Genomic DNA, 144179 nt, shown 5'->3' on the forward strand with positions numbered 1-144179 from the left:
CGGGGAGACGGTGAGTATAAAGAGAGCGGTGGAACTGACCCGGGGTGACGGAGAGTATAAAGAGAGCGGTGGAACTGACCCGGGAGACGGTGAGTATAAAGAGAGCGGTGGAACTGACCCGGGAGACGGTGAATATAAAGAGAGCGGTGGAACTGACCCGGGGAGACGGTGAGTATAAAGAGAGCGGTGGAACTGACCCGGGGAGACGGAGAGTATAAAGAGAGCGGTGGAACTGACCCGGGAGACGGTGAGTATAAAGAGAGCGGTGGAACTGACCCGGGGAGACGGAGAGTATAAAGAGAGCGGTGGAACTGACCCGGGAGACGGTGAGTATAAAGAGAGCGGTGGAACTGACCCGGGGAGACGGTGAGTATAAAGAGAGCGGTGGAACTGACCCGGGAGACGGTGAGGATAAAGAGAGCGGTGGAACTGACCCGGGAGACGGTGAGGATAAAGAGAGCGGTGGAACTGACCCGGGAGACGGTGAGGATAAAGAGAGCGGTGGAACTGACCCGGGAGACGGTGAGGATAAAGAGAGCGGTGGAACTGACCCGGGAGACGGTGAGGATAAAGAGAGCGGTGGAACTGACCCGGGAGACGGTGAGTATAAAGAGAGCGGTGGAACTGACCCGGGAGACCCGGTGAGGATAAAGAGAGCGGTGGAACTGACCCGGGAGACGGTGAGGATAAAGAGAGCGGTGGAACTGACCCGGGAGACGGTGAGGATAAAGAGAGCGGTGGAACTGACCCGGGAGACGGTGAGTATAAAGAGAGCGGTGGAACTGACCCGGGGAGACGGAGAGTATAAAGAGAGCGGTGGAACTGACCCGGGGAGACGGAGAGTATAAAGAGAGCGGTGGAACTGACCCGGGAGACGGTGAGTATAAAGAGAGCGGTGGAACTGACCCGGGAGACGGTGAGTATAAAGAGAGCGGTGGAACTGACCCGGGAGACGGTGAGGATAAAGAGAGCGGTGGAACTGACCCGGGAGACGGTGAGGATAAAGAGAGCGGTGGAACTGACCCGGGAGAAGGTGAGGATAAAGAGAGCGGTGGAACTGACCCGGGAGACGGTGAGTATAAAGAGAGTGGTGGAACTGACCCGGGAGACGGTGAGGATAAAGAGAGCGGTGGAACTGACCCGGGAGACCCGGTGAGGATAAAGAGAGCGGTGGAACTGACCCGGGAGACGGTGAGTATAAAGAGAGTGGTGGAACTGACCCGGGAGACGGTGAGGATAAAGAGAGCGGTGGAACTGACCCGGGAGACGGTGAGGATAAAGAGAGCGGTGGAACTGACCCGGGAGACGGTGAGGATAAAGAGAGCGGTGGAACTGACCCGGGAGACGGTGAGTATAAAGAGAGCGGTGGAACTGACCCGGGAGACGGTGAGGATAAAGAGAGCGGTGGAACTGACCCGGGAGACGGTGAGGATAAAGAGAGCGGTGGAACTGACCCGGGAGACGGTGAGGATAAAGAGAGCGGTGGAACTGACCCGGGAGACGGTGAGTATAAAGAGAGTGGTGGAACTGACCCGGGAGACCCGGTGAGGATAAAGAGAGCGGTGGAACTGACCCGGGAGACGGTGAGGATAAAGAGAGCGGTGGAACTGATCCGGGAGACGGTGAGGATAAAGAGAGCGGTGGAACTGACCCGGGAGACGGTGAGTATAAAGAGAGTGGTGGAACTGACCCGGGAGACCCGGTGAGGATAAAGAGAGCGGTGGAACTGACCCGGGAGACGGTGAGTATAAAGAGAGCGGTGGAACTGATCCGGGAGACGGTGAGGATAAAGAGAGCGGTGGAACTGACCCGGGAGACGGTGAGTATAAAGAGAGTGGTGGAACTGACCCGGGAGACCCGGTGAGGATAAAGAGAGCGGTGGAACTGACCCGGGAGACGGTGAGGATTGAGAGAGCGGTGGAACTGACCCGGGAGACCCGGTGAGGATTGAGAGAGCGGTGGAACTGATCCGGGAACTGCCACAGCACATGGAGGAGCATAAATGAGTAAGTATTTTGTTTATTGATTAGTGTTTTTGGGGTTAGTGTCTTTCGTGGTTGGTTAATGTTTTAGTGGTTAGTGTTTTAGTGTTAGCTAAATAGTAAATAGCCTTAAAGCTAAACAAACAGTTTAAATAACTGTTAGCTAACATGGCGGGACAGTTGGGGCCCATCACTTGCACATCCTGTGCCATGTGGGAATGCCAGAACACTTTGTGTGTCCTGAAAAACCACGTGTGCAGGAAGTGCCGCCAACTGCTCGAGCTTGAGCTCAGAGCTTCTGAGCTTGAGAGGCGGCTGGTGTCACTCCAGTGCAAACGGGAAGCTGAGAGTTTTGTGGATAGCACGTTTCAGGAGGTAATCACCCCACAGCTACAGAGAGTTCAGGCGGAGAGGCAGTGGGTGACCACCAGGCAGACTACGAGGAACAGGCAGGCAGTGCAGGAGTCCCCTGGGAGTGTGTCACTCACAAACCAGTATTCAGTGTTGAATACCAGTGAGGGTGATGGCACCTCAGGGGAGTGCAGTCAGGAACAAATCCATGGCACGGTGGGAGACTCGGCTGCACAGGGGGGCAGAAAAAATGCAGTTGTTATAGGGAATTCGATAGTTGGGGGATAGACAGGCTTTTCTGCAACCGCCGATGTGAGTCCTACATAGTGTGTTGCCTCCCCAGTGCCAGGATAAAGGACATCACTGAGAGAGTGCAGAACATTTTGAGTGGGGGGGGGTGAGAAGTCGTGGTCCATGTGGGAACCAATGTCATTAGAAGGAAAAGGGTCGAGGTCCTGCAGTTCAGGAGCTAGGTAGGAAGTTAAAAAGCAGGACTTCAAAGGTAGTAATCTCCGGATTACTCCCAGTGCACGTACTATTGATTATAGGAATAACAGGATAAGACAGGTTAATGCGTAACTGGAGGAATGGTGCAGGAGGGAGGGCTTCACATTCCTGGGATATTGGGACCAGTTCTGGGGCAGGAGGGGTCTGTTTAAGATTGGATGGGTTGCACCTCAACAGAGCTGGGACCAATATCCTCGCGGGGAGGTTAACTAGTGCTGCGGGGGAGGGTTTAAACTGATTTGGCAGGGGGGGTGGGCACCAGGATAAAACATTAGAGAGGAGAAACAATGTGCACAGAGGACTGGGAGGGACCAATAAATCTAGAGTAAAGAATAGTTCAGAAATAGGAGGGATCAGACAGGGGGCAAATGTGAGGCAGTCTAAGATGAGTTTAGAATGCATGTGCGTAAATGCACGTAATGTGGCAAATAAGGTTGGTGAGCTGCAGGCTCAAGTCGCCACATGGGACTATGATATAGTGGCAATAACAGAGACCTGGCTCAAAGAAGAGGAGGATTGAGTACTTAATATTCCTGACTACAAGGTATTCGGGAAAGATAGGGAAGGAAAGAAAGGATGGGGGGGTGGGTTTGGTGGCAGTACTGATCAAATAAACTATTATAGCACTGGAAAGGGATGATGTAGTTGAGGGGTCAAAGAGAGAATCTATTTGGTTAGAATTAAGGAACAATAGAGGAGCTATTACACTACTGGGTGTATATTATAGGCCACCAAATAGTGGGAAGGAGATAGAGGAGAAAATTTGCAGGCAAATTACAGAAAGATGCGAGAACTATAGAGTAGTGATAATGGGAGACTTCAATTATCCCAATAAAGACTGGGACTGTAACCGTGTAAACGGCAGAGGGAGAGGAATTCCTGAAATGTGCATAAAAGAACTTTCTTGAACAGTGTGTTTCCAGCCCAATGAGGAAGGAAGCAGTGCTGGATCTAGTTCTGGGGAATGAAGTGGGGCAGGTGGAGCATGTTTCCATGGGGGAGCATTTGGGGAACAGTGATCATAATATCATTAGGTTTAGAATAGTTATGGAAAAGGACAAGGACCAATCAAATATGAAAATACTTAACTGGAAGAGTGTTAATTTCAGTGAGTTAAAAAGGGATCTTGCCCTAGTGGATTGGAATCAAAAATTGGTAGGCAAAACAATAATTATTGTAACAATTGAACAATGGGAGGCTTTCAAGGAGGAGATGGTTCGGGTACATTCCCACGAGGGGGAAAGGAAGGGCATCAAGCTAAAGCTCCCTGGATGACTAAAGATATAGAGATTAAAAGGAAACAGAAAATGGAGGCTTATGACAAATGTAAGGTTCATAATACAGTAGAGAACCAGGCTGAATACAGAAAGTACAGAGGAGATCTAAAAAAGGAAATAAGAGAGAGTATGAGAATAGATTAGTGGCTAACATAAAAGGGAACCCAAAAGTCTATAATAAACATATAAATAGTAAAAGGGTAGTCAAAGGAAGGGTGGGTCCGATTAGGGACAAAAAAGGAGATCTTCTTATGAAGGCAGAGGGCATGGCTGAGGCACTAAATGAATACTTCGCATCTGTCTTCACTAGAGAAGAGGATGCTGCCACTGTAGCAGTGAAGGAGGAGGTAGTCGTGATATTGAATAGGATAAAAATAGATAAGGAGAAGGTACTTAAAAGATTGTCAGTACTCAAAGTAGAAAAGTCACCCGGTCCAGATGGGATGCATCCTAGGTTACTGAGGGAATTAAGGTGGAAGATGTGGTGGCTTGGCTACAATCTTCTAATCCTCCTTAGATATGGGGCAGTGCCGGAGAACTGGGGGATTGCAAATGTTACCCCCCTGTTCAAAAAAGGTTGAGAGTGATAAACCCGGCAACTACACGCCAGTCAGCCTAACATCAGTGGTGGGGAAAGTTTTTAGAGACAATAATCCTGGACAAAATTAATTGGCACTTAGAAAAATATAGGCTAATAAATGAAAGTTAGCATGGATTTGTTAAAGGAAAATTGTGTTTGATTAACTTGATTGAGTTCTTTGAAGTAATGGAGAGGGTTGATGAGGGTAGTGCAGGTGATGTTGTGTATATGGACTTCCAAAAGGCATTTGATAAAATATCACATAATAGACTTGTTAGCAAAATTAAAGGTACAGTGGCAGCATGGAAAAAAAATTGGCTAAGGGACAGAAAGCAGAGAGTAGTGGTGAACATTGTTTTACAGATTGGAGGGAAGTATATGGTGATGTTCCCCAGGGGTCAGTATTAGGACCACTACATTTTTTGATATATATTAATGACCTGGACTTGGATAATCAGGGTGTAATTTCAAAGTTTGCAGATGACATGAAACTCAGAAATGTAGTAAACAATGTGGAAGATAATAACAGACTTCAGGAGGCATAGATAAACTGGTGAAATGGGCAGAAACATGGCAGATGAAATTTAACGCAGAGAAGTGTGAAGTGATGCATTTTGGTAGGAACAATGAAGAGAGACAATATCAACTAAATGGTACAATTTTAAAGGGAGCACAGGAACAGAGACCTGGGGTATATGTACACAATTCTTTGAAGGTGGCAGGGCAGGTTGAAAAGGCTGTTTAAAAAGCATATGGGATCCTGGGCTTTATTAATAGAGGCATAGAGTGCAAAAGCAAGGAAATTATGGTAAACCTTTATAAAACACTGGTTAGGCCGCAGCTGGACTACTGTGGCCAATTCTGGGCACCACACTTTAGGAAGGATGTTGAGGCCTTAGAGAGGGTGCAGAGGAGATTTACTAGAATGGTACCAGGAATGAAAGACTTCAGTTACATGGAGAGACTAGAGAAGCTGGGGTTGTTCTCCTTACAGCAGAGAAGATTAAGGGGAGATTTAATAGAGGTGTTCAAAATCAAGAAGGGTTTTGATAGAGTAAATAAGGAGAAACTGTTTCCAGTGGCAGAAGGGTCGGTAACCAGAGGACACAGATTTAAGGTGATCGGCAAAAGAGCCAGAGGGGAGATGAGGAAACATTTTTTACACAACAAGTTGTAATGACCTGGAATGCACTGCCTGAAAGGGTGGTGGAAGCAGATTCAATAGTAACTTTCAAAAAGGAATTTGATAAATACTTGAAGGGAAAAAATTTACAAGGCTTTGGGAAAGAGCAGGGTAATGAGACTAATTGGATAGTTCTTTCAAAGAGCCGGCACAGGCACAATGGGCCAAATGGCCTCCTCCTGTGCTGTACCTACTATGATACTATGAATACACACATTTAAGTCCTACCCATACTTCTAACCTTACTGGATGGGAATCCTGAAAGCCATACAGCCCTTGACAGCTTTTGAAGTTCCAGCCTTGAAAATTCACCTCAGGAAGAATATATTGGACTTGAAGGGTGTGCAGCGCAGAATGATACTGGGCTAAAAGGGTTTAATTTAATCCTGAGGACAGGTATAATAAATAGGCTTCCATTCCCTTGAGTATAGAAGATTAAGGGATGATCTAATTGAAGTAATTAAGATGATTAATGGAATTGATAGGGTAGATAGAGAGAAATTATTTTCTCTGGTGGGGGAGTCCAGAACAAGGAGCATAACCTTAAAATTAGAGCTAGGCCGTTCACGGGTGACGTCGGGAAGCGCTACTTCTCACAAAAGGTAGTGGGAATCTGGAACACTCTCCCCCCTGAAATCAAGCGGCTGAATGGCGCAGTCCTGTTCCTATGTTCTTAAACGGGGTAACCAAGTCCTTTCTAAGAGCCCGCTATCCCAAATTCTAGGGCGTTCCCCTCCACCTCTTCACTCTGCGACCACCTAACCCAACATGAGGGGGATGGAGAGCAACCAAAAAATGCCAATTCCTCACAAACTGACTCTACAATAAAAATAGTCTAAGTTGCTCTGTTCCCCCACTAGCATGATAACTTCTGCAACCATCAGAGTGCAGGGTGCCTTCACCAATTGCTGTATTAATTATTCCACTCAATACTGAACGCTTTTTACTTGCAAAACATTGTGTGAACATGATTGCATCATGACTGAATCATCAATTATGGAAGGGTAGCTGCAAATTTCCAATTTAGACTTCTTTTTATTGGCAAGGTCCAAGGCCAAAGGACTAAGTATATTTACAGTTCGATAAGGAGTGAACTCTGAAGTGAGAGCCTGTTCCGCAATCTCTAATTCTAATTACAAAGCTCTTATGGGACTAGCGAGGGTGTTCCTCCTCCCTAGCATAATAGTACTTAAGTCAAGACACAGAAGAAATAAAAATGGATGATTTCCAACTGTATAAAGACTATAAGAGTGAGTTTGACTAGCAGAATGCTTCACACAGAGAACAACCTCTTTTAGATACTAAATACATTCTGTATGTACCTTCCATATTCTGTATCTGTTAAATGGAACAAGACATAGAATAAAGTTTCCAGTATCAATTACAGAGCTATTAAGACCACAGAGTAGTATGTACTGTATAATAAAAAGACATTGTGTTCAGCGTAGTCACCTCTCCCGAGGCTAATGCTTGTAAAATATTAATTATTACATTATAGGTTTGTAGTAATACATTTGCAGAATCATTCAGTGCTCTGAATAAAATGCTTTTTTCTTAGGTATGTGAAATATTCTTTCACATAGCTTCAGGCAAAAAGATTTCTATAAATTTCTAATGATAGGTACACTAGTTATAAAGTGGAATTAAAGAAAGATAGAAACCATAGAACATTTCTTCAATAATATTTTTGGAATTCATAACATTCTTAGAATTAATTAAACAAAGTAAACAGAGCTCCCCAAAGGACCAGTGGGTAAATATATGAAGTACGATACTTAGCCATACAGCAGGAAGGTCCCAGGTTTGATCCCAGTGTTTAGTTAGCTGATTTCCGCTGAGACCACAGTTAAGAAAAGCAAAATTAGCCAGGATTCTTGCTCCTGATTATTATCCAATAACCCGTGATAAAATGTATGCACGTAGATGCCAGATGAGAATAGGATCAGGCTCAACTGTGATGTTGCACACAACAACATGTCAAAACTCACTGCCTATGCTCGCACATGAGCAAGCTCACACATGAAAAATAGACACCTGGGTGAGGTACCAACTCACAGCTAAAGAATAGACATTTGGGTGACATACACCAACTTGCATAGGAAGAATGGACGCTTGAGTGAAGTATTGTCTCAGACATAAAGAATGGACACTTAGATGAGTTACTGGCTCGCACAGTAAAATAGACATTTAGCTGAGGCACTGCCTCACACCTGAAGGATAGTCACTTAAGTGAGGTAGCAGAAGGCTTGGTTGATGTTTGTTTTTCAAAACTATTCACAAATGTAACGAGGAAAGTCATGAATAATTCACCTGAGAATATCAGCAAGTAAAGAGTTAATGACTTGCAATGCATTTCCAAATCTCTGTCTGAAGTGCATGATGATTGAGTCTTTCTTGCTCTGACTAATTTAAACATTAATTCACGATAAGTAACACATTAGATTTTTTGAGCCAAATTGTTAATAACTCTGCACTTGCCCCATTTAAAACACAAGAACTTGCCATTTGCAGTTCGAGTTAGGGGCCATTTAAATAGATGTATCTGGGTAATTAAACTGTACAAAAGGAGTCCTATTTAGAAAGGCTGTCATCAGGGTAAGCGTACTCCAAGGCGGCCTTCGAGACACACGACAACGCAAAATCGTCGAGCAGAAATTGATAGCCAAGTTCCGCACCCATGAGGACGGCCTCAACCAGGATCTTGGGTTCATGTCACGCTACACATAAGCCCACCAGCGAACAAAAGCTATCTGTTTTTAATATAACGGGTCATTTGCTGGCTTTCTCTGCCTTCCGGATGTTTCTGCCTCTCTCTCTCTGTTTTTTTTTTCCTGTTTGTTTTTTTTGTTGAATGTATATTCGGGGGCTCTGTAGGTAACACCTCTCTGTCTGAACACGGTGATTGCCTTGGCAACGGGCAGTTGCAAAGACTATCTGTAATCACCATGTATTGTTCTGTGATTTATAAATGCGTAGGCTTCGAGGAGTTCCTGACATTTACCTGAGGAAGGAGGAAGCCTCCGAAAGCTTGTAAATTTCAAATAAAATCGTTGGACTATAACTTGGCGTTGTAAAATTGTTTACAATCAGTTTTATTGACCTTTATAGATAGGATCTTGAAGCATCAGAACCCAATTATGCATATTGCATCAAATCTGTCATTATCATCTCAATTATTTAAGTTGACTGAAAGTATCCTGTAAAACCTGGAAATCACACACTTCAGTATTGGCATCTGAATTCTTAACACCTTCATATGCAACCACTTGGTTTGTCATTTTCACTGAGACATTTAACCAGTTAAAATAAACACCTCCATTCAAATAGCAGGTAAGAGTAATACTGCAGGGCCTAATTTCAAGTCCAGAGAGTTTATGGTGTTCGTTAAGGGTGGAATGTTGGCTTGGACACCAGAAATCCCTGTTCTTCAAGTAATGCCCCGGGCTCTTAAACATCTATCTGAACAGATAAATGGCACCTGGTTTGACATCTCATTTAAAGGACATCTGAGAGTGGAGTACTCTCTCAGTATTACAAAGTTATATTTTCCTGGTTTATGTGCTCAAGTCCTATTGTGGGGCTTGTAACCCACAGCCTTCTGGCCCAGAGGCATGAGTACAATCAATTGAGAAAAGCTACTTTAGTATTTGGTGAGCTTGCTGTGTTAAATCAAAAGCAAAATACTGCGGATGCTGGAAATCTGAAATAAAAACAGAAAATGCTGGAAATACTCAGCAGGTCAGGCAGCATCTGTGGAGAAAGAAACAGAGTTAATACTTCAGGTCGATGACCTTCCTTCAGAACTGGAAGAAGTAAAGATTTAACAATTTTTAAGCAAGTACAGACCCAGGGGAAGGGGTGGGGAAGAAAGAACAAAAGGGAAGGAAGGTGATAGGGTGGAGGGTACATAGAATTATATAGAACATACAGCACAGAAATAGGCCATTCGGCCCAACAGGTCCATACTGGTGTTTATGCTCCACACGAGCCTCCTCCCTCCCTACTTCATCTCACCCTATCAGCAGACATGATGCTCTATTCATACATCGAAGGTGAGAGAGATGCTGTGGGACATACGCTGAGTCCAGTAGCTGAAAGTGATTAACAGACTGGGTTTCGTGTTTAGTGCTCCTGGGTGTGTTACTGATATCTTCCCTGGATCCCAAGGCTAGGAGAGGCACTCTGGGAGGTATGGGGAGCTGGGACTTCTCCTTGGAGTAACCGAAGGTATGAGAACTGAAATAATCTAGAGTAAGAAAGGAGAAAAGGCCCAAAAATGGAACAGTCATAACAGGACATCAATTAGTCTCCTCTTGGAGACATCAAGGACTCGACCCACTGTGTAATGAGCACAAAGCTGATTTATTTGAAATTTAGCCAGAATGCTAAAACTCCAGGCCAGTTACAGGGGTTATTAACATCAGCAGAAACAAACCCCAAATGTCAAAATGAATGTGGTTCAGTCTTTGATGTGATTAACAGCAACAATAACAGCAGAATCCAACCCCTGCAGTCACATGTGAACTCGTTGGTGTCTCAAAAGGCCAAATAAACAAGTGAATCCCTTCCCACACACTGAGCAGGTGAACGGCCTCTCCCCAGCATGAGTGCATTGGTGTTTCAGCAGATCATTACTTCTTTTAAAGCTCTTCTCACAGTCAGAACATTTAAAAGGTCTCTTATCAGTGTGAACAAATTGAGTTTCAACGAGGCTGGATGAACAAGTGTATCCCTTCCCATACATGGAGCAGGTGAATGGCCTCTCCCCGGTGTGAACTCGCTGGTGTGTCAGCAGGCTGAATGACTGAGTGAATCCCTTCCCATACATGGAGCAGGTGAATGGCCTCTCCCCGGTGTGAACTCGCTGGTGTGTCAGCAGGCTGAATGACTGAGTGAATCCCTTCCCATACATGGAGCAGGTGAATGGCCTCTCCCCAGTGTGAACTCGCTGGTGTGTCAGCAGGCTGGATGACTGGGTGAATCCCTTCCCACACACGGAGCGGGTGAACGGACTCTCCCCGGTGTGAACTCGCTGGTGTGTCAGCAGGCTGAATGACTGGGTGAATCCCTTCCCATACATGGAGCGGGTGAACGGACTCTCCCCAGTGTGAACTCGCTGGTGCGTCAGCATGCTAGAAAATTGAGTGACTCCCTCCCTACAGAAAGAGCAGGTGAATGGCCTCTCCCCAGTTTCTAACTGGGATGGCTAAATCAATCCCTTCCCACAGTCCTCGCATTTTCACAATTTCTCCGTGGTGCGCGTGTCCTTGTCACTCTCCAGGTTGGATGATCGGTTGAAGCCTTGACCACACACAGAACACGTGTACGGTTTCTCCCCGCTGTGAATGGTGTGATGTTCTTTCGGGCTGTATAACTGGTTAAAGCTCTTTCCACAGTCAGTGCACTGGAACACACTCACTCGGGTGTGTGTGTGTCTCGGTGCTTTTCCAGTCACACTGATGTTTGAAATCATTTCCCACAGACAGAACAGGCCAGGCGGTGATTAAATAACAAAAGGGATGATGGTGCAAGGCAAAGGGCGTAGTAATGGGACAAGTAAAGAAACAAAAGATGGGCCGTAAATGGCAACAGCAGAACCATTACCAGCACCTGCTGTCTGAGAAAATGGGAGCGGTGGTTATGATCTGAGGTTATTGAAATCAATGTTGAGTCGGGAAGGTTGTGAAGTGCCCAATCGAAAGATGAGGTGCTGTTCCTTGCGCTTACGTTGAGCTTCATTGGAACAGTGTAAGGAGCCGAGGACAGAGAGGTCAGAGTGGAAGTGGGTTGGAGAATTAAAATGACCAGAAGCTCAGGGTCACGCTTGTGGACTTAGCGGAGATGTTCAGCAAAGCGATCACCCAATCTGCGTTTGGTCTCCCCAATGCAGAGGAGACCTCATCAGCAGCGAATACTGTATTCGGGATGCCACCACCAAACACATCTTCCCCTCCCCTCCCAGCATTCCGAAGGGACTGTTTCCTCTGCGACACCCTGGTCCACTCTTCCATCACCCCCAACACCCACTCCCCTTCCCACGGCATCTTCCCGGGCAAGTGCAGGAGGCGCAACACCTGCCCTTTCACCTCCTCCTCCCTTCCCGCTGTCCAGGGCCGCAAACAATCCTTCCAAGCGAAACAGCGATTTACTTGTATGCCTTTCAGTTTGGTATACTGTATTCACTACTCACAGTGCAGTCTCCTCTACACTGGGGAGACCAAACGCAGATTGGGTGATCGCTTTGCTGAACACCTCCGCTCTGTCCGCAAGCGTGACCCTGACCTGCCGGTCACTTGTCATTTTAATTCTCCGTCCCACTCCCACTCTGTCCTCGGCCTCCTACACTGTTCGAACCAAGCTCAATGGAAGCTCGAGGAACAGCACCTCGTCTTTCGATTAGGCACTTTACAACCTTCCAGACTCAACACTGATTTCAATAACTTCAGATCATAACCACTGCTCCCATTTTCTCAGACAGCAGGTGCTGGTAATGGTTCTACTGTTGCCATTTACAGCTCCTCTAGACCCATCTTTTGTTTCTTTACTTGTCCCATTACCACCTTCCTTGCCTTGCACCATCATCCCTTTTGTTATTTAATTACTCCTGCCCTCCACTCTATCAGAGACCTTCACTTTTGTTCTTTCCTCCCCTCCCCTCCCTCCAGCATTTTCTGTTTTTATTACTGTGTTAAATGTTGGTCAATATTTTGTAGACTTAGAGGCAACCTGATAGAAGTCTACAAAATAATTAAAGGGCTGGATAGCGTGTCCATTGAGAGATTGTTCCAGTTTAACAGAATGGGGAGGACCAAGAGTAGGAATAGATTGGATGGTCAGTGGTTCTTCTTTTCCCAGAGAATTGTGGGCCTCTGGGATACAGTGCCAGCCGGTGTGGTGGGTGCTGAATCTCTGCCTTTCAAAGAGGGAGCTGGACCAGCTCCTGACTGGGGCAGAGATCGCATTATATAGAAGATAAGTGTTTTTATAGACAGCACTTGGTCCATATGATCTCCTGGACTGGTTTTGATCGCCTGAGGGGGTCAGAGGGGAATTTTACAGGGTATTTTCTCCCTTTCCTTTTTTCTGTTTTTTTTTTGCCTCTCCCTGGAGATTACGGGATCAATTTTGAAATGGTGGTGGGTTGGCAGCTGGCGGGGTGAGGGGGGGTGAAGGTGCACGTGGCAAACCCGAATAAACAAACCTTACCGTTTCCGACGCGATCGCATCGTAATTGATGGTGATTAAGGTGCTCTCCGGGTTTTGTGCCCGGCAGCCAGCCTGATTGCAGTTCCTGACGGCAGCCAGTCTGTCAATGTGAGGGGGGTGGGGGAGGGGGGGGGGAGAGAAACAGAGAGAGTGAGACGTCAACCGGCACTGGAACAGAAGATCGGGGTGGGGAGAGTGGAAGATCGGGGGGGGAGTGGAAGATCAGGGGGGTGAAGAAGGGAAGATCGGGGGGTGAAGCAGGGAAGATCGGGAGGGGGGGGATGAGGGGGAGATCGAGGGGGAGGTCGGGGGCGTGAAGAGGGGGAGATCGGGGGGGGTGAAGAGGGAGAGATCGGCGAGGGAGACATTAGAGCAGGGTGGAAAGGTAGGTTGATTTTCTGTTTTAACTTTGTGCAATGGCTTTTTATTTAATTTATTTTGTTTAATTTTGCCTGATCCAGCCCTTCAGACCAGGCGTGAATCAGAAGCCGTGGGAAAGCCGCCCAGGTAAGTTAAAAATCGTTCCAACTACCTAATATGTCACCAGTACAAAGGCTTAAGTACCTCAATGAGGTACATTTGGCTCTTTAACTATCATCCTGCCAGCTTTAATAGTCGGCAGGACTTCCAGATTCGGGACGCCCGCGCACACAGGTGCTTCCGTGGGGAACTCGGAAGTCGGCGGGTTGAGCCGTCTTCCGAACCCAAATGGGATTTCCCCGATTTTCGGAGCTCCCCGTCCCCAAAGCACCTGCAATTTCCCAGGAAAATCGAGCCCTACATGTCTGCTCCTTGTCACAGTCAGGTGGCACTCTTTTCAGAGTATTACAGGTCTTTGGCCTGATTTCTTTTCTTTAACTTAACGTGAGGGAAGCTAGGACCTGATTTAATCTTTTTCAACATTAAACTTATTTGGCAGATGAAGAAATCATTTATCAAATCAGTGAGAGCCATATGGATATCTTCACATCGCACAACAGTAATTAGAGGGATATAGAAAAGAAGTCATGCGCTTTTGATGTGTAAAATGCCTTGAAATTTGAAATGTATTTATTTAACTGCAGCTAAATTTCTTTATATAAAATGTCATTAAATACACATAGAATAGCATTGATCTTTAAGTCATCAGATAAAAAGAAAAAAATTCAAGCAAAAAAGTAGCATGGCATTTGACTATTGGGGTAACACAGCGTTTGAGATATTCAGATTGGAATTTTACTGAACTGTAAGAGATTACAGTTTTATTTCTGTGCTGACTCCTGGAAGGTACAATTATGCTTTTTATGAATATAATATTAAGACAAATATGCTTGTAATTTACATGTATAAATTATTCAAAAAATCCTGCCTTTGCAAAACTTGGGGAGCATATCCCATTATTACAATTAACATGTTAATAAATTAGACCTCAATTACAAATGCACATTAGGAAATTTTTTTCCCTGCAACTCCAAAAAAAAATTGAACTTTTAACTTATATTGAAAGTTGTGTTCGTTATTCTTCTGAGGAATAACATATTGTGAATTTATGCCAATTAATGGGCAGGATTTTCCTGTGAGTGGCAAACGAACGGCACCAGGTGTTTGATGGACTTGCACTTACCCATAGATATTTTATAGGCTTTTGCACAGCAAGTTCCTCTCCTGGGGCCCTCAATCCAACACGGTGCCCTCTACAGGGCATCTGGGACCTGTGTGAACAGGACAAGCAACTGTGTGTCTCCTTAAACAATAAGATTGAAGCATATTAATAAGCCAGGGAGTGTAAGTTAGAACAGTAAATTCATTGTCAAGTCAGGTACAGAAAGCCAAATAAAGAGAGGGTAAGAAATATTGAATTAAAAGAGACCAAAAGAAAAAGTAAAAAAATAAAAATTTAACTTTTTTTTAAATGTCCAACAATTAAAATCTGAAGGAATGAGACTCCACACTTGTAAAAGTTAATTTTCAGTGCCAGAGAGGTTGTTTGGCAGTCATTAAGACTTACCACACCGTTAATAGTTTGCTTAGACTTAACAAACTTGACATATCTTTTTTTGGCGAGATTACTTTGTTTCCATCAGGGCAGTGCAGGAACTACACGCTGTTGAATTCATTTGAATGGGGAGTCAGCCGGCAAGATGCAGTTCTCGAGAAGCTTACGGAGGAGCAGGGCATCTGGTAGAGCAACTTGTGGATTTCTGCGTTTAATTGCGCATGTGAAGTCGCCGGAAGTTGTTGTCGCAGATCCACTGAAGTAACAGCGAGCCCTGTTAGCCTCACTGTTATTTTCAGAGCAAAATCCGACCCAATATGTACAAATAAGGTTAAGTAAAGATTTCCCCCATATCCACCCACTAGCTCCTTCTCTGTATCCAGACAGAGGAACAAGGAGGGAAAAAAAAGCAATATCTTTTTCACATTTCATTCAAACTTCAAAACGGTCAGTACAATCTTTACAACACATGGGGGAGTTCTGGTTAACGTTATCCTGACCTAACTTTGAAGGAAAGTGTACTATAATCCATCATTAAAGAGGGGCTCATGCAATGCTGAAAGCCTCTTGAAATGTTAATTTACCCTGTTCTGTTTTGGTGCTATTGGTTGAAGCGGGTTGGGGGTTTTGGCCAGGCCACTGGGAGAAAATCCCTCGATCTTTTTCCGAGTCGTGCCATGGGATCTTCTGTACCTGAACAGGCAGGTGGGACCTCGGTTCAACATGCCATCCGAAAACCAGCACTCGTGACAATGCTGCAGAAGTACTGCACTGTACTGGAGTGTCAGCCTTAATTACATGTTGACGTCTTGGAGTGGGACTTCAACACATGACTTTCTGATTTAGGGAGGAGAGAGTCCTGCCACTCATTCAAGCTGACACTGAAGTTGATTTTAGCTAATAGTGAAGTTCTGGAAACCATATGGGCTTAATTCCTGCTGCCAATGACTAGGGAATTGTCTTTCAAGCAGCAAGTTTTACTAACCTTTTCAAAAGCTTTTTTATTTGTCCGCCACGTGAACAGGCAATATCCGTAGGAGTTATTTGATGATAATCAAAGATGATCACAAGGTGACAATGCATTCATATAAGTATTCCACATCTGCGCGCGTTACAATTTTCCGCTCCTCCCCCGTTTTTATAGTTTCTTATTTATAATCCTCTTTCAACGACGCAAGGGATTGACCGACAAAGCGAGCAACCGTTTCGTTAACACTGCACCTTATCTAACCCTGAGGAAGTCTGTCAGAATGGCTCGAGCCAATTCTCCAGCCAGCCCTGGACTGAGACGCCACACTATAGAAACTACATGGACAGCATAATGCCCTATTGTTCCTTAGTGTAATATGTTTGTCACACGGCTGCTCTCCTGTAACCAACACGTAGCTGTGTGGATGATAGAAACAGAGGTTTCTACCCTATTAGTGTAAAATGTAATTAACAGGAACCCTAATCTTTCCCCAAATAAACTGACCAGAAAACTCTCGAAGTGCTAGTGCGATATCCATGCCAGTAAAATATTCTACTTCTGAGTAAGGAGGTCATCTACTCCTTGGCAAATAAGAGTCTGAATGGGATGGAGGAGCAAAGGGATCTCAGGGTGCAGATTCACAAATCATTAGAAGTAGCGACATAGGTACATATGAACATACGAATTAAGAGCAGGAATAGGCCATTCGGCCCCTCGAGCCATTTGATAAGATCATGGCTGATCTGATGTGACCTCAACCCTAATTTCCCGTCTACCTATCATAACCTTTGACTCCCTTGTTAATCAGGAATCTGTCTAACTCAGCCTTAAAAATATTCAATGACCCTGCCTCCACCACTCTCTGTGAAGGAAGTTCCAGAGACTCACAACCCTCTGAGAGAAAAAATTTCTGCTCATCTCCGTCTTAAATGGGAGACCCCTTATTTTTAAACTGTGACCCCTAGTTCTAGTCTCTCCCACAAGGGGAAACATCCTCTCAGAATCTACCCCTTCTAGTCCCCTCAGGATCTTGTATGTTTCAATAAGATCACCTCTCATTCTTCTAAACTCCAGTGTATACATTTTTTTTTTATTCGTTCACGGGATGTGGGCGTCGCTGGCAAGGCCGGCATTTATTGCCCATCCCTAATTGCCCTTGAGAAGGTGGTGGTGAGCCGCCTTCTTGAACCGCTGCAGTCCGTGTGGTGACGGTTCTCCCACAGTGCTGTTAGGAAGGGAGTTCCAGGATTTTGACCCAGCGACAATGAAGGAACGGCGATATATTTCCAAGTCGGGATGGTGTGTGACTTGGAGGGGAACGTGCAGGTGGTGTTGTTCCCATGCGCCTGCTGCCCTTGTCCTTCTAGGTGGTAGAGGTCGCGGGTTTGGGAGGTGCTGTCGAAGAAGCCTTGGCGAGTTGCTGCAGTGCATCCTGTGGATGGTACACACTGCAGCCACAGTGCGCCGGTGGTGAAGGGAGTGAATGTTTAGGGTGGTGGATAGGGTGCCAATCAAGCGGGCTGCTTTATCTTGGATGGTGTTGAGCTTCTTGAGTGTTGTTGGAGCTGCACTCATCCAGGCAAGTGGAGAGTATTCCATCACACTCCTGACTTGTGCCTTGTAGATAGTGGAAAGGCTTTGGGGAGTCAGGAGGTGAGTCACTCGCCGCAGAATACCTGCTCTCGTAGCCACGGTATTTATATGGCTGGTCCAGTTAAGTTTCTGGTCAATGGTGACCCCCAGGATGTTGATGGTGGGGGATTCGGCGATGGTAATGCCGTTGAATGTCAAGGGGAGGTGGTTAGACTCTCTCTTGTTGGAGATGGTCATTGCCTGGCACTTATCTGGCGCGAATGTTACTTGCCACTTATGAGCCCAAGCCTGGATGTTGTCCAGGTCTTGCTGCATGCAGGCTCAGACTGCTTCATTATCTGAGGGGTTGCGAATGGAACTGAACACTGTGCAGTCATCAGCGAACATCCCCATTTCTGACCTTATGATGGAGGGAAGGACATTGATGAAGCAGCTGAAGATGGTTGGGCCTAGGACACTGCCCTGAGGAACTCCTGCAGCAATGCCCTGGGGCTGAGATGATTGGCCTCCAACAACCACTACCATCTTCCTTTGTGCTAGGTATGACTCCAGCCACTGGAGAGTTTTCCCCCTGATTCCCATTGACTTCAATTTTACTAGGGCTCCTTGGTGCCACACTCGGTCAAATGCTGGCCCAACTTGTCCAACCTTTCCTCATAAGATAACCCCCTCATCCCAGGAATCAATCGGGGTGAACCTTCTCTGAACCGCCTCTAAAGCAATTATGACCTTTCTTAAATAAGGAGACCAAGACTGCACACAGTATTCTAGATGTGGTCTCACTAATGCCCTGTACAACTGTAGCAAAACATCCCTACATTTATATTCCATTCCCCTTGCAATAAATGACAACATTCCATTTGCCTTCCTAATCACTTGCTGTACCTGCATACTAACTTTTTGTGACTCATGTACTGGGACACCCAGATCCCTCTGTACCTCAGAGTTCTGCAATCTCTCTCCATTTAAATAATATACTGCTTTTCTGTTCCTTGTGCCAAAGTGGACAAGTTCACATTTTCCCACAATATACTCCATCTGCCAAATTTTTGCCCACTCACTTAACCTATCTATATCCCTTTGCAGACTCCTCATGTCCTCTTCACAACTTACTTTCCTACCTACCTTTGTGTCATCAGCAAATTTAGCAACCATACATTCAGTCCCATCATCCAAGGTTAACAAGGCCGTAAAAAGTGGCCTGTTTCTGTGATGTAAAATTCTATGTAATTCTTTGAGGAAGGAGAAAATAATAAATTCACATGCTTTTCCCTCAGTCCCAAATTCAGCCGGGGGCCAGGGGGGTGTCAGAACTAATATGACTATTAAAAGCAGTAAATTTTGAACCCACATTTAAATTGCTGGCCACCGTACATAAATAAACTCATAAACTCAGCAGTCACCAGTTCAGCTCCATACAACAGGCTTCAAGTGCAGAGACTGCACCTGCTGGCTAGCAAATATGTCAAAACGTGTGAAATTATGAAGAAAAAGGAGCACACTTCAGGGCTCACTTCAGGCTATGTTTGAAATACAAAATCATTTTGCTGAACTGAAAACATCAGTCTCAGACTTAGAATAAAAAACTAATTTTTCTCCATTTTACAATAGCGGTAAACTATTTCCTTCCAAGCCAATGGTGCCTTGAGTCCAGTATGCCAGAGGCTGATTCTCCTATAAACTTTCACTTTGCTCATTAATAAAGAAAGAGTCCTTCAGTGACAAAGTTAACTCTGACCTCTGCTGGAAGCAAATTGTAACTGCAACTACAAAGTCAGTTGGTGCTGACACACTGCAGTCAGGGTGCAGAACTGCATAACAGAATCTGAAAGATCAATCCGCGGTTTCAGAATTGTTGTTCTATTAGAATCACTAGAGGTTACGGAACTCCCACCTGGTAATTAAGTCAGGTTCAAGTCAAGAGTGTGATGGGATACTCACCACTCGACTGGATGGGTACAACCACAACTCTCAACAAGTCTTGACACTATCCAGGACACAGTGGTCCACTTGATTGTTTCCTCCTGCCACTGGACTTTATATCCACCTCCTCTGCCACTGAACTCAATATCCACCCCCTCCACAACCAACGCAACTGCAGTATGTACAACTTACAGGATGCACTGTGCCAACTCACTAAGCTTCCTTCGATAGGACCTCCCAGCCCCGCGACCTCCATCACTGAGGTCAAGAGCACCAAATGTCATGGGAGCACCATCTCCTCCAGGTTTCCCTCCAAGTCACACACCATCCCTGACTTGGGCATATACTGCCATTCCTTCATTATCACTGCGTCAATGTCCTGGGATTGTCTGCCTAGCACTGCTGCAGAAGCACCAATCATCATGAGGACTGCAGAGGTTCAAGTGTAATGTCCACCACAACCTTCTCAGTGTGACGTGGGAATGAGCAATAAATGCTGCTCTGACATCATTGCTTATATTTGTTTTTGGGATGTGCGCAAAGTTCAGAAATGAGTGTATAGCAACAAGACATGCCATCAGGACTGCAAAGTAAGAGGAATTTACAAACCTTCATTTAAGTAACGTCATTGTGTGTCCTCGGGATGTTCCAAAGCACCTTACAACCAATTAATTACTTTTAAGGTGCAGTCTCTATCATTATGCATGCAGACATGCCAGCCAATTCACACATAGCAACTCCACAAATAGCAAATGAGGTTAAGCTGTTATTTTTTGGTAGTGTTGGTTAATGAAGTAATGTTGACCAGGACACCAGGTTCTTCTTCAAAAAGCCTATTGCATTTTTTTTTGAACGACTGAACATTCAGATGGTTTAACAACATCCTAAAGACAGTGCCTCTGACAATACTGCAGACCCTCAGTTGAGTACTGGAGTGTCAGTCTAGATTACGGGCTCAGGTCCTGGAGTGAGGCTTGAACGCAAGTTACACAATCTAGACTGAAAACGTGAGAAATGCTACGTACATCTGCCCAAACAGAAAAAGGTCTTCAAAATTTTAGCAGATGGGCAGACTACGCAGGGATATGTCAATGTAAACAGAGGTCTATTCTTCCCAGGCACATTAGTTCACTCAGTAAGTTTATCTAGCGAGTAACTGAACCAGGAAAGCTCCAAGCTCAGTCCCTCAAACCAAGGTAGAACTATGGGCTCAACTATTGGCCCTGGTAGTGAAGGAAAAGTTGGGTAAAAGTAGATGTAAAAATGAAGAATAAGGAGGCCACATACTGCTTGGATAATAAGATAGAGGAGCAAAGGGATCTCTGGGTACAGATACTCAAATCACTAAAAGTAGCAACACAGGTTAGTAAGGCCATAAATAAGGCAAATCAAGCACTGCGGTTCATTTATGGAGGGATAGAATTGAAAAGCAGAGAAGTTATGTTAAACTTATACAGAACCTTGGTTAGACGACACTTGGAATACTGTCCACAGTTCTGGTCTCCATATTATAAAAAGGATACAGAGGCACTGGAGGAGGTGCAAAAAAGATTCACAAGGATGATACCAGAACTGGGAGGATATCCTTATCAGGAAAGGCTGAATAGGCAGGGGCTGTTTTCCCTAGAAAAGAGAAGGCTGAGGGGTGACTTGATAGAGGTCTTTAAGATAATGAACGGGTTTGATAGGGTAGACGTAGAGAAAATGTTTCCACTTGTGGGGGACTCCAAAACTAGAGGTCATAAATATAAGATAGTCACTAATAAATCCAGTAGGGAAGTCAGGAGAAAGTTCTTTACCCAAAGAGTGGTTAGAATGTGGAACGTGCTACCATTAGGAGTAGTTGAGGCAAATAGAATAGATGCATTTAAGGGGAAGCTAAATAAACACACAAGGGGAAAAGGGGTAAACTGATAGGATTAGATGAAGTAGGGAGGGAGGAGGCTCATGTGGAGCATAAATGCCGGCATAGACCAGTTGGACCGAATGGCCTGTTTCTATACTGCTGACTCGATGTAAGATTTACACCTCGATAAAACACAAATAAAATAAATAGCAGGTGCTGCTGCAGACAGTAAAAGATCTTAATGAACTTTGGCATTTTCTCCTCATTTATATACTAAACTTGCATTTTTGTGCAAATTTGGCCTGAAATGTAGCTCAAAAACAGTGATTTGACATCCAGCGTGCATTGTACAGTCAGATAAAGAACAGATTGGTATTTAAAAGGAGCCCTTCGATCAATGAACAGTGCTAATTAACTCAGTCCACCTTTATCGTCAAGAAGCATTTTCTACAGCTCACTTCTGCTGCTTTTGGCGATGGGGAACTGTCCTGGAGACAAGAGCAATTCTGATCTGCAGTTATGAAGATTAAACAAGAACGATTGTGCCTGAAATCGGCTAAGAGGAAGCGATTGAGGTGACAGCTCCCTCGGTGGGTCAAAAATCATTTCAAAGACCCCCTGAAGGAGAATAGTTCAACTTCGAATAGTTTATGATAACAAGTTTCCAGCTGCAGGTACATCTTGTCACAAGACAGCCTTCTGGTTCTTTCTATTTGTGATGGCGGGCGGGGAAGGGGGGGGGTTAAAAATGATTCCAAGAGTCTGGTCAAACAGGTCAAACTGGTCAACCAAGTGAGTTTTCAGCTGTTAAACAGTTGTGATAGGATAACATGTCTGGAGACCCTTACTCTGTTGGCAATACAAATGGCAACTTAAAATGGCGCTAACCCACATCTGCAGCAACTTTGGGATGTGAACATTTTCCAAATAACGAGAGCGCCAGTGGAAGAGAAAAAAAAAATTATAAAAGTTTGGTAACTTCAAATTGAAAACTGCATGGGTGGAACACAACTTACAGTGCTTTCAAAATACAGCTGCAGTTATTCAGCATTAGCATGATGCCACCTAGTGGCATTTTTGAAAACAAAACCGCTCAAAAGGGCATCCCAAAAATAATTATACATAGCGATGGAACTTAGAACTGTGCACATGACCATCCAACCTGGAGGATCCCATGTGGCACACAGTACATTTTGATCTGTGCCTTTACTGTGTGGATTCAGCCTGCCCGAGGTGACAGCAGTGGGAGGAATTCTGTCCCAGAAACTGTCAAACCAGTCACAGAAAGCAGACTGAAAAAAATACACAAATGTGACAGGATATCTAATACAGTGGCACTCTGCATACAATTATATTCTTAAATAATTAAAATGTCCTGTGAAACTTACACGAAAGTACATATATTTTTAAAAATTGGTTACCTCACTGGGGCGGGGGGGGGAGCTACGATTAACTGACAGAACGACAACTTAATTTATCTGAGGGAATTGTGCAGTTGAATCAATACCGTGCAGAAGTTGAACCATTTTTCATGTGATGTGTCCAATTTCACAGTGCTAAGTTTATAAAAAGAAAGTTCAGACCACCACACCATTGTATCGTGCATCATTTGCCAGGGGAGGCAGAAGGCACACTTAATAGATATGACATTCAACAGTCCCTTTATTTGCATAATTTGCTGAAGTACATGAATTGGGTCTAGCTCTGTTCTCCATCCAATCCTTGCTTAATGCCACCAAAACCTACATCGATAATTTGTCACTGTACAAATCTATCAAAGCAATTGCAGAAGGGGAGAGGCAACGGGGCGAGGGGGGTGGGGAGATCAGGGTGGTCACACAGCATCATACTGAAGAGTTCTCAGGAAGCAGTGTGCATCGTCTATAATGAAAGAGAAAGAAGGAACTTACATTTATACAGCACCTTTCACAACCTCAGGACACCCCAAAGCGCTTTACAACCAATGAAGTACTTTTGAAGCATAGCCACTGTTGTAATGTAGGAAATGCAGCAGCCAATTTGTCCAGATAATGTTATAGTGAAGTTGATTGAGGGCCAAGTATTGGCCAGGACACCGGGAGAACACCCCTGCTCTTCTTTGACAATTGTAAACAATTTTACAACACCAAGTTATAGTCCAGCAATTTTATTTTAAATTCACAAGCTTTCGGAGATTTTTTCCTTCCTCAGGCAAATGTTTCAAGATCTCCTTGAAGCCTACGCATTTATACATATTGAACAATAATACATGGTGTTTACAGACTGCCCCTGCAACTGCCCGTTGCCAAGGCAATCACCGTGTTCAGACAGAGAGGTGTTACCTGCAGAACCTCCGAATACACATTCAACAAAAAAACAAACAGGGAAAAAAAACAGAGAAAAAAAAACACAGAGAGAGGCAGAAACATCCGGAAGGCAGAGAGAGCCAGCAAATGACCCATTATATTAAAAACAGATAACATTTGTTCGCTGGTGGGGTAACGTGTAGCGTGACATGAACCCAAGATCCCGGTTGAGGCCGTCCTCATGGGTGCGGAACTTGGCTATCAATTTCTGCTCGACGATTTTGCGTTGTCGTGTGTCTCGAAGGCCGCCTTGGAGTACGCTTACCCGAAGGTCGGTGGATGAATGTCCATGACTGCTGAAGTGTTCCCCGACTGGGAGGGAACCCTCCTGTTTGGCGATTGTTGCGCGGTGTCCGTTCATCCGTTGTCGCAGCGTCTGCATGGTCTCGCCAATGTACCATGCTCTGGGGCATCCTTTCCTGCAACGTATGAGGTAGACAACGTTGGCTGAGTCACAGGAGTATGAACCATGCACCTGGTGGGTGGTGTCATCTCGTGTGATGGTGGTATCTGTGTCGATGATCTGGCATGTCTTGCAGAGGTTACCGTGGCAGGGTTGTGTGGCGTCGTGGACGCTGTTCTCTTGAAAGCTAGGTAGTTTGCTGCGAACGATGGTCTGTTTGAGGTTGGGTGGCTGTTTAAAGGCGAGTAGTGGAGGTGTGGGGATGGCCATAGCGAGGTGTTTGTCCTCATTGATGACATGTTGAAGGCTGCGGAGAACATGGCGTAGTTTCTCCGCTCCGGGGAAGTACTGGACGACAAAGGGTACTCTGTTGGTTGCGTCCCGTGTTAGTCTCCTGAGGAGGTCTATGCGATTTTTTGCTGTGGCCCGTCGGAACTGTCGATCGATGAGTCGAGCGTCATATCCCGTTCTTACTAGGGCGTCTTTCAGCGTCTGTAGGTGTCCATCGCGTTCCTCCTCGTCTGAGCAGACCCTGTGTATTCGCAGGGCCTGTCCATAGGGGATGGCCTCTTTGACGTGGTTAGGGTGGAAGCTGGAAAAGTGGAGCATCGTGAGGTTGTCCGTGGGCTTGCGGTAGAGTGAGGTGCTGAGGTGCCCGTCTTTGATGGAGATTCGTGTGTCCAAGAAAGAAACTGATTCTGAGGAGTAGTCCATGGTGAGCTTGATGGTGGGATGGAACTTGTTGATGTTATCGTGTAGTCTCTTTAGTGATTCCTTGCCGTGGGTCCATAGAAAGAAAATGTCGTCGATGTATCTGGTGTATAGTGTTGGTTGGAGGTCTTGTGCAGTGAAGAAGTCCTGCTCGAACTTGTGCATGAAAATGTTGGCGTATTGGGGTGCGAATTTGGTCCCCATGGCTGTTCCGTGTGTTTGGGTAAAGAACTGGTTATTGAAGGTGAAGACATTGTGATCCAGGATGAAGCGGATGAGTTGTAGGATGGCTTCCGGAGATTGGCTGTTGTTGGTGTTGAGTATTGATGCTGTCGCAGCGATGCCGTCATCGTGGGGGATACTGGTGTATAGTGCCGAGACGTCCATCGTGGTGAGAAGTGTTCCTGGTTCAACTGGTCCGTGGGTACTGAGTTTTTGTAGGAAGTCTGTAGTGTCACGACAGAAGCTGGGGGTTCCCTGTACGATGGGTTTCAGGATGCCCTCGATGTATCCAGAGAGGTTCTCACACAGGGTTCCGTTGCCTGATACGATGGGACGTCCGGGTGTGTTGGCTTTGTGTATCTTTGGGAGGCAGTAGAAGTCTCCCACGCGGGGATTACGTGGGATGAGAATGCGTAGGATGCTTTGAAGGTCTGGATCGAAGGTCTTGATCAGTTTGTTGAGCTGGTGGGTGTGTTCTTTGGTCGGATCTGCGGGTAACCGTCTGTAGTGTTCCTGGTTGTCCAGTTGTCGGTATGCTTCTTTGCAATAGTCTGTTCTGTTCTGTATGACTATGGCTCCTCCTTTGTCCGCTGGTTTGATGACGATGTTGCGGTTGGTCTTGAGAGCGTTGATGGCGTTGCGTTGTGCTCGGGTGACATTCTGGACTGTCTTCTGAGTGCGGCTGATGAATCTGGCATTGACGCATTTCCTGACAGCTTGAGCATACATGTCCAGCTGAGGGCAGCGACCCTCCGGAGGAGTCCAGTTTGACTCTTTCCTCTTCGGTTGCTGTACCGCGGATCCCTCTGTCTGCTGTTCCGGATCGTCGATTGTCTCATTGGGTTCGCTGCTGAAATCTTGGGGTTTGTGGTAGAATTCCCGGAGCCTCATTCTCCTGATGAATTCCTCTGTGTCCGCCGCGAGACTAGTGGGGTCCATTTTGGTAGTGGGGCAGAAATTGAGCCCTCGGCTGAGAACTTCGATTTCGTCTGGTTGAAGGGTGTGGTCGGATAAATTGACAATAGACTTCCCTGTGGTTGCAACCGTGGTACCAGGGGAAGCTTGGTCGTTGCTGGTGGTGATGCCGAGTTTCTCAAGCTTCCTGCTCTTGGTTTTCATGTAGGCAGCGTAGTTCCGTTGCCTCGTCTGTTTGGCGGTATAACGTAGCTGGTCTGCTGTGTCCTGAGTACAGGTTGAGAGTATGGACTCTATCTTGGTTTCGAGGTTGTGGCGTCTGCTGTAGAGTTGGTGTATGAGATGGTTGCGGAGTGTGCGAGAGGTACGGCGGCAGAGTCTCTCAGCGTAATCCGAGTTGTATGTGGACTTGAGTGGGTTCGTGATCTGGAGTCCTTTCGGGATCTTGTCTGCTTTCTTGCAGCTCTGTAAAAACTTGATGTCTGTGTCTAAATGCGCGATCTTCTTGGATATCCTTTCCACTGTGAGCCGGCAGTTTGTGGTGTCGATGGTAGTCATGATGTGGAGATGCCGGTGATGGACTGGGGTTGACAATTGTAAACAATTTTACAACACCAAGTTATAGTCCAGCAATTTTATTTTAAATTCACAAGCTTTCGGAGATTTTCTCCTTCCTCAGGCAAATGTTTCAAGATCTCCTTGAAGCCTACGCATTTATACATATTGAACAATAATACATGGTGTTTACAGACTGCCCCTGCAACTGCCCGTTGCCAAGGCAATCACCGTGTTCAGACAGAGAGGTGTTACCTGCAGAACCTCCGAATACACATTCAACAAAAAAACAAACAGGGAAAAAAAACAGAGAAAAAAAAACACAGAGAGAGGCAGAAACATCCGGAAGGCAGAGAGAGCCAGCAAATGACCCATTATATTAAAAACAGATAACATTTGTTCGCTGGTGGGGTAACGTGTAGCGTGACATGAACCCAAGATCCCGGTTGAGGCCGTCCTCATGGGTGCGGAACTTGGCTATCAATTTCTGCTCGACGATTTTGCGTTGTCGTGTGTCTCTTCTTTGAAATAGCGCCGTGGATCTATAGTTCTAATGAGTTCTTAGCACTACTGCCTGTGTACACTGTCCATTGCTGAGCATTATTTGCATCATGCAGCGTTGGTAACTCTCAACACTATGATAACGGCACGTTGCCTTAAGTTCTAGGGATCTCTTATCAGTGTTGTCAGCTTTCAGTGTTAGTGCTGTTGAATGGGGTTAAATTAGAATCCAATCACCATGATAACTGTGAGGTGCCAAGTTACATTATCCACCAATCTGTGTTATCAGTACTTCTAAGCACTGCAAATGTATATTGTGACTAAACACGGGCGTATTTTAAACTTAGCAAAGTAGGAAATGCATGATCGTGGAGGTATTTCCCTGGGATGGACACACACTATCAACATAAATTTGTATCCTTATTTATTTTTAATGAGTGCCGAGAAATCAGGGATATTTACCTCCATGACAACTTATTAAAGCTTGTGCATGTTAGGGCTGTACCTGTCATAAATTAACTTTAATCCTTAATAGGATGTTGAAAGCTCACAAGGCCACGTGAAAGATGCTTCACATAAAATGCTTGGAATGTATTAGAACACCCTCCAGATCTATAATAAAAATAAAATATAATCAATATTGTTTTATTACTAAGTTTTCCCCCTGCCCAAGCATTGATCCCAGTAAGAATTGTTGGTGACATGTTTGCAGTCCCCCGCAATGTTACTATGAAACCTGCCTCTGGGAGATGTGAAAAAACAGTCTCTGGGAGAGGTGTAAAACTAGTCTCTGGGAGGGGTGTAAACGTGCCCAAAGATAAACTATCTGATTTTTCCTTGGCAAGGCGAGCGGAGTGGAAGAGAGAAAACGGCAGTCACACAGTGGAGAGAGTTTTGAGAGTCCAAACCCATCTACTACAACTCCGTTGGTACCATTCAAAAATATCCTACCACGCTTGTGCAGTAAAATAAATGCTTGCTGGCAATGCTTGAATATGGAATTTAACTCAAGTTAGCTCAAATTATGAAACCTGTGCTTGTTTAATAAAAAAAACCATAGTATACTTCTACATCACGTGTTAAAAGATTGGTTATTCCTTCCATTTCAAAAGGGGTTGGATGCCTTTGCTCTTATGAAGCTAGCTTAGATAGTTGAAAGGTTCTCTGCTTTGTAGGCATTCATGGGATGAGACTGTAAATTAGCTCAAGACATTCAATTTGAATCTGGAATGATTTGTATTAACTTAATTGCATGGCTTGTTACAGTTATCATAGAGTCATAGAGTTATACGGCACGGATAGAGGCCCTTCGGCCCATCGTGTCCGCGCCGGCCATCAAGCCCTGTTTACTCTAATCCCATATTCCAGCATTTGGTCCGTAACCTTGTATGCTATGGCATTTCAAGTGCTCATCCAAATGCTTCTTGAATGTTGTGAGGGTTCCTGCCTCCACAACCCTTTCAGGCAGTGAGTTCCAGACTCCAACCACCCTCTGGGTGAAAAAGTTCTTTCTCAAATCCCCTCTAAACCTCCCGCCTTTTACCTTGAATCTATGTCCCCTTGTTATAGAACCCTCAACGAAGGGAAAAAGCTCCTTAGTATCCATCCTATCTGTGCCCCTCATAATTTTGTACACCTCAATCATGTCCCCCCTCAGCCTCCTCTGCTCCAAGGAAAACAAACCCAATCTTCCCAGTCTCTCTTCATAGCTGAAGCGCTCCAGCCCTGGTAACATCCTGGTGAATCTCCTCTGCACTCTCTCCAAAGCGATCACATCCTTCCTGTAGTGTGGCGACCAGAACTGCACACAGTACTCCAGCTGTGGCCTAACCAGTGTTTTATACAGCTCCATCATAACCTCCTTGCTCTTATATTCTATTCCTCGGCTAATAAAGGCAAGTATCCCATATGCCTTCTTTACCACCTTATCTACCTGTTCCGCCGCCTTCAGGGATCTGTGAACTTGCACACCAAGATCCCTCTGACCCTCTGTCTTGCCTAGGGTCCTCCCATTCATTGTGTATTCCCTTGCCTTGTTAGTCCCTCCAAAATGCATCACCTCGTACTTTTCCGGGTTAAATTCCATTTGCCACTGTTCCGCCCATCTGACCAACCCATCTATATCGTCCTGCAGACTGAGGCTATCCTCCTCGCTATTTACCACCCTACCAATTTTTGTATCATCAGCGAACTTACTGATCATACCTTTTACATTCATATCCAAGTCATTAATGCAGACCACAAACAGCAAGGGACCCAGCACCGATCCCTGTGGTACCCCACTGGCCACAGGCTTCCAGTCACAAAAACAACCTTCGACCATCACCCTCTGCCTTCTGTCACTAAGCCAGTTTTGTATCCAAAGTGCCAAGGCACCCTGGATTCCATGGGCTCGTACCTTCTTCACCAGTCTCCTGTGGGGGACTTTATCGAAGGCCTTACAGAAATCCATGTATACCACATCCACTGCGTTACCCTCATCCACACGCCTAGTCACCCCCTCAAAAAATTCAATCAAATTAGTCAGACATGATCTTCCCTTGACAAAGCCATGTTGACTATCCCTGATTAATCCTTGCTTCTCCAAGTGGAGACTAATTTTGTCCTTCAGAATTTTTTCCAATAATTTTCCTACCACTGATGTTAGGCTCACTGGCCTGTAGTTCCCCGGTTTTTCCCTACTCCCCTTCTTGAATAATGGTACTACATTAGCGGTTCTCCAGTCCTCTGGCACATCCCCTGTGGCCAGAGAGGTTCTGAATATATGTGTTAGAGCCCCCGCAATCTCCTCCTTTGCCTCACACAGTAGCCTGGGATACATTTCGTCCGGGCCTGGGGATTTATCTATTTTTAGGCCTGCTAAAACCGCCAATAACTCCTCCCGCTCGATGTTAATATGTTCGAGTATATCACAGTCCCCCTGCCGTATTTCTATGTCTACATCGTCCTTCTCCATAGTGAAAACAGATGCAAAAAATTCATTTAGAATCCCTCCTACATCTGCCAGCTCCACACACAGATTGCCATTTTTGTCCCTAATGGGCCCTATTTTTTCCCTAGTCATCCTCTTACCCTTAATATACTTATAAAACATCTTAGGATTTTCCTTTATTTTGCTCGCCAGTGTTATTTCATGGCCCCTCCTTGATCTCCTAATTTCTTTTTTAAGTATCCCCCTGCACTTTTTGTACTCCTCTAGGGCTTCCTCCGTCTTTAGCCTTTTGTATCTGCCAAAAGCCCTCCTTTTTTTCCTAATCCATTCTCGTATATCCCCTGACATCCAAGGTTCCCTGGAGTTCTTGGAACCACCCTTGACCTTTACGGGAACATGTTGCCATTGTATGGTCTCAATCTCCCTTCTGAAAGACTCCCATTGCTCCGATGCGGATTTTCCTACAAGCAGTTGTATATTACAGCTGGCTGATATGCATCCTAGTGGCCATAGACGGTCCTATCTACAAAGTCCTGTTCCATTTGTGATTCGTGATATCACTAAAACTCATCTGTTCCTACATCAAAGAAGTTAAATGGGAAAAAAAAGTCAGAACCGTTGCTACTTTCAGTTCTTGCAGGATACTGAAGGCTTTTCAGTACAGGTTGCATAGACTAGACTTGTATTCTCTTAAGTATTCAAGATCAAGGGGTGATCTATTTGAGGTGTTTAAGAGGATGAAAGGATTTGATAGGGTAGATAGAGAGAAACTATTCCTTCTGCTGGGAGTCCTGAACAAGGGGGCATACCTTTTACATTCATATCCAAGTCTTAACCTTAAAATTAGAGCTAGGCCATTCAGGTGTGATGTCAGAAAGCACTTCTTCACACAAAGGGTAGTGGAAATCTAGAATTCTCTCCCCAAAAAGCTAGTGAGGCTGGGTCAATTCAAAATTTCATAAACTGAGATTGATAGATTTTTGTTAGGTAAAGGTATTAAGGGTTATGAAACCAAAATGGGTAAAAGGAGTTGAGATACAGATCAGCCATGACCTAATTGAATGGGGAATCAGGCTCGAGGGGCGGAATGGCATACTCCTGTTCCTGTGTTCAGATTAAAGAGCACTGTGATAGCGTTGTTGGCATGAGCCAAAGCAGTAACTAAGAGGCACAAGAAAACTGGACAGTCAGCATTCATTATTTCAGTACTTCCTTCGGAGAGATAATTCTAACTGCTGAAGGACTGGTGAAAGTTCTAATGCTCTACTTTATAACTCTAGCTGATTTTGTAAAGTAATGCCCGATCGCTAGTCCGAATGTAATATCACTACCTATCTGAGGAATGCCTAACGACAGCACAAAACTATGCTTAATCCAGTAGCACTACAGCAAGTGGGGCAATTGTTAATTCCTGGGTCCACACATACACTACTAAAATGCAAATTTTAGATCATAAGGGACGGGTCCTGTTTATAAAAAAAAAATCGCCGGCAGACAGTTGAACAAGAATATGGGGCAGTAGCACCCGAAACTGGAACATAACGAACATGCCAACTCAATGCATGCTCATATCTGGAGCTCCGTCTCATTCAGTCACGGGATAAATTTAGCCTTCACTGAGTTACCATCAAGTATCCTCCATGTATTGAAATATTTTGGCCATCTGACCATTGGTATATTAGGTAGGTCTTTACTCGTCAAAGGTGAAATTTCACTTCTATTCTGTGAAATCTAGATCGTGTTAACAAAATTACCGATACTGTCAGGTGTCAATATTTACACTCCAGACCCATCACATCATCGTAGCTTAATTGTTTGTTTATCAATGTCAAGCTATTGTAAATAATTGGCACTGTGAGCAGACATAAACTTTCCAATCACTGACAATACAACAGTGCTGCTCCGGGAAGTTTTTTTTGTACTATGGTGTTAGTTTAAGACACGCACGTCTACATAGTTGTTGTGTATGTAGAATAGGAAATCTTAAAACAGGAATTACTACACAGTAAAACTTGTTATCCAGACACCTTGGACTGGGAGGGTTTCTATAATTCTAAAACATAAAAATAGGTACCATGAAATGACTAGAAAAATGTTATTTCTGCAAGATATAATTTTGAAAATAGGAAAATAAAAATACATTACAATAAAAAAATCATCAGGGAGCTGTCAAACAACCATTACAATAACTTGTTACTAACTGATACCATACCTCCAATTATCACTTCTCAAAAGTTTCCATATTACATGAATGAGTCACTTTATCTTCACATTATTTGGAATGATTCAGTATCATCCATATCACAGATTTAGTACAAATCTGTTCTCCACCAGGAACCTGGGAGAACTCAAAATAGAAAATCATAACTAAGCCACATCTTGTGAATTTACAGGTGGAATAAAATTTAATAAGTAACCAAACTATCACTGTAAACTAACCATTTCTAAATGGACTCGGGTTATTCCAGAGGTTATATTTAGTTAATATGCATCGCAAAACTGCCAAAGTATTAAAGTCCTGTTTTCAGCATGCCTGTTTAGATTACTCTGGAGAAATCTATGTGGCAATTAGATATTCTCACATCAACAGATTGAAATTGCTTATTTGGATCAGAAATCTAAAAATTTCCAGCTAGCTTCCCCTTCCAATTATTTGAAGTGGTGGACCCCAATAACAAAATGCACCATCCAGGTTTGAGCAGAGTTGGTTGATCTCAGCCAGGACAGCAGCCTGGGCATTACCAATGGCCGCAATGCCCCTGTACCAAAGAAAGCGCAAAAGTAATAAACCGAAATCCTACACGCAATCACTATCCGGTGACTCCCACTGGACAATGCACGTGTACATGGATTTTGGTTGAGGGCTAGATGAGGTTCAACTATGATACCGTATTCCAACAGCCTGCAGTTTGGGCCCAAGCTCACTTGGGTGAAAAGGACTCCAGCCATTACAGCACTGTGGCCCTGCATCAGTTCAACCCTCAGAAGATTTGTTGGGGAGGGTTTAAAAAAAAAACAATCTGAATGTAATGCTACTTCCAGTCTGCACCAATTGGACAGATGCTGTAAAACCTACTTTTGCATTTCTTGTTACTAGATTGAAAACACATGTACAGAACATGATTATATCTACATAACCTTATCCACCTGCCACACATAGTTAACAGATGAACTATTTATTCCATTCATTCAAGATCAAAAGATTTACTTCAGAATCGTCTGCAATTCATCTTTTGAGAATTTGATTAAACATTATTTAAAAAAAAACCTACAATTGCCAAGTTTTGTTCTTCCATCTCACTAGATTAGCCCACAATAATGTTTTTTATATCTGTAAGAAGATTTTTTTTTCAGTAGCACAAATTCTGAAATGTAGCCAAACCATATCCTCAGTGATCACAAAAAAAATCTTTCAATTTTGAAAGCTGATATTGAGGGTGATAAGAAGTTACTAGAACTAGGGGGCATAATCTTAGAATAAGGGGCTGCTCTTTCAAAACTGAGATGAGGAGAAACTTCTTCACTCAGAGGGTAGTAGGTCTATGGAATTTGCTGCCCCAGGAAGCTGTGGAAGCTACATCATTAAATAAATTTAAAACAGAAATAGACAGTTTCCTAGAAGTAAAGGGAATTAGGGGTTACAGGGAGCGGGCAGGAAATTGGACATGAATTTAGATTTGAGGTTAGGATCAGATCAGCCATGATCTTATTGAATGGCGGAGCAGGCTCGAGGGGCCGATTGGCCTACTCCTGCTCCTATTTCTTATGTTCTTATGAGAGCGTTAGGAACACTGAGGGGAAATAGGAATTCTTTCAAGATTACTGAGAAAACATATAAACCAATGTGACCAACAGGGGAAGTTATGCAGGCAACGATGATGGAGAGGAAAGCGGAGAAAAAAGTTCCAAGTGTAAACGATTGACAAAATGCGTGTAAAACAAAGTAAGGTAAATGAAGTTAAGAAACTAGTCAAGAGAGCTCAACTGGATAGCGAGATGACAATTGCAAGAACATGCATTGATATATAGGGCCTAACAGCTGAAGGCACGGCCGCCAACGGTAGAGCGAAAGAAATCGGGGCTGCGCAAGAGACCAGAATTGGAGGGGTGCAGAGATCTGAGGTTTGTCGGGCCAGAGGAGGTTATGGAGATAGGGAATATAAAGCAGCGTAAAAGGCTTTTAAATATTTTGTAACAGATAGGGTCAAGGAAAACAGCAGGACTCCAGAAGATCCCAAGGGTACCATGTCAAGTAACCAAGGAATCTCAGATATCCTAAATAACGTGTCGGTGTTCACGAAGGAAGCCATCGTCTACCTTCCACCATGGAGTTAGAATTTACATGCCTATTGTGAGAGGGAGGTCAGGTCAGACAAATGTATTAAGACTTCTTTGAGGACATATTGGATAGAAGGAACTCAAAATGTTAACACTTCCAGATTTTAGCATGCTTTGTGAGTGTTGGAAAGAAGTCTGGATCGTAAGGATAGAAAGCCTGGAATTGGGGGATGAGGAGGAAGCTTCTGGATTGGGTCAGGAATTGTTGTAGGTGAAGATGTATCAGGATTGAAGGTACTGACTAGCAAGGGAACCTCTCTAGGTCCATTTCTGTTTGCAATGTACATAAATGATTTGGAAATGGGGAAAGAAATTAAGCTTTGCATACTAGCAATACAAAAACTTGGTGGAAAGGCTGCATGAAACAAGCAGACCTAATATGAGAAAATCGGACGGATTGCCGATACAAGACTGAGGAAGCGGAAGCAAAAGCAATAAGAATATGAAACTAATAGTAGACTAGAGGACATGGGAAACTGGCAGGGTACTGGTGAATAGTTTGTTAAAACCAAAAGGGTAGCAGGAAAGGCGGCAAACAAAATATTAGGGATGTGTAGCCAGAGGGATACAGCACAAATAGTTAGCTGGTATAGAGGACTACTTTGGGCCCACCTGGGACTACTGCATACAATTCTGGTCACTGTACTAGTGGAGACATTTTGGCTTTGGAGAGTAGGGCAACAAAACTGATACAGGGATTAGGTGCCAAGAAACTTAAACTTTACACTGAAGAAGCTGCTCGGGGGAAAAGTTTAAAATTTTCAAGGGGCCAAAGAAAAAGAAAAATCACATAGATTAGCACCCTTTTATAAGATGCTAATTGAGGCATCAAAACAGGAGTTTTGACTGTATCCACCTCAATTCACCAACTCACGCAGGAAATTTCACTGGAATAATGAAATAGCTTGGGGTGATCCTCGTGTTAATGCACCTCATGACAAAAGATATTTCAACCCTTTGCTTTTAGAGATCAAGCATACTCTGGAAATGGCCCAACTTTTCAGCTATAGAAAAACCTATAACTCATTCTTAAAATCTTATATTAGCAGAGATTAGAAGATGTAGAGTTTTGTGTTGGTTCAGAAACTTACAAAGAAATGAACAGCAAAAGAAACAATGGCACCGCATTTTTATTGACATTTGTTTGGTCCTTTGACAATTTCAATACCATTGCTCATTTCTGGGAAAATAAAATTTATACAATTTTTCTTCTATATAACAGTGTATTGCACATTGATTTTGGTAAACTTTAATAGTTCAGCATTGTTCTGTATATTAAACATCCAGCATCGAGTAAATACTTTTATTTGTAAGAAAACAATGTTTGACAATTAACCTTACCAACAGGTTAAAAATGAGGAAGATCCAATGTGCTTTGTTATCCTCTACCACGGCACCCAGATTGGTCAATTATATAAAAAGGTGTGATAGAAACAGAAATCACTTAAAATGTTAAAATTTTGACCATCAAACCTCAATATTTGGCACCTTCATTGCACATATAACTGAAGGAAGATTCTTATGTAATTGAGCCCTGTGGCCCGATCAGGCTCCTTCTGCCCTCACCCAACACACAAAAAAAAGCCACAGAAAGACTGTAGGGAACTGGAGGTTTCCTGATGATAGCACAGGGTTAACCACTTGATTGAAAAATTCAAAGGATAAGCAACAGGGAGACAGCGGATAAAAAGTTCATCCAAATAAGCCAATAGGTAATTTAAGAAGAGGTCAAGCCAAACTTACTCCAGTAATAATAATTATGACTGTACAGATTTGTCCAAGTTATTTTTGGTCCAGTTTCTAGGTTTGAAATTTCAGCAACCCAACAAGGAAAATGTTACCTATAGGATTGTAATCCAGTTGGGAGTAGGGAGATTTTACAAGTTCTGTAGCAAAAAAAGTTAAATAAATAAAGTCCTTAAGCGAAGACAGCCTGATTGTGCAGCACTACTGAGGGAAGAATGCAAGTTTGAGCCATGATTTCACATACCTTTAGTTCCCAGTCTCATTCTACCTGTCCTGGGAAGACATCAGGCAGAAATAAGATGTTTCCTTATTTGGGGAATGGGGAGAAGAGGGTAAGAGAGAAAGAGTTCAAAGTTACTGGAGGGCAAGCCACTCTAGCACATCTGGAAACACAGTGGATCAAGCACAACAGGAGCAGAGATGTTGGAAAAGGACAGCTGCTCAAGCTCTTGGTCAGAAAAGGCAGCCACAGACTGAAAGTGATAAAGTGTTGATGCCTGGCATCACCAAAATTCAGCCTATTGTTTTTTTTTGCATTCTCGCTGATCAAACTCTGCGCCAAGCCTCAGTTTCCACGTTAACACGCACGATCATCATCTTGAACTACAGAGTTTTTGTTCTTTGCTCAAAATCTCTATCACCAGCTCATCAGTTTGTCAAAGAAGCCTGTAGGCAGGCTTTTCTGAACTACCCAGTCAGAATTCGAAATCGTTTCCTTCCTCCACTCTCTTCTCCCTCCTGCCTGGATAACCTGACTCTCGTCAGTAGCAGTGTGACTGAGCAAATTCAAGAGGTCGATGCTGAAACTTCCACTATTTTGCACAGGTGCTGAATTTTCACAGTCCCGATGACAGGAGAGAGAAAATGCATACACACAAAAGAAAGAAGTGTCCCAATTTAACAAGAGCTCCTCACATACAATGTAGACCAGGACATAAGCAACCAGTTGGGAGTGTGGGAAGAAGTATAAAAAACTGTTATGTTCCACATTTTGTTGAAAAGGTTAATAAATATTCCATTGCAATAGCCTAATTTGTTCTATTTGAACCAACCCCATCCAATGTCTCAATTCACCACATACAAAACATGGAATGCATTTCAGTAATTGCCTATCATCCACAGAAGATTCATATACATCACAGGTAAATCAGAAACAGAAGTTTTGAATATGTTTGACAAATAGCTCACCAGTAATGCACAAGACCATAGCAGAGTGGACAGTGCTGAATTTTAAACTGCCAAAAGTGCTAGAAAGATTCCAACCGCAAATATTATCAAAACTATAAGGCAACCATTTTAAGATGGCACACTGTGGGCACCATGCTGGAACATTGTGCAACATCAGGGAATGCTAGATGATTTGATCCCGACTCCAGAGTTCCTAAGCTAAGCTGCATCAATATGGGGGAGGTACAGAGCAGAGTTCAGCACACCCCGCCCCTTCAAGAAGTCTAGTTGCAGATGGTGTGTATGTTCTTGGGGGTTGAGCTGTTTTTATATTTAAAAAAAGAGGCAAAGCAGCTTTACTTTCTGAAGACAGATCACAAGGAATCATCCACAAAAATAAATCAAGTTGTGGTTGGCGAATATACTTCATGATCATGGCACACTTCGTCGTAAGAGTGTTGTAGTCCTCGCACACAGCCATGAGCCCAACCATCTAATGGACACTGTATGCATATTGGACAGTAACAAAAATCAATGCAGGCTTGATGCTCAGGACACTAGATGCCATGAGCTACATTTGGTAAATGCGTTGATAGTTACAAGGCACATTAGCCAAATCCAGGGTAGATTACGCTTTTCTTTTTCCATATTTGGACTCCCTGCACCCAATACTGGACTCCTGAAAAATTGACTCATGCGTGTGTGAATGGTCTTTTACAGTCCAGATCTTCACACCATTTCTTGGTTCTCACACATGTGCAGCACATACATTAGTATAAATGTGGATTCCATAATATGCACTGAAACTTTCTTATTTCAAATGGTTGTACATTTAAGAAGGGTAAATTACACAAATATTCAATTGCATTTAAACAAATACCTAGCATAAGTCTTCACATTTTATTTTTTCCAGAAGAGCCCTGTAGACAAGCGATTAATCCTATGCCTTCACAGAAGACACTATGCACCAAAAACCCACCCATTTGAACAAAAACATTTTTTCCCCTGCACTAGAGCGAAGGTTTAAAAGTAATATCACTATTGCAGAGATGAAATTACATGTTCATGTCCTAGAAATGTTTTCAGAGAAGTTGTAAAAATCTTAATAAATAAATGTCAATACATTTATACACAAAAATAAAAAGTTGCATAGCTGAAGGTTAGAACCCTGCATATCCTTGTACGAGCCCTTTTATGAGGTCTTTTTAAAGAAGTCCCACCATCTGGTCAATCTGTTGCATATAAACTCCTTTCAAGGGCAGCGCATATCTCCGCTCACTGGGGACTCTGCTGCACTGTGGAAACATATTTATATATATATATTTATTTTTTTAAAAAGAACAATTAGTTTTCATTACACCAATATCCAAAAATGCAAGTTATCCTCCAAAGTGATGCTATGTTAGAATAGGGATAGGTTAACTTTGTAGAACAAGGTGACTTGCAAACATATGCAAATGGCTGCAATTTTTGTTTTAGTGTATAAAAGATCATTAACCTACATCCTTGCCAAATTCTACATTTTTGGACAGGTGTAAGTAGTATATTGTACTTGATACCACCAGCAGCTTCAGTACCCATATATACACACAGATACAGAACTGGGGAGGGAAGGAATGTGCACATGCCCCTCAACCAGCACTTTCTGAACCGAACACACTAGAACTCCTTGCACCCCCCCCCCACCCCTGTCCATAACATTCCAAACACCCGTTCCACCAAGCACTGAAGCCAATAACTAGAAACAGACCTCACAGAGGAGAACTCTTAGTCATTTTTTCAAACAGATGTGATTTTTTTTTACTAAGTGCTTTCAATGTTGGAACTTGGGTCATTTCAGTCTAGACTATAGTAGAGGTGTTCTCTCTCTCTCTGCAGGCTTAAGACTCATATGTGAAATGCCTAGATGGAGAACATGTTCCATTTCCCAGTCTTGATATGCTTCACCATGAAGAGGAGAAAAAGGAAAACTCAGAACAGGGAAGTACTCTATAAATAAGTCCTTGCTATTTGTTTTATGAACTGTGTTGTTTTGCCTAAAGCCCAGGTAAAATATCCCTTTCCCATTAACTCACATAATTCAGACAATAGGCAATGAATGCACTGCAAAAGTACTACTATATCTAGTACAATATGGGTTCATTTTATTTGCCTACTTTACTCTTCATTCCATCAGGTTATCAATACTTTGTCACTGATGTATAGGATCCAGACCAGTGATCCATGGCAATAAATGACCACCAAAACTTTCTGGTGAGCGGTGGGAGATTTAAGCCTTTGGGGCAAAATAAAGCAAACCAGCAAGGCAAAGTCTGAACCAGAGAGAGAGAAAAATTATTCAATGTATACAAATAGAAGCTGTTCGAGACCTCCCATTAGAGCCTGTGACACAATCTCGGGGTGGAGGTCTTCACAATATTAGTGTGGAAAATACTTCAACAGGAGTTCATTTTTATTTTCAAATCTCACATGCACATCCCAGAGTCTTACTTACAAATTCCCAATTTATCATTAGTCCACCATTGGCGGTCGTGCCTTCAGCTGCCTAGGCCCTAAGCAATGGAATTCCCTCCCTAAACCTCTCTCCCTTCAAGTCTCTCCTTAAAACCTACCTCTTTGACCAAGCTTTTGGTCACCTGTCTTAATATCTCCATGTAGCCCGGTGTCAAATTTTGTCTGATAACGCTATGAAGCGTGGGATGTTTTTACCACATTAAAGGCACTATATAAATGAAAGTTGTTGTTTTACTTACATTAATGCTGGAGTTGGCAGGTCTGTGGTCCAGCACTCCAGAGTTATCTACAGAACCCTCTTCTTTAGAAGAGACATCTTCCCATGGCTTTTCTCTGAAAATTTTATCCACTGGCAAAATATGGCCCTCTGTTGTGAAAATGTATTTGCTCCCAGATCTATGTAATGGGTTGTCTTCATCAAATAGCTGATCACACACATACATTCAAAAAGACTAGATTAAAAGTTTGTTTCATCTACACAATGAACACTGACAGCAACTAAACCGGACTCCATTTGGACAAGTATAAGTATACACATTAGAAATAGCTCAGGTAAGCAAAATCGTGACTCTATTACCATAAAATACTAAATACAACGAGGGTCAAATGTAAATGTGAAAAATACATTTAGAACAGATGCCAGAAAGAACTCCTTTATTCAAGGAGTGAAGAACATTTAGAATAAACTTCCAAACAAGGTAAAGACACGAACATCGTGGGGGTTGAGGTGATGAGAAAGATGAAAAAAACAGCTGGATGCTAGCTTGAATACTGGAGGGATGAGCTTTGATGGATCGAATGACCTTTTCACATCCTTAAATTCTCTTATGTTCAGATTGACATTTTACTCTTGGACCTTCATTACCCACTGATCTTCCATTTAAATATATATGTAAAGTTCCGGTATCTTTGCAAAAGTCTTGGTAAGAATATTACAGAAGGAGCACTGCAGCACTCCAAACAAGTAATCATAAACCCATACTATCAGCAGTGTAGGAGGTGTGCTCTCTGTATAATTTTTTTTGTCTTCAGCCTTACATCTGCAATATATTAAAAGGTAAACCTCTTTCTATCATAAATTCCTGTACACATTTACAATGGAGACTACCAATGTAAACTTGTCACACTGTAATTACACCCATCAGTAGTGACACTGTAGTGTCTCCATTTCGTGTCTCCCAACTCCTCAACTTGTAATGCATTGAGACTACTATGCTCCGACCAACTCTCCTTCCGTTTCCCAAATTTTGCTATTTAATTGTAAATAAAGATGGAACACGTGACTTTTAACATGGCACGTTGTGCGTACTGGTCCATTTTTCTCCCGCCCTATATCCTCGCTTTACCTGAAGACTACACTTGCTCTTGGCTCCACGTATGCAACACCATACATGGAAGATCAATATATCTTGCATAAAAAAGTAGCAGCACACAAAAAAAAATAATCACCAAATCTCATACGATTTGCATTAACTTGAGACAGTGTTACAGCCTTGAACATCAAGTCAATCGTTATTCTATACAGTTTCACAATATTAAAAAAACACCCTGAAGAGAATTCGACTGATATTAACCAATTGACTCTCTATAAAATGATTAACTTCCACTTAAAATTGTCAAGAGCAACGTACCAAATACAAATATTTACAGGTCTCGCTGAGAAAGAAACTCTCCATTCGGTCTTCCTTTGACTTGTCTATTACATGATGAAGTGTGGCATAACCACATCTGTTTGCAAAGAAAACAGCCAACTGTAATCGTAGCGTCACAAAGTGTCACAGATCGGCATTAGTTTTCACCATGATGACTAAATTCCACGGTGCATTAAGAGAATAAACAGCTTCCAACTCTTTTTGTGAGATCTACCATATTCTGCTAATCATAATTTTGCTAGTGATAATATACTTGTTCCAAAATATAAAAAGTCTTGTCTAAGATCCATGGGTAACAACACTTAAGTGTGCATTAAGCTATGTATGTCAGGAAGAAACCAGGGGTTTGGAGATCTCAGCTACCACTCAACTGCTCACACATTGAGAATGAGCACTTGGACGAGATATCAGATGCCTGCCAGTACCCAAAGGACTATGCCCCAGTATGAGCATAAGTGGCAGCCTAAAGGAAAGGAGTTGGGGGAGAACATTTTGTTACTCAAGTAGTAACAAACAAAATGTGCAGCTGTACTAGTTTTTGACAGATACGAAGATAAATGATGAAATTCCCTCTGGTACTTGAAAACCAGGTTAGTTATTAAATTGTTTATGTATGCATCTATAAATTAGTGATGGATAATTGTACAGTGCCTACAGTTTTGACCTTTGGTCAGTGCTAACCAAGTGAATGATAACACAGTAGTTAACAGGGACCAATCACACCTGGGATATCAATTCCAGAAACACGTACAGTGCACTGTTCTCCAACTGGCTGTGCTCCCAGGTCCTACTTTCTTTTCTTCCCTCTAGCTTCCCACTTTCAGTTAGGCTGCCACTTGCTTCATCGTGTCCATTCAATCCCCCCTCCTCCCAGGACCATTGCTTCATAAGCAATCCAGTGAGAGATACCAGTGGGAATTTATTCTCTGCTATGTCCAATTCAGCAAATCAAAACCCCTTTATCCCTAGCTCAAAGATTAGATAAGACAAATGTGTTGATAAATGTTATATAATTTAACAGTATTAATGCAGAAAACTTATCCCCAGAGAAGCCAGCGTAGAGAGCTTTTAAAACAGATTTGGAGCAACACTAGATTTTTAACTTTTAAAAACAACAAATGAACAATGAGTCACCCAGATAAAATCTATAAATTTCATTCCAGCACTGACCTGACTTTGGTGTACTTCTCCAGACTCTGGAGGATATCCATTCCCACATGCAAGTAGAAAGGGTTTTTTGTTGCCTATTATCAAAACAAAAACAAGAAATAGTTTAACAATAGAGGGTATCAGATCAAACAATTAATGCTGGCACTCAACAGCATAAAAGCAACTACAGAATATGTAAATGCAGCTTTTATAGAATGATCTTCAAGAAAATAACATACAATTCATTAACAAACAAATGCACTGCAGAGTGGAGTGCTGAACTATACAATCCAGAACGGTTACTAGTCTGTGCCTAGTTGGCTGATCTCAGGCAAGGCAATATGGAGATATTAAACTGACTGAATTCAGTGTCCCCAGGCTGAGTGTGCATATGTGGAATAGTACTCAAGAGTCACAAAAGAAATTTGTGAAAATAGCTGACTATTCCCTATTTTTAAAACAAAAATCAAGCCATTTCCTATATGCAGTTACATGGGATCAAAGCCTGAGCAAATTTAACTCAAGGGCAGTCATAAACAGACATGTATTGGGAACTACAAAGATGGGGTCTGCCATATGCACCAATATCTGTAGATAAACTTGGACCAAGAGTGGGTACCGTCCTCAAAGATTCCTATGCACTACAAATCTATCCCACACAGAACATTCCATATCTGACTGTATAGAACTGTAGAAACCATGTCCAGCAAAGGATTCAGTTGCAACATTTTATGACTGACCAAAAGCTCAATTTCTGGAGTCCAGGCTGGAAGCTCAGATAACCATTCTTCCAGTTACACCTACACATGAATATCCTGCAATATCAGTCTGCAGCTATTACTGAAAGGCCCCCTGCGAAGACTCTTGAAGCCTAGAAAAATCAGTACCGAACAACTGTTACTTTCTATCTTGCAAAAAGGGGTTAGTTAATACAGTTAGATATGTTAACTATACAGTTAGTTAACTACTGTAAATCCACATCAAGTCATTGCTTCTGTCCAGTTACTGTTTGGTATGTGTCAGCCTAAGCCACAATCCAGTGAAGTATTTATTCTACCACCTTCCAAAATCAAGGAAGATCACGGGGGCAAGCAATATGATCAGTAAACCAAATTACAGTGCAGAGGGTTCTCGATCAACTCCTGTGCTCACTACAAATGGCCTAGATGTTGGGCAATAGATTTATGCTCCAGATCATAGATGAACCTTCGCTCTCTAAAGGAGTGGGTTGAGATTTAAACCAGAATGAGATATCTGGAGTAAATGACCCAAAACTAACTGTGTCTGCTGCTCAATGGTATCGCTTGAACATAAGAACACAAGAAATAGGAACAGAAGTAGGCTATGCAGTCCCTCGAGCTTGCTCCACCATTCAATATCATGGCTGATCTTTTACCTCAAATCCACTTTCCCTATCCCCATATCACTTGGTCATTTCATAGAGTTTGAGAGTGACGTAGTTAAGTCCGAAACTAGGGTCTTCAATTTAAACAAAGCCTATTGTATAGGTCTGAGGGGTGAGTTGGCTAAGGTAGATTGGGAAATTAGATTAAAAGATATGATGGTAGATAAGCAATGGTGAATATTTAAAGAAATAATTCATAATTCTCAACGAACGTACATTCCATTGAGGAATAAAAACTCCACAAGAAAAGTGATCCAACCATGGCTAACTCGAGAAGTTACGGATAGTATTAGATTAAAAGAGGATTACAATGTTGCAAAAAAGTAGTAAGCCTGAGGATTGGGAGGGTTTTGGAAATCAGCAAAGGATGACCAAGAAATTGATAGAGGGAGAATATTGAATATGAGAGTAAACTAGCAAGAAATATAAAAAGATTGAAAGCACTTCTACAAGTATGAAAAAAGGAAGAGATTAGCCAAAATAAAAAGTAGGTCCCTTAGAGACAAACAGGAGAAATTATAATGGGGAATGAGGAAATGGCAGAGATGTTAAACAAATATTTTGTATTGTCTTCACAGTAGAAGACATAAAAAACATACCAGAAATAATGGGGAACCAAGGGTTTAATGAGGAGGAACTTAAAGTAAAGGAAAAGTACTGGAGAAATTAATGAGACTAAAAGCCGACAAATCACCTGGACCTGATACATCCTAGGGTTTTAAAAGAGGTGGCTGCTGAGATAGTGGATGCATTGGTTTTGATCTTCCAGAATTCCCTAGATTCTAGAACAGTCCCCGTGGATTGGAAGGTAGCAAATGTAAACCCGCTATTCAAGAAAGGAGGCAGAGAGAAAACAGGGAACTATAGACCAGTTAGCCTGACATAATAATAGGGAAAATGCTAGAATCTATTAAGGACATAGTAACAGCGCCTTCATTGCAAGAGGATTTGAGTACAGGAGTAGGGATGTCTTACTGCAGTTATGATGTGGAGATGCCGGTGATGGACTGGGGTTGACAATTGTAAACAATTTTACAACACCAAGTTATAGTCCAACAAATTTATTTTAAATTCCACAAGCTTTCGGAGGCTTCCTCCTTCATCCACACCGTTCACCTGACGAAGGAGGAAGCCTCCAAAAGCTTGTGGAATTTAAAATAAATTTGTTGGACTATAACTTGGTGTTGTAAAATTGTTTACAATTACTGCAGTTATACAGGACCTTGATAAAACCACATCTGGAGTATTCTGTGCAGTTTTGGTCTCCTTATCTGAGGAAGGATGTCCTTACCATGGAGGGAGCGCAACGAAGGTTTACCAGACTGATTCCTGGGATGGCAGAACTGACGTATGAGGAGAGATTGGGTCGACTAGGCCTATATTCACTAGAGTTTAGAAGAATGAGAGGTGATCTCATCAAAACATATAAAATTCTAACAGGACTAGACAGACTAGATGCAGGATGTTCCCGATGGCTGGGGAGTCAAGAACCAGGGTCACAGTCTCAGGATACGGGGTATGCCATTTAGAACCGAGATGAGGAGAAATTTCCTCATTCAGAGGGTGGTGAACCTGTGAAATTCTCTACCACAGACGGCAGTGGAGGCCAAGTGTATTCAAGAAGGAGATAGATATATTTCTTAATGCTAAAGGGATCAAGGGATATGGGGAAAAAGCGGGAACAGGGTACTGCGTTAGACGATCAGCCATGATCATTTTGAATGGCGGAGCATGCCCGAAGAGCCGAATGGCCTACTCTTGCTCCTATTTTCTATGTTTCTATGGCACTTGGAAAACCTAATATGATTAGATGGAGTCAACACGGTTTTATGAAAGAGAAATAGTGTTTGACAAATACATTAAATTTTTTGTTTGAGTGTGTAACTAGCAGGGTAGATAAGGGGGAACCAATGGATGTCGTATATTTGAATTTTCAAAAGGCATTCGATAAGGTGCCACACAGAAGAAATTGTTACACAAGATTAGGGCTCATGGGACTGGGGGTAATGTAATAGCGTGGACTGAGGATCGGTTAACAGACAGAAAACAGAGTAGGAACAAACTGGCCATTTTCGGGTTGGCAGGTTGTAACTAATGGGGTGCTGCAAGGATCAGTGCTTGGGCCTCAGCTGTTTACAATCTATATCAATGATTTAGATGAGCGGACCGAGTGGAATGTATCCAAGTTTGCTGACGATACAAAGCTAGGTGGGAAAGTGAGCTGTGAGGAGGACACAAAGAGGCTGCAAAGGGATATAGACAGGTTAAGTGAGTGGGCGAGAAGGTGGCAGATGGAGTATAATGTGGGGAAATGTGAAATTATCCAGTTTGGTAGGAAGAATAGAAAAGCAGAATTTTTTTTTAAAAAGGTGAGAGACTAAGTTGGTAATAATGGTAATGTTGGTAGTCAAAAGGATTTGGATGTCCTTGTACACAAATCATAAAAAGTTAACGTGCAGGTACAGCAAGCAATTAGGAAGGCAAATGGTACGTTAGCCTTTATTGTAAAGGGGTTGGAGTATAAGAGTAAGGAGGTCTTGCTGCAATTATATATGGATGCAGTGAGACCACAACTGGAGTACTCTCTACAGTTTTGGTCTCCTTGCCTAAGGAAGGATATACAACGAAGGTTCACTGAATTGATTCCTGGGATGAGAGGATTGCCCTGTGAGGAGAGATCGTGTACAATAGCTTATATTCTCTGGAGTTTAGAAGAATGAGAGATGATCTCATTGAAACATAAAAGATTCTGAGAGGGCTTGATGGAGGAGATGCTGAGAGGCTCTTTCCCCTTGCTGGAGAGTCTAGAGCTAGGGGTCGGACATTTAGGACTGAGACGAGAAAAAAATGTCTTCACTCAGAGGTGGTGAATCTTTGGAATTCTCTACCCCAAAGGGCTGTGGATGCTCAGTTGTTGAGTATATTCAAGACTGAGATTGGTAGATTTTTGGACACTAAGGGAATCAAAGGACACGGTGATAGGGCAGGAAAGTGGAGTCGAGGTAGAAGATTAGACATGATCTTATTGAATGGCGGAGCAGGCTCAAGGGCCAAATGGCCTACTCCTGTTCCTATTTCTTATGCTCTTATGTACATGCTAGATGGCCCAAAATTTAAGAGTTCTTATTTCAGGTTCAAATGTCGCACTTATTTTAACTGATCTTATTGCGCATCCCCCTCAAAAAAAAAGTGGGACAGCAGCTTAGAACTGAAGAGGTTATCCAGGCAGATTATCATTAGGATCTACGAATCCAAGTTAATTGCCACAGTTCTGGTGAAAAATATTTAAGGTGGCAACCCACATGGGTCAGAAGTGGACTGAGAGGCCTACAGTAAATGACTGCTGGATCCTTGAGTGAACCTTCACCACAAGCCCATGGAAGATATGTCCAACTAGTATGTTGAAAATCTGGGCTGCTCAAAACCGCTATACCCTCGAAACATCTGTGGACCCGATACAATCTGGGGCAAAAAAAAAAATCAATCTAAAAGACCCCTAAATGCTTCTTCTGAGGTGGTGCATGATGAGTCTCTTAAGCAATTAATTTGCTGCAATGAAGGAAAACTTGAAGAATGGCCAGTGAGTCCAGTACCTCTACCTGATTTTGAAAGTCTGCTGTGCCAGAGTGCATCCTATACTATTGTTCCAAAACAAGAGTGAAACCCAAATGCTTCCTTCATAGACCACAATCCTGTAACACTCACCCAAACCCAAAGCTCCAGTAAACCAAGTGGGATCCTATCTGACACAGCTTGTGACAATAATGGGGGTGGAAGAGAGCTCATTTGAATGGACAAGACCTCATTTCAATGCACAAGACCAGAGGCAACCTGGTTGATTAATTGGGGTTACTGTTAAACAATACATTTCTGGTGCCATACCTGATACAGCAGATAAGTAGACTCAACTAATTCAGGCCTTAGTGGGTAAAACATCACATCAGGTGCTTGAAGCTGCCAGTTATATCGCTCTGGAAGAGCCCCAAAGCGTTTCCATATGGCATAATAAAAGGCATGAAGGCAAATGGCATCTTCTACATCACCTGTTAAAACCTAAAATAAATAAAAATACCTTTATACTATAGAAAGCGATACTTGAAAAGGTTATAAAAAATTTAGAAAAATTACATTTTTAAAATCAATGAATATACCTGAAGACCAGGGAAAAACGCCTGTAGTGAATCAATCCATGTGTTCATTAGTTGGCCACTAAACATATTCACATTAACATAAAGCGGAGGATCTCCCTCTCCCTCGTTACAAGCTTCACGCCTGCATGTTAAGAAATATAGTAACACAAATTTAAAACTATGATCTAGCAGTAAATCCCAATTGACAATAAACTGCAGAGCTGAAAGAGTTCACTTGTTCCAGAGCTCCATCATAACATTTGGTCCCACTCAAATTTGTTACTGTGCAAATACAAAAAGTATGAGTAGACCATCAAGATATCGACACAGGCAGGATACCAGTTCATCACTTAGGTATACCTCCAATGCTATAATGTATGTTTGTTTTAAAAAGTGAGGCAAGTATCCTTATAGGTCCGATTCTCAAATGTGGAGCAACAAACTAACAAGCTCCAGGCCTATTCCAGTAAGGAGCTTTGTACTCCCATACCATTTGCCACAATCGGGTGCTATTTATTATTGCTTTGATGCAGTATAACTTGTATAATCACAAAAACGAATGTGGCGTGAAACAGATTTCCACAGCCCTAAAATGAATTCTGCTATTCTCACAATGGCAGGAAACATGCTTTGCATATTTAAAACCACAATCCGTGTCTGGAGATACAGCTAATGGATTTAGTTATCGTTTTTAAAACCACATACAAATTAACGCAATCAACAAGTTTCAAGCTGTGCATTTTACAGCACAGAATTCGGGTTATAATTCTTACTGCTTGTATTGTAGGTACCAAAAACATTTCTTTGCTCACATTCTAGAAGGGATTCTGCTGTATACTATTACCACTTCCTAAAATAGAGTGGACCAACATTTCCCGATATAAACCTATGAAAATAAGTTAAAAATAATGCACCTTGAGTTGATTAGACAAACCAATCCCATTTGCTTAAGGTAGCAGGATCTTCTGTCATTAGAGTTATTCAAAACTTGTTCAGTGGAGGTAGAAAGAAAACCCATTCTTTAAGATTGATAGAGAGTTATCATAAGTTTACACTGCACATCAAATTTAACAGATTTATAGTGGGGCTTCTCTCAATTAATGGCTTAAGCTAATTTTCATAACTGTTCCTTCTTCTCTACTCATCATTACTTTACAAGCTGCATGTGCAATGTTCCAAAATTAAATTTAAGAAAAAAATACAGAAATGACTAGAATTGCATTAATTTTCAGTGAATTGATAATTGCATGAAAATCTATCAACAATGCACAAAGATGTACAAAATTAAAAAAAAAACAAATCTAGTAAGGCTGGTTATAGCAAGACAGTAATTATCCATGAGCATAAAAATTGCAGTACAAGGATATCATACCCCCTCCTTAGATGATTCTGAATGCTTTCATAAGCAGCATTAAACATTTCCAGGTCTTCACTTTCTCCAAACAGTATGTAGGATTTCAGAAGATACTCATAGAAAGAGTCCATTCCTGCTCCTAATCCACTCTGTTTTCCAACCCATTGTCCAGTTTGAATGTTTACCACATTCCCTGTGTAAAAGATGAAAGCAAATTAAATGTTCAGGAGTTCAAGTAAATGCTCTAGGCCCTAAAGCTAGATCCTTAGTGGAACTTCAATTTTAACTGCCATTTAGATAAGACATTTTCTCTTAGCAGTTTGACCATTAGATAACAAACTATAAACTGGATGATGGGAATGCCTAATTAAGGTGCAGCAATTCCAATAGTGGCTGTAAAAACTTCCAAATGGACATCTTAAGGCAGCTATTAGAAATGGAGCACCTCCCTACCCCGTAATCCAGAATTCAGACATCCTATTTTTTTTGTAAATTTAGATATGATGGAAAATAAATCAAACATCAGTTACATCCTGAGTTGACACTCAGTAATCAGATCAAGTAATACACTGAAGTACATTACACCAGTTATTTCAACTGGCTCACAAATCAAATTATACTAGAATAGCTCAAGGTATCTACATGAATAAGGCTTCAACGTACTTTATGTATGTTGAAGCTGCAGTCTTCATCTAGTTACGCTAGAATAGAAAAAAGGGTAGATTGTACAGTGTCAATTGGTTTAAAAAACGTGATAACCTAATTTGTCAGCGTGCTATTCTCCAAACATGAAAAGTTAGCTTAGCTATTACTCGAGGGTTCTTTCATAAATTAAATGAACAAATCAAGTTAATTCATCCCATGTCCCTAATTGGGTCTCCATATGTCAGGCACAGATAAGAGAGAGAGCCAACAACCTGTTCCGAAGCTTCCAAATATGTCACAAGAGCAACTCAGGATTAATTTTCTACCTTTTCCAATAGGAAAGTGTCAAGCTTCCAATAGGAGGCTATATTCCGCAAGCAATGAAGTTCAGTTCAGGACATGTATCCGGATCCCACCATTCATGGCAATGCACATCAATACTCTTAATATGCTACCCCACCGTGTCACCTCCAAGTGTAGATGGAGAATACATATTTATCCAAAATACGAGGAAAAATGTACACGTAATAAAAACATAAGGTAGCTGATTCGGAGACCAAACAAATCAGTGGCCCTGATAATACATCGTGTGCTACATGACTTAACACCTGTTTTGTGGTAACACCCGTTGATTATAAAACAATGTATCCTGACTGAGCAATGTCAAAGGAGATCCACTAAAACTACAATATATTAGTGGATCTCCCATGGCATTGCTCACAGACAGATGATATGAATGCACATCTAACGATATGAATGTAATTACTGAGGTTTTCTCCGTTACGTTTTCTGCTTTGGTCAGTCTCTTTAGTTTCAAGATCTCGGCGCAGTTGCCCTTCTTCTGCTTCTCGCGTGAAGAATTGTGGGTGTTTATCCTTTTATGAGTCTCGTTCTGCCATTCTCCCTCCCTCTCTCTCTCCTCTCTCCACACCCCCCCCCCCACCATATGCTTCTTATTTCCTCTCCTTTTAGCTGTCTTTGTCCTGTAATGCTTAACTCACTAACTTTGTCCTATGATTCTCTGCCTTTTTCCTTTTCCGTTTCTCTTTTCTTATTGTTGTGGTTCTCTAGCAGTCTGTATTCTCCTGATGTGGCTCTGCAGGGCTCTATGAGGCATGAAGGGAATGTGGATATCAGGCAGACGGAGTAGAGGAGAGTGGTCGAGAGGATATCTCAGTAAAGCAAATTCATTCAGGTGTGGGAGGTTGGCAAACGAGTGGCTGGAGTGTGGGGTTCACAACCCCTTTAACAAAAGACATTTGAAGGAAAGGGTTAACTGTCCCCCTTTTAAACGAAGACATTTGAAAACCTGTAAACAGTAATGTAGTAAACTGTGTTCTCATAAATCATGTTTTTCCCTCAGTGACGTTGATGGCATTGGAGAAGTGAGTTTCAGGATCCAAGACATTGTACTGCGGATAGATATCTATATTATTAAATAAATAAGCTAGATGGATAATATTGAGCTTAAAAGCGTTGTCAGGCTTTCAAAACACGTAGGCTTTTGGAAACACAAGCTTTTCAACACAGCAGGGGGTAACCTAAGACAACAAAGACATACATCAAAGGCTTCAGATCAGGAAAGCAATGATAGGTGTGAAAAAAGCATGGGCCTCTCATTCCTATCTGGTAATCTGTTCAAAGAACTGGGATTTGCAAAACATCAAATAGTATTGCATCCAGCATATGGTCAAATAGTATAAGGAATGGATTTGAAACCAGTGAAGCAATCAAAATTGAAGACGTCAGGACCATTAATGTCTGTGCATAGAAATGAAAGGGGCTCGCTCTACATGAAAAGCCATAAACAGAGATAGTAGAGGGGCCATGGTTCGAGCATATGGTCTTTTCTATATCAAAGGGTCTCCAGTCACATGATCAAAGCCTAAACGGTCACTGAGGCATGCTAATGATTGAGGCATAGCAACAGGAAGCAATTGGACAAAAAGAATGATGCTCCCCCAATCCCACGTCCTATTGGTAAAAACAATATAAAAAGACTTTCAGTGACTAACAGGCTCTTCTTCACACGGCACTCACAAGCAACGCACGCTGCAGTCGAACATCACGCAAGAAGAAAAGGACCTGAAGACTCAAGAAGCTGATCACTTCTGAGCTGCCTTGATGAGTAAAATCCTTGGTTTAAAGACTGTATGCATTACATGATTTGCCTGAAGTGCTATGTCATTACATAATAACGTTGCAAATTATTAAGAGTATAACAGGATTTTATAGAGGAAAGTCATATATATGGTTGATTTTTCTTCATGAATGCTTGTGTGAATTATATTGGAAAGTGGGATTGGGCTGGGTGGCTCATTTTCGGTCGGCGCGGACACGATGGGTCAAATGGCTTCCTTCTGTGCCGTAAATTTTCTACAATTCTATATTAAATAATTACTTTTGATTCACAAAACTACCGTGAGTGAGGGTGACTTTCTTTGCTTGACTATTCGTCCAGCTCCAAAAATCAGAGGAAATAAGGAACACAAAAGCAAGGCTTTGATTGAGCTGGAGAAGGATAATACAGCTGGAGAGGGGGACGCCCCTGGTCAAAAGAGGCAGTGAAGGCTGAAAAAGTCCCCTGGCATGAATGGGCAGCAGGGCAGCTCAATAGAAATAAACATACCAAAAGCGCAAGAAGCACTTTCAATTAAGACTTAAAGCCAGCCCCGGGCAGAGAGCAGTAGCTCAGGGTGGATCAAAGGCCTCGAACAAGTGGAGCTGTGTAGCCCTCAAAGGGCCCCAAAGTGGAATTAGTCACTGAGACCCAAGTAAAAGAAATCGGCTTGAAAGTCACGTTTAAATACATCACAAAAGCATTAGATATGGTATGACATATGCTTGACAGAAAAAGCACAACAGTAAAATGTTACATGGGGCACATTTTATGTAAGTGTAAGAATTTTGAGATATCATATAGATCTTACTATGCCATATTGCATTCCCTCAAATATTTGGAACAAGAATATACATATCAGTAGGTTACTAGTGTCACTGTGCAACCCACAAACACACAGATGGACTGAAGCTTCATATTCAAGCTAAATAATTTTCATTTTTAAATATACAACAATGCGATAAGTTCAATAAGAGAAACTGCTGACTCTCTATAGCAAGCTCCTGATCTTGATCAAGTTACTAAGGGGAGCATCCAACTGAAAGCAACCAAGAGCAAATTGAAAATAACAGCAGCGGTGCAAAAATTTTAATCATCTGAGACGTCTGATATCTTGGCAACGACTTTCTGTAGTACTCTTAAGGCGTAAAAACAAAATGGATCTTGCATTTTCTTATACTGTAATTTGTAATACCTACATTAAAAAGTAACTAACGTTTACCAGTCTTGAGTTCCTGTTGTCATCACTCCGGCAATTTCTCTTCGAAGTTATGGCACCAGCCACAAACAAAAAGCTGTCCTTATAATTAATCATGGATTCAGCCACTGCCGCTATCCAAACATTGAAACGTAGGATAAAGATGTTTTAAATGAACAGGCCACATTACAGCCCACCTCCCTCCAAACTTCAACAAGCTGCAACTTGATGTAAAACTGCTAATCAATGTGTTATACTTACATTTTGATAAGCAGTTTTACATCAAGAACTTCTAACATTAAAATGCAGCTTTGGTAAAGTTTCACAAGTAATTCGGAAGCCCAAATAATGCATTAAGTACCTAGCAGTCCCGTCTCATCGCTTCTCAGTTTCCAGAGGGCTCTCACAGCTTGGCGAGCTACCCACTCAAATGTAGAATCCCCAATGAGGCGGCTCAGGATTCCAAACTCCACAAGCAGAGAGCCAGCTCCAGCAGTGCAGGTTTCATTAAGACAAGTAGAAGGCACCCCTTTCTTTAGATTCACCTGCAAGTTTTTTTTTTAAAAAAAAAGGTACAGTACTTTACTTCATTACTTTCTGCCGTGCCATAGTGAAAAATAAATTCAAGGTCAGCAGGTAATTAAACTGCTACAATACATTCCAAGAATCTTTGGCTTGCTTGAATTTGAATGAGCTTCACTCTGAAGTCAGAGATCAATGTTCCACTTGAACAAGCGATTGCAGTTCATTCATCCGTGACAAACTCTCCAATATCTTCTGCCCTTACCTCGTCTTTTCTCAAGACAACGTAAAGCAAAAGTACCTGCTCTTCTCAGCCGTAGCTACTACTGTGGATGTGACTACTGTGCGATGCTCATTTGTTCTGACTGAACATCTTTCAAAATAGCAGGGATAATTTCACACGAACTGACAGGACAGGCAAGATAATCAAGCAAACTTAAAATGTAATTTTAAAAAGCTGGAAACCGACAACCAACTTCTTTAGGTGCAGCTTAAACAATTTTGAAATCCCACACTTCAATATTTAAATATTTAAAATGTAGTTCACAGATACAATCCTACCTGCTTATGTCGACATTTCGGGGACCGTTCCAATTGTCAACATAAGCGATTCCCTTTGAATTGATGTGAAACTGACCAGGCAGCTTGCTATCACTGTGCGATTTACCTGTGGTGGGAAGGATACAATAAAAAGAAACCTGTATGAAAGAGAGAGCCCCCAGTAAGCGGGAACTTGCGAACTGTCAAGCCTTGGGGCACAGAGATGACACAGGAGCTGGGACGAGGTTCTCAAGTTGAACTGCACTAAAGGAGTTTGCCAGTCCACGTCAGGTGTTGACATAAGCAGTAAACGATGTAAGCCTTTAATGCTGTTAGGGATTTTAAAAGCTTGTCGATTTAAGCGGGCCAGAGTTCATGTTGAAGTCGACAAATGGTAAGGTTTTTGTTTAAATGTACGGAGAAGGGACTGCGCCTTGACATTTTTGTCAGCATAAGTAGGATGTTGACCTAACTGTGTTCAAGACAAGCGGATAGGACTGTACTAGCATTCAGAAGTTAATGTTCAACATAATTTTTGTGTAACAGAAAATTGATTGCAACTTCATAGTACCATCACACAAAAGTTGCTTTTACATTGGCTTTAGAGGAGTGCTTACACCACTGGTTTCTGACGCCCATGTCTCACACCCACCTACCTGTCAACAACTCTGTGCTTAACTGGATTTGCCAAGAACAGCCACCAAGAGACTTGGGTTTAAGTTATGTCAGTAGCCAGTCTTAGTAAATCTGGCTAATTCACATTGGGATTGTGATAGATGCAGGAGACCCAAGTTTTGGGAGCCGTCAACCTGCATTTATAGAGCGCCTTTAAGCACCCCTCTACACCCAATGGAAAAGCAGCTATAATGCTACTTTGAAGTCTTGAGGTAGTTCTATGGGCTGGTGTTCTAAAATCTTACAAGTACTCCGCATAGGTCTATCTTAATTTCTGTTCTTCCTCAACTATACGCTATTCTCTGCCCCGGCTTCCAAAAGTCAAGCAACCTGCCCCCGAGCTTGCGCCAATACCACGCCAACAGATGAAATTCTCCAATTTTACTTCCTCACAGTGGATCACAACCTCTGCTCAGCAATTCCAAACATGGCACAACCAAGACTGTAATCTTGTCATTTGTAGGAGGGAGAGATGAGAAGAAAGAAGGAAAGAAGATACACAAGTCCACAGGACAACCAACGCATTAGCCTGTCATATTTTGTGCTTAAATATACAGTAGTTAAAAGGCAAGAAATACTCTAAATTCAATACTAAACAAGATTATGGACTACTTGAAGTTGGAATACTTTTCCCTTACCATAATGTAAAATAAAGAATGTTTGACAATTTTATTGTTTTTTATATCTGCAAACAACTAACAGTTTAACTCAAACACTGTGTATCACATACCCTAGGATGAGGAATGCCAGTTTTGGTGTTTTCAAATGCTGGCAGTAATCTCACAGCCAAGTCACGAGCCAAGTGAAGCAACTCATCGTCATAACCCTCTGGGGCCATGTTTCCAAAGGGCTGAGCAGGGTCCATTATAATCAAATGAGCAGACAGCAAGCTTCCCAAAATCCTACAGCAAAACAAAACAAGCTGTTAAAGCACAACTAGAAATATGTGCTACAAGGAGACAAGGCGGTAGATATTTGCTTACATTGTTGCAGTTTTAATCAAAAAACAATCAAAAGATTAAACACAGAAATTTGGGAATATTTATCACCAAGGAGAAGAATATTTGATGAGGGAAATTCCCTGCATCTCCTTTGCCAATTTGTTCCTCTACCCTCCTAGCATGGACTCCTTGCTGCCAAGCACACTCCAGTACTCCAACCAAGTGGTCATCCTTCATGCAAGTGCCTAGAAAGTGAGTATGAGGAGGCCACTGAACTCCGCTATAACTAAAAGCTAGTGCACAGGTACAAAACGTAGTCAAAAAGGGTAGTGGAATGTTGGCCTTTATAGCAAGGGAACTGAAATAGAAAGGGAAGAAAGTTACGCTTCAGTTGTACAGAGCTGTGGCCAGACCCCATATGGAGTACTGCATTCAGTTGAGCACCAAACCTCAGGAAAGATATATTGGCCTTGGAAGGGGTACGGCGCACTATCAGAATGATACCAAGGTAAAATTATGAGAACAGGTTGCGTAAACTTGGACTATATTCCGTTGAATTTAGAAGGTTAAGGAGTGATCTCATCAAGCTATTTAAAATGATTAAGGTATTCGATAGGGTAGATAGAGAAACTATCCCATCTGATGGGGGAACCTAGAACAAGAGGGCATAATCTTAAAATTAGAACCTGGCCATTTGCAGAGAAATCAGGAAGCACTTTTTCCCCACACAGAGGGTTTCCACATTTCCACTAATCTGGAACTCACTCCCGCAAAAGGCTGTGGATGCTGGGCCAATTGAAATTTTCAAGACTGAAATTGATAAATTATTGATAAGTAAAGGTATCAAGGAATTTGGAGCAAAGGCAATAGAGTTGAGGTACAGAGCAACCATGATCTAATTCAATGGAACAGGCTCAAGGAGCTGAATGGTCTACTACTATACTCATGTTTGTATGCTAGGAATTACAGCCAAGCTTGACCCTGTCCTCACCTAACACACATACAAACTTCCAGGAAGAGTTGTTGAATAGGAACATGGAACAGAAACTCAAAGGTACAGGAATTAGGAGATCTGTGGCTCACCTGATAGTTGCCTCAAAGACTTGCACAGTTGAATCTTTATTAAAAGAGACTGTGGTAATCACCAGCTGTACTGCTCTCTTGAACTCCGAAGCATTGCCCAAAACCTGCAAAGTGAACAGAAAAATGTTGCTATAAATTTTTTTTTAAATCCATCCTCAGATTAAGAAATCTGTGAAATCAGTAAATGCTGTACAATGATTATTCAGCTTCCCAAACAAGCTATAAAAAAATGCTGCAAAACAAGGGAGAACAGTATGAAATGGCAAGTGCCCTTTTCCATTATCAACTCCAGTCATAATGATGCAAGATAGCTAGCCAGAAATTCTTACTGAACAATTTTTCCTTTGAATTTTAATCCAATTTAGCATTATGCTTAGCATGGCAGTCTAATTTACAGGAGGGAGTATTAAAACAAAAAAAATTACGTGTTCTGAAAATGTTTACAACAAAATCTCAGCACAATACTAACCGAAGGCTTGACTTAAACCTAACCAAATCAGAACGCACATATCCTGACAAATGCACCAACTTCTCTGAGCTGGGGAGGGGGGGGGGGAGGGGGGAGAAAGAGAGGGGGAAGGGTGGAGAAGGAGAAATCTTACGTAGGGGAAATACAAACATTGGACTTGGCACAGTGCATGTTAAGAGTTTCAACCATGCTGGGGTAGAAGGATACAAGTCTGCACTCACTGTTCCCCACACAGGGAGATAGCAATCTTAGGCAGACTGTCAGAAAGAAACCAAGCTGAAACCAGACAATTCAACAGGGGCCACTCGAACATCTCCCAGCTACTATAGAGTGGCATTGACAGAGGCCTGGCTGCAGATTTCTAGCCTGTACCTTCTGTAGAAGGTGTATGGCACAGACATACACTGGAGGGTGGAGGAGTAACTTGAAAAACTCCACGTATTAACATTAAAGCTACAGTAGCCTGCAGATATTACACTATAGGGACAAAGAGTGGGGGCATAAGTGTACAGAACATGATTGCTATATATCAATATCCCTCCAGGGAATAAAGAGATACTTCATAGCAAATAGACCTTGAAACCCAGTGTTCAACAGATCCACTTGCAATTTTTCTGGAGTTTGACAATAAATGCACAATGATGCAGCTTCAAACTGCAGTATCCATTTTAATCACCTAGCTTACTTCCTCTCTTCAAACCCCTCCCATTAGCTCTGCCCCAATCGCCAAGTTCATTACGTTGTCAGTTTGACCTACCACCAAGGTGAGTTGTGAAATTTATTTCAATGATCTGGTAATTTGTAGGCCAGCACAAGATACATGACCATGAAAGCTGTCAGTTTGTTGTAAAAACCCAACTGGTTCACTAATGTCCACCAGGGAAGGGAACTTGCCACCAACTAGTCTAGCCTACGTAGCTCTAGTCCCACACCACTCTTAATACCCTCAAGGCAAGGAGGGATGGGAAATACTGCCTTGCTAGTGTCACCCACACACCAAGAACAACAAAAATAAGTTTGATTACTGTTTGCGGTCCATGCTTTGAGCCATGTCGAAGTCACGGTAGTCACAAACTTTGCGTGTTCAGCTGTGATATGAAAATAAGCATAACGACGCAGCAATGTAAATGATAAAAGCTCTCATTTACATAACCAGCAACCACCACCGAGGGTTTCTGGACCCTTTGGGCAACAAGCCAGCCCAAAAAAAAAAATCACACCTGTAAACAACCACCTGGGTTGTTTAACCAACATTTAAGCAGACCAGCATTAACAACGTTGTAATTTTAACTTCATGTTGAAGTGGGGAAACTCAGTTTGAACACTTTTTTTATGTTTAGGAACAGCTCAGCCCAACAGAGAGATACCACAATAGGGAGATATAATGTTGTAAATACTGGCATTTAAACAAAAAGAAAACATCTGTTTAGGTAGCTGTCATTTACCACCTAACTGCCTCAACATGTGACTGTCTCATGCAACTTAGGTGGCAACTTCTTCAAATTATAACGGAGGATCCCGGACAACTTGCCACAGAATCTGCATGTTCGTGCCACAGAAACTGACAGAGTTGCTGCAGAACTTAAAGGACACTGAAATTGCAACATTATTTTTGTTTTTCAACTAGCTAAGCAATTTTGCTTTTAACACACAATAGATCATCGGCAACTTCCGATAGTAACTACAAAACCCATATGCTTGTGTTTACAATTTGGATGTGAATTTACTCTAAAGGCAACTTCCTATAAGCCAAAAACTTGCATCAACTGGCATTTTGTTCTAAATCAAGCTGTTTGAACTAAAATTTACTTAACTACAAAATATTATTAAAACAGCTTTACCGGAGAGAATCAAAAGGCAATACAGCGTTCCTATTAATATTCCAATTTCTAAAGACAATCTTTCAACATTTTTTCAAGAAGCCTTTAAGATACCAAACCCTTGCAAATATCATTCAGAAAATAAAAGATTGCCGGGAAGTGTTTTTATGCAATCAGTGGGTTCAGATGTCACAACCATAAAATCAAACTTCAAGTGGTTGATCAGCATCTGAACACAAACTTTTAAGAGCCCAGGAGCATGTTTCGCCATCTGTTAAGTTATATAGTAACCATTTTATCTTTGAAAGGAGATTTCTGGTCTCTGTCACCCCATCCCTTAGTGTGAAGATTTTTGTTTTTCCTTTTATATTAAGTTTTTTTTAGGCTGAGCAGAGCCAGATTTCAAAGTTGCCATCTTTGGACAAGAAACGTGCAATTTCCCCTCTCAGTCCTTTTGCAGTTGCTTGCTATTGCCTGATTCTCATTTGATTGAGGAGTGCTGATCCATCAGTCTTTCCGACTGCTGCAACAACAATGGCCGTTTGTATATTCTAAGCTTGATCTCTGCTGTTCACATTTTTCTCTGCTGTTAAATGGTCATGTGCTTATGCAGTTTCAAACCAGTTCTTATTGGTGTCACTCCACAAGGATAAAACTGTCCATAATTTGTCCTAGAGTGGCTGAAATGGGAATATAAAATACTGAGTGGGTGCCATGGAAGATATGCTGAGATTCGGGTCCAGATAGATTCTTTGCAGAAAAAATTGGTATTCAATAAACAGCAATGTACTCAAAATTCATATTACGGGTTAGATTACCTCACAACATTTACACTAGTAAATCTCCCTCGACACTGCTCACCGGTTGTCCACTTTAAGATCTCAGGTAGACACTTACCCTTAACCACTGGGGCTCATTAACCACCTGCTGCTAATGCTCAGGCTGGAGCCCTGCCACTCCAGTGAGCTGGATTACCAGGCATCACAAAATAACTATCGTGGCCAGTTATCCCCCCTCTGGTTCTGCAATCTGATGGTCACTGCACCAATAAGAAAGCAAACGAGAATCCTACAATCCAACAAAGACACAAAAGAAGACAAGAGTCCAACATATTGGTGTTACATTATTGAACCTTTGTAGGTACGAAGTTAGTCCTGTTGAACTTTATACGCACAAATGCAGTGGTCTTTACCTACGCTGCTCTATTTAAAAAGAAACTCAACTACAGTGCCACATGAATTTACATTTCCACTTCATCACAAGGGGAAAAAAAACAACCAGTGCAAGGAACATTTAAATAAAACCAGTACAATACAAAACACTTATTTGGCTTTCTTTACGCCAAAGCATCCCCGATGAAACAAGGGCAAAACGAAAGGAAAATGATTACTCATTAGGAATAAATGACCAATTGCAAGAGTTTACTCCGATGAGAAGAGTGCTCCTCCCATTAGTACATCAGTGACCAGTCACATTATGCCAGCTGTTCCACTGACAGCACACACAGCAAACACTCCTTAAGCAGTCTGCCTGTTGAGAATGTCACAAGCCTCTTTTTGTGCATGTAAAAATTTTAAAATTTTACCAAGCAGTCAAGGTCGTAACTGAACTCAGTGCAGTTTCCAAGAGAAGAGGTACATAATAAAGAACCCATATTCCTCTTTCCTGAGTTGAACTGGGGATATGGTGCTCTCAATTGTATATTTAATTTGAACAATTGGTATTGTGGTAATAGAAAAGTCTAACTTTGCTTAAATGAATTTCCACTTTAAATGATTCTCACTAAGGATACTTCAATACCCATTTTGTCATGACCTACCTTAAACCTATTGTCTCAAAATACTGTTACTTTTAAGAATAAGTCATGACTATTTAGCTGCATGACTCCAATCAAAGACACAAGTTTCCAAATCGGTTTCCCACTTTTCATAGAAACGTGCATTGTGCTCCACACTGTTTCCAGCTGTCAATGGAGGTACAGCTACAATGGATCAGCTTCCCACCCCTCTCGTACTGCAGATCTGCATCAGTAACTAGAGTACCTCTAGCGGTGCTATTACTACATGATAAATTTCATACCACACTGATGCACAATGTTATCAGTTTCTCTCAACACCTGCGTAAAACACATTAAAGCTGCATTTATCATTGCATCTTTACAGAATAGTCTAGCAGTACCCGACATACTTCCTATTTCTGAATCATACTCTCGAGACCAGGAGAGCGCTCTGTGCTTTGTGTTTATATGTAAACACAGAGCTCTACTTTCCAGGTGGTAAATTTTAAATGCTTTGAGCACACCCAGGGAACCCTGGGAACACTTTTTAAAGCCAGTGTGACATACTGGAGTTCATGCCACGTCTAACCCCATCCCAGGCGGATCAGATCAGACTCTCTACTATCCTGCTGGTAATTCACCCATTTAAATTTCCACCGTGAAGCCAACAAACTAAGTTTGTTAAAATTCATGACAAATTAGGTTTCTGCTGCTGCTGGAATAAGGCAAGTCATGTGGTTTATAATACTATCTGTAGCTGACAGCAATAGAACTGCATGTTTGCCACTAGCTAAAGTTACTAAAAATAAGTACCACCAAAACTGTCATTTTTGCATTACCGCAGAGGGAACCACATTGCAGCAATGCAACAGTGGCAGTATAACTCTACCCAGTTATTTTGCAGTAACAATATACAGCTACCCGTTTGCTTAGAATTTCTTATGGTCGTTAGAAGCACAACACTCAATGTGGCTGCAAATTTAGAATTAATCACTAATAATTAAGACTCACTAATAAGTTTTATACAAATTAAGCTACCCAATAGGAGCAAATCTATACTCAATAAGGTAGATGATCAGGGATTTCATACAGGTCCTTTATCAGTTTGGGGAAAGTTTGTACATGGATGATGCCCATCATAGGCAACAAGAAAACAAATCTATACAAGGATAACTAGATTATTCACCTGTGACACATTCCATCTCAACAGATATGTTTTCACAAAGATATTGTTTGTAGTAGGTATGAAAACATGTAATTTATATGCTTTTAGTAGCCACCATGATATTAGCTTGTCATTTTCCAGATGTGTATCCTTACATACTACCTAGGTATTTCACATCTGTACAAGTCCTTGAATTGTAGTCAAACACTGAAGGTTCAAATGAAATTACCTATTTATACTAGACAATATAACCCCACTGCTGCAAGACTAAGACTTCAATTATCGTCTATCCGCCTTTAAAACACTTGAAGGTTGCTCCCTCCTAACCACCACCCCCACCCCCACACACACAAAAAGAAAAAATTCAAACTAATTTTGTCAAGCCAGTTTAATTTAAAAGACAATCTTATTTCCTGCAACATTCACACTGCTGCTGAAGGGAACTACATCAACACATTTCAAGCAACCATTTCTCAGCTATTGTTGCAAACATCACAGTACTGTCAATGCCAAGCAAAAGAATGGTAAACAAGGCATCAAATTAACTCTGCACTTCACAACAACATTTAAAATTAAAAGGAAAATTACCCAATTAATAATATGCAGATTAATATTGTTCTGACATGGTTACTGCAAATTAACTTAGTGATTAACTGCAAAGGAATTAGCTGCAAACAATGGTCTGTTGCAAGAACTGGCGACATAAAGGTGGACATGCAGCCAAGATCTGGAGCTATGCAGAATAAGGCAAGGGGAAAATCAGATCATTGGAAGCATGTTTTTCTTCAGTTCCACTGGCTATGCAGTGGAACTGAAGAAAATCATGCTTCCGATGATCCTAAAATATTGTTCAATTAATATAATGAGAACATTGTACTTTAAATGGAAAAAATCTATACAATTCAAATTTCAACAAAAAATAATCCCCTTACAAGAGCTATTTTGCTGGCCTGTGCATATTTGTAACAAGGTTGGAAAATACAGGGATCGCGAAGAAACAATTGAACAAATTTGCTCTACAGGAATTAGTACTAGGAAAGGCCTGCTGAACATTACTTATAAACAAAACCTAAGATGGAAGTGGGTTTACAGTTCATGCAGGAATAGCTGCAAGTGTAAAAATTGAAAATAATTTCCTTTAAAAAAAACCCGCGGTCTTTCCAGCGGTGGAATTCTGCTGAGCAAACACTACCAGAGATTTGCTTTCTCCCTTCAAACTGCTTTTAGAAGTTAGTACAAAAATGTATAAACTTGCCAAAATGAAGCCTAATCGTGCAATATTTAATATTAAACCTCTGTATAAAGACCTGCTCAAGACATTTTATAGAATTTGTAAAAAGGTGAAAATAGTTTTAGCTTGGTTCTTATAACATGAGACATGGTACATCTTAATGTTAAGCCATTAATGCAAATAAGTTATATTAAATGAAGCTTAAGAAGTTTCCTGTTGATTTGGACCCTTTTTTGCAATAATTTCTTTTTGTTAATTTCAACTGGAGACATTATTAGCCTACGTGCATTTGGGCTATTAAAGTCATGTTTTGTTTATGCAGAATTTCACAGTGAAACTGAGCAAGATCCCAACAACTTTGGTAATTTTATTCAACCAGTAAACAAGATGATATCACCAGAGTGCACAACCACAACTCTCTAGTGATTTTTTTTTTAAGAAGACAACACAATTTGGATAATATAATGGGTTTCAGATGATTTGCATGCAACGTACAAATTTCCAAGAGTGTGCTTGCGTAGCTAAAACAGAATATAAAAGATTCTTCTGCACAAAAAAATTATTTACAGCTGTTCACAAAATTAGTTTGGAAAAACAAGAAACTTGCACAACCAGAAGTTTTGTCGTCAACACGATACCAGCGGCAATAAGAAGAACGAAAAGCCCTACTGAGCGAAGCAATTGCTAAACCAAGCATCTGTTACTCACCGCTAGTGTATCAAGTGCATCGATCAGTGTTAAAGAATAGTTCCCAAGGACATCATTTATGTTTATATTTGAACTAGAAGGAAAACAAAATCAGTTACAGGTTCCAAAAGCAAAATTAACCCAAATTGTTTAAGATTGGGATCAGGAATGGAATTAATCATTATTGGACAAGTGCTACATGGGATACCAAGAAAATCACCAAGCCTCCTCCTTACCAGAACTTCTGCAACAAAAGATTTTGTTAACTATGTGCAGTATGGTTCTGCAAACTATATGAACAGAACTGAATTAACTTTAATACTAAACTGGAAAGCTGGGTATGTGTTCTTAAATAACTGCATAAATACGGATTTCATAATCTAAATATACATCCACGTGATCATGGACGCTTCCGGGTTTGGGAGCGGGAAAAGAGAAGAACTTGTCTTCTTTAATTAACGGCTTTAAAACAGAACTCCAGTACTACCGTGCTAAGCAGGTCAAAGTGAAAATGGCACGTGCCTACAAACCATCAGAACTGATATGAAAGATCATAGTGGGCAATTTCTCCTTTAAAAAGTGTCACACAAGGATCTGCATTGTATTCAAATTAAGGAACTGGTGTGTGTCACATAAAAAAGGTCCAGTACGTTGCATAACAGTAATAACTCACAAACTGTATAGGGACCTGAAAATTAAGTTCCCTTGTATGGAAATTATCCTGATTTAAAGGTATATGATACCATGTAAAGCTATGTTGGGAAAAATACATTTTGCAGTTTGCTTGCAGATGCTCTTTGTATGTAAATTCCACCTGTTTTTCTGGGGCGCTATTAAATTATATATTGTGCCCACCCAACTACAAGCAGGCTATTCAGAAACTGCAATGGAGTTAGATGTAACTCCTTTACAGCAGCAGATCCTCAACAATCTTGCAGAGCTTGTCACTGTAGCTGCTTGAGGGTTACTGTTTTTCAAACGTGCTCAGAAACACGCTGTGCATTATATGGTCCATAACATTGTTTGTACTCTGTAGCTAGAGATCTTCAGTTTTAAGTGGGTTTGTTAAGAAGTGATTCAGTAAATAGTGTACAGATAATGAAAAGCAAAAAACTGCAGATGCTAGAATCAAAAACAGGAAATGCTTGAAACACTATGCAAGTCAGGCAGTATCTGTGGACAGAACAAATGAGTTAACAATTCAAAATACAGGTTTGATAAAGGGTCCATACTTGAAATGTTAACTCACATTCTCTCCACAGCGGCTGCCCAACCTGCCGAGTGTTTAAAGCATTTCCTGTTTTTATCTGTTATTCACGTTGGTTAACTTTTGAGTCCACAAAGCACTAGTTGCACGCACCAACAAGGAATTCTGTGATGCTTTGTAACTTTTTCCTAATAGAACCAAAGGATCACTTCTAGGAATGAAATTCCACTCTACTAAATCCATTCTGTAGTTTGTAGATAGATTTCAATCAGTTAAACACACTAGGAATGTTAACTTGGCTTTCAAAATCATATTGATATTTCTAACTACATTTACCGATCCAGAAGCATTTGGTAAAATTATGCCAATCAGCAAAAGTTTATTCTTTTGAGCTGATGGATCTAATGGAGATGTGCTTATGGGCCAGGACAACTGTATGAAATCTTAAAACAAAATGAATTATGGTTATTTTCTCCGGTTCTGATGAAAGTTCATCAACCTGAAATGTTAACTCTTTCTCTCTCCACAGATGCTGCCTGACCTGTTAAGTGTTTCCAGCATTTTACATGCAATATACAGCACAGAAACAGGGCATTCGTCCCATCAGGTCTATGCCAGTGCTAATGCTCCATGCAAGCCTCCTCCTACCCCCTCTTCATCTAACAGCGTAACCTTTCTCCCTCATATGTTTATCGAGCAGCCCCTTAAATACATCCAAGCTACTCGCCTCAATTACTCCTTGTGGTGGCGAGTTTTTGTTTTTATAACTTATTATGGCTTTATTCAGTTAAACCCTGTACGATATGACTTTTCTATTTAATCATTTTTAAACAGCACCTTTTGGACAGGAGAGAATGACATTGTCAAGTCACGTTAAGCAATTGCTTTACTGACATCTTGGGATAAACACAACTGGAAACAGAGTTTCCACATCTTACTTGGTTTCACTAATCTTGAAAAGTAATCGTTGGAAGGTCAAATACCCCCATGAAAAACATGATCTCAAAAATGAGTGTTTGTGTGACAGATTGCAAGAAAGATTTCTCCATAGATCTGTGGGGGTTAGGGGGAAGACAGGAGTTACTTTTACAATTTATTTTTTCGAGTACAATCAAAGTTCAACAAAAGTACCAACATTTGTGTATTTTAATAATTTACAAAACACTTCAAATGTCACAAAAATGTAATTTTCTTCACAAAACTGTAATTTTGGTAGCATTATAGGATTGTGCAAAAGTTCCCATTAAGGCATAGATGTTTGGCCGTGTAGCGTGTTCTTGAATATTACTTCATTAAACAAAATGTTACATTTTCACATCAAACTGCATCACCAAACGTCATGTGTGAAATACTGTATTACTTTCTTTTTAAAATAGGAACAGTGAAAATAATTGAAAGCATGCAGGGTCAATCTTCTTGAACCTTAATCTAAGTTTGTTCCAATGAAACAGTTAATTCAAACTCCTTGTAATACAATACCAATAAAATTAAAAATTCAAGCGACAATATATGTTTTATTCTGAACATTCCTCAAAAATTCTAAGCCAGGCCATAATTGTTCAATTTATAATGCAGTGCACGACTGTACATTTATTTGATATGCAATTTTATAGATTATAATTATTATTATTATATATGGTGTTATTTTTCCAGACAACACACAGCAAAACTAAAGTTTTTCCATTTTGATTCCAACTATTTTTATATTGCTGCACGGTCAACTTGGGGATTGATCAACATAACAAATTACAGCATGTAGAACAAGGAATCCACAAAGAGACAGGGACAAGGAAGTTCAAGAGCTGCCAAGTTTAAAGCTATGATGTGGAGATGCCGGTGATGGACTGGGGTGGACAAATGTAAGGAGTCGCACAACACCAGGTTATAGTCCAACAGCTTTATTTGAAATCACAAGCTTTCAGGTGACGAAGGAGCAAAGCTCCGAAAGCTTGTGATTTCAAATAAAGCTGTTGGACTATAACCTGGTGTTGTGCGACTCCTTACATAAGTTTAAAGCTAGTTATTTCAGCTGTTCAAAACGCTGAATTCCGTCATTTTTACAATTCAGACATGTCTCAAGTTTTACCAATGAGAAAGGTTCTGTGAAGATACCATTTTTTTTATTTCAAATTTCTGCATGTAAACACTCAAAATCTTACTGAGGATTTAGCGCAGTGAAAGCACTGCAACAAATCCTTGTTCACACATCATCACCTTTACAATTGGGTCATGTCTCCTTATTTACATTATTGAAAAACTTGTAATGGGATCTCAGTTGAATGTAACCTGAGCTGGATTTCCATTTGCCTATTTCAATTCAAGCGCCAAGTATCAGATGAAGTGTTCATGCAAACAAAACTGAATGTTAGTTTTTACGCACCACAAAAGAAACTACATCAGCATTAGTGGTCTATTGAAAGTTAACTAAATACAGTTTTATTGTTGCCGATAGCACAGCTAATAGCTTGTTGGAAGTTTTCTACTGAACTACAGCTGAAGTAAGTACTTTAATACTAACCATACTAGAGAGTGCACTGCACTGCAAATTTTCAAATCGCAAACTAACAGCTTGGGTATGAACTGCTGCAAATCTGAAATAATAGCTGGATAAAGTGCTGGAAGTACATAGCAGAAATATCAGCATCCAAAAGAAGGAAACACAGGTTAACATTGGGAGTGCAGTCCTGTCACCAGAACCTTTGCCCTTTATTTTCAGATACTGTGACTTGCATGTTTCCAGTATTAATCCTGTTATTAATCCTAGTATGTGGTCATGAGATTTACTGTGTCTGGTCTTCATACCTGCAAACCTTTCCTAATGTGGACAGCACTTAACACATGAAATGCACTGAATTTAGAGCCAAAACATTCAAAAGGTTAAATAGGGTATTAAATTTGGTCTAATTATAACAGATCGCACCCCCCATCCAAGAAGGAAACAGCTCATTCAAAAGTTTCCTCCAAAGAAAAAAGGTGTACTAGACTGGCTGCAAGTTCCAATGTGGATGCGGACCAAGTCCCTCCTCACCCTACCCCGCCCCTCAACCAGCCCCCAATCCCCCTCACCCTAACCTACCCCCCCACCCCCCTCACCCTAACCTACCCCCCCACCCCCCTCACCCTAACCTACCCCCCCACGCCCCTCACCCTAACCTACCCCCCCACCCCCCTCACCCTAACCTACCCCCCCACCCCCCTCACCCTAACCTACCCCCCCACGCCCCTCACCCTAACCTACCCCCCCACACACCCACCCCTACCCCCCCACGCCCCTCACCCTACCCCCCCCACGCCCCTCACCCTACCCCCTCCGACGCCCCTCACCCTACCCCCTCCCACGCCCCTCACCCTACCCCCTCCCACGCCCCTCACCCTACCCCCTCCCACGCCCCTCACCCTACCCCCTCCCACGCCCCTCACCCTACCCCCTCCCACGCCCCTCACCCTACCCCCTCCCACGCCCCTCACCCTACCCCCTCCCACGCCCCTCACCCTAACCTACCCCCCCACGCCCCTCACCCTAACCTACCCCCTCTACCCCACCCTAACACCCCCCTCACCCTAACCTACCCCCTCTACCCCACCCTAACACCCCCCTCACCCTACCCTACCCCCCCTTCACCCCACCCTTCTCACTTCACTCACGGGTTGTCCCGGTCCGGTCCGCGGCCCCGGCAGTCGATTGGGTTGAGCTCGTCCTGCGGGAAAGCATGTTTCATGTAGTTCTCGTAGCCGAAGTAGAACATCCGCAGGGCGGCCTCCTTCATGCGGCGGCGCTGCGGCTCGGGGAAGGTGCTGTACTTGCGGCTGTACTCGCCGAAACTGTCCAAGAAATTGTACCCGGGGCCGGCTGGGGTAGAGGCCAGGGGTGGCCGCCTCCTACACACCATCGAGTCCTCTCTCCTCAGCGGGCCGCCGCCTGCGGCTTGTCGCCTCATCCAGGTCTGGTCGAACCACGACGGTTTCTTGGCGGTGGCGGCGGTCGGGGACGGGGATTGGGCCTGGGCCTGGGCCTCGGCGTGCCGGACCACACTGAGGCCGAGGCGAAAGGGCACGAAGTTCTGGTAGAAACCCAGGCTGGGTCCGAAGCCGAAGAGGAGCCAGAGCGTCAGGTGGAGGCCCAGCCGGAGCAGCAGGAGGCCCAGCACTATCGAGCGCCATTGCATTATCAGTTCGACGGGACCGTCCGCTGCCACATCGCTTAACTAAACTGATCCGTGGGTCAGAAAAGGAGCGGCCGAACCCGAACCCGAGCCGAGCCGAACCCCCGGACCCGACACCGACACCCGCCCCTCGGCCGCACTCACCGCCCCGCTCCCCAGCCTCGCCGATTGGGCAGGATCTTGACGTTCTGGCCGTTGATTGGTCCGTTATGCTGTCAATCTAACTAGCCTCCCGCCCCTTCGCTCAACTTAAGCCGGAACTTCTGACCAATAGGAAGCGGCGCAAGGTGAAGGGGCGGGGCCTGACCAGGTTTACGTCACCGCGCCTGCACCTTTTAAAATGGTGCATTGGGGGACATGGTGAACACCCCACCCTTGTCCCACTCCTCACAGGCCTACTGGGTGCCCCATCCCCCACTGCCTCCTGTTTCTAACCCTTAATCCTAAAACTAACCACATTTTTCAACCACCTGTGCTTAAAACTTGAGAATACATCTATCTACCTTAAGTGATTGTAAACAATTTTACAACACCAAGTTATAGTCCAGCAATTTTATTTTAAATTCACAAGCTTTCGGAGATTTTCTCCTTCCTCAGGCAAATGTTTCAAGATCTCCTTGAAGCCTACGCATTTATACATATTGAACAATAATACATGGTGTTTACAGACTGCCCCTGCAACTGCCCGTTGCCAAGGCAATCACCGTGTTCAGACAGAGAGGTGTTACCTGCAGAACCTCCGAATACACATTCAATAAAAAAACAAACAGGGAAAAAAAACAGAGAAAAAAAAACACAGAGAGAGGCAGAAACATCCGGAAGGCAGAGAGAGCCAGCAAATGACCCATTATATTAAAAACAGATAACATTTGTTCGCTGGTGGGGTAACGTGTAGCGTGACATGAACCCAAGATCCCGGTTGAGGCCGTCCTCATGGGTGCGGAACTTGGCTATCAATTTCTGCTCGACGATTTTGCGTTGTCGTGTGTCTCGAAGGCCGCCTTGGAGTACGCTTACCCGAAGGTCGGTGGATGAATGTCCATGACTGCTGAAGTGTTCCCCGACTGGGAGGGAACCCTCCTGTTTGGCGATTGTTGCGCGGTGTCCGTTCATCCGTTGTCGCAGCGTCTGCATGGTCTCGCCAATGTACCATGCTCTGGGGCATCCTTTCCTGCAACGTATGAGGTAGACAACGTTGGCTGAGTCACAGGAGTATGAACCATGCACCTGGTGGGTGGTGTCATCTCGTGTGATGGTGGTATCTGTGTCGATGATCTGGCATGTCTTGCAGAGGTTACCGTGGCAGGGTTGTGTGGCGTCGTGGACGCTGTTCTCTTGAAAGCTAGGTAGTTTGCTGCGAACGATGGTCTGTTTGAGGTTGGGTGGCTGTTTAAAGGCGAGTAGTGGAGGTGTGGGGATGGCCATAGCGAGGTGTTTGTCCTCATTGATGACATGTTGAAGGCTGCGGAGAACATGGCGTAGTTTCTCCGCTCCGGGGAAGTACTGGACGACAAAGGGTACTCTGTTGGTTGCGTCCCGTGTTAGTCTCCTGAGGAGGTCTATGCGATTTTTTGCTGTGGCCCGTCGGAACTGTCGATCGATGAGTCGAGCGTCATATCCCGTTCTTACTAGGGCGTCTTTCAGCGTCTGTAGGTGTCCATCGCGTTCCTCCTCGTCTGAGCAGACCCTGTGTATTCGCAGGGCCTGTCCATAGGGGATGGCCTCTTTGACGTGGTTAGGGTGGAAGCTGGAAAAGTGGAGCATCGTGAGGTTGTCCGTGGGCTTGCGGTAGAGTGAGGTGCTGAGGTGCCCGTCTTTGATGGAGATTCGTGTGTCCAAGAAAGAAACTGATTCTGAGGAGTAGTCCATGGTGAGCTTGATGGTGGGATGGAACTTGTTGATGTTATCGTGTAGTCTCTTTAGTGATTCCTTGCCGTGGGTCCATAGAAAGAAAATGTCGTCGATGTATCTGGTGTATAGTGTTGGTTGGAGGTCTTGTGCAGTGAAGAAGTCCTGCTCGAACTTGTGCATGAAAATGTTGGCGTATTGGGGTGCGAATTTGGTCCCCATGGCTGTTCCGTGTGTTTGGGTAAAGAACTGGTTATCGAAGGTGAAGACATTGTGATCCAGGATGAAGCGGATGAGTTGTAGGATGGCTTCCGGAGATTGGCTGTTGTTGGTGTTGAGTATTGATGCTGTCGCAGCGATGCCGTCATCGTGGGGGATACTGGTGTATAGTGCCGAGACGTCCATCGTGGTGAGAAGTGTTCCTGGTTCAACTGGTCCGTGGGTACTGAGTTTTTGTAGGAAGTCTGTAGTGTCACGACAGAAGCTGGGGGTTCCCTGTACGATGGGTTTCAGGATGCCCTCGATGTATCCAGAGAGGTTCTCACACAGGGTTCCGTTGCCTGATACGATGGGACGTCCGGGTGTGTTGGCTTTGTGTATCTTTGGGAGGCAGTAGAAGTCTCCCACGCGGGGATTACGTGGGATGAGAATGCGTAGGATGCTTTGAAGGTCTGGATCGAAGGTCTTGATCAGTTTGTTGAGCTGGTGGGTGTGTTCTTTGGTCGGATCTGCGGGTAACCGTCTGTAGTGTTCCTGGTTGTCCAGTTGTCGGTATGCTTCTTTGCAATAGTCTGTTCTGTTCTGTATGACTATGGCTCCTCCTTTGTCCGCTGGTTTGATGACGATGTTGCGGTTGGTCTTGAGAGCGTTGATGGCGTTGCGTTGTGCTCGGGTGACATTCTGGACTGTCTTCTGAGTGCGGCTGATGAATCTGGCATTGACGCATTTCCTGACAGCTTGAGCATACATGTCCAGCTGAGGGCAGCGACCCTCCGGAGGAGTCCAGTTTGACTCTTTCCTCTTCGGTTGCTGTACCGCGGATCCCTCTGTCTGCTGTTCCGGATCGTCGATTGTCTCATTGGGTTCGCTGCTGAAATCTTGGGGTTTGTGGTAGAATTCCCGGAGCCTCATTCTCCTGATGAATTCCTCTGTGTCCGCCGCGAGACTAGTGGGGTCCATTTTGGTAGTGGGGCAGAAATTGAGCCCTCGGCTGAGAACTTCGATTTCATGTTCGAGTGATGCACAAGTTCGAGCAGGACTTCTTCACTGCACAAGACCTCCAACCAACACTATACACCAGATACATCGACGACATTTTCTTTCTATGGACCCACGGCAAGGAATCACTAAAGAGACTACACGATAACATCAACAAGTTCCATCCCACCATCAAGCTCACCATGGACTACTCCTCAGAATCAGTTTCTTTCTTGGACACACGAATCTCCATCAAAGACGGGCACCTCAGCACCTCACTCTACCGCAAGCCCACGGACAACCTCACGATGCTCCACTTTTCCAGCTTCCACCCTAACCACGTCAAAGAGGCCATCCCCTATGGACAGGCCCTGCGAATACACAGGGTCTGCTCAGACGAGGAGGAACGCGATGGACACCTACAGACGCTGAAAGACGCCCTAGTAAGAACGGGATATGACGCTCGACTCATCGATCGACAGTTCCGACGGGCCACAGCAAAAAATCGCATAGACCTCCTCAGGAGACTAACACGGGACGCAACCAACAGAGTACCCTTTGTCGTCCAGTACTTCCCCGGAGCGGAGAAACTACGCCATGTTCTCCGCAGCCTTCAACATGTCATCAATGAGGACAAACACCTCGCTATGGCCATCCCCACACCTCCACTACTCGCCTTTAAACAGCCACCCAACCTCAAACAGACCATCGTTCGCAGCAAACTACCTAGCTTTCAAGAGAACAGCGTCCACGACGCCACACAACCCTGCCACGGTAACCTCTGCAAGACATGCCAGATCATCGACACAGATACCACCATCACACGAGATGACACCACCCACCAGGTGCATGGTTCATACTCCTGTGACTCAGCCAACGTTGTCTACCTCATACGTTGCAGGAAAGGATGCCCCAGAGCATGGTACATTGGCGAGACCATGCAGACGCCGCGACAACGGATGAACGGACACCGCGCAACAATCGCCAAACAGGAGGGTTCCCTCCCAGTCGGGGAACACTTCAGCAGTCATGGACATTCATCCACCGACCTTCGGGTAAGCGTACTCCAAGGCGGCCTTCGAGACACACGACAACGCAAAATCGTCGAGCAGAAATTGATAGCCAAGTTCCGCACCCATGAGGACGGCCTCAACCGGGATCTTGGGTTCATGTCACGCTACACGTTACCCCACCAGCGAACAAATGTTATCTGTTTTTAATATAATGGGTCATTTGCTGGCTCTCTCTGCCTTCCGGATGTTTCTGCCTCTCTCTGTGTTTTTTTTTCTCTGTTTTTTTTCCCTGTTTGTTTTTTTATTGAATGTGTATTCGGAGGTTCTGCAGGTAACACCTCTCTGTCTGAACACGGTGATTGCCTTGGCAACGGGCAGTTGCAGGGGCAGTCTGTAAACACCATGTATTATTGTTCAATATGTATAAATGCGTAGGCTTCAAGGAGATCTTGAAACATTTGCCTGAGGAAGGAGAAAATCTCCGAAAGCTTGTGAATTTAAAATAAAATTGCTGGACTATAACTTGGTGTTGTAAAATTGTTTACAATTGTCAACCCCAGTCCATCACCGGCATCTCCACATCATACCTTAAGTGATACATTTCTAGTCATGTAGAGTAATGAGAGCTTGACCATCTCCTAGACATTCAATGACCAAGTCCCCCACTGAGGGTCACCATTAAGCAGAAACTCAACAGGAGCAGTCATGTAATGCCATGGTTACTAGAGCAAATCAGTAGGTGTAGCTTCTGTGGCGAGTGATTCACCTCCTGACTCTCCACCACCTACAAAGCAGAAGGCAAAAGTGAGATGCAATACTCTCCACTTGCCTGGATGGCTGCAGCCACAACAACATTCAAGTAGCTCGATACCATTCAGGTCAAAGCAACTTGCCAAGGTTTCTTTAGGAGCACCTTCACCACAGTGACTACAGCAGTTTAAGGCAGCAGCCCATCACCAACTTCTCTAGGTTAACTAGAGCTGTGCAATAAATGCCAGCTTTACCAGGGACACCCCAGCCCAAGAATGAATTTTTAACAGTTAGGGGGGGGCGGGGAAAGAGAAGAGAAAGAGAAGAGAAATAATCAGAACATGGATATACACACAATTTTATTTAAATATATGGCAGATTTTTATTGTACTCTTGTAGTTGATACAAAACTTCCCTTGAAATGCCTGGGAGCAGGATGAAGACGTCTGTAGGTCTGGTCATGTGATCTATTTCCAACCTTACTTTTACAATGCAACAAAAAACATGCTAAAAACAGTGGTGAGGAAAAAGTGGTCTTTCCTTTATCAATTTTTTTTATTGCATCTGTTTTCATTTGGAATGATAGCATTCAGACATTCATTCCAAGAGTCAAGGGCATAAGTGTCCCAGCCTGTAGTCTTCACAGGCAATTAAAAAAATCAGAATGTTATAGCACAAGAGGCAACCATTAGGTCCATTGTGTCTACGTTGGTTCTCAAAGAGCTATCCATTTAGTCCCATTTCTTGGCCCTATCCCCATACTCCTAATTTATTCTTTTACAGATAATGATCCATTTCTTATAAAAGCCATTATTTGTTTTCTTCCACCGTTTGACAGAGGGTTGTTAAGATATGGAATATCCTACTAAAAAAAATTCCCAACCTCTCCTTTTGATAGTAACTAGAAGGTATAAATTTATTAACTCACTAGTAAAGTCTTTAATTTGCATTTATCAAGTTGCTGAGACTAACAAATCTTGGTGATATCTGACTTGGGGGTTTAATCACTAATGAGGTAACTACTAAAACAGCCTTTTCAAAGCTTTGAACCACAGAACAAAGCATCAATTAATATAAACTCAATAGGACTGTGCTACATGGTCAGATTACCAAAACCCAGTGTTCACATATGGCCCCAAGGGTTTAGACACTCCTGATCTGGACTGAGTTTGTATGTCTTATATTTTATTCAACTGAAAAATTAAACTATAAGGTCATTGCACCAGTTCCATGGCTGCTTTGTAAGCATCCCAGAATCAGATGTTAGAAGTGACCAGAACCTCTTGTAATTTCTCCGTCACAGCAGTAGTTTAAGTATGGACCACACACATTTCTGTAGGTCTGCCTTTACAGCTGGAGTTTCTCCTGGCCCCTATTGACTTCTCTCTTCATCCCAAGTGCTACTTGGTCAATATAAAGAGAATAACGAAATTTACAAGATGATCCACCTTGGAGGATCACCATATTGAAGGCATCCTCTACACACTGCACTCAATACCTAGCCATTCCAAGCAGGAGGGAGGAGTTTCCTCAAATAACCTTTGGGAAAAACTGAGTATGATTCATTAGGGCATGGCTATTCTTTAATAGTGCATGTTTTAAAAGGGAGCTAATTTCTTTATTTTCCTATGAGGTGTATTATATAATGTTTTTACATGCACACATACACGTGCCTATGGAATGAATGAACACACTTTAATCCAAAGAATTAATGCAACCCAATGAGGTAAGTGATCTATCTTCTTGGCAACTAGCCATAGCTATAATTTCACATTATATGAACAGTTATAACCATGTGGTAAAATTCATGTCATAGGTAAGGATAGATCACTATCTACCATAGAACATTAAGATTCAAACAGGTCCTATGTACTTTATAACCACAGTTGGAATGAATGAAGCACACTCTTTCTCCAACATGTACTTTCAAGGTACAGATTACAGGTAGAGTGCACTTTGTACTAGGTGGTCCAAGACACACATGACATCTGCAGCAATCACTCCTGAATCAAACTGCAAACTATTGCAACCCCAGAGAACGTGCAAAAGCAAATCTCAAAATCTGCATTCTCTCCAGATCAATTGTCTCTACAGGTCAATTTGATGAAAGTCTAATCAACATAATAATCCACATGTTAAATGAATCAGAATTTCTTTTCAGGGATTCAAAGATCACTTCTTTGAGCTGGGAATGTGATCCATTAAATTGCACCTGAAGTAGGTTGATCTAGAATACAAACACTTAGGGATCCCAAACACCACAGAAATTTCTAGTTGAAATTTGTTGTGACATCTCCACACTTTCCCAGTTTAATTTTTTCTATGGCAGGATAAGAGGCAATTCCTTATTGTCCAGGGAAAATTTGTTGGAATGAGAGGTAACCCAACTTGCTTCCAGGTGCTGAATCACAGGTGGAGGGAATAGGAGCAACAGGAGAAACAGTCCCAGGAGAATGGCAAAACACATGAACATATGAAAGTGACAGGCAAGTAAAGACCAGCTGGTTCAGCTGACCCCTCCCACCCACCACCAACTATTTTTGCTGGGGGACTCATGTATGTTCAAGGTGGGGGAAGAAGTTTCCAATTTCTCACTAATTTTAAAGCTGTCCTCTACTTTAATGCAACTATGATGTGGAGATGCCAGTGACGGACTAGGGTTGACAATTGTAAACAATTTTACAACACCAAGTTATAGTCCAACAAATTTATTTTAAATTTCACAAGCTTTCGGAGGCTTCCTCCTTCCTCACACCATTCACCTGAGGAAGGAGGAAGCCTCCGAAAGCTTGTGAAATTTAAAATAAATTTGTTGGACTATAACTTGGTGTTGTAAAATTGTTTACAATTAATGCAACTAGAGTCAAATACCAAGCATCTACATCTGACTCCTTTCGAATGCCTGTACCATGTCTCGTATCAATTTTTTCTCCAACTAAAAGTTCAGCACCTTGATTGTTCTCACAACTTAGTAATCAAAGTTCCAGAATCACCTGCCCCTTCTTGACCCTCTCCAACACATGGAACAGTGCCCACCGCTTGTTAGATTTAAACTTACCCACAAACTATTCATGGCCTTTTGGGCACCAACTTGCTGCAATGAGGAGCTGAAAAAGTGCAGCGTCCCCTCCCGGGTATGAGTGGGGCAAGGAACTGTCTGTCCCCTCACCCAATCAGATTGAAGCATCCTTAACAAGCTGCACAGTGAGAACCAGGAAGTGCAAGCTACAACGGTAAATTCAATCTAAAATCAGTTAGAGAAAGCGAAATAGAGGGCGAGAAATATTGAATTAAAACAGACAAAAAATAAAAACTAATTTTTTTTTTTAAATGTCCAACAATTAAAATTGGAAGGAATGAGATTCCACATTTTTAAAAAGATAATTTTCAGTGCCAGAGGGGTTGTTTGGCAGTCATTAAGACTTACCACACCATTAAAAGTTAGCTTAGATTTTTTAAAAAGCTGAGCGTATCTTTTTCTGTGTAGATTAGTTTGTTTCCAGCTGGGCGGGAGTGTAACTTCGCGTTGGTCCGTTCATTCCAACAGGGATCCAGCCGGCAAGCTGTCCTTCCCGCGCAACTTTCGGAGAATCGGGGCATCTGGTAGAGCAACTTCCTGATTTCCGCATTTGACTGATCATGTGCGCACACCTGTCATTGCTCTTCCATTTGCCCTGAAATAACGGTGAGCCCCATTAGCGCACCATTATTTTAGCAAATTCCGGGCTATGGTCTTTTGAAGGTAAGGGTCCCTACATTTGCACACAATATTCCCAGTAATCAGGTGCTTTTCTTTCTCCCCCCCCCCCACTTTGCTAAATGACCCACCTTCATAACCCAGGCCATTACTGTTTTCTATTACATTCGACATTACTTTACACTTGCTCACATCAAAGTCTGCCATTCTGTAAATTTAATTAGTCCTGATTGCTGACTGGGGTTATCCATGTATACATCATTAAGCCACATACAAAACAGAAAATTCTGTAATGCAGAATGTACTCTCCTCCAAATCATTTATGATTAGCCTCTAAATCTTAAGTCAATTTTTTTTGCAGTATGTCAACGACTAGATCAGCACTGGCCAATTTCTCATGGGTTTAGACTTTTGCATACATGGATCATTATCGAAGTGTTTTTTCACCACCTGGTTTAAAAAAAGCTACATTTTTTTAAACTCCTATTATCCCCTCCTCGTGTTGTAAAAACTGGGTTCATCGGTCTTCTCTACCTTAAAAAAAAATCAAATACACAAGCATGAAATCTTAAGACGATTTAGTTGCAGTCAAAATTGAAGTAGATTTCCATCACACAAAACTGTGTGAAGCTTGCTGGTCAACTGAAGACTGATACTTATATTTTAATTCACTTCTACAATTCTCTCCATTTTTAAAACTTAAGAAAACATTGTCATATTGATTTGCATCAGGCCAAAACTACTTTAGGGCGATTAATTGGAACTCTTGGGCAAGAATGATTCAGAAACATTCCATAATACAAATGGTGTTAAATCTATAAAATTCAATTATGAGGGAAATACACCAGTTTTTAAATATACACAGTAGTAAATCTTCACGTTGCAACTTTATCTGACTAATGAAACAATTGTGGAATCATGTGAGCTTGGTGAATTTTATACAGCAAGGAATATCCTTTAGGAAATGATACTTATTTCCTCTCTGTACCCAGTAACTGCATCAAGTACACCCTGTCCCCAGTTAGCATGGACTAATTGACAGATTAGCGTTCAGACACATGCTTCAACTCCAATTTTAGACAATTTCTCAGATTACCAGTCACTCCGTTGCTTACTGCGCACCACAGGCATTTTGCACTGCGGACCAGCATCCAGCAGTGCTGGACAGAGACTGAATTTGAGTTGGATTTAGGTACTAAGGGAGGAATCTTGTCCTAGGTCATATCATGGATTGGAAGTCAGATCCCAAAGATCTGGGTTGTTTCAAGAATCCAGCAACTCACTGCACCGCCCCTCCGAAAAAAGTAGCAAAACAAATTGCTGCTATGTAGTTTTGCACAGCTGAAACTTTACCATAGCATTAACATATTGTAATAAATCTGTATAAAGACATGTTTTTTGCATATACATTGTGGCAAATAAGGGTTGCAATAAAAGCACCAAGATTGTTTGCAGAATTTAAACTTCAGCTATATTTAAAAAAGCTTCCTGTTACCGCCACAAAATAAGCTTTAATAATCTCCTGTTTATTGTAACAAGTGCAGGCAAAACAAAATAAAACTGGAGCAAAACTAAACTGAAAAAAAAGTAAAACGAACATAAAATGGATCTTTTATTATTGAAATACTGTTTTGCTACAACAGGCAAGACATTAATAAGAACAAATTGCTAGAAATACACAGGTCAGCATCTATAAAGAGAAAAGACATGAGTACACTGTTCTAAAGTGTTTTATCTGAAACATAAACCAGTCTTCTCTTTTCAGGTGCTGTCTGACCTGCTGTGTATTCCCAGCAATTTGTTTTTATGCCAAGTTGCTAGTATTTGCAATTTAAAAAAATTATTTGCACAAGCAGAAGATTAATAATTTTGAAACTGGGTGGAACATAGGAATTTCTAGACGAAAAAAGACCACGGTCTATCTCGTTCGCCTATCATCCTGGTAGTTGCATGATAGACTAATGGAATTGTTGACTAATCATAGCAATCAATCTCTATCAATTAGTCTACAACAGACCCAGACACGATACGAGGAAAACCCAAGTGGTGGAGAGCTTTGGGAACCACAGGTCCAAAGTCACTTTTTTCCTCCCAAGCATGCTACACTTACCACATCGTGTCTCAAATTACACATACTGTATCCCAAAGTTATTTTCTGAAAGAAATCTAATTTGCATATGAATGCATCAATACTAAAAGCTTCCACTGTCTCCATAGATTGACCACTCGCTCACTGAAATATTGTTTCTGCAGATTAGTTTTGAATTTACCTCTCCTCGCGCAGATCATGTCCTCTGGTTCTACTGTTCTAGAAAAGGTGAAATAGCTTGTCATGGTTCACATGACCATCAAAATTAATCTGCGAAAACAATATTTCAGTGATCGAGTGGTCAATCCATGGAACAGGCTCCCGAGGGAGACAATGGAAGCAGTTAGAAATATATGCTGCAGACCAAGTTTAGCAAACATAATTTAAAGAACAGAACAACTTTTCCTCCCTTTCCTCCCTAATGCTCAGAACAAAATATTGACAGCTTCAAATGCATCCTTCATGATGAAGATGTTTTGCTAAATATGGATACAGCAGCTTCATTTCGATTACTTAGATCTGATATTCAACACCCTGCATCAACTTCAAAAAATAAACCATGCATTCATTGTAATAAATGAGATTCAGTGACCAGTAACAGATTCTGCTCTATTCTACTAGTATTACCAGGTCCTAGGGCAGCTCAAGATCATTTTCAGTGTTGTCACCAGGCTCATGATACCAACATGCTATACATTAAAAGAATCAAAATACACTTCAACATTGTGCAATGCTCTTAATTCATCACGTCAAATTGGTTCCACCAGGACTGATTAATATAACCACTTCACCTCACTAAGAGATCAAAATGCTTTCTCTAGACACAACCCATTTGGAAGGAGAAAATCCCTTGTGTTTATCCATAGTTCAAGTGGATAAAGTGATAGTGAATTTTACACACTCACATTTCTAAAATCCTTGAGACACCTTACTTTCTCTATTGGAGCGGCAGGGAGGGGGGTTAAACTCAACTTCACAGGAACTGTGGCCTGGAGTTTCCGCTTGGTTTCCAGATGTCAGCGCAAAAGATCGTGGCGTTTAAAATGCGAGTTACGCCCATAACCATTTACACTTCGGTTTCCGTGATCTTTTGCGCATGTTCAAAAATCAATGCTTCCAAAACTGGCCACGCCCAGGTCAGCATAGCGAGTTTCTGCTGATTGCGCCCAATCAGGGGTGTTCATCACATTGCGCCCAGAATTTTGGGCACACAGGCAGCAGTGGTCACATTAATCCATTGTTAATGACCTGCAACGACGAGCAGTCAATTGAAGCCTCATTCAGGTCTGTTTCTCATACAGATGCTACAACTCCTTTAAATTCATTTTAAAAGGAGTTCAAATTCAGTAAATTGGTCTGCCCTTGGTACACAAGAACTGTGAACAAGTCAATTGAAACCACTGAATGGCCTGGTTCTTCAGCTGCAGCAACAGAATCATAGAAAGGTTACAGCACAGAAGACAACCATTCGGCCTGTCAAGTCCACGCCGGCTCTATGCAAGAGCAATCCAGCTAGTCCCACTCCCTCACCCTATCCCTGTAGCCCTGCATTTTTTTTTCCTTTCAAGTACTTATCCAGTTCCCTTTTGAAACCAGAGTGAATCTGCCTCCACCAACACCCCCCCTGCCCCACTGCAGTGCATTCCAGATTCTAACCACTCGCTGTTTAAATAAGTTTTTCCTCATGTCACCTTCGGTTCTTTTGCCAATCACCTTAAAACTATATCCTCTGGTTCTTGACCTTTCCGCCAACAGGAACAGTTTCTCTATCTATTCTGACAGGAACTTACTTAAAGAAATTAAATCTATTTTGATGTAAATGCAACACCAGAGTTTTCAAAGCCAGTGACAGGGTCTTTTTATTTTAAATACTTGTAGATTTAGAAACAAACCTACTTAAAAAGGAGAGAATGCTTGATTAAGTCACAAAGAGAACCACTTCTACAGGATGTTGTGTCACCTCAGGGAAATTGAAACAACACAAGTGATGCAGCTTTGTAGGGACAGGTTGTACAATAACGGATTGAAACGGCACTGGGAATTCCATCTACATAGCCCACTCCACGCAACAAAATGTCCTGAAGGGAGCTGCGGACAGCAAGCACGAAGTGGGGAATAAAGCAGAGAGGAAGAGAGACTCTCTGGCAACCAGGGCAATGCCATACATTTATTTCTCCACCTGCAAATCTAAAAGATATTACCTGCTGCTGAGCGACAGCTCCATGGTCGACTCTCTTACACCTCGCTCACTCCAAAGTAAGGGAGTAGTTAGGGGAAGTGATTGGAATGTGTGATTCGTGAGGTAGGTCTTGAGTAGACCTTTAAACGTGGGGAGACGTAGCCAGGCGAAGGAGTTTAGGGCGAGAATTCCGGAGGGTGGGGGGTAAGATGGTGGAAGGCTCGCCATCGATGATGGAGTCGGGGAAGGGGGTGAACATGTGCTAGACCAGAGAGAAGTAGGGCTGGAGAGGATGTAAAGATAGGGCAAAGTGAGGCCATGGAAGGATCTGAAGACAAAGGTGAGGTTTTGAAGTAGACAATTATTTGAACAAATTTTCAGTTTAAATTCGTTTAATTCAGTAATCTTGAGGCCCCATTGGCCATGTTCCAGTCAATAATCGATTACGCCGCTCGATTGCACCAATTCATGGGAGATTACATGTTCGGGCTTATGCAAATGAGTTTGAGCCGAAACTTGGGCGTAACTCCACCTCGCTAAAACTGGCGCAATTTCCCGATTGCGCCCCTAGCAGAAACTCCAGGCCCATGTGTTTTGTCTTCAATTGCTAAAAACAAATTGGTGTAATAGCTACACTGGTCATCACTGTATATTTTAATCCCACACTTTGCAACAGCATTAAGTACTTATAAGCAGGAAGAAAATGGACAAGCTCTCTTTGGTGTCCAAAAACTAAATTTGAACAAATTAAATTATTTAAATTATGCTGTTTTATAAAACATTTTCAAACTCTTGAATACTCCAGAAAAAAAAACTGCTTTCTGAAAGGACAATTTGAATTTGAAGAGTTTTGTTCACATTAGTCCCAATGACATCAGGCAACACTTAGAACTAAGAGGGCCCAATTCAAAATAGGGCTAAATTTTACAGCAGACAGCTTCTGAAACATCAGTTGCGTTCGCTATCTATTCTTAGATTGCCCCTTGAAAAGAAAATTGAACTTTGCATGCAGCTGAAATCTCTGAACGATAAATATAACATGATGACGATATACCCTCGTTAACTCCATTTATTTCAATAGAAGTGGGAGGAGAGAGCACAATTATTCACAAGTCAACTAAATAGAAAAAGTAAACCAATTCCACATATATTATTTACAAATCTTGTAATTGGAAGTTTTGCATGCACATGTTTACAGAAAAGTCACATGTTGCCCAATAGTGTCAAGACTCTAATGTTGAAGCAGTGTATTCAACCAGCACACCCAACGCATAAATTTCAGTTAAAGCAGGTTAAATAAACTGAAGTGATGGTCCCCCAACTACAACGTACATATTCTATTTGAATTTTATAGGCAAAAGCTTATGACTAAATGAAATATTGAACATTAAAAAAATTCTAGTGACATTGAAATATCTACAGCACCAACACAAGTATGGGGTGCAATGCAACATGCTCCATAACCCCATTTGTAAGGACATTAATGGTGAGAGATCAATAAAAGCTATAAAACATTACTTGTGATACTGCGGACTCCAAACACATTTGAGGCTGAGAAATAAGCATGATTATTTTCATTGGCTCTTCCTTGTGCTTTTATATCACTGACTTCAACATTTGTCTCAATCATGATTTTTACATAATGGCATTTGTAAAGCAAGTTAGTCTCTCATGATGAGAACATACTTTTCAGCGGTATGCATCATGAGGGACTTGAAGTATTTCAATATATTCAGAATAGTGTATTTCTGCTTGTTATCCCACGAAGAATGAAGTAAAGTGAGTGGAGTAAGGACTGTGGCCAATCACATATGGGTTTTCACCATTAAGTTTCAGCTTCTTCTGGACTTTGAGTGCTGAATAAGCCACTGCAGGGTGATATCTAAGAAGATAAATGAAAATACAAGTTAATGATTTTAAAAATGCCCAATTTCTGTTGGTAACCTGATTAGATAGTCAATATAAAGGATGGTTAAAAACACGACATTTTATTATGATTACCAAGTCTACAGGTATCTCAATCAGTCCAATTTTCAACTGCACACCAGGAAGGGGGTGAGCAAAAATCTCAGTCAAGTCTATTTGATTTTGGATTGTCCCAAATTACAGGGAGCACAACATCGTTTCAACATTCTAGCACATACAACAGAAACCTGCAATTAATTTAATTGCATTTTAAACTTAACCTGCAAAAACCTTGGACAGAGCTTCAAGTTCGGGTTAATCTGGTCAGGTTTGTAACAGCGCATTTGGTAATGGTCTGAGTTTGATATTCAAATTTGCCTCAGGTGTATGATTTTCCAGACCTACTGCAACAGACAACCAACAAAATTGGCTTTAAAAACAGCTTAACCACAAGCTTTGATTTTTCCTAGCCGCAGTAAATATGCAAAGCGATATTCAGCATGCACGCTTCAATTCAGTGCCTTGACAATGATAGGAAGTCCTCCCTAAAACAAATTATCTACCATGGCTAGAAACTAATCTCACAGACTGTCCTCAATCCGAACAAAAATCAAGGCATCTCTGTCATAGTTAGCATAACTGAAATCTTGGACTTGTATCTAATCTCTCCTCGCTTTGTTTTATTTCATCCTATGAAAGGGCTCTCCTACCTTGCCATGCCAGTTCTGATGAAGGATCCCACTCAAAACATGAACTAGTTTCTTCAAGACACCAATCTATTTGCCTTACATTTCTAGCATTTTGTTTTTATTTCAGATTTCCACTATTCATAGTTTTGTTTGGAAAACAGCAGCATTTTTCAGGTGCGCAACAATCTGACAAGTTAATAACTAAGTTTTTTTTTAAAATCTGACGTTTTCCTGCAGTGAGGCATCAAGTTGACCACCAATCTTAATAGTTCTGTGGAATTTATCAAATTATGATTTATAGCCGGAATTGTAAAATTAAATCTCTAATACCAAAATTTAACAGGGATAAACGGAATTTGTTAGAATACAGCATGTTTCATTCACATCAGCTTAAAACAACATCTTTAAAAATTATGACCTCTATCTGCAAGCTTGCTGATGGAGATTTGAAAGATTGAACATGTTATACAACTCCTCCCCGGATAACTGCCCAGGAGTTAACCATCCACTCAAATCCTTGACATTCCTGTCTCTCCTCCACTATACTGTTAGTGAGTCATGTTATCTTCAAGGTATCTCTGAAGCTGTTACATTAGGCACACTGGCATCCCCCTTTAACTTAGGGGAAGACACCTGAGCATCTCTACAACAATGAAATAGAACCAATTACGTGCTGCAAACCAGTTCACAATGATTTTTTCGTATGACATTATACACTATTATTTGTTGTATGTTATTTCCATACTTCCTTTAAGATGGAAACAAAATAGAAAAATAACTGATCTTCTCCATTCCCTCCTCTCCAAATAAAATTTTGCAATTACTATAGTGCCTAAAATTAAGAGTATAAAAACAATGTTATTACAAAACTGAAGTTCTAATGCACAGCTTTCTCCCAACACTTGTCTCGCATTTGCAGTTCAAAGCTGTTTCCACAAAGGACATTGAGTCTCCTGAAACGATATGCCACAGAATTAATTACTTCCAATTAAGGTATATAATAGTAATCAAATAGGATGCCCATTCTCCTGTCTTCTCCAAAAAGTAAACATAAGTCACAAAGCATTCAGATCTTCTGAAACTCTCATCCATGCCCTCATCACCTCAAGTCAACTATTCCAATGTTGTCCTGTCCATTTTCCCATGCTCTACCCTCCATAAACTTCAGTGTATCCAAAACTTAACTGTACCCTCTTCACATTTACATTTAATATGCTAAACCACCAAACTCCTTGCTTGAGCCAGTCTTTCCCAGCCCCACTCTAGTCTTTATCCTGACTTCAAGCAAACCATGTATGGTCCTACTTACTGCTAGTTACACAAAATCCAACCCGAACAATATAATCTCTTCACAATCATTTCTCTTGGCTTACTCTGATCTCCATACCAAAATCTCTAATTTAATCAGATCTTATCTTTTTGTTTCTATACTTCATTACTGCTCTAGATACACTGAACTCTCATCTTTCTCAGTATCTTGTGCATGTGTTTTTGGTGCCCAGAATAACAGTCACGCTCTAGCCGTGTGCTTTTTTTTGTTCCCCTTTATCACGGAGTTCAAATTTCATGCTGTTGCAATTTGGGAGCGCATGCACAGGTGAAATTCAATTAACCTCACACCAGTGTATCACACAGCATTTACTGCAACTCTCAAAGCATTGTCTACTCAATTAATGCAAATTCTACCAGGTTTTCCAATTGAATGACTTCAAGAGTCATGCTCATGGCTTCCAGATGACCTCATATTTAATCACTGTACTGTGGCCTGGTGCTTGTGAACATGAGGATTCCTCCTGCTGACAAGCACCACAAAGGAACAGCAAACATACAGGTATTAAAACAAGAACTATAAAACACAAAATAAAAAGGAAAACTGCAAATGCTGGAACTTCAAAATAAAAACAGATAATGCTGGAAATACACAGGTCAGTCAGCATATGAACTCACTGCCACATGGAGTGGTTGAGACAAATAGCATAGTCGCATTTAAGGGGAAGCTAGATAAGTACATGGGGGAAAAAGTAATAGAAGGATATGTTGATAGGGTGAGATGAAGTTAGGTGGGAGGAGGCTTGTGTGGAGCATAAACACCAACATAGACCAGTTGGGCCGAACGGCCTGTATCTGTGTAGTGAATTCTACGTAATCTATCGAGAACAGATAATGACATTTTGGTGCATACCCTTTGTTGTAACAATGATGAAGGATACACACCCAAAAGTTAATCCGTACTTTCTCTCTGCTGATGTGTTTCCAGTATTTTCTGCCTTTATTTACCTTTCCAAGGTAATACCAGAATTAGGACTAGGTTAAAAAGATATACACAGGTTTTTCATAACACTTGCAAAAAGGTGTGCGATAGCATGGATTTATTTTCCTGAAAATTAAAGCATTGACTCTTAATTTTCAAACTTCATCTTAAGTAATGTACACAAAATAGTATTCATGGGAGTAAATTGGTTTCATAGTCAATCATGCAAAGACACATTCTCTCAATTTTCTCAACTTTTTCTTTATTTTTCTTCCTCCCTATATCATGCACCACCTCCCTGTCGAGAGCACACAGGCAACCCGGTTGCAGGGCTCTGCAGGTTCTGACCCACTGTGTGGAAAAGAAGTGTGTGGCTACTCATGCCTAATGGCATGCCAACCGCCATGGCATTGACGTGCTCTACAGAATAGTCTTCAAAATTCACACCTATTTACTTAACATTAAAGCTTCGTGAAAATACTACTTACAACACATTTTAATATACATAATAGAATGGGCAATCTGTATGCTCACCTTCAACCAGATTATTGACTTTCAAGTTTAATATGAATTTAGAAATCTGTGCATTTCCTACCATATATGAAACAATGTTCTTGAAAGCAGCTTTGAAGAGGGACCACAACTTTTCCCAATGACCAGAGAAGCACTGGCAGTATTCACTGACTGAAGCCAACTCAGGTCATCTAAATCATTAGTAACAATCATCCACTAACTCCACTTGGAATAGTACCAAAGTAACCGTGGCTGCATCAAAGCTTGTCAATACAACACCAGTGCCGAGGTTTGCATCGGTCAGATGCTTTAATCACTTTGTTCTGGTGTTGAACACAGCAATCTTGTGATTTGAACTGGAAAAGGTTGCCAAGAGTCCCAACTTTCTGAAGTGAGACATAACACAGCTTAATCAACAACAATTTTGGGGGCGCGGGGGGCATTTGAGTACAGCGCCACTAAAATTAAAGCTAGGCCATTTAGGAGTGAAATCAGGAAGCACTTTTTCACACAAAATGGTACAGATCAACCATGATCGAATTGAATTGCTAAACAGATTCAAGGGGTTGAATGGCCTACTCCTGTTTCTATGTCTGTGTAATGATTATTATTTGTCTATTACTTTCAATATCTAACGCACGCACTACAGGTCAGTCGTCGTGGTTGCGCTGTTTCTATTAGAATCTCATCTCGTATGAAGTCTATTAAATCTATGAGAATATCCATATTTTATATGAATATAAAATCCCAATCTTAACAACCGGGCCTCATTTCCATAAATCTTCTGACTCCTGAACCTGGCTCCTGACAGGTTTGGCCTGAAGGGGGAAGCAGTCACTGCCCCTCCAACTCAGGCCTCCAATTAAAACAACAGATCAGGTCCCAATCTGCATCTTTAAACAAGACCCAGCAGCTTGGATTCAACTAGATTAGGCAGACATGACCTACCCTTCACAAATCCATGCTAACTCTCTGATCAGCTCATACTTGTTCAAGTGCTCAGTCACTCTGCACCTGAGATTCCAGTAAATTCTCCACAACTGACATTCGACTGACAGTTTTGTTGATTCTCCTACTTTCCTTCCTTAAATAGAATGACATTTGCAAATTAAGTGTCAAACTTAAGTGATAGAAAGGGGAATTTGTAGAATATTTGCCTACCTATGTTATCCTTTTCTTTGCACGAAATTGAATAGCAGCAGATTTCTCTGTCCTGGATAGCAGCCAAATTCCTACAATAACCAAAAAAAGCAATTAAAAAGTAAAAAAATCAAAGTAACTCGTTTAACTTTTAGGGGAAAGTTACAAATATGCTGCATGAAGTACATTTAATTTATGATCAAAGGGATAGAACAAAACACTAGCAGCGACCACAAATATATTTCCATACTGTAAAAATTCACTTTACCATAGATCCACAATAATCAACACAAAATCCAATGTGATTTAGTAAAGATTAAGGAAATTAACGCTCTATGAAAGATAACCGTCTTCAACAAAGTGAAATTGGAAATCTTCCAACAGCTAACTGTTGTATACACTTTAAAAAAAATGGTCGGTCAATAATTTTTGACTGATATTAATGCAAGTGGCCAGGTGAGAGATTCCAATGTACATTAACCTTATTAGCATTCCATAACACTGATTAACAGATTCCTGAGTTATTGTTCCTCTGATCACAATCGATGAACTGCCCAATCTTCAAGGGAGTTAGAGGTACAAAATAAAAATCTTTGAGTGATCGGCTTAGATCCCTGGGGTGCCCAGGAACATGCACTCAGCAACGCCAATAGAACAGCCTACATATTATGATGAGAAGGTCACAAGTTTGCCAGAAGGAACTGGGAAAGCAACCCACTAATCAGCCTGTAGATATATCTTATTTGTGCTGTATAGCATTTCCCAATATCTTTTTTACAATAAAGTATGTTTAAAAAAAATTAAAAATTGCATTAGCTATTTTAGTCTTTACCAAGTTGGTTTGATGCATTTACAATGAGCAATTTTCCACATTCAAAGATATCTAAATCTATGCTAGCTCAGCAGAAAAAAAAATTCAGATAAGGGATGTACATACGGTACGGAAATTGATGTCAGGCTGTTACGATGAGAATATTTTGTTTGAAAAAGCTCAAATTGTAAAAAATGCAACACTATGGCATTGATACACCAAGTGTCAACGGATCTGCTCCCTGAAAAACGTGGTTAAAATGAGTCTGTTCGTGCCTTATTTGTTGGGTTCAAATCCCCTGTAGTTTGCTACAAAACCAGTGTCATAATCCAGGTAGCCAGATCGCAATGACCTGACTGTGGAGTTGATGACATCTTACAGGGTCTGCTTAAGAGGAAACTCATCGGACACCCATCCAAAGGTTACCAGGATTTGAGTTAATGCACTTCAGTCAAAAGTTATAGCTCAAGACCAGATACAAAGCAGGGAGTGTGTTAACCAATATCTTTAAATAAAACACTCAAGAATCCTTTATTGAAGGATAAAGCCAAAATGCCCAGATCCACCATGGTAAGTTCTAAATCAGCTGGTCAGAAGTTAGTCTGTCATGTCTTAGAGCTGGCTCCGACAATTTTTTTCTTAATCCTTTGAGTTGGCATGGCATATGGCTGAGTGTTTGAGTTGTGAACAAAATATGGTGATCTCATGCACTTGATTGTCAAATGCAAACTTGACACTGGTCTCCCAGTAACACTTCCCTTTCTCACAGGATCAGTTCTCAAGCATTGGACAAAGCCTCGAGAGATTGAAACAGGCCGTCTACTGAAATTTATGCAATTTGGAAACTCAAGCAACATTTGGAAGTACCCCCAGTGGTGCAGTGCGCAACTCCAATTTAAAGCTTTTTCCACCCCCCCACCCTTTAAAAGGCACTACATAAAATGCAAGTTGCTATTTATTCATAACCCGCATGAAAGTACTGGTGCAATTGAGACACTAGGATTGTCAATACTCTTGGAAACAATTTAATTAGATATACTAAAAATTGTAATGTTGAAGTTCATATTTCAGTTTTTATTTCCCAATACCATTAATACTGCCACACAAATTCTTTGCAACACTGGCAAGAATTAATCTAGATAACCACACTTTCCTCCTTTTTAGAACAATGACCTACATTTTTTCAATGAGCTGTTTTTCATCCAGAGCATTTGGAAGATCTCTCTTATTTCCAAGAACTAGGACCTGAAAAGATAAATAAAAATATTACAACCCATACATTGTGACCAAGAGGATATATGTTCATCTCGCTTATCCCACAAAGGTACTTTTCATCGAAAGAGCACAGCACTTTGAGAACCAATTTGTTCATAAAATTTTACGGCACAGAAACAGGCCATTCAGCCCAACAGGACTATGCCTAAGCTCCACACAAGCCTCCTCCCACCTTACTTCATCAACTCAGCAACACACCCTTCTATTCATTTCTCCCTCATGTATTTATCTAGCTTTCCCTTAAATGCACCAATGCCATTAGCCTCAACCACTCTAGTAGCATGTTCCACATTCTCATTACTGAGTTCAGGAAAGGCTGAATTTATGCATGAAGTTACAATTTTTATTTCATTCCAATCAATTACCCGTGGTGTTGCACACAGAGTCAAAACTAAGTGTCGTGTTCATGTGAACTGGGGTGAAAGAGCAGGGATAATTAGGCCAGGTTGTGCAGACGTAATTCAGTCCCCATTTTAAAGTTAGACATTCTGTCTTCATTTTAGTATGTATGTATCTCGATTATATTTTTATAGTTAAATACCAAAGCTTATGGTAATTTGGGAAACAGTAGAGTTGGAGCAAAGCAGTTTTGCTACAATACAGGGTGAGGAGCTGGGAAGATACAAAACAGGAGATACTATGGTGCCACCTCAGGCAGAAGAATATAATTACAGTGGGGCAAGTTTACATGGGCAGTTTCCATTATAAATGTGGGCACAGAAATTTATAATGGGAAAAAGTTGACAGGTGTACACAGATTACTCCTTGAACATTGATAACCTGGTACATCTTTCTTGTAAGGAGTCTTACAACACCAGGTTATAGTCCAACAGCTTTATTTGGAATCACAAGCTTTCAAAGCTTTCCTCCTTAGTCAGGTGAGTGTAGTACACTCACCCGACGAAGGAGGAAAGCTCCGAAAGCTTGTGATTCCAAATAAAGCTGTTGGACTATAACCTGGTGCTGTAAGACTCCTTACATTTGTCCACCCCAGTCCATCACCGGCATCTCCACATCATCTTTTTTGTGACATTCCGAAGATCACACTACACTTCAATGATTCTTGCTCTAATCTGATCGTGCACCATGGGAAAGAGAACATGCAGCTTCTGCATTTTTTTTGGGGGGGGGGGGGGGGTGGGGGAAAGAGAAAAGAATTTAAACTTTGACATTTTATCAGGATGGCCTTTTAACAAGGCCATCATGCTAAGCCTTTTGAGTTTAGACTCTCACTAATGAAAGTCATGCAACATCAAAAAGCAACATGAACAGGTGTGTGCATCACCAGCAAGTATCCAACACATTTCCAGATCGCAGAACTAGCACTGACTGGAGGCCAAACAAGAGCTAAGTCATATTGATCTGTGAGGGCAGTGTCAACCAGTAGGTACTGAAGAACCAGAAGTGTGCGCACTGGACACGACGGTGGCTTTGGTAATATTCAAATCAAACTTTGCTGAACTCAAAACTATCAAACCTGAAACAGACTACAATATAACAATTTACAGCACACGAAACCAAATACCAAAAATATCAATGAAAATCTGCCTTTGGGAGGCAAGAGAAAGAAACAGTGAGGTCTTTCACACACACAAGTGGAAGATCACCACTTAACTAAAATGCCTGCGCAAGGCCACAAATTTCTTAAAAGGACAGTGGGCCACGGTGATTTCTTTTCACCCCTGCTTTAGAAAAAAACTCAACTGTATATGGAGAAGGATCAGGGAGAACAGGACTGCTTACTTTATAAAAAGGTGCAAAAATGTTTATTTTTATTTAAAAATTCAGACATTGTGCATCAAGGGTTAACACTCAGCATTGCTTACATTTATGTGAACAGCAGCTGTAGCTGTGGGTTTTCCCCAGCTAACGGCAGCTGCACCTGTTTAGTGTTATTAGATAGCATACTTGTATGACATACTGTTGAAATCCTGATGCATGATTCAGGAATGAAAGCTGCATTAAAGTGTGGAACCACTCAAAGTTGCTGCCCAATTACTATGGCCGATTTTGCATCTCCCTCTCCATAGCAAATGATGTACCTAGTGTCCATATCTTGCACTCTCAGTCTGGAAGTGCCTTCTGTACAATGCCTTATATCTGTCTCTGAACACCAACACATCCATGTGACATTTCCATTTCCCACACCAACTTACCCTTGTGACCTGAGTGAGGTGCTAAATCAATAGAAGTTTGCAGTGAACCATAACTGAATTACGTGCACCAGAAACTGGATTGACACCAGCAATGTATCTCATTACACAAGATCAGGTCCCAGTCCATAACAATTATAAACATCACCTGTCAACAGCACATTTTCACAGTTCAGGATAGGACACCTGCCAGGATATTCTCGGGATAAAGTATTCCCACCAGCACAAAGCAATGTACACTGCCAGGGAAAAGCTCAAACCTATGCATGCAGGCCAGCAAACTTTGAAGCTGACAATGGGGTTTTATAAACAGGCCATTAGAGTGGCACTGTCAGGACACTTGGTGCCAGTCACCCACCAGGTCTCTCAAATGCACAAGACAAAACATTTAGAAGTCAGCATTACAGAAAACACTTTGCTTCCTGACCTTGAAAAAAGATTGAAAAATTGGCATTGCTTAGTCCACAAATTAGCAGAATAAACAATTTAAAAGTGACGTGTCCATCACTGAAGGACACACATTGACTTGTGGCCTTGTTAACTTAGCAAGGATTTCTTCAGTTTGCCACGAGAAGCCTTGGGCTCAAATTAATCTAACATTAGCTTGCAGGGGATGTAGATAAATCTGTTGATTAGGGGGCAGAATGTTATGATTCCAGATATCGAGAACCCGTGAAGGTGACATAGGAAATAAAGTTGCAAAATAATGTGACCAGAATCCAGCATACAAATTTAGTTAATTCTCTTACTGCTGTTTCTGATCAACACAATCATCCCGAAAAGTCCAGGATCTCAGGAGCAAGTCCCTACACAGCCATGTGTTATCATTTGATATAAAGGAAAGAACTTGTATTCGTGAGGCACCTTTTACTGCAGGAAAATCATCCAATATTCCACAAGCTGTGTCTTGCAAGGAGCATCTAGACCAGCAATCTCAACCAGTGATGAAGCAATAGTGAAATCTACCAGCATTGGTACAGTGTTGTTGTTGTACAGTACTGTTATTGCTGGAAGAGGGATTGCTTTAGCACCTTTTCCAAACTTTGCCACACATACCAGACAATACCAAAACAAATTAATTGGTCATTTATCTCACGCTGTTTGTGGAACCTTGCTGTGCGCAAATTGGCTGCTGCGTTTCCTACATTACAACAGTGACTAAACTTCAAAAGTTCTTCATTGGCTTGTGAAGTGCTTTGGGATATCCTGAAGTAAAAGGTGCCCTATAAATTCATTCTTTCTGTACCAAAGAATAACATGATGTGGAGATGCCGGTGATGGACTGGGGTGGACAAATGTAAGGAATCTTTCAACACCAGGTTATAGTCCAACAGTTTTATTTGAAAATCACAAGCTTTCGGAGGCTTTCTCCTTCGTCAGGTGAGTGACGAAGGAGAAAGCCTCCGAAAGCTTGTGATTTTCAAATAAAACTGTTGGACTATAACCTGGTGTTGAAAGATTCCTTACAAAGAATAACATGACTGAGTAGAGACGTGCTCCATTGAAACTGACTATTTCTCTTTGTTGAGATTTTAAAAATATTGATGGCACTGCATAAATGCAAACTGTTTTACTAGAGCCCCATCAGGGGCCCATGGGAGGCTACACAACCTCCACCTCAAGTGGTTCAAGTGGACCAGTGGCTGCTGGGAAATTTATTATTAGCCACACTTTGCTCTGGCATCAAATGTGAAACTTGAGCCTGAGTTGCAACTACAGCTCAAGTAGATTTGCACAAACAAAAATAAATGCAGTAAAACACACACACACCAGATCACTGGTGCTGAACAGAAGTGGAATGGGCCTTTGCTCAATCAAAATCAAGCCATTTTATAAACACATGGGGCCCATTAAATCAGTAAAATTAAAAGTCCCCAAAGCTGTGCCCAAATCAAAAGAAAAATATCTGCCACTGCATTTCATACCACTGATATTGTTCAAATGCTGAATACTCTGTTGAACTGGAAACAGACACTTATTAAAAACCTGAGACACTGCACCCTCTGCTGTACCACAAGGTGTACTGTAATTCTTTAAAATTAACAAGGCTAGAAAGCAGTTCATTCAAATGTCAGCATCTTCCATACATCTGACCAAACCACAATCTGCTGAGTTACAACATACAAAAGTTTTTTCAGGACAGAGCCAAAACCAGTTTACAAAGAACTACAGGGTCATGAGTTAAATTCAATCCCTAAACACAAATTACTTGTTAGATGTTGAATTTTCTCCTCTTGGGCTGTGATTCCAAAAGGTTCTGGAAGCTGTCCAGCACCAAGCCCATGTGCAAGCTTTTGAAGTGAAGGATCAAATGCAACAAAACACACTTGTCTCAAGTGTCAGCCGTGGCTCAACAGTAGCAGTCTCTCCTCCGAGTCAGAAGGTTGTGAGTTCAAGTCTCACTCCACAGACTTGAGCACAAAATCCAGACTGACACTTCACTGTAGTACTGAGGGAGTGCTGCACTATTGGAGGTGCCTTCTTTCTGATGAAATGTTAAACCAAGGCCCCATCTGCCCTCAGGTGGACATAAAATATCCCATGGCACTATTCGACGAGGAACAGATGTCCTGGCCACAATTTATCCCTGAATCATCACTTTAAAAAAAAAAGGTAATTTATGCCATTGGCGGCTGCGTTTCTTACATTACGACAGTGACTACACTTCAAAAGTACTTCATTGGCTGTAAAGTGCTTTGGGAGGTCCTGAAAGGCACTACATAAATGCAAATTCTTTCTTTTTTACTTGCATTTACAGTAACCAGTCTAAACCCATATCACATGACCGTGTTGGGATGTCTCTTTCAAAAGAAAGATGTGCATGTCAAATACAATTGTACTGTTCATAGACCAGTGAAGTGTGACTAATATTGTCAAGATCCACTCTCTCAAAAGCTCCAATATGGAGATACAAGATATATTCCGTGTCCCTAAATTTCCACATGCTCAGTGCTGCTGTGGGGAGTTGTCAAGTGAAAAGTCAGACACTTTTGGCACAAGGAGGAAAAAACGTTATCACCCTAGGTCACACACCATGAGTCAACTGGTGAGTGTTAATGGTACAAGCATGGAAGGACATCTCCAGATACCATGCGGAACTGTTAAAAAGAAAAAAAATGTTGCATTTATATTGAACCTTTAATATGGTAAAACATCAAGGCCCTCTGCACTTGGGAGTTAGACGTGTGCAAGTGTGGGATTAAGGGACGTGGCCAAAGGCACTGTCCAAGGTGTGGGTTTTAAAGACTACTTTTTGAATGCAGAGAAGAAATTTCTGGAGTCAGAGTTCCAGAGTCTGGGGCAAGATATTGTAAAGCTCAGCCAAGAGCGACAGCGTGATGGAGAGGAGAAACAGAACAGAACTGGAAGAGCAATGGATGCATCCAGCGACATTGAGCTGGAGGATGTTGCAAAGGTTTGGGGGGGGGGGGCAGGATTTAAAAACAAGGACAGGAATCTTGAAACCAATACACGACAGAACCCATGAGAGAGAAAGACAGCAAGAGAGTATCTGGGAGAATGAAAGGAAAGAGAAAGAAGCTATGTCTCCCTATTGGCAGCCTTCTGATTCATTTCATTTAGTCATGCTAAACATGTGACAGTTGATAAAGTATAAAACTTTACTCGAAAAATTAATTCTGCAACTTAGGGTTTTCTAAATTATTTGAAAATCTAAAAAAAATCCTTTTGCACCAGTTGACAGGCTGCCATTTGCACTGACTGAATTCTACTGACTGTCTTGGGAAATCCCTGTATCCGCTCAGACTATGCCATCTCCCTGAAGCTAATATGATAGCTTTTGGAAGCGTTTGGGAGAGTTAAATGGGTGCATAGATCAAATTATTGGGAAGTCACTAGACAGACCCTCAAAGTTTTATTGACTCATTCCTCTGCAAAGGATTAGGAAAAACAAAAAAAATGAAGATGTAATTTATATAGTGCCTTGGACATCCTCAAGACGTCCCAAAATGCTTCACAGCCAATACTTTTGAAGTGTAATCACCGATTATGTATGAAAACGCAGGAGCCAGTTTGCACATAACAAATGACCAGGTAATCTGTTTTTGGTAATGTGGTCTGAGGGATAAATGGTTAGGAAACCTGCTCTTTTTCAAATATTGCCATGGGATCTTTTATATCCACCTGAACAGGCAGACAGGGCCCTGGTTTAACATCTCATCTGAAAGATGAGACCTCTAACAGTGCAGCACTCCCTTCAGTACTGAACTGAAGTACTGTTAGCTTAGATTACGTGTTTAAGTCTCTGGAGTAGGACTTGAACCCACGACCTTCTGATTCAGAGGCAATGGTGCTACCACTGAGCTTCGGCTCCCCCTCCCCTAATGCTCTCCCCCCTGCTTCTGATCCCCCTCATTCCACTTATTTCCATCCCGCTCTCCTCCCCCATTATGACTACCTGCAACGGCTGCATTTTTGGCGCTCTGCCTTCGGTCCACACTTTTAGTGAACAGCAGCGAGGGCAGTTGATGACCTACAATGCACATGCACAGCCCAAACACACTCTAGGCCTGAGTGCACATGCGCGTTGGATAGCGGAAGCAGTTAGTCCCTGGCGCTAGTCAGAGCGTGTAAAACATCAAGGTTTCAGAGTTTTGACCCCTCTCCTTGGAAACACGGCCAGCATTCACAATAACCAAGTACCTCAGAGTATCAGGGATTCGTTTTCAATAGATGCACTTTTTAAAAAAAAAACTCAAGCTATTATACAGCAAAAAAATAAATTAAAATGCCAGTGATTGATTGTTCCCTCAAGAAGGGCAGGTCCAAGTTCCAGATAAAACCTGATGAGGGGATAAGCTATTACTTCACGTTTCCAAATGTAGACAGTAGCTATATTGATTTCAATAGGACAATCATGCGACTGCCATAATGCTGTTTAAAATCCATATTCAACAAGTTCAAACTGAATTGCTTATCCAGTCAGTAATCCTGGAAGATGAGCTGACTTGGTGAATTTAACAAAAACAAATTCATTGCTGAACCTGTGATCCCATCTCATCCACACAAATAGAATGACTATGCAGAGAGAGAGAGAGAGACAGAGAGACACAGAGAGACACAGAGAGAGAGAGAGAGAGAGGAGGTGGCGGCAATTTCGAATCATCTGCTTTTCAAGAAAAACTGAAGTGATGAACAGCAGGCATGTAACTTATAAAAATGGAGAGATTAACAATACTAAATTTAAGGAACAGCCTTACTTCATTAGAATTTTCAAGCAAAGGGGGAGAAGTCGAAGCTACACACAATTAAACTGAAAAATTCTAAGTTTTAAGAACCACAGCTCCAAAGGAATCTCAAATCTACATTTAACTTAAAGCACATTATATTTCTCTGAGGAGAGATTTTAAAATGCAGTATGTACTTTCCTCCCAGGTTACAAATTTATATTTAAATATAAAATCTAGTAAGCAAAGCTTAAAAAAATAAAGTGCAAAATACAGAAGTCAAGCAGAGATTGTGAACCATACTTCAATATAGTAATAGCATCAAGTACTCACAGGGATTCCTTGCAATTGTGGTTTGTCTAACAGATTGTGAAGCTCGTTTCTAGAAGCCTCTATTTTATCACGGTCTGCAGCATCCACCATGTAACTTTAAAGGAAAAGACAGTTTAAATTAAGTGTTTATGCCACACAAAAGTAATCACTTTTTTGGTAAAGTCATGCATGATTCAATGACACAACCTGGCTTCCAGTTTCTATAACTGACACTAGCAGGTCTATGGGAGTGTTGATGTATTCATTTTAAACAGCTGCTTTGGGAAACACTTCTACAGTATTGCCTGAGGATCCCACTGCTGTGGAAAGCACCCGACTTGCGTTGCAGGGCAGTTTCAAAACCACGTGCAGTTTTAAAGCTGTGGTTCAGTGGCTGCGGACAGTCTGTTTAGGACAGTGGCGTCCGATTCAGTGGTCACTAGCCATATGTGGATAATGGGAAATCCAAACGTGGCTAACTGCATTTCTAATCAGCAAATTAAAATGAGTAATAGTTGTTGGGCATTAGTTGGTAAAATGGTATGGCGAAAAGCAGGGTGTGCGAGTGTTTTTTGATTGTTGGTTACTGAATGCTGCTGGATGTTTATTAAGTAAATATACACACGTGAAGAAGATTTCGCTGTATTATGTTAGTATACGTAAGGTGTTTTCTACTAAAATTAGTGCATGTAGCTAAAACAGTGTCACCATAGCCACACCTCTGGCTAGCCAACAATTTCAACACTGGTTTAGGACAGTGAGTGAAAAACCATTTTACCTGGACTATATGAATGTGATGGGCTGTTCAGCCAGTAAAATGTCTGCAAGTCTAGTAGTGTTCTCTGAAAACCACTCCTCCAATGGGTCTCAGACCCTTTAGAACAGCACATGAATTTATCATGCTGTTGAAGTCCAGTGCTTACATCAGCACTACATAAATATAGAATTGAAAAACCAATTTCTTCAACCTGGAGAAATACCTGAAATCTTCTTCAGTTATCTCCCACAGCCTGAACATAAATAGGAGCTCACTGGCATGTGTTCCATCACCCCACAGCACTACACATTGGTAATATAAAGCCAGTCTAAAAATACAAATCAAAAGGAATATAATATTTGACCAAGGTTGTCAAACCCATGGCTCAAAGTAAATCTGCTGCATCATTTGCAGTGAACCAATTTGTCAGAAAAGCCTCCGAATCAATACATGAGCAATAATAAAACAACTTAGAGCTTTAGAGAGCCAATCTCAGTCATAGTCAAATACCAACTCACCATCCAAGTTCACTAGTAGACTTGACCAAGATAATGGAATGTCATTGGCACTCAATGACTCATAGATGAGTCACTGCTTTCAGAAGAGTAAGGGAGACGATGGGGGATAAACTGGAGGGGGGGGGGGGAAATTACCCCACCACCGTTTCATCAAGTATTCCATTTATACCACCTATTCAAAATTGTGATTTAGTAAGGATTTATTTTTCTCATGTACAAAGAATACTGTGTCACAGATAGCTGGCAAGTGGCAGTCAATCAATTTGGCAGGAGTCTGGGTAGAGTGCAAGAAATTTTGCACACTGGTTTTCCATTGGAGTGACATTAGCCCCTTTTTGAGAAGGCAACCTTAGTTTGTGATATAATAAAGTTAGTCAAGATGGGAGGAGGTAACAACTACACAAGTCATGTTCACTGATCAAATTGCACTGCTACATTACCCTATTTAAAAAGATCAAGTCCTGATGTATCCAGAGTGCGCTACCAAAAGCAATGTAAACAGAGAACCACGACACAACTTGTCCTTTCAAACTCTAGATCAGCCCACTGAAGTATTTGGCCCCAAATACTTCAGTTCTCTAAAGCTCTAAGTTGTTTTATTATTGCTCATGTATTCAACTCTGCCTGCCCCCAAACGTGGATAAGTTTTCAATTTAATTTCTCATATCAGCCTACCCTGTGGCCAGGACACTGCCAGTTTAATAAATTATGGGTAACTTGTGTTCTCAATTCTGACCCAGGAGTGGATCTGATTGGAGACTGCCCAAACTAATTTCTCTCAAGGCCTTTGCAGCAGACAAAGAGTAGCTTAAAGTAATCAGACTAAAGCCAATTAAATACATTAACTTACTCTTGACGGTGATAAGAGCAACTCAAGTGTATAGGGAATATCAAGCACCCTTTGGTCAACAGAACAAGTCTGGGCTCCTGTTAAAAGGGCATCATGTGAATGCTGAGCAAGATCATGTTTAACTACAGCTATCAGAGGTTCACTGGTACCCAGGGGACTGTGCAACAGAGTCTTCATGTTTGTGGTGGGTGAAAGGAGAGGGTGGGGGAAAGAGAGTGAAGGCTAAGGGCTTTGATGAAACAACTCCTACATTAAGAAAGTCATTATGCTCACTTCCTTGCACCAGTCTCCTGAAAAGTGTCAGTAAATGCTCAAATCACAAAAGGTTTATGCAACAGTTCTTTGCAGCAACGACAAGGCATAACTGCCAGATATACTTACACAACGGCATTGACCCCTCTGCAATAACGTTCCCACATACTTCGAAACCTTGGCTGTCCACCAATGTCCCAGATCTTTATTAAAATAAGAAAGGTAATTATGAATAGCAACATACTTCAAAATGTCCATGAGCAATTGCCATTTAATACACCCTCTTGGCAGTACTCAGTCTACCGTTTTATAATATGGGCCTTACTAAGCCCTGACAGAAGCCACCCCTCTCACTCCCAGCACAGTCAGAAATGTCTGGCCTCACAGGGTTTCTCTTCCAACTTCAATTGTGCACGTGTGTCGTAAAAAATATCAAGGGTCTCAACCCCCAACCCCTTTGCACATAAGAGGGTCTTTTTTGTCTCATTCCCTGGGCCACAGGACTGCTAAAGAGTTGAGCTTGTTCAGTGGAAACCAACTACATTTACTGCTTTTCTTAGCCCTCTCCTCCCGCTTTTTCACTTTTCTTATCTCTTCTCCATTCTCTAATTTTACCCGTCTGCTTGTTTCCGCCCTTTCTCCCCTTCTTCCTGCAGCATGAAGAGACGGGGCTACAGATGAAGCACGGACAGAATGGGAGGGAACAGACCACCGTCTCATCGGGAGACCTTCCTGGGAATTGTAGTCCCAGACACTGGGGTCAAGAAGCAAGCAGAAATTCCAGCAGACCAATTTCTGCGCCAGCTTGGAGAGGGCAGGGAGGAAGAACGAACACTTGGTTGATCCAGGAAGTTCCTCTGTTGAAGAAAGTCATAATGGCTCCTGGGAATTGTAGTCCTGGACTTGCTGGGCAAATTTAATACAAACTTTACCATGTGGCTGGCTGTGGAGAAGGTGTAACTGGAGTTCAGGACCTTCATTGAATCAGCAGGCTCATCATGGTGCTTGGCAGGGGAGGGAGGGTGGATAAAATTCTCAGCCAGGTTTATGGGCAAGTTTAATTTTTCTTTCAAATTTTGTGCATGCACTAATTTTTTTTTTGAAGGGGCTTGTAAACTTTGCTTTAAGTGACATTTTTGACAGTGTGCTGATTTAGTCCACAGTTCAATTCAATGCGTAGAGACTGCTAATTGAATCACTACATTAAATATATTTGTCAGGAACAAATGTAACCAACTTTAAACATTCGCCCCCTTTTCTTGGATCCATGTTATCCTTGGAGGAGAGCAATAATCATGTGAATCGAGGCTACAGACAGTGTATTTACTTGCAAATACTAAGACACCAGGAATGAGATTTGCGAGGTGTTGACGTTTTGAAGAGTCAATTGCTGGGCAAGTCCCAGTAAACGGGAAGCCTCTTTTCAAAAAGGATGGCATGACTCAGCAACTATATACACAAGTTTTGCATCAAAATAAACTTAACTGCGTGTATGAAAACCACCTGGCAAATACCAACCTACATCAACTCAGAAGGGAAAATCCTGCCTAAACATTGGTGGGGAAGCGACATCCAAGTGGTTTCCCTCGACTTCCAAAAAGCAGAAGCTCCGCACGAATAACTACTATAGTACTTCAACTTAAAAGTGACAGGAATTCAAGATAAAAAATGGAAATGGTTGGGGAAAAAAAATCAGCTGAAGAGTATGTTAGAGGAGTTACAGAATTTACTGGAAGTCCCAGTCCTCTGCCCTTTTCCCAAACCCTTCAAACATTTATTAGTTTTCCTTTTAAAAATGTATGAATTCCACTTCCACCACTGTTTGTTAAGGCTTTCCATGTCATAACCTTCTGCATAACAAAAATTCCAACTTCTCCCTTTCTGTTGGTGGCCATGTTAAGCTTATGCCCTCTTGTTAATGACTCCCTATTTACCTCATCAAAATTCAATTTTGAACACCTCTATCCAATCTACTCATGAAAAGATCTCCAGTTTCTCTAGTTATGAGAATCTAAAACTTCATATCCCTAGTATCATGTTAGTAAATTTCTTCTGTATCCCTTTCATGATCTTGACATCCTTCCTAAAGTAGGGTGCCAAAACAGGGCACAATATTCAAATATAGCCCAACCAATGACTTGTATAGTTAGCAGTTCCTCTTGGCTTTTGGATTTGATGCCCTAATTTGCAAAAATACAGCTTTATCAACTTATCTTCACAGTTTTAAAAAATTGCATATCTGAACCACAAAAATCTTCTACTCCTTTAAAGTTTTACAATTTAGTGTTCATTTCCCCTCTTTATTCTTCCTCCCAAAATGTATCAACTAATATTTCTGCGCTTCAAATTTAAGTCATGTCAGGGTGAGGGAAAACTGAATGAAGTGCCCCAAGGATCAGTGTTTGCAACCACTACTATTGTTATGTAGATTAACAATGTGGATACAGAAGCTAAACAAAAATTGGTCAAATTTGCAGATACCACCGAACCAAGGTGGGGCAGTTGAATCCAAGATGGCAGCCCAGGAACCAAAAAATTTAGATAGACAAAAATATTAACTGGAAGCAATGGCAGAGGAAAATTAAGAAATATGAAGTGTTACACAAAGGAAAAAATGGATGGTAGAAGTACTCCATGAAACAGGTTTCTGGCACAATACAGACAACTGGGTATCTATAAGATTGTCTTTAATCAAAGAAAATATTATTTTTAAACAAAACATTTGACCCTAATGGAGTCTGATATCTAATTCCAAACATCCAGTGTCAATCCCTAGGTTGCTGCCACATTTCAACAGGCAAAAAGTACTTCCATCTTTTCCAAGGACATAGCTACCCAGATGTCACCCTGAGAGACTCTGAACATTCCTTGCATAAAGTTGCATCTGTAGAAAGTCAAAATTTATATTTGTTTAATATGCATTGTGTGCCAGTGTAAAATTGAAGTATTTTACTTTGAGGGTACACTATCAAGAAAATAAAGCAGAAATGCTATTGCATTAACCTCATTACCTTGCTATGTACAGGACTATAAATGTGCAGAATCATCCCAATATTACCAACTGTTCAGTCATAATTAATTGTGCATTTTGAGCTTCAAAATCAGTTTACACGATAACTTAATAGTTGAATTTATATAACACTATCATGTTGCGATGACTCAAAGCACTTCAAACAATGAATTCCTTTAGGACTATAGTGACAGGCAAACAGCAACATATTTCTCAAATTAACGTCTACTTATGAAAGTATAAAAGTGTTGATAAACCAAAGATGATAGAACACAGCATTATTTCATGACCAGTTTCATTACATACCTTTATTGTTACATTGCCTTTGGAGACCTTTCTCATATTGAAGCCAACAGTTGGAATCATATCTTCACTGAACTGACCACACTAGAAATTAAAGGAAAAAAAAGTAAAACCCATTGCATATTGATCTTCCTAAAGTAAAACAGACATTTCAGACCTTCTATACCTCCTACCTCAAAATAATTAACATATTAGAAAGAACTTGCATTTATAAAGCACCTTTCACATCCTCGGGATGTCCCAAAGTCTACACAGCCAATGAAGTAATTTTGAAATGTAGTCAATGTTGTCATGTATGGAAATGGCACAGCCAACGTCCACGCAGCAAGATTCCACAACAGCATTGAAATAAATGACCAGATAATCTGTTTTAGTGATATTGTTTGAGGGATAAAATTTGGCCAGGACACAGAGAAAGCTCCCCTGCTCTTCAAATATGGCATCCACCTTGCATAAGCAGAATTTACTGAAAATTGGTTTAATACCTCATTCAAAAGATGGCACCTCCAACAATGCAACTCTCCCTCAGTACTGCACTGAAGTATCAGATGAGATTATGCACTTAAGTCACCAGAGTCAGGCTTGAACCCACAACCTTGACAGGCAAGAATGCTACCAGAGAGTCAAGGCTGACAGCATCAAGCATATCTCCTAATGAAGTATGATATTTTCGACAAACTGAAAAACCAGCCATTTGAGTCTGCAAGTTCCTCCTGGGCAGATGGCTACATGGGTACTGCTAGCAGACAGAGGACCACCTAGTTATTACTGCAGCAGCTCACTGTAAAGGAGTGGAAATCCAAAATGGCACATATACACAAGGCCAAAAATATATGCTACTTAGGTAAGAAAGAGTGACGTTCAAGCAAGCGCTGCTGGTAAGAAACTGCAGGAACATCAAACGAAGACAGGATTACACTTGGGAACATCTGGCTGTTACAAATTGAATCTGTTCTAGATATTATCTTGGGCTTAGTGTTACAGGTTTCTCCTGTAAGCAGATCCTGCCTCCATTACCATTAGGGGTTTACTTTACTGGTAAATATCTAGTCTTACGATAGCATGACTCAGGGCTGCAACAATAAAAGCCCCTCATTAATCGGATGTCATAATTCCGCACTTACAACCACACATATTCCTCCAATCCTCGAGGTGGACTGATTAGTACTTTAGTGACACGAGGCCAGACATGAATCATAAAACATGTCAGTAAGTAAATAGACAGTAACAGTTATTAAAAAAACTAATTTCATTGAATTTTCAGTAAACCTTCTAGTATAGAAAACAAAACTCACCACAATGTCCCAATTAGTGGGCTAAACATTCACTTCTTTTCTGATGAGCCCCTTCCCTGAGCTTACTAAACTGGCCTCCGTACCAATTGTGTACCCATTCTCGTTTCCCCAGCTGGACAGGACGTCAGCAGTTTTGACCTCCAATTCTTTCCCTTTCTGCGGACTGACTAGTAGGATGCCAATTAAGCCATCTGCCACCCCTCTGGGTGTAGTCCTTTGGAAACTATATCCTGCTGTTCTCAATGAATAGCACCATCCTGACAATGAGCCTACATGGCTCACAGGAAAGACTAATCAACCTTCAATGTTTCAAGCAGTTAGAGAAATAGCAAACCAGTCCATCTAGTTTTAATAGATATTTCTCACCCCACCACCCCAAAATTTTCTAGCATCGTGGAAATTTTATTCCCTTACGAGCTAGATTTAACATTAACATTTTTTTTTTAATATAACAACTTGCATTTATATAGCACCTTTAACATCGTAAAATGTCCCAAGGCACAAAGTGTTATCAAACAAAATTTGACACCAAGCCACATTAGGATATTAGGACAGGTGGGTCAAAGCAGTAGGTTTTAAGCAGCATTTTAAAGGAGAAGAGAGGGGTAGGGAGGCTTAGGGAGGGAATTCCAAAGCTTAGGGCCTAGGCAGCTGAAGGCACAGCCGCCAATGGTGGAGCGATGAAAATCCAGGATGTGCAAGAGGCCAGAATTGGAGGAGCGCAGAGATCTGAGGGTTGTAGGGCTAGAGGAGGTTACAGAGATAGGGAGGGGCGAGGCCATGGAGGGATTTGAAAACAAGGATGTGAATTTTAAAATCGAGGCATTGCCAGACCAGGAACCAATGTAAGTCAGTGAGCACTGGGGTAATGGGTGAACAGGACTTGGTGCGAGTTAAGATATGGGCAGCAGCATTTTGGATGAGCTCAAGTTTATGGAGGGTGCAAGGTGGCAGGCCGGCCAGGAGGCAATTGGAATCATACCAAGATCCTTACTTGGCAAAATGGTCAATATCCCAAAACACAACATTGGTAAAGTTCAAAAAATACTAATACCTACTATGGTTGGAGTGCAGGTGCTATTAAAGCTAGGAACCTGCAACTGATGTAGCCACCATTTGATGGGGTAGGTTCTTGCTGTGATCAGGAAGATTGTGGCAATTCAATCATATTTTATGGTGAATCATGCTATTCAACATGCCCTCAAGGGGAGTTTCTGGTACTTGCTGTTCCTATCATGAGTCAAACCCATGATCATTAGTTTCTTAATGACCAATTGATACCTATCCTTCTGTAGAATTTGGGGCTGCAAAGCTAAGCAGAGTCACAATAGTTCCAAGAGGATATGCCTAGTCAAGGAAGATTGGATCAAAGTCACACTCCCTTGGCAGACTTGGTAATCATATCTGAGCCAAACAGGGCTGCAGTACTCCAGAACACTTGTGCTGACTGACCAGCTAGCCTAATTGGACTTGGAGGGATAGGTCATAGAGTTATACAGCACGGATAGAGGCCCTTCGGCCCATCGTGTCGAAAGCCATGATCTAATTGAATGGCGGAGCAGGCTCGAGGGGCACAATGGCCTCCTCGTATTCCTATGTTCCTAAATCCTCTGCATCTCCACCTCCCTTTCCACCTTGGTCACTATGGTCTGGAATTCAACAACTTGCATTCATATAGCATCTTTAACGTAGAAAAACATTCCAAGGTGCTTCACAGAGGTGAAATCAAAAACTGATGCCAAGCCAAAGAGGGAGATATTAGGTGGGATGACCAAATACTTGGTAAAAGAGGTGGATTTTAAGAAGGGCCTTAAAGGAGATGGGGCGGAGGCATTTAGTGAAGGAATTCTTCCCATTCAGATTTAGATAACCCTGCAAGCCAATATCCTAACTGATAGAGTGGTCCTGGTTGAACAAGCAGCGAGAAGCTTTCCAGTGCTGCTAATAGAATCATAGAAGTTTACAACATGGAAACAGGCCCTTCGGCCCAACATGTCCATGTCGCCCAGTTTATACCACTAAGCTAGTCCCAATTGCCTGCACTTGGCCCATATCCCTCTATACCCATCTTACCCATGTAACTGTCCAAATGCTTTTTAAAAGACAAAATTGTACCCGCCTCCACTACTGCCTCTGGCAGCTCATTCCAGACACTCACCACCCTTCGAGTGAAAAAATTGCCCTTCTGGACCCTTTTGTATCTCTCCGCTCTCACCTTAAATCTATGTCCCCTCGTTATAGACTCCCCTACCTTTGGGAAAAGATTTTGACTATCTACCTTATCTATGCCCCTCATTATTTTATGGACTTCTATAAGATCACCCCTTAACCTCCTACTCTCCAGGGAAAAAAGTCCCAGTCTGTCTAACCTCTCCCTGTAAGTCAAACCATCAAGTCCCGGTAGCATCCTAGTAAATCTTTTCTGCACTCTTTCTAGTTTAATAATATCCTTTCTATAATAGGGTGACCAGAACTGTACACAGTATTCCAAGTGTGGCCTTACTAATGTCTTGTACAACTTCAACAAGACATCCCAACTCCTGTATTCAATGTTCTGACCAATGAAACCAAGCATGCCGAATGCCTTCTTCACCACCCTATCCACCTGTGACTCCACTTTCAAGGAGCTATGAACCTGTACTCCTAGATCTCTTTGTTCTATAACTCTCCCCAACGCCCTACCATTAACGGAGTAGGTCCTGGCCCGATTCGATCTACCAAAATGCATCACCTCACATTTATCTAAATTAAATTCCATCTGCCATTCATCGGCCCACTGGCCCAATTTATCAAGATCCCGTTGCAATCCTAGATAACCTTCTCCACTGTCCACAATGCCACCAATCTTGGTGTCATCTGCAAACTTACTAACCATGCCTCCTAAATTCTCATCCAAATCATTAATATAATTAACAAATAACAGCGGACCCAGCACCGATCCCTGAGGCACACCGCTGGTCACAGGCCTCCAGTTTGAAAAACAACCCTCTACAACCACCCTCTGTCTTCTGTCGTCAATCCAATTTTGTATCCAATTGGCTACCTCACCTTGGATCCCGTGAGATTTAACCTTATGTAACAACCTACCATGAGGTACCTTGTCAAAGGCTTTGCTGAAGTCCATGTAGACCACGTCTACTGCACAGCCCTCATCTATCTTCTTGGTTACCCCTTCAAAAAACTCAATCAAATTCGTGAGACATGATTTTCCTCTCACAAAACCATGCTGACTGTTCCTAATCAGTCCCTGCCTCTCCAAATGCCTGTAGATCCTGTCTCTCAGAATACCCTCTAACAACTTACCCACTACAAATCTGCAAAGTTTAAGCTGATTCTGTTCCTGCATGCCCCCATGCAATCTCCAAGTCTTGACAAATGTCAACTTAGCTCTCTGGACCTGCGTAAGTGGCATATAACCCTAGTGAGGGGTTTGCAGTTCAGAGCAAGCAAACAGTATGGATTTCTCAGTAGCTTTGTTTGGAGAATCTTAAACATATTGAAGCATTTCCATGCAACTCAATCTTGGCTGACCAAAAAATAGCAAACGTCATACTAATAGTATCTAATTACATAAGAACATAAGAAATAGGAGCAGGAGTAGGCCAATCGGCCCCTCGAGCCTGCTCCGCCATTCAATAAGATCATGGCTGATCTGATCCTAACCTCAAATCTAAATTCATGTCCAATTTCCTGCCCGCTCCCCGTAACCCCTAATTCCCTTTACTTCTAGGAAACTGTCTATTTCTGTTTTAAATTTATTTAATGATGTAGCTTCCACAGCTTCCTGGGGCAGCAAATTCCACAGACCTACCACCCTCTGATTGAAGAAGTTTCTCCTAATTTAAGTACATCTATGTCTACAGTCCAGAATATTTCAACTTGTCAAGTTGAACACCCACTTAAATAATGCACTCTTTGGAAATTTCCGGCATCATGACCAAGAAAATGCAATATTTCTCATTTAGAAAGTTAAAATTTTAGGAATTTCACAAGCAGCTATTCAGTTCAAATAATACTGCGGCTGCAGAAAAAAAGTTCTGCTGCTAAGCTGGCGATATTATCACAACTGCCATTTCTATTTCCGTTGAGTTGGAAGGGTCAGGCTTGTAGATACCATCATTCTCAATACAAGCAGCCAGAATTTTTGTTTTCAAAATTCCCATTTGGACAAACTTCAGAAGCCAAAGTGGCCATTTTACTTTGTGTACTGGAACAAGTTCTGTAGTAAAAGTGGAAGTACCCAGTCCTGTAGGAATGGTGGTTAAATATAAGGAAAGGCCTAGTGAACTACACATTTAATATAATTGTTGTAAGAATATGGTTTTAAACCAAGCATGGTCAAATATCCCAACTCCTATAAGCAGTTAGGACCGAATAAGAGGCAGCCAACTCCTCAAGCCCATGAGAATAAACCATGGCGAGTTCACCGGACGGTTTATCTTCTAAGCAAAAAAGAGAAGTGGAAAGAAATTGTGCAGAAGGACGAGGAGTTAAAATAAGTCCTTTCACAGCAGGCAGAGGCTGTAAAGGAATTATGTAAAAATTAGATCATTTTTACATAATGTATCTAATTATGTAATCCAGGATAGCATATCCAGGAGAACATGGGAACTTATACTGTGTTTGTTAAAATCTGTCAGACTTTATGTGAGGGAGACTAAGATGAAGAAATTGGTAAAGGGGAAGAATATTAAAGAGCAGGATTGGAAAGTGGGAGTATTGTTGTTTCTGCCACAAGAGTTAAGGAGGTTGAGGGGGGGAAGTTGAAATTTGGATGGGTAGGTTGAAAGATTAAGAAATGGAGGAATTTTCACCACACTAGGCTTGGGTGAGGACACAGACCGTGAGCTTGAGACTTAGAGTCAGTACAGAATGGGGTTAAGTCACAAACATCAGAAGTTGAAAACTGGCGTAAGTGGAAAAAGGATAAATTAGTCTGATGGAATAGAGAAGGAGAAAGGGGGAAGGCTGTGTCTCTTTTCTGCGATCCTACAGAATTTTTGTTTTCAGTGAACTGTCTCTTTAAAAAGCTTGTCCAAATTGGGAGTGCTTTCCTTTTCGCTGTTGCAGGCTACACCCCTTTTTAACGCTTGTTATGTGTTTTTCTTATGTAATGTTACAAAGATTTTGTTTAGCTGTGAAAGAAGTTATTTTCAGTATTTTTTTTAATATAGTTTTTGGAAAGGCGCACCTGAAGAATGAATGAAAGACTATGTAATTTACTGGGTTTTAGTCACCATGTGCTATATTGATATTTTTATCCGTTCAAATTTAATTCAGCAATATCAAAACTAGAGTTAGAGGTTAACTAACCTATCCAATTGTAAGAATGAGACTTTTATTGTGGCCACAAGTGAAATTCTGGTTCTTATAAATTTAAATGAGTGTCTCAAATTCCAGACATGAGATGGTCACATATGAAAATTGGCATTTTGAATTTCTTAAATGCTTAATGTGGAGTATTGGTGAGCACGAATTGATGTATTTGGAGTTGTGTTGAGAATCGGAGAGCATGAACTGATCTGATTGGAATTGTGCTGAGTATTGGTGGGTGTGAACTGATGTGCAAGGAATTAATGTGTGTAACTAGAATCACAGAACGATATCTTGTTATCTAAGACGACAGTTAATAAAGGGCATCAATTTTGAAAATTGAGATAATCATCTTCGTTGTACTGAAATGTGATAACTGTTAGCAAACGGACAGCACCCTTTTTATCTTGATTGACTGTGGTCAAAATAACAATGAACCCAAAAAAATTAAAGGATCTCTATCGCATATCTCTGACAAGAATTGGGAAATGACGTGCCATTGCACTAAGTTATTAAATTTGACACAAATAATTGCTAAATGCTTTAACAAACAATTGGAATTTATTCTGCAACATTTGTAGATAAAAAGGCCAGGCACAAGTACACTTTTCAAAAACTGAGATGAACGAACGGAAGTGCTATCTCCTGACACATGGTTTTTAAAAAATTTGTGAAAGCTAAGTTGATATCTGACTCCGCCATTGTGTTTCTAAAAAGCTAACCCCTTCCAAAGACCCCAACATCAGTTTTTAATTTACCAAGCGACAACCTTTGCATTTATTTTAAATAACTGGCATAATTTAATTGGCTATTTCACCACGGTGGCAGAATAAAATCATGAATTGACGAGAGCCCAAGGGGCTAATCTAAGAAGAGCCACAATGGATTTTCTGTGTTTCTTTTAAAACAGGGGACCATGGTTTTCAGGACTGCATGAGTATTGATGGTGCAGGATTACCAAGAGTAGTGCTTTGACATAAAGTAGCTTCACAAAGTTACGGAGAAACCTTTGATGGAGAAGTGTTGATGCAGGAAACGATCCAGGGGTGTTAAGAATTTAAGACCTGATTTGATATCTGCCGATGTTTGCAGATGTCACAGCATGGTGACGTTTTGGACTAAGACTTAAGCCCCATCAAAAATTCAAAATTACACAGAGAAAGAAAACCAATCAGCCTTGATTGAAAGCGTTTTGATTTGTTTTGCTTTAACCCATTTATATTCCGAAACAGAGTGCTTAAAGAAGAGATATCCAAAAGTAATCACAAGCACTTCTGTCTACTGTAAAACCACAAAGCCTGGACATAATGTTTCTGAAATTGGAATTAAGAAATTTATGAGTTGCTGTTCAAGCACCTAAGGGAAAATTTACCTGTAGTTTAAGGGGATAATCAAATTATATTTTAAAATAAAAAGGAGTCGAATCTAAGTGGTTTCTGCCCAATGCTGTAGATCAAGGAAGAAAGTATTTGGGGGTGGGGGGTGAAATAAAATTGAACATTGACAAATCTTGACAGTCCAACAATACTGCTCTCTCGAATTGGGATAATGAAAAGCAGGTCCAAGAAGAATTTAAGTAAAATAAACAAAAAATATTAGGATATTGGGCCATACTGTAAATATTGTATTGGACAGTAAAGTTCCTCCAGGGCTCATGAACGAGATGAAATGGTAATATAATGGGATGTGTAAAATTGGGAGAGGGGAAGTAATTGAGAATATAAGATAGAAACACGGAAATTACACCACCAAATGGGAATTTCTCCGAAGTCATCACCCTGGTTGATTATGGATAAATAAATCATCGAAACAATATTCACCAAAAAATATCAATCTGGTATAAATGTACAATCTAGTGAAAGTAGTTGAGAGTAGTAAATTGAAAGCTCTCTCGAAGATATGTGCCCTTGCTTATATTGAACAATGAGAAAACTGCATTTGATAGCCTGGCCACTACCAGAGACACCGGGACCATGCAGGTGGAGATAAGCCAAGACCTCCAGATATCCCCCGATCCTCTGATAAGATAACCTAAAAGCTCAAGAATGGCTACACTGGACACGAAAGATATAAATGTATGGTGTCATCAATTGGAAATGGAGACCATGGTGAAGAACATGATTACACAGGCCTATGGCCTGATGAGCTATTGGAGCCACTCTTCAAATAGAGCAGTTGCTCTTACAGCATTAACTCTTACTGGACATATGACACGTGCCATGGAAAACACATTCGCCAATACCACGAGGAAAAAGAAACTGGCCAGCAGAAAGTACCTGTGATATGTTGCGTGAGGCAACTAGTATGCGGAAATGCGTGATGAAGATGCACTCAATGGGTCTCAGACAGGCTCAGTTACTTAACAGCACAACACGGTTAATGTGGCTCAGGAGAGTGAGAAAACCTCAAGGCACTGACACATGCTCCATAGAGAAATCGACTAAATAATGAAGCAATCAGAAAACACTTACCTATCAGAGATTGAAATTAAAATAGAGGACATAGAAGTTTGGATTTCCAAAAATCAGGGTTAGGTTCCTTGAGTTAACAATGAAATTGGGTTAGGGCAAAATAATACTTAGCAAAAACATCCACAAGATGGATATTAGTAAAAGGAGAGCTGGAGAATCTTTTACATCCATGATTTCTTGATATGATACACTGTAGGTTTCTGTATTAACCAAATGAAACTTAACAGCAATATGTATACATCTGTGTGGGCTTATATAAACTTAATGTTGATAAAATGTAAACTTCAGAAGATCTTAGACAAAAAACAAGAACAAAGTTGAGGGATAAAGTGAACATTGAACCAGAGTGATTTCACTGAGGTTCAAGAGGAGAGAATGTAAGAAAATGGTTTAAAATTAAACATGGTGAAATATCCCATCTCACACAGAGCTCCCAAGCATCTTAGCAAGAGGGTGGATGTTGGAGGGGGGGCAAAGTCATGTCTCAGTATGTGTGTTAACAAAGACAGTTTGTAAAAGACAGAATGCTGAAATGGCCAAGCAGTGGACCGTATCTAGGTAGGAGATGTGGTAACCAAGGAACCAACATTTTCACAGAACTAATATCATCCAGTTACTGTTGAGAGTTATGTAATGAAGCAAGACACTTAAGGTTATAAGCACATAAGGCAGAGGGGGGGGGTTCACATATTCAGAGAGGACAATAACAGCATGTAATAACAGAGATGCAGCTTTAGGTAATTAGCTACGCAATATAAAACAGCTCTTTTGGGTTGTTAACGTGACATCAGCCTGACAGGGTAATTTATGACCAGGAGATAAGGACAGAGATGCATATGTGCAGAACATAGCAGCCAAACAGTATAAAGATAGGGCATACTCCCTCCCAAAAAAAAAAGCTCTCAAGAGGACAGCCGGAAGTCTGTTGCCCAGTCTACAAAGGTCAGATTTGATCAGTTCACAGGAAAACCAGGTCATTTAACATAATCTGAAGACAGCTGTATTATAACCATAACACTGTTGTAAGTCAATATATTAAAGCTTGTTGTTTAATAACCACTCAGGCCTGTATCACCTGCAGTTATTGTTGAAGGACTAACAGCCCTTTAGTTACAACAGTAATGAGAAAAATCCGTTAACACTTGTCAAAATTCTGAAAGAGCCCAAGTCATCGCTAGCTAGCCTCTTCAAAGAGCACATATCCTTTCACGATCACCAGTGAGGAATAGCACAAGCTGCATTTATACAGTGCCTTTAATGTACCAAATACCCCAAGGTGCTTTACAGATAGGCAAGAAAAAATAGCTACAGTAACAGATGGAGAAAATTCAGCAGCAGTGAGCAAAAAACACGATCAAAAAGTTGGGTTTTGAGAAGGTGGGACTTCTTATTTTTTTTTAAAAATGGAGATAGGAGGCGGAAATATTTCCAGAGAAGTTACTGCTTTTAAATTTGCAGAGAGCACTACCCTTGTTTCAAAGGAGTTGACACGTAATTGGCAAAAAGGAAGTCAAACAGTTAGCGATTTGTGAAGGAAGTGGGGAAATGTTCCAAGTTCAATCTTCTTTGCTAGTACAAGGCACTACAGTACATCTGTGGTCCCTGAAAACCAGATGACATTTCCTAGTAACTCAAAATTTTAAATCCCTGATGGCTAGCATTGGCAGCCTTTGCCAAACCTAAAACCAGCTAGGGGAGTTGGGGGTGGGTGCAGGGAAACATGACAAGTTCCAAAATCAGCTTTGCTGATGGTGAAAACTCAACCGCAGTGACTGATGCCTCCACATCAAAGTGATAGTGACACAAACACTGGCTTGCTTTGAAAACCACACTTTTGATGTCTGGCTTAACTTCAGAAGTTTCTGAACAGCACACTCAAAAATCAGGCACCCATATCTGTAGCTCAGGTCATGTAACAAGATGTCCACCACCTAGAAATTGCACTGATTCTAATCTTGTACCAAACAGCACTTTTGCACTGCTCTAGATGGTATATGCTATTTCAGTTATAAGATGCAATACTTAATAAATTATCTATCCTGATTTAATTTTTGCCATAATTCCTATCCCACAAAAGCAAAGTGAGCATTGTCAGTCCTTAGCACTCATCCGGAGACTCAATCGACTACATATGTACAAAAATATGACCATGCCCCTTTTTAAAAAAAAACTTAATTTGGGTCCAACAGCTCTTCAAAAAAAACTTCACAGTAATCAAAACTATGAAAGTGCTCTATAAATACAATAAGACAAATATTTCACTGTATAACCAAGGTGCAATAGAGCAGCCTGTTCATCAACCAAGATTAATAAAAACTCGAACATGCAGTCTGTCCACAGGGAATTTCAGTGAAATTAACAGCAATTTATAGCACCCTGTATACTATAAGAAACTATAGCTCACCAGCAATTCAAGTCTCCTGCCTGAAACTTGACTAATAGATACATACTGCAGAGTTATCATTTCTGAGCAGTTAAATATCTTGTACTATTTACATAAGTATTAATAAAGATTAGTATTTATTTCCAGCTTTGCCTTTCGAAGATGACAAACATATACATTCGATACAATAGCACCACTCAGCTCTAATACAGGAGGAGGCAGTCATTCCACATCTTAAAAGCAATGGAACAGTCCTTAAATAAGATGTGATGGACAATCCTGGAAAGCTATTACTTTTGAGTGTGTGGACATACTCAATGTAAATGAAATGCACAAGATCCAACTTCGTATAACAGGAAACAAATATTGGACGGTTTATTGCAACATTCACTGCACATGGGTTAGACCGTTATAAACCAGTATTTTATCTGATTATTAATAGTGTAAAATCAACCTACACATTTATAGCACAAGCATTTTTTTAGCAAAGTAATCCACAACTCCTCACTGGATATCCATTTCTGTTCACTGAAAACATGCTACAATATACAAGTACACAATTTAACCGAAAATTAGAAACTGGCAAACATGAGTTACATCGAAACTATAGCACAGAAACAGGCCATTCAGCCCAACTGGTCTATGCCGGTGTTTATGCTCCACACGAGCCTCTCCCTACCTCATCTAACCCTATCAGGATACCCTTCTATTCCTTTCTCCCCCATGTGCTTATCCAGCTTCCCCTTAAATGCATGTACGCTATTTGCCTCAACTACTCCTTGGGTAGCACGTGCCACATTGTTACCACTCTTTGGGTGAAGGCGTCTCTTCTGAATTCCCTATTGGATTTCTTAGTGACTAATTTATATTTATGACCTCTAGTTTTGGACTCCCCAAGTGGAAACATTTTCTCTATGTCTACCCTATCATTATCTTAAAGACCTCTATCAGGTCATCCCTCAACCTTCTCTTTTCTAGAGAAAAGAGCCCCAGCTTGTTCAGCCTTTCCCAATAAAGATATCCTGTCAGTTCTGGTATCATCCTTGTGAATCTTTTTTGAACCCTCTCCTATGCCACTACATCTTTTCTATAGTAAGGAGACCAGAACTGTGCACAGTTGACATAACTGAATAATCAGATCCACATCAGGTAGGAATCACCCCCAGCCATATTGGTTTGTAACAGGATCCAAACTTCTGGCAACTTATTGTACAAATTGGTCCTTCCCATTATGAAAACTGCAGAGAGCTAGAAACAGGCATTCATTAGATTTACTGTTACCAGCTGGAAAAACTTAATCACTTCCCAGTCAAGGCATTTCACCCCATCTCATCCTCCCCCCCACCCATAAAATTGAAGATCTTATGCCAAAGCAATGGACAAAACAAAAACTTGCTTTCATAACTGATCAATCTAAAATTTAACAGCCTGAACTAGATGGGCAAAAAGGCCTTCCATGCTCCAACTTACTATACTTGGGAATGGTCCAACATATTCAATTCCCCAAGCAGTAATTTCCTGATCTTGGCTAATGTCATGGAGAGGTACTGCATGAAAGTCTTTTCCCTCCTTCCTCTTGTTTCTTGCCTATAAGCAACACTTGGACAACCAAGCACCAGGAAGGACACTGTTCTGGTCACCATCACCAATTCTGACCTCGTGTCTTTTATAACTTAGCAATGCAAAGCAAAGTTACCTTCTTGAAAAGTTTACACTAGTAAGTTAATTGGAATCATTATTGTAAAAGAGTAGGTTTAACCTAAAGTTAGCTTGATTTAATATTTCAATATAGGAGCACTACATAATTTCGCAACTTCCAGCAATAAAAATTACAGCATTTCTGGCATGAATGTCAATCAAATCAACTTGTAGAAATAGACTCAATAGTATTGTTTTGCCAAGAAATGATGTCAGTTTAAAATGTAAAATTTGCTACTCCAATTAAAATTTTAAATAGGCACAGGTGGGGATGAAGTACTTTGAACAAGAATTATTCCCACTGACTGTTTCCCCCCCTTTTTATCTTGAAATTTGTTCCTTCACAATACCAAATACAATTCCCATCTCCATGCCCTTCAATTTGGCAGCTACAGGTTTGAGTGCACCTGGTGCATGATCAGCCTCCTTGGTCACCAATTCTGGTTGAACATTGAGCAATATCATGCCTCTCTCTACTACTCCAAGTTAAGGTCAGCTCTAGATAACTTCTCAATAACAAACTACCTCCCTCAGTTCTCCCTTTTTCACCTCCCACATCAAATGTGAAGAACTCATGAGTGTTTATGTCAAAGATCAAGAGCATCCACTCAACTAGCATCTCCTTCCCCACAAGCTCATTAAGCCCATGCCTCTCTACAATCCAACCCTAATCTCATGGTACTCCTCAGCTTCTCTCCCATCTCCTCTCTGCTCCTCGGCCAACACCAGTTCTTCACCACACAACTACCTTTTTTCAGCACAATGCTTACCAACAGTCAACGGCTCCTTTTCTTCAGGCTCCATTCTCCCTGCCTTCAAGATTGCAGTAATCACCCCTTCTTCAAAAAGCCATCCTCCAGCCCTCAATCCTCTCAACCACACCTCCAACCTCACTAAAGTCCTGAAATGCAATTATCACCAGCTAGCTCAGAGTTTTCTCTTCCATCTTTCCCTGCTTGAATCACTTCAGTCGAATTTTCACTGAGCACAACACTGAGGCTGATCTGGTTAAAATCACCAACAAAATAATTTGTGACTGCAATCGAGTTACACTATTCTCTCTTCCTCATCCTCTATTTCTCCCCAGTTTTCAACATGGTCCACATCCACAGCATTGCCTTTACTTGGTTGCATGCACTCCCGCCTGTCCCAACACAGCAGCCACACCTTCTTTTCCCCACCCGCCCAGGCCACTGCACATGTGGCACAAGGTTCCATTCTTGACCTCCTTTTCTCATCTACATGCTGCCCTTCAACTATGTCATTCATAATCATGAGGTCAACTTTCACATGAATGCTGCCAACACCCAGCTCTGTCTCCACCAATAACCTTGACTGTGGTCACCACTGTGCTATCAGACTAATTATAAAGACATCTTTGATTCAAGTTGCAGAGGAGAAAGAACTTGGTTCAACTCATCTGCAAGACTGAAGCCACTTAATATCCTGCCAAAAACTCTGCACCCCAACCAGATTCTATCCCCCTCCCTAACTGCTCAGACTGAACTTAACTGTATGCAACTTCAGTGCCCTGTTAGACCAAGCCAAGTTTCAAGCCCCTGATCCCAGTTACCAAGACTGCTACGTCACCTGCCTCTGTCCTTCACACTCTCCACCAGAACTTTTGTCTACGCCTTCAGCACCATCACACTCAATTACTCCATAGCTCTCTGCCAGTGGAGAGTTCTACCCTTCATAAACCGTTGCTTGCCCAAAACTATCTGCATTCTATACTGTACGGTCTTACTCCCGTATCCTCACCAACCCTCGTTGGCTCCCCATCCTCCAACACATCAAATTCAAAATGCTTCAGAGAAATCTGTCCACAGCTTCATCCCTTACTGCTACAATCTGCTCCAGCCCCAAGTGTTAGTGCAGAAGGCTGCACTATCAGCTGTGACCTCTCTCACATCCCTCACCACACCCCTCTTTCCCTCTGCATCTTCAATTGCAGGGCCCTCTCACACTGGCACACCCTTCCTAAATCCCTCTACCTTGCTACTTCTCCCATCCTTCAAACCCACCTATTTGACCATGCTTTGGGTTATCTCAATTTTTCACCCACTACAGCTGGATGTCTATGAACTGCCTCTGCAAAGCACTTTGTGAAGTTTTAACTTACAGGTAATGTATAAATATGGCTGCTTTGAAGGAAATGCTCAAGTTAGATGCCTTCAGTTCACACAACAGCTGGAATGCTACAAGTTCTGCTGATTCTACTAATGTGCAATTTTGCTTGGCAGCAACAGCTGGACTTTAAGATACTGAACAAAAATTTCAGATTAGAACAAAAAAGGGCAAGCCAAAATAGATCACTCAGGAGAATTTAGCACAGTGTAATGAAATGGAAACTCCCTAAGGTAGCATTTCCTTTGGAAGTGAATAATTTAACATTTTAGACCTCTAAAAATATAAAAAAATATTTCAAGCTATTCTCTAAAAACTGTACCAGTCAAAGATACAGTTAATCTTTAAAGAGGTAGGTTTTAAGCAGAAAATATGCTGGTTGTAGAATGGCATAAAATCATGACAAACATCAGCTGACTTTGGTTTAACTGGAAGTGAGTAGTGGATCTTGTGATTTTACAATACTGTGGTGACACAGACTAGTCAGGAAGAGTTTGTGCATCATTCATTTAGGAATGATAGTTACTTAACAAAAGAGGACACAAAAACTTTCATTGGCATAGATTACTTTGGAGCACCTCAATCATCAATCAATAAACTCAATTTCAACTCCACAGTAAATTAACAATAATCTGGACTACAAGCAAACGACAAAAGTCCTGAAATTTAGTGGCTGCTGCAGTTAGTAGCCAAATGCTAAGAAAGGAACACAAGTGAACTTTACAGTCTTGCCATGAAATGAGCAGGGGAACAAAAAAGTTCAAAGTACTCAACAGGTCAGCCAGCATCCATAGGGAGAAAAGTCAGGCCAATGTTTTGGGTCTAACCCTTCATCAGAATTGACAACTGAATAAATATTTTAATGGGTTCACTAGGGGGATGGGAATGGGAATAAGAAACAGATATTCCCATCACAAAAAGTAGTTAATGGTCTGAATGACCAGCTAGAAGAATGTGGAGTCCCAAGAATTGACCTTTCAGCACAATTATACTATTTCCATGCAGTTGAACAATAAACACATTTAGCAAAAGGACAGCATTTCTCCATTTATTTTAACCTGTTTATACCTCAGTACAATAAGGACATTACATTTCCTTGGGATTTTTAAAAGTGAGAGATTCTTTGATTAATTCTGTTGTCCAGTTGAACACTACAAATCAAACTAGCCTGGAAGAATAAACTATTCTTTGCCCTCTGCAAATTTCATTAACTCTGACTATATGCTGTGATTTTATTAAGGCTCTCAGGATAAATGCTTTCGATATCCTTTATTTTCTTCGATCCACACAATTCAACCTCTATGCGGGGAGGAATGCAATCTTCAGCCAAGAAACTGTAACCAAACATTAGAAACTAAGAGGACTGGGGTGACTCTTCCGAGTTTCCCTCCACCTCCATATACGCACTAGGCTCGGGGGGGGGCGGGGTTTGAGAGTAGGAAGAACTAATACAATGCACACCATTCTCCTCACCACTGGCCAGTCACTATGTTCTCCAGAGACTTGAGTACAAAATCTAAGCTGACACTCCAGCGCAGTACTGCACTGTCGGAGGTACCATCTTTCAGATGAGGTGTTAAACCCTCTCAGGTGGATGTAAAAGATCCCATGGCACTATTGCGAAGAGCAGGGGAGTTCTCCACAGTGTCCTGGCCAATATTTATCCCTCAACTAAAACAGATCATCTGGTCATGATGACATTGCCGTTTGTGGAACCTTGCTGTGCACAAATTTTCTACATTACATAAGTGACTACACTTCAAAAGTACTTCATTGGCTGTAAAGCACTTTGGGATGCTGTGAGGTTGTGAAAGGTGCTATATAAATACAAGTCTTTCTGTAGCTCAATGTGTTATACTTTGTCTAGGTACATTAAAATGGTATTGTTCTAAAAGGGCAGGTAATCCTTGGGACTTAACGTTTGATTAAATAATATTTTTCACACGCTGACAGCACAGTAAAAACTCGTATACATGCGACATATCAGCCAGGCTGGCACCAGAAAAAACATTTCTGTAACGGCTCATAATTTATTTCTAAGGCGCAGCAGGCAACAATATCCGATTATCTTTGAATCCTCCTGGAAAGGCTGTTAAATGCAGTAAAGAATTCTGGTACTTTCATCTGAATGCAGAGAAATTTTGAAGCATGCAAAACAAATATCCAACAAATCACTAAGAACAGGAGCGTCCGAGCTTTTGTCTTGGTGGATTTCGTAGCTGTTATGGAGTCTCACAGGCCGCATGCAACAGTTTAACCTACGTTCCCATTAATTTTCATGCATCTCAAGTTGCTGACTTAAGATTTATTCCCCAAGTGGCAACAGCACTAAAAAAAAAATCAGCCCTTCCGAAATTCCAGGCCCACAAAATTCAAACAGGACAAAGCAAATACAAAAGAACAAGCACAGATAGGACTGAGCTGTCTGAGGTACGAGCACTGCATTGGCCGAGCTCCGGACCGCATTTAGCCCCGTGTTGGACACTCCTGACTTAGAAAACCCCAAATAATGAGATGGCAAATAATCCCCGTTTATGCCAGGAACGTGAATCGGTGTAGCAACATTCTGTACCGATCCAAAAATTCAACAGGACAAACGCAGCAAAGCTTTACAGAGTTTCTCCTGCCTTAAACTCAAGACGTTTTCGTCCAAACACAGTGTTTGTTGTACGCAGCAAGAGTTAAGCGAGAGTTGCTGGAGCCAGAGGCCTAGACAGCTCAGTGTTCAAACACCCCCTTGAAATTTCGGTGATTTTTTTTGAACCGAACACTCCTGCTGTCAATAGAACGTGCCTTAGATCAGTTGATAGAACACAAGGAAAGTTTGGCAATTCGAAAACCGATTAGTTGCGCTTGTGCTTCTAAATGTTAACCGGGATACTGCAGTGAGTTGTAGTGAAGTTATTGATAGACTAGTGACATAATCAGTGCATGGATTTTGTACTTTAGTCAGACACGACTAATTTTCTTTTCAGAGCCGGCACAGGCACGAGATTAATGGAAGTAATAATGTTTCTATTTGAAAAATAAATCTTTTGAAGTAGTTTTGTTTGGTCTGGCAAACTCAAACACCCCCCAAAAACAAAATCTTGTCTATGCCATTGGCTGGAGCTGTAGAAAATGATATGCAATTTCTCCAAGATGGAGAAACTTGGACTTGGGAGTACAGGGCACAATTTCCAAATTTTCAGATGACATAAAACTCGGAAGGGTAGTGAACAGTGAGAAGGAGTGATAAACCTCAAGAGTGTATAGACACACCGGTGGCATGGGCAGAAACGTGGCAGATGAAATTTAACGCAGAAAAATGCAAGGTGATGCGTTTCAGTAGGAAAAATGAGGCAGCGCAATATAAACTAGAGGGCACAACTCAAAGGGGTGGAGGAGGAGGGATCTGGGGGTATATGTGCACAAATCATTGAAGTTGGCAGGACAGGTTGAGAAAGCAGTTAAAAAAGCATACAGGGTCCTGGGCTTTATAAATAGAGGCAGAGAGTACAAAAGCAAGGACGTCATAATGAACCTGTATAAAACACTGGTTTGACCACAACTGGAGTACTGTGTCCAGTTCTGGGCACTGCACTTTAGGAAGGATGTGAAGGCTTAGAGAGGGTGCACAGGAGATTTACTAGAATGATTCCAGGCATGAGGGACTTAAATTACGTGGATAGACTGGAGAAGCTGGGATTGTTCTCCTTGGAACAGAGAAGGTTGAGAGGAGATTTGATAGAGGTTTTCAAAATCATGAAGGGTCTAGACCAAATAGAGAGAAACTGTTCCCATTGGCAGAAGGGTCAAGAACCAGAGGACATAGATTTAAGGTGATTGGCAAAAGAACCAAAGGTGACAGGAGGAAAAACTTTTTTTTTTTTTTAAACGCAGTGAGTGGTTGGGATCTGGAATGCACTGCCCGAGGGAGTGGAGGAGGAAGATTCAATCATGGCCTTCAAAGGGGAACTGGATAAGTACTCGAAACAAAAAAATGTGCAGGGCTACAGGGATAGAGCTGGGGGCACGGGACTAGCTGGACTGCTCGTGCATAGAGCCGGCACTGACTCAATGGGCCGAGTGGCCTCCTTCCGTGCTGTAACCTATGATTCTAAGGCCAGGGACAAATTATTCACACAAACTCAATTATATTGCCCAATTTACCCAGGATTTCAGAGAATATGTTATTTCAAGCACAGGGACACCAACTATTTTGCTCCAACCAAAGCTCACTTACATAGAAGTTACAACACGGAAACAGACCATTAGGCCCAATCAATCCATGTCAGCACTCACCCTCCACGTGAGCAAGTCTCCCTAATCACATCTACCCAACCCATTCCCACATCCCTTCATCCAGCAGTCCAATCTGATCTTGAATGTTGACAGTTTCCACCTCAACCACTAATCCCAGAAGTGAATTCCACAGCCTCACAACTGTGTAAATAGGTTTCCCTTAGACTCGGTTCTAAATCTCTTAAAACTTGCAATGACGCTGTGCAAAACAAAACTTGAATGGTCACAATCTTAAAAAAAACTCCAAGGCTGCAATCCACTAACCAGCACTAACCAAACACCTACACTATGAAAGAAAAATTTGGTTGGGGTGGTTGGCGTGTCTCATGCATTTTTAAACACAAATCTACACACAATGTAGAATATTGCAAAGGAAGCTGAATGTTTAGTCCACTCAAGAGATCAGCACAACTCACTGCAAACTTCACTATGCAAGTCTCCTTCATTCATGGATCACATTGAACTTCCAATGCTGAACCAACTAATTTCTTACTGGCTTAAAAGCAGTTAACTTTCACATGGTTGAGAAAAAGGTGGAACATCAAGCATCACATAACCATATTAGCCACTAGATACTTCCCTTTTATCCCTATAGATGGTAAGTAGGTAGCTATGTTTTACTCATGCAGTACTTGATGGTCCTCAAACGTAAATGAGTGATTTCAGTATTCATATTAAAAAGGAAGTTAGAGGAAATTCCCCACGTAACAGTTACCATGTTTATCAGGGCCTCAATGCCTCAAAACTGGCACTGCCTTACAGCAAAAATTGTACTGAGTCACAAACTGACAAAATGTCTACGCCCAAAATATTACCCAATCTTTTCTCTACATTTGCAGATGGGCCTGTTCTTTTCCAGCATTTGCAGTTTCATCTCCATAAAGAGGTTACTGCCCTGTATCCGTTAAAGAATACGGATTGGAATTCTAGGCATCGTGCAGATGCTTTGCGAGTGAAGCCTTTGGATAGCACAAATCTCGACAAAAGCAACAAAATGTCGCATGTATTACCCAATGGCACAAATTGGAAGCAGAAGAAACTATTGCCTGTCTTTCTACGTGTGCGTCTCCCTCTCTTCCTCTCCCCCCCCCATCATATTAGAAATGAGAACCTCGGGTGCAAGGAATTAATGACCACCCTTTTCAAACTGTCAACAAAAGCTGACTGAAATAATTAGATAGCTTCAAAATTACTTTTCAAAAATTGAATAGATACCCCACTTTCCTTTCCTGGAGTTCACAGAACACAAAACAAAAGCTAAAACAGCCGTGTTATTAGTAGTCATTCTGAAACCGTCTCGGAAATAACAAATTTTACCTCAGTAAAGCTTTTGAAATTGTTCCTCGTGTTTCAAATTATTTGAAGAAAAGCTACTAAGCAGAAAGCTGAACTGGAAAAATATCACATTGGTTCAGCTAACAATGCTACTGATACATCCTGGGAAATTAGGTGTACTGCACATGCACAGTCTGCACAATGCAAATTCAGCTCAGGGTTGCAAGTCTGGGCCAAAAACTACCAATTCCAAGCTCAGACATTTGGGATAAGCCAAGGTCTTCAATAAAACTTTAAAGACGACATTAAAAGACACAAAAAAAACCAAGATGAATTTAATCATATTATTGTAAAATACGTATCTACTTTGTTTTGTTTAAATCCTTATTTCAGAAATTAAATTTATTACTAAAGAAAAAAGGACTGATTTTTTTTTCTCCCTCAAAAGCGTTGAGAAATGTTGTGGACCTGGTGACCAGATTGTGCAGTGATGAATTTATAGATGCATTTTCCATTATAAATGGGGACAGAGCATAATTTTCTGATTAGAAAATCCTAAGTGTGACAAAAATGTGACAACCGGAAGTCAAGTGGCACAGACAAGTGCACGCAAACACATGATAGATTTTTTTTATACATATACAATTTTAGATATACTTTAGAAATAATGAGTTAAGATGGAAGCTGTTTTACCTTACTAAACTGTTGTCAGTGGCAACACAGGCATATTTTCTAATCTCAATAAATTAAGGAGCAATAACTGTCTTGGATATTAATATAATTCTATTTGGCCAAAGCATTAGTAGATATCCATGGAATTCACAGAATGCAAACCATAATTCATCAAGTGTATCTATCCCACAGGTTGCACCACTGTCTTTGAATAAAGAGCTGTGAATCAATGAAGTTCAAAGATCCTTAGGCTGGATTACATACTGCAGACTTTCTTCAGTACCCTTATTTCACTCTTCATTATCATGAGTTCAGTTTGATTCCATTTTTATTCAGTCTAAACGGCTGGTTGAACTCTATGCAATGGACAGGAATGTGGCTTCATCCGCATACAAACATCATGCCTGGTCAAGAAGCCACTTTTCTCTGAACTTTGAAGATATTTTAAACAGCCTGAAAGGATGGTGGAAGCAGATTCAATAGTAACTTTCAAAAGGGAATTGGATAAATACTTCAAAATTTGCAGGGCCATGGCGAAAAAGCAAGGGAGTGGGACTAATTCCATAGCTCTTTCAAAGAGCCGGCACAGGCACGATGGGCCGAACGGCCGCCTTCTGGGCTGTATGATTCTAAACCCATGTTCACTGATTTGTTTCTTTACTGTTTAAGTATTTATACACCAGTGTTTTCTTGTGTTTTTCTGCTGCGTATTGTTTCCTTACCCTGAACCCAATGGTCTAAGTGAGCTATTTATTGCCCGTCAGAGTGGGCAAGGGTCTCATTTCTGTTCACAGGAGACTCAGTCTGTTTATGGAAACTGCCTTCACGTGAACATGAGTTAAGTGTTGAGACAAAGCTAAAAGCATAACGGACAGGATTGATCATGGCAGCAATGCCACATTCTCCTCCCGCCAACCAGAACAACCTGTTGGCATTCTTTGTCCAGGCTCATAAATGAAGAATCACCACTTGGTCAAAGTATTGGAGAGCTGCCAACACCAACTGAACCAGAACTCGAGCAATGACCACCATCGAAGAGAGGGGAGAAATGAAATGTGCAATAGGACAACTCAAGACCACCATCGTGATATAACAGCTGTATCGCAAACTGCAACGTTTTATGGAAGGCCTGTAGAAAGAACACCATAGCCTCGCTGGCTAAACACATGCCTGGAATATATTTATTCCATTTCCACATTGGGCTGTTTAGCCTTTCAACTAATCCCAAGATTTCATCACGCAATAACAAATGTAAATGAAAAGTCGATGTTCTTAAGTTCCAGTTTGAGGACCACAATACAACAGCAGACACAAGGATAGAAAGACTTCCATGTCTTCAGGATGTATTTCAAACCAATTAATTACTTTAAGTGCAGTCACTTGTTTTGCAGGCAAATACAGCAGCCGATTTGAACACGTCAAAGACCCCATAAACAACATTCTGTCGTGTCGGTTGAGCGAGGAATGTTAACCAAGACACTGGGAGAATTCCATGTGCTTCTTCAAAAAAAGTCTCGAAATCTTTTATGATCATCTGAACAGGCAGGTGAGGCCTTGGTTCAACATCTCATTGACAGCACCAACAATGCAACACTTCCTCAGAACTGCACTGAAATACCAACTGAAATTATATGCTCCAATCTTGGAGCAGGACTTGAACCCACAACCTTTTAACTCAGAGGCAAGAGTGCTACCACTGAGCCAAATTGATAGTACGGGAAGCTGGTTCAGGAAGCAGAAGTCTTTAGAGAACCTGAAGATGTTCCTCTCAGCTAAGAGTAGATAGGGGTTTACTCAGCAACTAACAAAGGCCATAATTAACCTAGGAGTGCTTATTGCACACTGGGTACAGAGTAGGACAAAAACAGCTCCATTTCTAAGCATTAGCATTCCTCAGAACAAATTAAAATTTATGCTATTTAGCAGTTTTCCTTCAGGAATCAACCACTGATCACACTATTTGCCAGTGCAGAATGATTTTTGCAACCTGATAATTCTGAGCAGAATTAAGATACTTGTCTCCTCATTTGCCTACATTGGCCTCAGTTTGATTCCACACAATAATCTTTAACATACAAATCAGCGCTCTCATACTAGAAATCCAATATCTTAAAATTTTACCCAAGATTTGCAATGAATTACATGCAAGGAAAAAGCAATGCTGCAAATCAAAGCTTTAAGAATAACTGCATCCGCATCTCAGAACAAGTGCGCATAAATCACCAACCTTCCATATGCCCTGACAATATCGCAGAACATGACCAGCGTCTAGACTGATGAGTCAAAAAAGGTCACTAGGGAACATTGAGTGATCATTACAACTCAGTCCTGACCTGCGTCAGCTATCATAGAATCTTCAAAAAACAATTTAACTTACAACCCTCAACCACTTTAGTTTAATCAGACAACCACAATATCACTGAAGTAACATTTCATAATACTGGTTAACTGCGTTGAGCAAACCATTTCTCAATTCGTGATTCCAGATGCAGTGCAAAACTGGGGCAATAAATCCTGAAGTGCATGTGTCCTATAACTGTCAGCCACCAAGGAAACAATCTGCAAGAGGTCACTTTCCAATCACCAGTGAGAAGGCACAATCATTATATTTTCACCTGCATCTCCAAACTCATCTAGTTTCCCCAAAAGTGGGTACTAGTGAAAATTAGTCTCACTACCTTGTAGGTTTCTACATCATTCCAAATGGCCTTCTAATTTACATATATTATTTGTAAACTGAAATTATTAGCATAATTACAAGTCTTACTGGTTCAGCATGCGTATTGGGATGTTTTACTACATTAAAGGCACTATATAAATGCAAGTTATTGTTGTCAACAGGTAAGTCGAGTTCACAGCTACAATTTGAGCACTTAAAAACCTGATTTTAAAGCACAAACTACTCAAGGAATCAATGTTACTCCATCAGCTAAGAGAATATAGGAACAGGAGTAGGCCATTCAGCCCCTCGAGCCTGCTCCGCTATTCAATTAGATCATGGCTGATGTGCACTTTAACTTTAACTAAAAATCTATGTATCTCAGTCTTGAAAGCTTCAATTAACCCAGCATCCACAGAATTCTACTATGTTCTAGATTTCTATGTGAAAAACTGCTTCCTGACTTCCCTCCTAAATGGCCTGGCTCTAATTTTATTACATCCCTCATTCTTGATTCCCCCACAGAGGAAATAGTTTCTCTGTATCTACCCTATCAAATCCTTTTAACATTTTAAACACCTCAATCAGATCACCTCTCAATCTTCTATACTCAAGGGAATACAGCCAAGTTTATGCACAAGAAAAACTATAAGGTACACATCAAAATATATTTTAATTGATCTGTTGCTTTTATCCTTAATATACCACCAGGGATCCAGCCATTAGCCACTTTAACAAATAATGCAAATCCCATGATTGTATTATGAATTATATGGTGTCCATCTCAGGTGCAAGGGCCTAATTACAGTTTAGTCACGTGAGGTGCACCAACAGCAAGGTCTTTTGCACACTGTCCTGTTAAACAGCATTTACTTTCTGCAGCAGCAGGCAGCCAGGTCAAGTTTAGACAATACAAATTTTGTTCAATCAATGCAGCTCAGGGTTCAAGTTTCCATTACACAAAGTATCTGGCTACCAAATGTTGCAGTCCCACAATTTCTCAGCACTACACTGACTGGTCTCATCATTTGGCCACATTTGCACTGCTTCGGCTACAGAAAGCCAAGCACCGTCCCCTACAGTCGCTCCCACTCAATGGCACGTTTAAAATAAATAATCACAGCATCTCTAAATGGACAAATTCTTTTGTTATGTGGACAAACCCAAGCTACCTAATGTGGCTTGGAATAACCTGTTAATGTGCACAAGACTTTGCCCAGATACAGACTTGCTCGATTATTTCCATAATTCACCTCTGGATCTCAGTACTTGCACCCACCAAATTCTTTGCCCCAAACAGACTGAATCAAGAGTTCATCCAGTCACGTCAAATAAACATGGGATTAACTTCCCACCTGAACCGCAAATGCAAACAAAATTATTGCCATTAGATTAATTCTGCACCACAAATCACAGACCCAGGTAGAAAAAGGATTTGAATGAGACCAGCATGTGATTTCCCCCTAACAGTTATCACAAGTCTCATCAGTCTTCAATGCCCAACTACAATCTTCACAATAAAACTGCAAAATGCTGAACGTTTTGCTGAAAGAAATAAGACTCATTTAAGCTAGTTATCCTCAGCAAAAGTCGCCAACTGAAATGCAGGTTGAACTAGGACGTGCAGTTTGCTAAGCTGGAACAAAAGGAGCCAGAAAGTAACATCCATGAAGATGAGAATGTAAATCATACATCCATTCCCATCTCCTTTCCTCTGCATTAATCTCCAAAGTCTTAAACAATTTGCATTTATATAGCACCTTTAATGTAGTAAAACATCCCAAGGCGTTTCACAGGAGCAATTTTCACAAAATTATAGTCCAACAGTTTTATTTGAAAATCGCAAGCTTTCGGAAGAGAAACAAGGGGTCTGGGCACACACTAAATGGTATTCAGGCTTTGTGTCCAACACAAGTTTGCTTCCCTTCCTATTACATTGGAAAGTAACATTCATCTGCTGCAAATAGCCTGGCTCTAATTCAAAGTTAGACTAGTATTAACATCCCAACTTAAATTTATTTCTCGTCACGTTGTAGAACCCAGCACATGCCCCCTCTGCAATCTGATGCAGCAGGGAGATGGTGCAGTGTAAACACCAAAGATAAAATTCAATAAGGAAATTCAATCTCCCCAATTGATCAGAAATATTACTGAGAATTATGGGCGCCTTTGCTTAGCAGAAAATTTAACAGGAAAGAAATTTAATTCTGCTCAAATCCAGATTTTGAGCTATAGTGGAATACCTTTGAACCTTAATTCTGTAACCCATGCAAGTCTCTTGCCATCCCATAAAGTGAACTCGCTCTCAATTTGGCTAAATCTACTTACAATTATCACTTATTGGAACATAAGTTTGGGTAAATCAGGAAAATGGGGCAGGACAACATCCCACAGATGTGGATTTATCAAAATCAACAGGGAAAAATCAAGCCTTTTTTCATTTCTAGACTTCTGTCCATGAGCAACATAGTAAAGACTGGTGACTGAGTTAGGGGAAAGCCATGTTCTTTTTCAGGATTATGGTTAAGCATTAATAATCCAGAGAATTGTCTCATCTGTTGGAGTAAGGGAGGGGGGGGAGGGAGGGTTGGAGGGGGGGGAGGGAGGTTGGGGGGGGGGAGGGGGGAGGGGAGAGGTTGGGGTGGAAAGGGAGAGGTGGGGGGGGGGGTGGAAAGGGAGAGGTGGGGGGGGGGGGGTGGAAAGGGAGAGGTGGGGGGGGGGGGGTGGAAAGGGAGAGGTGGGGGGGGGGGGGGGGTGGAAAGGGAGAGGTGGGGGGGGGGGGGGGGGTGGAAAGGGAGAGGTGGGGGGGGGGGGTGGAAAGGGAGAGGTGGGGGGGGGGGGTGGAAAGGGAGAGGTGGGGGGGGGGGGGGTGGAAAGGGAGAGGTGGGGGGGGGGGGGGTGGAAAGGGAGAGGTGGGGGGGGGGGGGTGGAAAGGGAGAGGTGGGGGGGGGGGGGGTGGAAAGGGAGAGGTGGGGGGGGGGGGGGTGGAAAGGGAGAGGTGGGGGGGGGGGGGTGGAAAGGGAGAGGTGGGGGGGGGGGGGGTGGAAAGGGAGAGGTGGGGGGGGGGGTGGAAAGGGAGAGGTGGGGGGGGGGGGTGGAAAGGGAGAGGTGGGGGGGGGGGGTGGAAAGGGAGAGGTGGGGGGGGGGGGTGGAAAGGGAGAGGTGGGGGGGGGGGGGTGGAAAGGGAGAGGTGGGGGGGGGGGGGGTGGAAAGGAGAGGTGGGGGGGGGGGGGGTGGAAAGGGAGAGGTGGGGGGGGGGGGGGGTGGAAAGGGAGAGGTGGGGGGGGGGGGGTGGAAGGGAGAGGTGGGGGGGGGGGGGGGGTGGAAGGGAGAGGTGGGGGGGGGGGTGGAAAGGGAGAGGTTGGGGGGGGGGGGGGGGGTGGAAAGGGAGAGGTTGGGGGGGGGGGGGGGGGTGGAAAGGGAGAGGTGTGGGGGGGGGGGGTGGAAGGGAGAGGTTGGGGGGGGGGGGTGGAAGGGAGAGGTTGGGGGGGGGGGTGGAAAGGGAGAGGTTGGGGGGGGGGGGGGGGGGTGGAAGGGAGAGGTTGGGGGGGGGGGGGTGGAAGGGAGAGGTTGGGGGGGGGGGTGGAGGGGGGTTGTTGGGGGGGGGGGGTGGAAGGGAGAGGTTGGGGGGGGGGGGGGGGGTGGAAGGGAGAGGTTGGGGGGGGGGGGGGGGTGGAAGGGAGAGGTTGGGGGGGGGGGGGGGGTGGAAGGGAGAGGTTGGGGGGGGGGGGGGTGGAAGGGAGAGGTTGGGGGGGGGGGGGGGGTGGAAGGGAGAGGTTGGGGGGGGGGGGGTGGAAGGGGAGGTTGGTGGGGGGGGGGGGGTGGAATGGGAGGGTTGGGGGGGGGGGGGGTGGAAGGGAGAGGTTGGGGGGGGGGGGTGGAAGGGGGGGTTGGGGGGGGGGTTGGTGGAAGGGGGGGTTTGGGGGGGGGGGGGTGGAAGGGGAGGTTGGGGGGGGGTGGAAGGGGGGGTTTGGGGGGGGGGGGGGGGGTGGAAGGGAGGGTGGGGGGGGGGTGGAAGGGAGAGGTAGGGGGGGGGGGGGTGGAAGGGAGAGGTTGGGGGGGGGGGTGGAAGGGAGAGGTTGGGGAGGGGGGGGGTGGAAAGGGAGAGGTTGGGGGGGGGGGTTGGAAGGGTGAGGTTGGGGGGGGGGGGGTGGAAGGGAGAGGTTGGGGGGGGGTGGAAAGGGAGAGGTTCGGGGGGGGGTGGAAGGGAGAGGTTCGGGGGGGGGTGGAAAGGGAGAGGTTCGGGGGGGGGGGGGGGTGGAAAGGGAGAGGTTCGGGGGGGGGTGGAAGGGAGAGGTTGGGGGGGGGGGTGGAAGGGAGAGGTTGGGGGGGGGGGGGTGGAAGGGAGAGGTTGGGGGGGGGGGGGTGGAAAGGGAGAGGTTGGGGGGGGGGGGTGGAAGGGAGAGGTTGGGGGGGGGGGGTGGAAGGGGAGGTTGGGGGGGGGGGGGGTGGAAGGGAGAGGTTGGGGGGGGGGGGTGGAAGGGGAGGTTGGGGGGGGGGGGGTGGAAGGGAGAGGTTGGGGGGGGGGGGGGTGGAAGGGAGAGGTTGGGGGGGGGGTGAATGGGAGAGGTTGGGGGGGGGGGGTGGAAGGGAGAGGTTGGGGGGGGGTGGAAAGGGAGAGGTTGGGGGGGGGTGGAAGGGAGAGGTTGGGGGGGGGGGTGGAAAGGGAGAGGTTGGGGGGGGGTGGAAAGGGAGAGGTTGGGGGGGAGTGGAAAGGGAGAGGGTTGGGGGGGAGTGGAAGGGAGAGGTTGGGGGGGGGTGGAAGGGAGGTTGGGGGGGGGTGGAAGGGAGGGTTGGGAAGGGAGAGGTTGGGGGGGGGGGTGGAAAGGGAGAGGTTGGGGGGGGGTGGAAAGGGAGAGGTTGGGGGAAAGGGAGAGGTTGGGGGGGGGTGGAAAGGGAGAGGTTGGGGGGGGGTGGAAAGGGAGAGGTTGGGGGGGGGTGGAAAGGGAGAGGTTGGGGGGGGGTGGAAGGGAGAGGTTGGGGGGGGGTGGAAGGGAGAGGTTGGGGGGGGGTGGATAGGAGAGGTTGGGGGGGGGTGGAAAGGGAGAGGTTGGGGGGGGGTGGAAAGGGAGAGGTTGGGGGGGGGTGGAAAGGGAGAGGTTGGGGGGGGGTGGAAAGGGAGAGGTTGGGGGGGGGGGTGGAAAGGGAGAGGTTGGGGGGGGGGTGGTGGAAAGGGAGGGGTTGGGGGGGGGGGTGGAAGGGAGAGGTTGGGGGGGGGGGGTGGAAAGGGAGAGGTTGGGGGGGGGGTGGAAGGGAGGGTTGGGGGGGGGGTGGAAAGGGAGAGGTTGGGGGGGGGGGGTGGAAAGGGAGAGGTTGGGGGGGGGGGGTGGAAAGGGAGAGGTTGGGGGGGGGGGGGTGGAAAGGGAGAGGTTGGGGGGGGGTGGAATCGGGGGGGGGGGAATCGGGGAGGGGGGGGTGTTCGGAGGAGAGGTGAGGGTGGGGACAGTGTGTTCGGAGAGAGGGGGGGGGGGGTGAGCGATGCGGGGGAGGGGCGAAAGGGGTCTTAAAAAGCAGGAGTAAGAGGCCCAGACCCACCCTCTCCCCCCCAGCCGGCCGCGGGCCGAGCCGCTCACTCACCGCGATAACGTTGACGAAGGTGGTCTTGCCCGAGTACTGCAGCCCGACCAGCGTCAGCTCCATCTCCTCCTTCCAGAACAGCGACTTGATCCAGTCCAGCAACCGGTTGAAAAGCGCCAGCATCCTGCGGGAAACCTGGGGGTCAGAGCCGGACCGAGACAAGGCCGCTGCCGAGAGCCTGGGGTTATCGCCGGGCCAGGAGACCGAGGAGAAGCCGCTGCTCACACAGCACCGGAAGCGATGGTTGGTCAGGTGACTGGGAGCAGAGAGACCCTGGGATATTGGAGGACTTGGCGCTGGAGGAGCCGCCTGCCCGGCCACCGCAACAGAAATAGCGGAGCGGCGCCTGCAGCGCCCACTAGAGCTCAAAGCGGGGCCCAGTGTCTGCACTGTTCCCCGACATAGACCAGCAGCACCCCCACTGCATGGAACATTGACCAGCAGAACCCCCCACTGCATGGAACATAGACCAGCAGCACCCCCACTGCATGGAACATAGACCAGCAGAACCCCCACTGCATGGAACATAGACCAGCAGCACCCCCACTGCATGGAACATTGCCCAGCAGCAACCCCACTGCATGGAACATAGACCAGCAGAACCCCCACTGCATGGAACATAGACCAGCAGAACCCCCACTGCATGGAACATAGACCAGCAGCACCCCCACTGCATGGAACATTGCCCAGCAGCACCCCCACTGCATGGAACATAGACCAGCAGCACCCCCACTGCATGGAACATAGACCAGCAGAACCCCCACTGCATGGAACATAGACCAGCAGCACCCCCACTGCATGGAACATTGACCAGCAGAACCCCCCACTGCATGGAACATAGACCAGCAGCACCCCCACTGCATGGAACATTGACCAGCAGAACCCCCCACTGCATGGAACATAGACCAGCAGCACCCCCCACTGCATGGAACATAGACCAGCAGCACCCCCACTGCATGGAACATAGACCAGCAGAACCCCCACTGCATGGAACATAGACCAGCAGAACCCCCACTGCATGGAACATAGACCAGCAGAACCCCCCACTGCATGGAACATAGACCAGCAGAACCCCCACTGCATGGAACATAGACCAGCAGCACCCCCACTGCATGGAACATAGACCAGCAGCACCCCCACTGCATGGAACATAGACCAGCAGCACCCCCACTGCATGGAACATTGACCAGCAGAACCCCCACTGCATGGAACATAGACCAGCAGCACCCCCACTGCATGGAACATAGACCAGCAGAACCCCCACTGCATGGAACATTGCCCAGCAGCACCCCCACTGCATGGAACATAGACCAGCAGAACCCCCACTGCATGGAACATAGACCAGCATAACCCCCACTGCATGGAACATAGACCAGCAGCACCCCCACTGCATGGAACATAGACCAGCAGCACCCCCACTGCATGGAACATAGACCAGCAGCACCCCCACTGCATGGAACATAGACCAGCAGCACCCCCACTGCATGGAACATAGACCAGCAGAACCCCCACTGCATGGAACATAGACCAGCAGAACCCCCACTGCATGGAACATAGACCAGCAGCACCCCCACTGCATGGAACATAGACCAGCAGCACCCCCACTGCATGGAACATAGACCAGCAGAACCCCCACTGCATGGAACATTGACCAGCAGCACCCCCACTGCATGGAGCATAGACCAGCAGAACCCCCGCTGCATGGAACATTGACCAGCAGAACCCCCACTGCATGGAACATAGACCAGCAGAACCCCCACTGCATGGAACATAGACCAGCAGCACCCCCACTGCATGGAACATTGCCCAGCAGCACCCCCACTGCATGGAACATAGACCAGCAGCACCCCCGCTGCATGGAACATTGCCCAGCAGCACCCCCACTGCATGGAACATTGCCCAGCAGCACCCCCACTGCATGGAACATTGCCCAGCAGCACCCCCACTGCATGGAACATAGACCCGCAGAACCCCCACTGCATGGAACATAGACCAGCAGAACCCCCACTGCATGGAACATAAACCAGCAGAACCCCCACTGCATGGAACATAGACCAGCAGTATCCCCAATTCATAGAACATGGACCAGCATAACCCCCACTTAATGGAACATAGACCAGCATAACCCCTACTTAATGGAACATCGACCAGCAGAACCCCCACTGCATGGAACATAGACCAGCAGAACCCCCACTGCATAGAACATAGACCAGCAGCACCCCCACTTCATGGAACATAGACCAGCAGTATCCCCACTTCATGGAACGTAGACCAGCAGCACCCCCACTTCATGGAACATAGACCAGCAGCACCCCCACTTCATGGAACATAGACCAGCAGCACCCCCACTTCATGGAACATAGACCAGCAGCACCCCCACTGCATGGAACGTAGACCAGCAGCAGCCCCACTGCATGGAACGTAGATCAGCAGCCCCACTGCATGGAACGTAGACCAGCAGCACTCCTCCACTGCATGGAACATGGACCAGCAGCACCCCCACTGCATGGAACATAGACCAGCAGCACTCCTCCACTGCATGGAACATGGACCAGCAGCACCCCCACTGCATGGAACATAAACCAGCAGAACCCCCACTGCATGGAACATAGACCAGCAGTATCCCCAATTCATAGAACATGGACCAGCATAACCCCCACTTAATGGAACATAGACCAGCATAACCCCTACTTAATGGAACATCGACCAGCAGAACCCCCACTGCATGGAACATAGACCAGCAGAACCCCCACTGCATAGAACATAGACCAGCAGCACCCCCACTTCATGGAACATAGACCAGCAGTATCCCCACTTCATGGAACGTAGACCAGCAGCACCCCCACTTCATGGAACATAGACCAGCAGCACCCCCACTTCATGGAACATAGACCAGCAGCACCCCCACTTCATGGAACATAGACCAGCAGCACCCCCACTGCATGGAACGTAGACCAGCAGCAGCCCCACTGCATGGAACGTAGATCAGCAGCCCCACTGCATGGAACGTAGACCAGCAGCACTCCTCCACTGCATGGAACATGGACCAGCAGCACCCCCACTGCATGGAACATAGACCAGCAGCACTCCTCCACTGCATGGAACATGGACCAGCAGCACCCTCACTGCATGGAACGTAGACCAGCAGCACCCCCACTGCATTCAACATAGAACCATAGAATGGTTACAGCGCGGAAGGAGGCCATTCAGCCCATCGAGTCCATGCTGGCTCTCTGCAATTCCAATCCAGCTAGTCCCACTCCCCCACCCTATCCCCATAGCCCTGCAAATTTTTTCCCTTCAAGTACTTATCCAATTCCCTTTTGAAAGCCATGATTTATTCTGCCTCCACCGCCCCCCTCAGGCAGTGCATTCCAGATCCTAACTCGCTGTGTAAAAAAGCTTTTTCTCATGTCGTCTTTGGTTCTTTTGCCAATCATCTTATATCTATGTCCTCTGGTTCTTGATCTTTCTGCCAATGGGAACAGTTTCTCTCTATCTACTCTGTCTGGACTTCATGATTTTGAATACCTGATCAAATCTCCTCTCAACCTTCTCTGTTCCAAGGAGAACAACCCCAGTTTCTCCAGTCTATCCATGTAACTGAAGTCCCTCATCCCTGAAATCATTCTAGTAAATTTCTTCTGCACCCTCTCTAAGGCCTTCACACCCTTCCTAAAGTGCGGTGCCCTGAACTGGACACAATACTCCAGTTGTGACCGAACCAGTGTTTTATAAAGGTTCATCATAACCTCCTTGCTTTTGTACTCTATGCCTTTATTTGTAAAGCCCAGGATCCCGTATGCTTTTTCAACCATTTTCTCAACCTGCCCTGCCACCTTCAACGATTTGTGCACATATACCCCCAGATCCCTCTGTTCCTCTACCCCTTTTAGAATCATACCATTTAGTTTATATTGCTTCTCCTCGTTCCTTCTACCGAAATGTATCACTTCTCACTTTCCCACGTTAAATTTCATCTGCCACGCGTCCGCCCATTTCACCAGCCTGTCAATGTCCTCTTGAAGTCTATCACTATCCACCTCACTGTTCCCTACTGCTCACAACATAGACCAGCAGCACCCCCACTGCTCACAACATAGACCAGTAGGATCCCTACTGCTCACAACATAGACCAGCAGCACCCCCACTGCTCACAACATATATCAGTAGGATCCCTACTGCTCACAACATAGACCAGCAGCATCCCTACTGCTCACAACACAGACCAGCAGCACCCCCACTGCTCACAACATATATCAGTAGGATCCCTACTGCTCACAACATAGCTCAGCAGCAATACTTGTAGCTCAGTAACGTCCCCACTGCTAACAACAACATAGAACAGTAGCACTCCCAAGACTCCCAACATATACTAGCAACACCCCTACTGCGGGTAAAATAGCCCAGCAGTACCTCCGCTGTTTGCAATGCACCCTCAGTGATTTCAACATAACCCAATTGCAGCCCCACTGCCTACAGCATAAGCCAGCTGCCCCCTCACTACCGGCAACATAGCCCAGCAACGTAACCAAGCAACTCTCCATGACTGGCAACATAGCACAGCAATGCATCCTCCGCTCACAACATAGCCATCAACCGTTTCATACACAGCAGAACCTCCGCTGCTAGCAACATAGTCCAGCAATGCCCCCACTATAAAATGTGTGCTTATGTTTAAAAGCTACTTGAGTGGAAGATATTCTAACTTCCATCTGTTTACAAAAAGCATGATTTACAATGCTGTTCTACTGGTAGCCATGATGTGGAGATGCCGGTAATGGACTGGGGTTGACAATTGTAAACAATTTTACAACACCAAGTTATCGTCCAACAATTTTATTTTTAATTCCACAAGCTTTCGGAGGCTTCCTCCTTCCTCAGGTGGTGTGGAAATGGTCATTTCCACACCACCTGAGGAAGGAGGAAGCCTCCGAAAGCTTGTGGAATTAAAAATAAAATTGTTGGACTATAACTTGGTGTTGTAAAATTGTTTACAATTGTTCCACTGGTAGTTACTGCCACTGTGTCTAATCGGACTTGTGGTAGCACATGGGAGCGCTCATCCAGCTAAAAATTTCAGATTGGAAGGATTTTTTTAGGGACGTGCCTTACTGTCCAAGTGTTCATCCTCATCCTTACTGTCTATGTTGCAAGAACAATCTTATTTGTGCACCTTTCTTTTCCTGGTACAGTACTTTGGCCCCTAATTTCCTGGAACTTTTCAGTGTATCTACAGCATAAGAGTGGTGTAGCATCGTTTTTTTTTTGTGAGGAAATTTGCCTGGTGCTTAGGCGAGAGTGCTACCACTGAGCCAAGCCGGACATATGCTGGACATCTTAAAGGTAGTGCTAAGGAAAGATGGGGTTGCAGGACTTGATAGTCAGATACCTTGTGGGAAGGAAACTTGATCCTCAGGCTCCAATGATTAAAGAAAATCTATACTGCTATCTAAAACTGACCTGGCTTGTCTCCTACTTCAGAATATGAATGCTGCTTAACAAGACATTGCAGTATAATAGATCACGCAATTAATGTATCTCATATGAACTCGAACCAAATGGGAAATAAAAGCTCACGGTGGGAATTAAAATATATTTTAAAATGTGTATTTTGCTGCAGATTTTACTCCCACATGTATTGAATTAGAGGGAGGTGTGTGCTAGCACCCCAATCAAGTGGTATTGGTGACTGATATGGAGTAGTTTGTGGGCTAGATAATTCCAGCCGTCTAGCTGTGACTTGTCCAAGAATATGTCTTGGGCAACTCTCCAAGGACTACAATGTGCTCTTTCCAAAAATATCTACTACGCACCACATTGCAAGACCTTTAAGCTCTTGCCATAGTTGAAAGTTGGGCCTTTTCTTAGTAGTTTGTACCTGGCAACAATCTGAGTGCCCTTACATAGCGAAATCTGTTGCTGTTTTTAATAAGCACAACTGGATAAGTTTGACGAAAATGAGACTGCGTTTTTCACAGTTTAAAGGTCAAGCTGCAAACAGAATTGTAAAAACAAACTACTTAAAAGTCAATTAAAATGGTAATATATTATTCACTATAGAGGACAAAACTAACTTGCTACCCATTTTGTGTGGTACATCCACTATGTTACAGGATTTTGAAGTCAGTGTACAGAGCTAGTTGATAAGTTGAGGGGGAGGGATTGACAAACAAATTCCCTAGGCCAGCTGGCAGATATTCCAGGATCCCAAAGGAGATCAGGGACAAATTTTGCGCGGTGTTGACCATCACGGTTGAATTCCGCAGGGCTGGAAGCAAGCAAACATAGTTAGGTCGATAATGCATCCCCCATCCAAACCACGAGCACCATATGGTCGGACAAGCTGACCTCGCCGACTAAAGCAAGCCCAGCTCATTTGTATAATTTTGTACCTCTCTCATGACATGCTCGGAGTGCCAGGGCTGTATCTTTGGGCATCATCAACTGGTAAGGGGCTGACTACCCATTGTGCACTAAGCACTTTCTTGGTGTGGAAGGGAAGGGTACCAGCACAGGGCAAGAGAGCATGGGAGAGGGGGGGGGGAGCGGGGCAACAAGCAGCGGTACTCAAAATGGAAACTTCCTCTCAAAGACCTCTTCCAGGTGCCCAAGTGCATTAAGGGGCAGGTGCTTCATATGCATGTAATTTGCATGCCGCAGTGGTAATCTCAGGATTACTACCGGAACCATGTGCTAATAGGCATAGGGAGAGGCACATCAGAAAAGTGAATGTGTGGCTGAAAGTGTGGTGTGGGAAGGAGGGACTCCATTTCATGGGAGACATTGACACCAGTACTGGGACAGGAAGGAGCTGCACCGCTGGGACGGACACCGCCTGAACCGGAGTGGGACCAGACTCGAGCGGAGAGGATAGAGAGGGAGGTGGATAAGGCTTTAAACTAGCAAGATGGGGGGAGGGATCTGGTAGCAATAACAAAAGCCTAATGATAAAAGAAACAGGAGATGAGTGTAAAGGTCAGACCAGGGTAAGGAATAAAGATAACTTAAACGGTCATGGAAGAAATACAATTATAAATCAGAAGTATAAAAGGACTGTTAAAAGGAAAGAAAAAGGAATAACTATTAAAGAAAAATGAAACTGCCTGAGCAGCAATGTACACAGCGTCCAAAATAAGACGGGGGAACTGGAGGCAATAATCCATAACGAAGAACCAGATGTAGTAGGAATAACTGAAACATGACCACATAAAGGACAGGACTGGCAACTAAATATTGCAGGCTATAACATAATCAGAACGGGTAGGGAAGGAAGAAGGGGACGGGGTGGAGTAGCTGTACCAACTAGAGAAACATAATGGCAGTAGCAAAAAGGGACATAACCAACAAGGATAGAAACAGAATCCATGTGGATTGAAATAAAAGATAAGAAGGGATTGATCATGCTAACAAAGGTATAGTACAGACCTCCTAATAGTGAAAAGGAAGTCCAGGAAGAAATATGTAAGCAAATATGTGAAATGAGTAAAGGACATAGAATAATAATCATGGGAGATTTTAACTATCCCCATATAAACTGGCAAGGCGAAGTACGTAAAGGGGTAAAAACAGAAAATGCTGGAGAAGCTCAGCAAGTCAGGCAGCATCTGTGGAGAAAGAAACAGAGTTAACGTTTCAGGTCAAAGATCTTTCGTCAGAACCGGAAGATGTTAAAAGAGTTAAAGTTTTTAAGCAAGTACAGAGCCAGGGAAAGGGGGGGAGGGAGGGGAGGGGAGGAAAGAACAAAAGGGAAGGTCTGTGATAGGGTAGAGGGCACGAGTGATTAAATGACAAATGGTGCAAGGCAAGGAGGGTTGTAATGGGACAGAATAGGAAACAAAAGATTGATCAGGAGTAGCTGTAAATGGCAGCAGCAGAACCATTTCCAGCACTGGCTGACTGAATAAATGGGAGCAGTGGTTATGGTCTGAAGTTATTGAAATTAATGTTGAGTCCGGAAGGTTGTTAAGTGCCTAATCGAAAGATGAGATGATGTTCCTCGAGCTTCCATTGAGCTTCATTGGAACAGTGTAAGAGGCCGAGGACAGAGAGGTCAGAGTAGGAGTGGGAAAGGGAATTAAAATGGCAAGCGACCGGCAGGTCAGGGTCACGTTTGCGGACAGAGCAGAGGTGTTCAGCAAAGTGACCACCCAATCTGCATTTGGTCTCCCCACTGTAGAGGAAACTGCATTGTGAGCAGTGAATACAGTATACTAAATTGAAAGAAGTACGAGTAAACCACTGTTTCACCTGGTAGGGGTGTTTGGGGCCCTGGACGGTGGGAAGGGAGGAGGTGAAGGGGCAGGTGTTGCATCTCCTGCGCTCACATGGGAGGGTGCCATTGGGAGGAAGGCGGGTGTTGGGGGTGATGGAAGAGTGGACCAGGGTGTCACGGAGGGAGCGGTCCCTTGGGAATGCTGAAAAGGGAGGGGAGGGGAAGATGTGAGCTCGTGGAACAGCACCTCATCTTTCGTTTAGGCACTTTACAACCTTCCAGGCTCAATATTCATTTCAATAACTTCAGACCATAACCACTGCTCCCACTTATTCAGTTAGCTAGTGCTGGAAATGGTTCTGCTGCTGCCATTTACAGATACTCCTGATCAATCTTTTGTTTCTTATCCTGTCTCATTACAACCCTCCTTGCCTTGCACCATCATCCCTTTTGTCATTTAATCACTTGTGCCCTCCACCCTATCACAGACCCTCCCTTTTGTTCTTTCCTCCCCTCTCCTCCTCCCCCCACCCCCTCCTTTTTCCTGGCTCTGCACGTGCTCAAAAATTTTAAATCTTTTAACATCTTTCAGTTCTGACGAAAGGTCTTCAACCTGAAACGTTAACTCTGTTTCTTTCTCTACAGATGCTGCCTGACTTGCTGAGCTTCTCCAGCATTTTAAGAACATAAGAAATAGGAGCAGGAGTAGGCGACATGGCCCCTCGAGCCTGCTCCACCATTCAATTAGATCATGGCTGATCTTCAACCTCAACTCCACATTCCCGCCCGATCCTCATATCCCTTGATTCCCTTAGAGTCCAGAAATCTGTCTATCTCAGCCTTGAATATATTCACCAACTCAGCATCCACAGCCCTCTGGGGTAGACAATTCCAAAGATTCACAACCCTCTGAGTGAAGAAATTCATCCTCATCTCAGTCTTAAATGGATGACCCTTTATCCTGCGACCATGCCCCCTGGTTCTAGACTCTCCAGCCAGGGGAAACAACCTCTCAGCATCGACCCTGTCAAACCCCCTCATAATCTTGTATGTTTCAATGAGATCACCTCTCATTCTTCTAAACTAGAGCGGCGAGGCGGCAGAGGTGGCGGACCTGCGAGGAAACAGAGGCGGCGAGCGGGGGTACTAAAGGTGAGCCCCGAGGGGGCGAGCGGGGGTACTAAAGGTGAGCCCTGAGGGGGGGAGCGGGGGTACTAAAGGTGAGCCCCGAGGGGGGAGCGGGGGTACTGAAGGTGAGCCCCGAGGCGGCGAGCGGGGGTACTAAAGGTGAGCCCCGGGGGGGCGAGAGGAGGTAATAAAGGTGAGCCCCGAGGGGGCGAGTGGGGGTATTAAAGGTGAGCCCCGAGGGGACGAGAGGAGGTACTAAAGGTGAGCCCCGAGGGGGGAGCGGGGGTACTAAAGGTGAGCCCCGAGGGGGGAGCGGGGGTATTAAAGGTGAGCCCCGAGGGGACGAGAGGAGGTACTAAAGGTGAGCCCCGAGGGGGGAGCGGGGGTACTAAAGGTCAGCCCCGAGGGGGGAGCGGGGGTACTAAAGGTGAGCCCCGAGGGGGGGAGCGGGGGTATTAAAGGTGAGCCCCGAGGGGGCGAGAGGAGGTAATAAAGGTGAGCCCCGAGGGGGCGAGTGGGGGTACTAAAGGTGAGCCCCGAGGGGGCGAGAGGAGGTAATAAAGGTGAGCCATGAGGGGGCGAGTGGGGGTATTAAAGGTGAGCCCCGAGGGGGCGAGAGGAGGTACTAAAGGTGAGCCCCGAGGGGGGGAGCGGGGGTATTAAAGGTGAGCCCCGAGGGGACGAGAGGAGGTACTAAAGGTGAGCCCCGA

At 42.8% G+C, this 144179-nt stretch overlaps 3 protein-coding genes across 3 annotated transcripts; all 3 read right to left on the reverse strand.

Annotated features, from left to right (window-relative positions):
- Nucleotides 1-10393: 10393 nt before the first annotated feature.
- LOC137333930 (zinc finger protein 501-like) lies at nt 10394-11011 on the reverse strand. The gene is made up of 2 exons (XM_067998286.1): nt 10791-11011; nt 10394-10676 (listed from the first exon to the last, which is right to left on the reverse strand). The coding sequence occupies exons 1-2, from the start codon at nt 11009-11011 to the stop codon at nt 10394-10396; spliced, it is 504 nt and encodes a 167-aa protein (XP_067854387.1).
- A 24416-nt stretch (nt 11012-35427) lies between these two features.
- On the reverse strand, nt 35428-69801 carry edem1 (ER degradation enhancer, mannosidase alpha-like 1). Its single transcript, XM_067998939.1, has 12 exons — nt 69157-69801; nt 64326-64398; nt 57156-57259; nt 55862-56033; nt 53756-53939; nt 49451-49625; nt 48100-48220; nt 47831-48001; nt 42565-42638; nt 41374-41470; nt 39982-40167; nt 35428-38523 (listed from the first exon to the last, which is right to left on the reverse strand). Exons 1-12 carry the CDS (start codon nt 69675-69677, stop codon nt 38434-38436), a joined length of 1968 nt encoding a protein of 655 aa, XP_067855040.1. The 5' UTR covers nt 69678-69801; the 3' UTR covers nt 35428-38433.
- Nucleotides 69802-83498: 13697 nt separating this feature from the next.
- arl8ba (ADP-ribosylation factor-like 8Ba) lies at nt 83499-134395 on the reverse strand. Its single transcript, XM_067998940.1, has 7 exons — nt 134127-134395; nt 104376-104456; nt 101189-101262; nt 98704-98797; nt 90934-91001; nt 88967-89037; nt 83499-84329 (listed from the first exon to the last, which is right to left on the reverse strand). Exons 1-7 carry the CDS (start codon nt 134247-134249, stop codon nt 84280-84282), a joined length of 561 nt encoding a protein of 186 aa, XP_067855041.1. The 5' UTR covers nt 134250-134395; the 3' UTR covers nt 83499-84279.
- Nucleotides 134396-144179: the final 9784 nt, after the last annotated feature.

This window comes from Heptranchias perlo, chromosome 17 (assembly GCF_035084215.1).
Source record: "Heptranchias perlo isolate sHepPer1 chromosome 17, sHepPer1.hap1, whole genome shotgun sequence".
Lineage (NCBI taxonomy): Eukaryota > Metazoa > Chordata > Chondrichthyes > Hexanchiformes > Hexanchidae > Heptranchias > Heptranchias perlo.

Excerpts from the sequence above, each read along its gene's own strand:
- edem1 (XM_067998939.1), bottom strand. The coding sequence starts at position 69,677 with ATGCAATGGCGCTCGATAGTGCTGGGCCTCCTGCTGCTCCGGCTGGGC. Across the intron at positions 57,260-64,325 it reads ATGCACTTGATACACTAGCG|GTTTTGGGCAATGCTTCGGA; the intron begins GTGAGTAACAGA and ends TTCACTTTGCAG. Across the intron at positions 48,221-49,450 it reads CAGAATCATCTAAGGAGGGG|GCGTGAAGCTTGTAACGAGG; the intron begins GTATGATATCCT and ends CTTAACATGCAG.
- arl8ba (XM_067998940.1), bottom strand. The coding sequence starts at position 134,249 with ATGCTGGCGCTTTTCAACCGGTTGCTGGACTGGATCAAGTCGCTGTTC. Across the intron at positions 104,457-134,126 it reads CCTTCGTCAACGTTATCGCG|TGTGGTCAGTTCAGTGAAGA; the intron begins GTGAGTGAGCGG and ends TTTAATTTCTAG. Across the intron at positions 91,002-98,703 it reads CACAATTGCAAGGAATCCCT|GTCCTAGTTCTTGGAAATAA; the intron begins GTGAGTACTTGA and ends TTATCTTTTCAG.
- LOC137333930 (XM_067998286.1), bottom strand. The coding sequence starts at position 11,011 with ATGCTGACGCACCAGCGAGTTCACACTGGGGAGAGTCCGTTCACCCGC. Across the intron at positions 10,677-10,790 it reads AGGCCATTCACCTGCTCCAT|CCTGCTGACACACCAGCGAG; the intron begins GTATGGGAAGGG and ends TCAGTCATTCAG.